This window comes from Lacerta agilis, chromosome 13, assembly GCF_009819535.1.
Source record: "Lacerta agilis isolate rLacAgi1 chromosome 13, rLacAgi1.pri, whole genome shotgun sequence".
Taxonomy (NCBI): Eukaryota; Metazoa; Chordata; class Lepidosauria; order Squamata; family Lacertidae; genus Lacerta; species Lacerta agilis.
Window position 1 is genome coordinate 34,606,588 of NC_046324.1, and position 131,767 is coordinate 34,738,354.

Consider the following 131,767-nt stretch of genomic DNA (forward strand, 5'->3'; position numbering starts at 1 on the left):
CTCTCATATTTGACTGTGGGGGAATAGGTTTCGTTATAATCTTGACCTGGTACTTGGGAAAAACCCCTGGCAACCAACCTGGCTTTATGCCTCACAATCTTTCCATTTTGATCGGTCTTCGCCTTAAAAACCCATTTACTCCCAACCAGTCGCATCCCTGGAACTACTGGAACCAGTTCCCAGGTTTGGTTCCTATCCAATGAGTTAAGCTCATCATCTATGGCCTTAAGCCATGGCTCAGCATTCTCAGGGGAGAGTTCTTTTACCTCCTGAAAACTCGAAGGTTCCCATACCTTCTTTGAGCTACCAACTACAGCAGTAGCTGTGCTGGCAAACTCCTCATCAAACCTTTTTGGCCGTTTGCCCTTCGTGGCTCTTTCTGAACGGCGCATCAGACGCAAGTCTTCAACCTTCACCTTCTCCTTCTCCTTCTTAGGAGAAACACTGCCAATGGTGAACAGTGGTTCTTCCAATTCAGCATCAGACTCATCTGATGGTCTAATTGAGGCTTTGGCACTCTGGTAATCTGCTGAATCGCTGTCGCTATCAGCAGCACCAGCACCTCCCACTGAATCGGAATCTGAAACCTGATCACCATCCTCAGCTTCCTCTGCTTTCTCAGTGTCAGGATGACTCTGAAAAATCCCCACATTGTCCCCCCACTTGGCACAATACTCCACACTCCTGGTGAATCGCACTGTTTTTGTGTCGGGCATGTAAACTCGGTATGCACCTTTCTCATACCCTACAAATATCCCATGTACACCACGCTTTCCGAGCTTGCTGCTCTGTGGAGTATGTACCCACATATCAGAACCAAAGATTCTCATGTGCTTGACAAAAGGCTTCTTGCCAAACATCCTTTCATAAGGGGTACATCCTATGGGTGTAGACAGCCTCCTGTTATAGGAATAAACAAAATGTGCTAGTGACTCTGCCCAATACGCTTCTGAAAGATTTGCATCATGCAATTGAGTCTTCATACCCTGTAGCAACGTCTGGTTTGCTCTTTCGCAAATTCCATTTTCCCATGGGGATCGTGGACAAGCGAGATCATGTTGGATTCCCTTCTCAGTCAGAAAAGCCTCAAACTGCTGAGAAGTAAATTCGCCTCCTCTGTCAGTAAAAAGACATTGTATTTGCTTTCCATGGGCATTTCTCAACCAAGCATAGAATTCCTTGAACTTGGAAAATGCATCTGACTTTTGTTTGAGCAAGTACACATGAATGAATCTAGAGTAAGAATCAATCAAAACCATAAAGTACTTTGCTCCACCAAGAGAGGGCGCTAATGGACCAACTAGGTCTGCATGGACAATCTGGTAGGGTTTTGAAGCCTGCCTGCCAGATACCTTGCCCTTAGGAGCCACCCTCACTTTGTGCTCTGCACACGATTTGCACTTCATATAGAATTTGCAGGGCTTAATGGTTAGACCCTCAACTACTTCTGGCATTTTGGTCAGCGTCTGCCAGGACATGTGACCAAATCTCCTGTGGTGAGTGTGTATACAATCTGCATGGAGAACTTTGTTAGCACTCGCCACACAACAAGAATCATCATTCTGCACATTATCAACATCATAAGCAATTTGAAATAAATTGTTCATATAGTCAGCACGCAAGAGTTCCTCATCGTCCTTGCTGATGACGCAGAGGCCCTTCCTAAAGAGAACGTCGAAATTCTTCTCTGTGAGCTGGGGAACACTCAGTAGGTTCTCCGATGACTCAGGAACATACAGTACATTGGTGATAGTTGACTGCAAACTCCGGAGTTCCACCTGGCCTTCTCCAGCAATCCGGATTGAAGTTCCATCGGCCTGATGTATCTTGCCATCCTGCGGCTTGCAGGAAACAAACAGTTGCCGATCTTTGCAGATGTGGCGTGTTGCTGCTGAATCCACAACAAATCTGCCTTCAGTCTTTGCAGTATCTGTTCGTGCAACAAAAACCTTGTTTTGCACATTCTTTGACCTTCGGGTCCCCGTCTTCTTGCCATCTGCAGACTTTTGCTTTTGCTTGCCTTTAGCCTTGGGACAAACTCGTTGGATGTGGCCTTGAACTCCACAGTTCCAGCATCTCACAGCTGATAAGGCCTTAGCACCCCCTGGTGGCTGCAACACTGTACCAGACGACGTGGCTGCTTGCTCCCCCTCAAGTGGGCAATCAGGAGCTGCTGCGTTGCGTCGATCATATTCATTCTGCAAAACTGCAGTTACTTTGGCTGCAGTTAGCTCTTGTGCAGGAAGGGTTGCCAGCTGGCTGGCTATCGCACTGTAGCTTTGATCCAAAGAGTCCAAAATCAATACAGAAAATAAATCTTCAGGCACATTGAACCCTCTGTGCACCAATTCCTGTCTCAGTCTTAATAACTCCAAGATATGGGCTCTCACATCACCCCCTGGCTCAAGCTTTTTAGTGTGCAGCTTTCTGAAGTAGAGAAGCACAGACCCCGCCTCCTTTCTCATATGGGTGGTCCTTAAGGATTCCCACATCTCTCGAGCAGAGACTTTGCCATTTATCGTTATTAGCTCCTCCGGAGATAGTGATAAGACAATCAACCCCATTGCCTTCGAGTCAGCCGATGACCATGCAGCAGTTACAGGAGTAGGGGCTGCGTCTTTCACAGTGTGCCATACTGCATGCCGTCTTAATTGAGCTTCACAATAGACTGCCCAAGTCTGATAATTCTGTCCGTTTAATTGTGGACAGTGGTTTTCCCCCATCGCTCTATCAGAAAGATCCATTTCTGCTTTCACTGCACACTTCAGCCAGCTAGAGGCTATTTTACAGCTTCACTATCTCAGCAGATTTACGACCTGCTTTCCTCCGGCCTTAATTACGCTTGGCACAGACATCAAAGTCTTCTAGCCGCCGACCGGGATTCATGCTTGTTTCGCTCCTCCACATACCTCTGTTTCAGTGCTGTTAATCTGGGCCCATAACCCAGTTGTTGTAATTTGTCCAGGGAAACGGGAACAACGGGCATGTTCCCTGCTGGCCCAAACACCCCCGGCCGAACTGCCGGTCGAACTTCAAAGCCCTGGAGCAGCAGCAGAAACCAGAGACCTAGCTTCTGAAAGCCAGGCACTCTTTCTGTTCACTTAGCAGCAGAAGATGCACCACAGAGGCTGGCATGAGCGTTATAATTAAGCATTTATTAGGCGAACATGAGGACAAATAAACATACGTGCAGTCTCCTTCATGTTCAGAAAACGAAAGAGAAAGTACAGACTGAGGAACGGAAGTTCCCAGCAGCACACTGGAACACTATACAGACATGTGATAAGCTCCCATCCTCAGTCTGTTGTTAAGGTGGAATGGGAATTACAACATCCACAACCGTCCTCTGAATTCTGCATGTCTCTGAATTTTGCAATGCAGTTCTTCAGTAATGTAACGTGTACAAAAATGCATATACTAGGATAATGTGTGCATAAAGTGCATATATTAAGTGAAAATAACATACAAGAATGCTGATGAATTTTCATGAGGACTAGTTTTTTATTTTTAAAAATTGCACATTGCTATGGAAATATGGAGAACTGAACTTAAGATTGGAAAAGTAAGAAACTGAAATGGACAAATTTTTCCATCCCTCATGGCAACCCGCATTTCAAGATCCTAGCCTGGCAACTTGATTTATTGTTCAGCTCAAAAGTTAGCCAGACAGTTGGGAGACTCAGTTGTTCTTGTTCCTGTGGATAGGCTGACAAGACCATTAAGTGCAGAAAAGTTGACACTGCAATCCATGTAGCCACAGGCACTTCTGAAAGAAAAGTGGGAAAAGCCCAGAAATGTCTGAGAAGCTCAGCAGACAAAGAAGGGGGGAAATTCTATATATTGGGTTCACTTAAGCGCTCCAGCATAATGCAAAGATAATGTGTGTGTGTGTGTGTGTGTGTGTGTGTGTGTGTCAGTACTGAAGCCCTATAAAAGTAGAAACGGCCATTTTGGATGAAAATGCTGCATTAGGAAGTAGGGGCAAAAAAGTGAGATCTGGTCCCGAGTCCCCTCTGTGTATGTATCATTGCACTTGCCATGTCACCTTAATAAGACTGAATAAGGCTAGGAGTCCACAGAGAAGGGAAGATAAATGTAGATTGGCATTTTGAAAAAATGGGAAATAAACTGAGCCGTTTCAGAATTAAGGAATTCATTTGTTAGGGACAACCTGGAAACATGCATTGGGCATAATAAAAACAGTAGCTTGGTTTACCCATGTTGAACCATGGTTCAAACAAACCTTAGTTAAGAAACCTTCTTAAGTAAATTTAGCCCTGAGTGCTCACTGGAAGGACAGATCCTGAAGCTGAGGCTCTAATACTTTGGCCACCTCATGAGAAGAGAAGACTCCCTGGAAAAGACCCTGATGTTGGGAAAGATTGAGGGGACAAGGAAAAGGGGACGACAGAGGACAAGATGGTTGGACAGTGTTCTCGAAACTACCAACATGAGTTTGACCAAACTGCGGGAGGCAGTGAAAGACAGGAGTGCCTGGTGTGCTCTGGTCCATGGGGTCATGAAGAGTCGGACATGACTAAACAACTAAACAACAACAACAACAGTTAAGAAACCACGGTATAGCTTTATGGGGGAACCCAAACTGGCACCTTAACTATGATTTGCTAGTGAAAATCACAGCCATGGCTTATTGTTGGCTTACTGATCTTTAACTAAAATACCCCTTACAACTGAACCCAGACATTTTGGAATCTCGCCTGGTCGGAGTCAGTAATGCTTCTGAACACCAGGTGCTGGAAATTATAGGAGGGTGGACTATGTGGGGGGGGGGAAGAAGTCTCCACTGATTCTAGAATAAAATGTTGTAGGTATGAAGCCTCAGTAACCGAGCTGATGCATCCTATGCTCCTGTAGTTTTCAACTCATGACCAATTTGAGTGAGCATAACAATAGGCTCTTATTCAGCAACCTAAATACAGTACCATAATCTTCAGAATGCAGCTAACACGGGGACGAGTAATTGTATGCGAGCTTCCCTTTATGCAGATAATTCCAAGACCAGATTGTTTGGATTGTAATTTCCCTAAATGAAGACAAAAGGTTAGGGCTTCCATTATATGCAAAGCTCTTCATCAATGTTTCGTGTTCAGTAAGTTATCCTAAGCAGAGGAGGCCCTCATTCAACAAGCTTGCGCTTCACATCCGCAGAAAGAGCTGCCCTTCCTATGCCTCTTTCCCAGCTCAAGTGGCAATTTTCAACTGAGGATAAGCTCTTCAAAAAAGATGACACCGCAGAGATTCGAATGCTCTTGAAAATCTTATTCTATTCTGACACCAAGGAGTCTTAGCAATGAGCTATAGGCTAGGAACACATGGGGGATGTGGAACAAGAAGGTAACTTTTGCTGCTCTTGGGAGTCAGAGCAACATGATAGACTTCCATATTGAACTGAAGTTTCTCCGGCTTCTGAACTCTGAGCAAGGGAGAGGGTAGAGCCCCTCACAACTGGCTTGAACAGGGAAGAACAACACAACTGTTGTTTCCACCATTGCAGGAAAATTAACAAAACAGGGTTCACTGGGGTGAAAATGAATCACAGAGTTGAAAAGTCCTTATAGATATGGACGTAAAAAAACAACCCTCATTTTCCATTCCACCCTGTCACATGCAGCTGTGTTTCGATTCCACTGCAGTTTGTCTTCTGTCAGTGTGGCGTAGTGGTTAGAGTGTCAGACTAGGACCTGAGAGAGACCAGGGTCCAAATCCCTACTTGGCCATGAAGCTCACTAGGTGACCTTGGGCTGGTGGTCACTTACTCTCAGCCTACCTCACAGGGTGGTTGTGTGGGTAAAATGAAGAGAAATACTTATGCCACTGTGAGCTCCACAGAGGAAAAAGGTCGGGTACAAATGCAATGAATAAATGCTGTTTGCTGCAGTGTACTTACGTACCTTACATAATTTATGTAATTAATTACATAACTTACATTACCATTGAAATTCTGCTGCCTTCATTTCACTACAAAGAAAACTGTGCAAATGGAGGTGTTGACTTAAACAGTTATGTATCATTTTTGGACTGAAAGCAACAACAACAGTAAATATGGATTGAATTCTCTGGATTGATTTCCACTCCGGACATAAACACTGGCAATTTCTGCTGCTGTTTCTGTTGGTGGGCTGGATCCTGGGTTCACTTGATCCTGACAGGCCACTTTGACAAGTAGGATAAACACCTCCCCTTCCCCACCGCTGCTTCTCTGCTAAAAAATGCCACCTTCCCGTGTTGATATTATTTGGCAACCACAGGCTTTGGAACTTGTATTTGCTGATGAAATGTGTTTTTCACCCTTGGACCAGTATCCTGTTTCCAATCATGGCTAGCCAGATGCTTCTGGGAAACCTACAAGCCTTCCACTGTTGTCTGCCTAGTATTTGATATTCAGAGATGTGGGCAAGGAGATTCTGTGTTCTTTAGGCTTAGCTGTTTCCACATAAAGCTCTGCAAATTCCTGGCTATTCTATATGCTAATAGCAAACGCGTTCTATGAGCGTGGTACCTTATTTAGCAATGCACGCATGCATAAGAGGGAGATATTAGCAAGGTTGAGAGGAACCACGAGGTTTATAAAGTGCAAAAGATCATTGTTGCGGGTGAATGAAGGGGAGAGGGTACTGTGGAAACACTATGATGAGAATGGAGCATGCTGAATGAAGGTTGGAGGGGGGCAACCAAGGAGGGAGGTAGAATGGAATGGAGTAACCTGGAGGATGTTATGTATTGAAGTTCTCACCCTAGGCCACTAGGGGTGTGTGTATATAGTTCATTCTGCTGCAGTTTTCACTCAGGTCCGCATATGCAAAAGAGGGATTGTAAAGTGACGTTCAGGGATTGGTTAACTACAGAAAGTTGTTACTGTTGCTTTGTAGCTGAGTTCTATATAAGCAGGTTGCTGAGGCCTTCAGCTCACTTCTGTTCCAGCCTGAGAATAAACAAGAGCTGTTTGGAAATCACTGTGTCGTCTGCTGTGTCCACCCACAACTTAACAGAGGAGGTCGTGGCTGGCTGGCTGGCTAGAATCCAAAACAGAAGCACTCCACCCTGCTTGTCTTTCCTCTTGCACAACAAACCCGCTTCCCCAAAATATCTGACCATTTTGTGATAAGGAAAGTGGACAGGGGAAATGCACCAGAAAGTATGACATAGCACTCGCTTTGGTGCCACATCATCTACTCTCCCTGCAAACAAATCAGGATGAATGCTCATTAAGCGGCCAACATCATTTAACATCCCCCGAAATACATCGGGACAGTGGGTCGTCTGGAAGCGCCCTATGGTAGAATTAAACATATAGTAAAAGGGAACACTTGACCTATGCAACACTCAAAATGCTTTTAAAAATTGGGTGTTCAGGGCACATTAATGGACCAGAGCTGCATACAGGCCATACATTTAAAACACATTTAAAGTTTATTCCACCACCACCTTTCAAGAATCCTGGGAACTGCAGTTTGTTAAGGGTGTTGGGAACTGTAGCTCGGAGTTGGGTAAACCACAGTTCCCTGGATTCGGGGAGGATGGGGGGCTTTAAATGTGCACATAGCTCTAGTCCATTGGTCTGCCCGGAACTGGAACATTTATTTCTTAAAAGCACTTTGAGAGGGAACTTCAGCCACAAAAGTCTCCCAGAGAGGCTCACAACAATCAGTAATAAACTCCTTGCCCTCAGGCTTCCAATCTGAAAGGCACAGCACAAAAGCGACTGGGAGGGGGCTGGAGGGAAGAAAAGCAAACTCAAGCACTTGCTCCTGCTATAAAGTTATTGTAATGTTGTTTCATGCAGGGAAAGGGGAAGAAAGATTCCTGCTGCTGCTCCCGTTCTTTGGGCAAGGGCTGTAAGTCAGGGTTAGTCTCCCCACACTCCTTGCCATGATGCTTTCCCTTAGAATCACAGAATTAGTAGAGTTGGAAGGGATCCCAAAGGCCATCCAATCCAACCCCCTGCAATGGAGGAATGATGATTATGATGATGGCCAAATGCAGGAGTGGGAACCATTTGTCAGTCCGAGGGCCGTGCTCCATTTATGGCAGCCTTCTGGGGACCACATGCCAATGGTGGGTGGAGCTAGGGGCAAAAGTGGGTGGAGCAACAGGTGTGTATTTTATATTTGTACAGTAAAGGTAAAAGGGAAAGGACCCCTGGATGGTTAAGTCCAGTCAAAATGGCAACTATGGGGTAGCAGCACTCATCTCGCTTTTCAGGTCGAGGGAGCTGGCCTTTGTCCACAGACAGCTTTTCGGGTCACGTGGCCAGCATGACTAAAACACTTTTGGCGCATGAAGGACCGTGACAGAAGCCAGAGTGTGCGGAAATGCCGTTTACCTTCCTGCCGCAGTGGTACCTATTTATCTACTTGCACTGGTGTGCTTTCAAACTACAGTGGTACCTCGGGTTACATACGCTTCAGGTTACATATTCTGCTAACACAGAAATAACGCTTCAGGTTAAGAACTTTGCTTCAGGATAAGAACAAAAATCGTGCTCTGGCGGCGCAGCGGCAGCGGAAGGTCCCATTAGCTAAAGTGGTGCTTCAGGTTAAGAACAGTTTCAGGTTAAGAACAGACCTCTGGAATGAATTAAGTACGTAACCAGAGGTACCACGGTACTAGGTTGGCAGAAGCTGGGACAGAGCAGCAGGAGCTCACCCCGTCGCATGGATTTGAACCACCAATCTTCCAATCAGCAAGCCCAAGAGGCTCAGTGGTTTAGACCACAGCGCCACCCACATCCCTATTTGTACAGTAGGCTAGCTTACACACACACACACACACACACACACACACACCCCTGTGTTCTCCATTCAGACAAGCAAGAGGCATCACCAGTTTAAAGATACACTCCAGCCTTGCAAAACCCCTCAGTTAGGCTGCAAAGCAGGGTTGGTGAGGGGTGTGGCTTGGGAGGTTGTGTGACCTGGGGAGGGTCCCAAGGGCCAGACAGGGAGCCCTGGAGGGCCACAAGACTACCCATTTGTGGCCAAATATAAAGAAAGGCATGACTCCTGTGTCTCTCTGTTGTGTAGAATTTTAGCTGATTTTCTTCGCACCTTGTATGAAAAGCTGCATCTACTGAAATTCTTTCACCTACATGATTATTAATTTTAAGAGTACACTATTTTTGCATCAAATCACCCCATCTAACAAATCTCTCCTCCAAGCAAAAGAATTCATGGAAAGAGATTCCAAGTAAGGAGATTTATTTGTTGTTTTCCAGTGGCACAAGACCCCATCCAGACAGCTCCTAGAAGTCCTCCCCTCCTCCCTCCAAGGAACCACTCACATAAATTGCCTATGCTGTTTCTCCAGCCTCAGTTCCTTTGGGGTCCAACGGGCAATCTGAATAAGGTTAAGAAATGGCTAAGGGGTGCATATTGCCCCCATTTCCCAGTTGTTCATTTGTGCACTCCAGGCTCTTCATTTTATATAGACAGGACTTGGGACAAATTGGCAGAGAGCCAGGGTTGGGAGAGGGTTCCCCTCTGGACTCTATCCACACCACTGCCCAGAGAGGAGGAGGAGAGACAAGTGAAGGCCGCAAAGCAAGTGGACAGACAGGAGGAACTGTGGGCCAGGTGCCTGATGATGCCAACCTCTGATGACCAAAATGGCCCCTCAGTTTGACTCATAACCGAAAAACGAGCCACTGATTGCCCCTCTAATGCCAAAAAAATTGCAACGCTTCCATGATGCAGTTGCAGACAGGTTTAAGGTTGACAGTAAAAGTGCTGCAGAGGAAGACTTGGCAAATCAGTGCCTTCATTATATCTAGTTAGAGCTACTGCTGACATGAGGAGGGAAATGTTTCATTTATGAGCAGAGGCTGTGGCGACGCCTCACAACAAGCTCTTTTCTCCTTTAGTGTCAAGAAAGATGTAAATGTTGGGCAGGTGTTGATCATTATTTTGGTCCTGGCGGGGTGGGTGCATGGGTTTGAGGCCAGGGTGAAAAGGATCCCTTCACTTCTTTCTTCTGGGAAGAGGGTTTTGGGGGAAACAGAAATTGGACAATTGCATAATGTTGTTGTTGTTTAGTCGTTTATTCGTGTCCGACTCTTCGTGACCCCATGGACCAGAGCACACCAGGCACTCCTGTCTTCCACCGCAGTTTGCTCAAACTCATGTTGGTAGCTTCGAGAACACTGTCCAACCATCTCATCCTCTGTCATCCCCTTCTCCTTGTGCCCCCAATCTTTCCCAACATCAGGGTCTTTTCCAGGGAGTCTTCTCTTCCCATGAGGTGGCCAAAGTTTTGGAGTCTCAGCTTCAGGATCTGTCCTTCCAGTGAGCACTCGGGGCTGATTTCCTTAAGAATGGATAGGTTTGAAATCCATGGGACTCTCAAGAGTCTCCTCCAACACCATAATTCAAAAGCATCAATTCTTCGGCGATCAGCCTTCTTTATGGTCCAGCTCTCACTTCCATACATCACTACTGGGAAAACCATAGCTTTAACTATACGGACCTTTGTCGGCAAGGTGATGTCTCTGCTTTTTAAGATGCTGTCTAGGTTTGTCATTGCTTTTCTCCCAAGAAGCAGGCGTCTTTTAATTTCGTGACTGCATAATGTTAGTATACTGTAATTAAATAAATTACTATAATTATATTAATTATAATAATAGCCCTCCCAGTTTTTCTGAGTGGTGATTTGTCCCCAAAGTGCCACATTTACCCAGGTTTGACTTCCATGGGAAGAATGGTCACCGGAGGTCTATTGGTGTTTTATATAAGATTTGCATTTATTTCCATTCACAGCCCCCTCACATATTATGTCAAACTGTGTCTCCTCACAGGCCAATATTCAATGTTAAGCATCCAAGCTAAGAGGCGGACCTAACAGCAAAAAAAATAAAATAAGATAAATCTGAGGTGTTACGGAAGCTTTTGTACTCATACCTACTGTGATCCCATCCCATAAATATCATCTCATAATTCATGGGGAGGGGGGGTCCCTACAGTATTTTTATTCTGAAATTGTATTTTCTGCATTTGTGAAATTGCTCGCTGGGTGTTTTCTGCTCCTGTTGCTGTTTAGGTAACACAATATATAGCCTTAAGAAAAGTCATACAAAGCTTGCTGGCTTTTTAACATCCCAATTAAGATATCAAGCATTTTATAAATAATTCAGTAAGTAAAAGTTCAGTATGGAAGCACAAGATAATAACTAGTTATGCAACCCTCCTTTAAAATAAGAAGGTAGACTCCCTTGCTGCCGCCAACCCCCACCCCACCCCCACCCCCCGTCTTCCATCCTTTAAAATATCCCAACTGAGCATATGTGGAGGAATTGTGTACATCAGAGCTTTTCCAAACTTTTCATGTTGGTGACACACTTTTTAGACACGTATCATTTCACGACACAGTAATTCAGTTTTACTAGCCAACCAGAGGTTAAGCTAACCCCTTTCCAGCCCCAGGAGGAGTGTGGGGAGCGTTCACACGACACATCTACACACTGCAGCCGACACACTAATGTGTCGTGGCACACAGTTTGGAAAGCTCTGGTGTACATGCTTCATTAGACAGCCAAAGTCCACTGCTCTCACATCAGATCCCTAGGGCAGTGCCAACCCACCCATGAGGCAGACTGAAGTAGCTGCCTTGGGCGGCAGAATCCCAATAGGTGGTTCCATTACAGGCCCCCTGCCTGCTCCTGCTTGCTGAACTGCAGCTTCCATCATCCCTGACCATTGGCCATGCTTGCTGGGGCTCATGGGAGTTGTAGGTCAGCAACATCTGGAAGGCCAAAGGTTCCCCACACCTGAGCTAGAACAAGAAGCATATTTTTCCACAGACCCTCTTTCAGTTCAACAAGTAGACTATGTTACGAAAGTCTAAAGAAAGAAGGTAGAAGATATAGTTAGAGAAACTAGGAAATAAATCATTGAAGAAATAATATTCAGAAAGTATCCTGTCAGATTAGCAGCTTCCCTCCATCACTCCAACAAAAGAATCTCAGAAGAGGTTAGTCAAAGGCATCTGTTATGAAACTATGATGATGTGAACTGTCACTTTCATTAGATGACTGAAGATAAGGAGGAATGGTGTGCAGGGAAGCAGGGGGCTAGGAACATAATTTCTGGTGCTTAAGTACATAAATGCTTCTGATGCTGAAACTATAGGGGGTAAAGGGGACCCCTGACCATTAGTTCCAGTCGCGGACGACTCTGGGGTTGCGGCGCTCATCTCGCTTTATTGGCCGAGGGAGCCGGCGTACAGCTTCCGGGTCATGTGGCCAGCATGACTAAGCTGCTTCTGGCGAACCAGAGCAGCGCACGGAAACACCGTTTACCTTCCCGCCGGAGCGGTACCTATTTATCTACTTGGACTTTGACGTGCTTTCGAACTGCTAGGTTGGCAGGAGCAGGGACCGAGCAATGGACCGAGCAACGGGAGCTCACTTCGTCGCAGGGATTCAAACCGCTGACCTTCTGATCAGCAAGCCCTAGGCTCTGTGGTTTAACCCACAGCGCCACCCGCACCCCTCCTGAATCTATACAGTAGTGCAAACACACACTTGCAAACATTACCATTAAGGCTACTCTGGAACAAAATGAATGTGATTCATTCTATGCTGCTTGTAGGTGTCAATGTATACCTTTATAGTGAATGTGTCAGCAGCTGGGGCTCAGAATAAGGCCCCCATGCATTTAAAGTAGTATCATACTACTTTATAGCTTCATAGCTGCTGTCAAACAATGCTGGGAATTGTAGTTTGTTACGGATCCCCTCACATGGCTACAATTCCCAGAGTTCTCTAGGAAGAGGGATTGACTGGTAAAGTTTTTATATTTTTTTTTGAAAGGCAACCTAGAAATATTGCACATGAAGTAAATATTGCAAATCTGGTAGATAATAAATAAATAAATAAATAAATAAATGCAGATAAAATATAACGTACGCCATGGGCGTAGCCAGGATTTTTGTTAGGGGGGCAGGCCTTTTGTTAGTGAAGGCAGAAGCTCAGTTTGCTATGTATATTTATTGATTTAGGGTTGGGCAGCTTCCCCTCCCTGCCCCCTCCTACACCCATGATGCAAATAAAAAACTCTGTATGGATGTCTCCGACGATTATCTAAGCCACGCCCCTCTCTTGTCACAGGGCCTCAGAAGCAGCTGTGATTCCACGCGTCTGGAATTCTCGCGTCTGAGCCTCGCATTCGATTTATCGCCAGTTTCTTTCAAAGGCGTTTCTTCGTCTTCCTGCGTGGTTTGAGCCCGGCGGCGCGCCGTAGCCTTGTTGTCATAGCGACCAAAGCGCCGCGGCCTGGTCTCGAAAAGCTGCGCGGGGAAGCCTCGGCGAGTGTAGCGTTAGCCGAGTGAGTCAAAACAGCAGAGGATATTTCGCAAAGTTTCCTGGAGCCACCATGTCCTTTCGCGACCTCCGGAGTGAGTTGAGTTGCCTTTATTTCGTTTAGAGTCCCACCCGCCTCCCCGTCCTCTATCTTCCCGATGTGCCTGAAGGAACGGTTGCCCGCTATATAGCTCCACAGAGATGCAGACAGTGTCCAACATCCGATCTGTTCCCTGATCGTGCCACCAATGTGGGGGTTAATTATTAATCACTGTTATGATTCCGCCTTTCCTATGGAGCTCAGGGCAGCGTACATGCCCCCATCCCGCGCTCTCGTTTTGTCATTACAACAACCCTGTGAGGCAGGCTAGTTAGGCTGAGAGACTCTTGACTAGCCAGGGTCACCTAGTGAGCTTCATAGCTAAAGGGGGATTTGAATCTGGGTTTCCTGACCGTAGTCCAGCACGCGCTTGCTCACGTTGGCTCCCAAAGTTGATCAGGCCTCAGGCACCGAACCTGTTGTTGACCATGTCAGTAATCCTCTCAAATCTGCATAATTTTTACACTTGAATCCACCCCACCCCGAATTCAAAGCTTATGTTCGTGTCTAAAGACAGCATGCTAAAAATCACAACTTTGCAGAAATGTGGCTCTTATGGGGTCTTCTTAAGTTCCATGGGATGCTAACAAACCCCAGCTTTTGTTGTAGTTCAAGAGGATCTATATTAAATCCTACTTTTACCAGACCCTTCAAAATTTGCTGTTGCCATGAAGCCTATTGCTTAAACCAGTTTTCAACCAGTGTGCCGTGGCACCCTTGGGTGCCTTGAAGGATTTTCTGAGGTGCCATGGGCAACACTGGTCTCTGTCCCTCTTTCCTCCCCTCCCGTCTCTGATGCCTTCTCACATTTCTGCCTCCCAAGGACTTGCACAGCTGTTTGTTGCAGCAGCCCTGGCTTCAAGTTCTGCAGGTGAATTGTGCCTCTGGGGATGGCCAGGGGGTTGTGGTTGCCAGGAGCTGAGGCGGCCTCAGAGTCAGCAAGCCAGTGGGTTGAGGGAACCCAGCCAGCCAGCCAGTCTGCCAGCCCTTGCTATTGGGAATGGACAGATAAATGGGAGGCCGGGCAGGCACCATGCTGGCTTTTATTGCGCTTTTATTGATCGAGATGTAAGGACAGGAGATCATGGTGCTGTATACATTAAAAAATTGCATATTTGTTTCTCAAGATTTTACTGAGATGATGAGGGCTCTAGGCTATCCCCGGCTGATCTCAATGGAGAACTTTCGCACTCCAAACTTCATGCTGGTTTCAGAGATACTCATTTGGCTGGTGAAAAGGTTGGTACTTTATCCTCACTTGAAAGCAAATGTCAGATAAAATGTGATAATCACCAGAGGAATACTTGGATTTTTGGAAAAGAACAGGCTTACAGATGAACTTTAGGTGCTGTTTTTTTCTAGCCACACAAAAAATAGCATTGGTTCTGCTTTCTAGAACATATTTGAAGCTTTCTTTCATACTGATATTTGAGCAACTAAACCCTTGGCTCTTCCTCAGTTCAAAGTCATACATGTTATTGAGATTAAAATCGCCTCACACTGTTTTCTCAAATCAAACACAATGTATGTTTATTGTTCTAGCCAAAGGCCATGACATACCTGCAGCAACAGTATCAATAAAACAATACAGATCATACATCCACCCTAGTGACACACTATAGGTGAGCTACAGGTATAGGGGTTGTATACAAATTTAATAAATAATAATAATACATCCATAATATGGGCCAAGATCTATGATGTAAGAGAGAGGCTACCAGAGACACTAACAAACACATATCCAGCTTGATTTCAAATTAAACCTCCAAATCACTACAACAATTTATAATGATTTCATCTAAATCCCTTTTCCTGAATTTTCTTTTTGCAGCTTGTACATAGAAGACCACTTCTGTGTTAGAAAACTATTGTTGTCAATCAAAAGAAACATGACCATTTCTGCTAGGGTTTACATGCTTGCTTTTGTGAATGAAGGTTTCAGAATGTCTTCCACCTGAGGTTGACCACAAATACAAAGTCAGTCTTCATGTGGGACCTTATTGTAGTGGTCTACCAAGACTGCAAAAACCTGCCTCTACAGATCCCCTTATGAATTTTGCCCCTTTGCTGCTGGTTTTCTAGGGTCAAGCTAGGACTGTCTTGTTTCAGAGGGCATTTGTTACCACTCGTCCTGGGATCTGTTTATTGCTTCTGGATGTATTGGGGCTCCTACTCTTGCCTTTTGTTGACTGCCTGTGTTTATTGTTATGTATTCAGTATGTGTGTTTTTCTTTTTAAAAGTTCTTTGTCACAAGCACTGGGTTTGAAACATTTTGCTAAAATAATATGTTCTAGCAGCATACCTTTTAAACTGTTAGAGCTGTTTCATTTTGCAGGTATGAGCCTCAGACTGATATTCCTTCAGATGTTGATACGGAGCAGGATCGGGTCTTTTTCATTAAAGCAGTTGCTCAGTTTATGGTGAGTCTATTTATTTTACACTTCACCATGAAGTGAGGGGGAGAGACCAGCAGGTCTCTTCTTGCCTTGCCGAGTCTTGTTAGCATTTTATTGATTGACACATCCTTTCCACTGTGACTTTAATTCCAACTGAAAACAATGTAAAATAAGATTCATATAGGTTTAAAATAACTGCCCAGGAATACACTAAGGAGAATTGGTCTTGTGTTGCAAGTGGAGGCTAAATATAGATCCTGAGACTGAAAATATTAAAGACTTTCTTGACAGTGGATGATTTGGTCTTTATAAATATCCTTCTATTGGTGTAATGTGATGACTCACTCTTAACATAGAACTATGTCTTTGGCTCTGTAATAGATGGGTTTGTGATGGATGTGTTGGCTTGACATACCAGCCAGGTGTGAAGGTTGCAGTCAATGCATGTCTGGTTGATAAGGTTGGACTTGTGGTACACATCAGCACCATTGGCATTGGGGAAATGTAGCTGTGGTCCTGGAAGAAGAAAAAATAAGTTACTAGGTACAATGTTGAAAAGCAGGGCAACTATTTCTTCAGCAGCATCGAAAATGGCTGCCAAAAAATCAGACAGTCACACCATAGTCATGTTTTGGTCCATCATCTTGATTCAGAATGGTGGCCAGTCGCGCATTGTCAACAAAAACTGCTGCCACCCCCTTCTTTCAACACCCCTTCTGTCTCTCTCCCCCCCAACCTTATACTGTATACAATATTAAAGTCTCACATCGACTATAAACGATCTGAAAAAATGACTTTATGATCTGAAAACAGAGACGATATATGTACTTTTGTAACCTAAGAAAATCTTCAATAAATGCACCCCCCCAAATAAAACTACTGCCCCACTACATGAACCCTTGTGCCAAGTTCGAAATCAGCAAAAAACCAGGTGAAGGCACACTAAAGTAACATTTTTGACTGCCATCTTAATTCACAATGGTATTTGGCATCCCAATGTTGACAAAAACTGCCACCTCCACCTTGGGAACCCTCATGCTGAGCTTGGTGATGATATTTCAAGAGATATCCGAATGCACAGAGAACCATATTCTAAAATATATAGTAGATGGTGATGGTGATAACTCAGGTAGACTGTGAAGAGCTCCTAAAGGATTTCTCCAACTGGGTGAATAGGCAGCAAAATGGCAAATGAGATTCAGTATAATTAAGTGTAAAGTTACGCACAAACCACCATAACTTCACATATAGGGTGACATGTTCAGCCATCCTCTGAACTGATGATGACTAACCAGGAAAGAAATCTTGGGGCTCAATAATATTGTCAACTCTGTGAGTATCAACAGTGAAAAAGGCATATTCCATACTGGGGATTATTAGGAAAGGGACAGAAAATTTAAAAATCCCAGTATTGTACTGAATCCAGTTCCAGTCACTTCATTTCAAAAAAAGGAAACTGTAGAGATATAGAGGTACAGAAAAAGGCAGCAAAATGATCAGGTTAATGGAGCATTTTTCCTGCAAGGAAAGGTGTGAGCCATTTGGAGCTCTTTATGTTAGAAAAAGATGACTAAGGGCAACATGATAAAAAGCTGTCAAATTACCGTATCCACTTTCTCCATATCATGCATAGATAGAAATTTCTCTGTCTTTTGTTACACTTGAACTGGGTCATCTAATGAAATTGGTTACCGTAGGGTCACCAAAATCACAAAAAGTACATCCATACATCTAGCATAATTAAATTAATGGAATGATCTGCAGCAAGATGGGGTGATGGCCTCTGGCTGAGGTAACATTAAGAGAAGGATGTGCCTGTCACTGGCCGTTAGCTAAATGAAACATTCCAATTAAGAAGCAGTTGATGGGCAGCAGGACCAGCAGAGCTCTGTTGCCTTAGATGTCCTGTTTGTGCACTTCTTGAACATTTCTCCCGGGCTACTGTGAGAAGCAGGATGCTGGATTTTGTGAGCCTTTGGCTTCTTTCTATAGGGCTCTCATGTTCTTAAGACTATTGGCTTGGGAAGGTAACTTAGACAATGAGAGAGATTGTAAGAGGATTGCACTACAGAGGAAATATGAAAAAATAAAGATTAATTGAATTTAGTGGAGGCTTGTAATGCCAATAGAAATTCAGATTTTCTTTGAAAGAGAGCCAGAAATGATGAATACTCTGGTTTAAAAAACAATAAAACAATACAGTTACATGTTATCCTGTCCTTGGCATTTACCTGGGAAGCGGGTGGGCTTTGCTATCCACCCCTCTCAGCTGCGCTCCAGATTTCAGACTGTATAGTTCATGAAGATTAGTTCCGACAGCAGTGTTTCCATGATCTTTGATAGAAAAGATGAGAAGCACACAATAATATGAAATCTCCTCTGAGCATTGATAGATAACAGTGAAACTTGGTGTAGGCCAGGAACGAGGAATTTGTAACACTCCATATGTTGTTGGACTAGAATTATCATGCCTGACCATAGGCCATGTTGACTAGGGCTGATGAGAGCTGGAGTCCTAGTACTTCTGGAGGACCACAGGTTCTCCATCCCTGATATAGATGCTACTGAGTGATGCTACTGAGGGCACATGCTTTATATGTAGTAGCTTCCTGGTGGGATCCCCAACATCTCCAGGTAGAGCTGGGGGGGGGGGAATTGTGTCTGAATCCCCAGAGAGCTGTTGCCATCAAAGAGTTGACAGCATTGAGCCAAGTGGATTAATGGTCTATTTGATGTAAGACAGCTTTCTATGTGACATTACTTTTCATTTCAAGTTTGAACACCAACTTAAAATCACCTTTGTCTTAAAGTGTATGAGACAAGAAAAGTGACAAATAACTTACAATACAATATCTCAAGGAAGGTCAAGGCACTGATTTACTACTATTGAAAATAAATTTCCTTGGAAGTGAGTCTTACACGCTGCTTCTACTGTCCATATTGGATAGTTTTATTTTCCTGTTGTTCTGTGGAGCACATCCTGTAGAAATTAAAATGAACGAGAGTGGGTACCAGAATAAGAAGAAGGTTGCTTTGAAATGTTGCTGGTGTAGACTTCTGCTTGAGGTGCCACGGATGATGGCTGAAAAATTCCATCAATTTGTTAAAGATTGAGGTGAGCCTTTAATATCTAATATCTCATTATATTGTCCAGCTTAACTTGGCAAACCTCTACTGGAAAGGCTGAAGTTTGATGCAGCCGGTTTGGAAAAGTTATTGAGCAGATGCTTAGTTTGGATTTTATTGGAATTGTATGAAGATGGCGACTGCAAGTTGCAAGGATTTTGGGATTTGACAGAAGCACCAACGTGTGAGGAGGCACTGCAGTTTATGGAAGAGAATCATAGACATTAAATCCACAAAGTAACATATCTTGTGTTTGTTTTATCTCGCTTGTGGGGACAACTCAGAGGCTGTGAAAGAATGAAGGATAATATCAGAAAGAATTAGGGGAATCATCGGAAATGACTATGGAATGCAACATAAATTTGATGTTGATCAGAGCCCCCCAAATTTGAAGCATGGGAAGTACAAAAATTTATAATTTAGCAGAATATTTGGACTATTTGATATGTTTATGTATAATTTGAAATGTTGCTGGTGTAATTGAGTCAGTCATAAAGCGATAGACTAGGTAGAACTGTTGACCTTTTTTATTGCTATTTTGAGAAATACGGAAAGTACATTATTTTTCACATTACTAACTTTGGTCTCTGTTTCCATAACAATCATTGATTTTTCCTCTTCGTTTTTTAAATGGATCTGTAGCACTTCAGTTTTTAACAATACCTTCAGAATGCTTTCCATCAGCCTCCCAGTGAAACCGACATTTTAGGTGCTACTAATATAGAAATTGCCATTTCTTTCAAAACTTTGCACTCAATGCTGTCATGAAGCAACTCTTCACAATCTTCTGGCTGAAAGAAATAGAAGAAAAAACACTTTGCTTGTTGTTGTTTTTAAACAATTGCCGTTATACTTTTTCTCACCAATGCGTGCTGACCACTTGTTCCTTTTCTGGGCTGCTCAAAAATTGCTTAGGTCTTTTCAGTGTCTATAAAGAATTGCCATTTTTGGTCTAGCAATTACATTTTCTCTATTCTTGCTGAGGTTGTTTCATGTAATCCTCACATCAAGCAATCACTTGATCTTTCCTCTTCTTCGGTTTCAGCATTTCTAAGGTAGCCATTCCTTGTTGTACCTCCCTGCTGAAGCTTTTATCAGTGTCTAGGCTAAACTTCACCTGGGCTGTTGAAACCTCCTTCTCGCAGGTCTCCCCTCCTGCTGTGCACTTTCCCTGCTTTTTCTCCCTAGTGGTTTGACCGAAGCAAATTGTGTTGTCTGTAGGCACTGATGTTTGGGGTGTGAAAATATTTCCATCTTGCTTAGCAGGGGAATATGTCACCTTTCTGCCAAGAGCCTCTCAAGGCAAACCTTTCTTCCACTACCCTGGCCCACACCATTCCCATCTATGATTTTAGCTCCTTGAGTATCCACTCATGTCATGGAGTGAACTATGAGTAGCTAAAAGACAAAGTCACAGGAACCCAAGTAACAAAACAGAAGTGATTGTTGAAACATAAACATGTCAGCATATGCAAATATATGTGTACACAATACAAAATGCAAGTTACCCAAGCTGTGACCACTGTATAAACTGCAACAAAGTTGTGGAAATAAAATAGATGAAGATAGACAAGATCTCAGGATTGTATCTCACTTCATACTTGTTCAGAAACAAATTGGAGAATTATCCATGGATGGCAGCCCCAATATCCCTCCCCCATATTTTCTTCCTTTAATTAATATGCTATTCCTGTAAACTGTGATTCTGCTACATGCACCCAGGCATCTTGGTTAGAGGGTTGTTACTCCAAGAAGTGTGATCCAAAATTGAAGAGTTTTCAGTTCTTTGGCAAGGGTTAAATATATTGAAATGCAAACCTGCTACTTTATTATTACATACTTGTTTTTCTATGCCTTCATTCTTTTGTTACTTATATAATTTCAAAATGGTAAATATTTACATGGAGGAACCCCACCCACCCCTCTGGCTTTTTTTCCGTGCTCTGAACTACTACATACAGTTCCCTGCCATCACCTTCCATTCTCCTGCTGGTCCCCACTGTGGAACTCCCTCCTCTCCTCAACACCCTTCCTTTTAGTTTCCAGAAGGTAAATGTTTGTGTGTTCATGGAGATGTGTTGGATCGATTTCATGGCACATATCAGGGAGAGAAAGCAAAACAGAGTAATTTAATAGATAAATGTTGAATTGCCTGTCCACAAGAATCATTGAAAGGGAAGAATTCATTAAGGTAAGTGATCTCATTACAGCAATTCACAGTGGGGTGGGGAAGCCACTGACCTCTGTGTGGAAGGTGGGCACGGGCAGGCAGCACTTAAGTGCCAATTAAGCAAAGATCTGATCAGCTGCAGTTCCACCCCTGGCGAAGTAAATCAATAAAGCCTGCTGTGCTGAGTTTTCTCTTCTGGCTAATTAGGGAACCACTTGATGCCAAGGGTGTTTGCTGTATAAGGGTCATTTTTATCCTGACAGCATCAGGGAACGGCTTGAGCTGTCTTTTTGCAATCTGAATTACTGTGTTACAACTATTGCATGGGCAAAAGCGTCTTTTTAAAAATGGAAACACTCACTAAGATGTATGAGTTGTGTTCTCGGAGAAGGTGTTTGAGATCTGCCTCTTCAGAGTCTGGCGATCCCAGAGCATGGCCTAAATACATGATGAAGCAGCTTTTTGAAAGCCCAAAGCAGATCCAGATCTGGTTAGTGACTGGATGGGAGACTGCTTGGGAACGCTATGTATATTGCCTTGAGTTCAATTATGGAAGAAAGGTGGGATAGAAAATACAGTAAAACAAATCGGCATTTATTTTTGGCTTTCTAATAGGCGACAAAAGCTCACATCAAGCTCAACACCAAGAAGCTCTACCAAGCAGATGGCTATGCAGTGAAGGAGCTCTTAAAGATCACCTCTGTTCTTTACAATGCTATGAAGACCAAAGGAATGGAAGCCACTGCAGTGGGTGAAGAAGACACGAGCAAATTCAAATTTGACCTTGGCTCAAAAGTAAGGAACTTTGTGCTTCTTCCTCTTTCATTTTCTTTTCAATATTTATTACATTTGCACCCTGTTCTTCTTTTCAGGAACTCTAGAGTATTATTTTAGCCTCACAACTTCTCTGTCAACCAGATTAAGTTGAGACAGAGGGCCACCTAGCCAATTCACGCTAGTTGTAGAAGCCCTGTGTTGTTGTGAAGTAATGTATACTGTCTAGAGATGTGTTGAGCTACACATTCAACCCTAGTTGATTAAAACAGTTGGCATGGGGAATTCTGGGGATTGATCCCCGATTTGATGCAAAGTTTGATTTGATCAGCAGTGGTTTGGAGCTAGACCTTATGGAGGTGGTCTGCTTGTCTCTAGCCTGTACCACTGATGGGGGGGTCATATAATGGGATGTTCCTTTGTACAGCATATACTATATTCCTGTATATAATAAACTAGCCTTCTTCCTGACATACTATTTTTCCATATGCAATGATTTATTTATTTTTTAATAATGGTACAGAGGAGCAGCCATTCCTTTGAAGCTCCCCTTACAGTCTGAAGTAGCACAGTCCAGATAAAGCTTTAGGCCTGGGATGTGTTAGTGAAGACAATAGCAATATTTCTCACACTATTCACTAATTTTTTTTAAGTTTCTTCCTATATTTGAGACTGGGAGCCAGTACTCATAGGAGAATCACAGATGAATATCCTTTGAGTGTTGGCTCCAAGACCAACTCAGCAGTGATTCTGGTGTTATGGAACTTTCTCTCCAGTGAGACCCATTTAGGTTTTCAAGTGTATCTCAAACACCTACATTTCACAGTGTGGTTGCAATCTTTTCCCACTAGGTTTTTTTTTGAGGTTACTGTACTATATATATTTATTTATATATTCATTTTTATTAATTTTGTTACTATTGTATGTGTTAACTATGGCTTCTTTCATCACTGCCATTCTCTTCAGAAAAGATTTGGCAAAAATGCAAAGTATACATATAAATAATAAGCTGACTGCTTTGTTCCCTACATTCTTAGCATCTATCATCCATGGGCTTCTCTGGAGGATGTGACCTGAGGGTTATGGCCCAAATTTACTGTGAGATTGCCCCAATTCCCAACCCATTAGTCTTCCATCTCCCAGGTTTTCAGAAAAAGTATCACTATTACCAAGAATATGTTCACATTCTGGCTTCCAGCTGTTTTTGTGCTTTTCTGCCCTCCCATTCCTTAGTGTGTCTGGCCTTTCTTCCTGGCCTGTCAATGAGTCTGCACATTGCATACGAAAAAAAAAGTTTTGTAAGAGTATTAGTAATTATGATTCTGTAAATGGGTCACGCCAACCTTGATGGAGCGGGGAGGTTGCCCACCCCCACTGTCTCTTCTCTTGCTTCGCCTTCTTCCACAGCTGTCGTTTCTCTCAGATGAATAAAAATCCAATGAAGCTGGATGCCAGAAGATTCAAGACAGATAAAAAGAAGTAACTTCTTCACACAGCACATAGTTGAACTATGGAGTTTGTTCCCACAAGTGGTAGTGATAGCCACCAGTTTTTATTGCTTTAAGAGAGGACTAGACAGATTCATGTAGGATAAGGCTGTCAATAGCTACTAGCCTGGATGACTATGTTCTACCTCCACTGAAAGAGGAAGTATGTTTTTGAATACCAGTTGCTGGAAACTGTAGGAGGGGAGGGTGCTGTTGTGCTCAGGGCCTACTTGCATCCTTCCCAGAAGAGGCATCTAGTCGACCACTGTGTGAACAGGATGCTGGACGAGATGGGCCACCATCCTGATGCTTTGGCTGTGCCAGGGACGGGGCGAGGGGGGGCCTAGGGGGCGGTCCACCCCGGGTTCCAGGGGAGGGGGGGTGACACTTGGGCCAGCCCTGCCCTGCCCTGCCGGCGGGCCCCGGACGGGCCATGGGGCGGAGCGGGCTCGCCCCGCAGCCTGCTCACAAACCTGCTTGCCAGCCTGCTTGCAGGCTGTGGAGCGAGGCCGCTCCACCCCATGGCCCGTCCAGTTCCTGCCCGGCGGCGCCGCTATGGTGCGGCATGTGTGCACAGTGCATCGTACACACTTTGCGCATGTGCAGTGTGTACGATGCACTGCGCACGCATACCACGCCATAGCAGCGGTGCCGGGCGAGACCAGACAGGCCACGGGGCAGAGCGGCCTTGCCCCGCAGCCTGTGAGCAGGCTGCCAAGCAGGTTTGCGAGCAGGCTGTGCGGCGAGCCCGCTCCGCCCCGCGGCTTGTTTGGGGCCCGCCCGGTGGCAGCACTATGGCGCGGCACGCATGCACAGGGCACTGCGCACACTGCGTGCATCAGACGCAGCGACGCTGTGCACGCGCTACACCGCTGGGTTCCCAGGTTTGCCGCCCTGGGTGACCAAGTGGCTCACTCCGCCCCTGGGCTGTGCTGATCTTCATCCAAGGTGACAGACACCTGTGTGTTTTCTTCCCCCACAGCGGGAAGGTTAATTTCCTTTGATGTGAAAACCTTGTGGATCTCCACCATCTCACGCTGGCTCTCTTCTCCAATAAAGGCAACAGGAGCCCCAAGGCAACAAAGAGACTAGAGTAGGTTGTGTGTAGACCCCAACATGGCATATCTAGTCCTTGTACGATAATTGGTAGTTGCCATTGGAGACCAGAAGAACTGCAGATTTTAAGGTTGTGCCAGTCCGCTTAACTCATTCTCTCTCATCCTTTCCCAAGATTGGTGTGAAAATATACTAACTATAAGTGTCTTGAGAAAATGACTCTCTTGAATGGAAGCTGCAGCTCATTAATTTAAGATGACCTCCTCCCACTCAGGAAATGTTCTTTTTTTGGCAATGTAAAAAAATCATTTGCGGGTATGATTTCATTTACTTGTTTAAAAGTAACTTTAGGCTGGAATACACATTTCATATTGTTTACACTTATTTAAAAGTGTGCTTAAACTAACTGCTTCTTTTTTAAAGGAAAGGTATCCATGGGAGGTCCTAATCCAAAATATGCTCCCGATGCAGATTTCAGTTCCCTATCATTTTGTAGCTGAACATCACACACACACACACCCGGTTGCTACTTGTTCACAGAGATTTTGTTCACAGCAAACAGCAGAGAGAAAATTGGAGGATTGTTGATGCAGAACAGTCAGATCTCCAATCTGGATTGGGGTCTCACATGGCTGCTCTTTTTTCAGAATAAAAGTAGACAAAATAATTAATAATAATAATAATAATAATAATAATAATAATTGTATACCACCCTATACCCTCAGGTCTACTGTAAATAACATGATATGCAGCTTGTCCCTTTAAAGCAGGATTTGTTTCTACTATAATTGGTGTAGATATGATCTCTTCTTTTTATATGTTTTGAGACATGCCCTTCCAGTTGCAGAACTGACCAGATATGGTGGCTTCACTAGAAATATCCTTATCTCCCCACCCCCACCCCTGGAATTTTCATGAAGGTAAAGCTCTTCTTTTTCTGATGTTTATCTAGATCAGCGATTTGAAGACGGCCAGGCAGCTTGCTTCAGAAATCACTTCCAAAGGAGCATCTCTCTTTGATTTACTGGGCAAAGAAGTAGAGCTGAGGGTGAGTTGTTAAAAAGAACTTTCAGGCTCTGGAAAAAACAATAGAATTCTTCAGCTATCATACTTGAAGTCATCCATCTTTGTGCTGTAACATTTCTAGGAACCTGAAACCCAAAATTGGGTTATTTCAAATCAGCCAGTTGTGAATTTCAGCTCTCCTTTAGTTGTCAGTTCCTGGTCATGATAACAGTTCTCCTCTGGTTGTTTTCTCACTCAGTTTTCTATCCCCTCTCAGATTTCTTCCTATTCTCCTTCCTGCTTTCCACTTCATCTCAGGAATTGCTTCTTCCAGTCCTTTTCATCCTTCGCTCTTTTCCTTTGGCCAGTTGTCTCTTCTTTCCCTAGACCTGTCTGATCCACACATAAAGACAGGTGCCATTGAAGGAGGTGCTCTAAGCTTAAGGTTCTGTGTAATTTCAGTTACAGGTAGGTAGCCGTGTTGGTCTGCCGTAGTCGAAACAAAATAAAAAAATCCTTCCAGTAGCACCTTAGAGACCAACTAAGTTTGTTATTGGTGAAAAAGCGCGCATGCACACGAAAGCTCATACCAATAACAAATTTAGTTGGTCTCTAAGGTGCTACTGGAAGGAATTTTTTTTATTCTGTTAATTTAAGTGGGTCAGCTCTGAGTAAAAGTTAATTTGATGCAACTCTTAGAGATGGAGCAGGCGGAGCAATTTAGTCTTTGGCATCTGGAGACTTGTCTTCCTGGCTAGACCCACTGGAACCTTAGGTCAGCTTAGCCAGCAACTGCACACATAGGGAATACTCTCCTGTTTTTGGTGTCAGGGTGTTCTCTGTGAGTAGCAGTTTCCTCGTTGTGCACACAGAATATTCTTCGACATATGGCAAGGCACAAGGCAGCCCTGGGATGTGCAAGTCTCTATGTGTAGAGCTTTGGGATTGCAGCAATTTAATTATTTTTAACACTTGAGATAGTTTAGAAGGCAATAGGCTGGTGTCTTTGTGACAGGTGCCAGCTATAATAACAATAGTAATAATAATTTATTATTTATACCCCGCCCATCTGGCTGGGTTTCCCCAGCCAGTCTGGGCAGCTCCCAGCAGAATATATAAAAAAGCGACAAAACATCAAACATTAAAAACTTCTCTAGACAGGGCTGCCTTCAGATGTCTTCTAAAAGTCAGATAGTTGTTTATTTCCTTGCCATTTGATGGGAGGACGTTCCACAGGATGGGCGCCACTACCAAGAAGGCCCTCTGCCTGGTTCCCTGTAGCTTCACTTCTCGCAGTGAGGGAACCACTAGAAGGCCCTTGGAGCTGGACCTCAGTGTCCAGGCTGAACGATGGGGGTGGAGATGCTCCTTCAGGTATACTGGGCCGCGGTCATTTAGGGCTTTAAAGGTCAGCACCAACACTTTGAATTGTGCTCGGAAACGTGCTGCTTGTTTCCCTATCCAGCCTTGTAAAGACTTCCATTTTGCAGCATTCTGGTCAAATAATTTTGATCTTTCAGGCAAGAGGGGGGAAGGTTTTCAGCCAAGCAGGGCAGATCATTATCTCCACCCACCTGACAATCAACTGACATTATAATGATGCGCAAGCAGTTCCATCTTGCTTGCTGCGGGTTTCAGGTACACCAGTGAGGTCACTGCTCATACACCCAAACTAAGCAGGATTGAACAGCTGTTGCATGGTTCAATCCTACTTTCCATCCGTGGGATCCAGCTGCGTCTTTACTTGCCCTGCACCTGAAGTCATGTATGAAGTGTGAGGCAGGTGGGCATAGTTTGGTGAAAACATCCTTGTGGGTCACATGGGGAGGCCTGGTGGTCCAAATTTGGCCTACAGGTTGGGGGTTCCCCATCCCTGTTTTTTAGAGATTTAGCAGGCTTGGTCAGTGCTGTATTGAGCAGTCCCTAAAAGGCAGTGCTCAAATGCATATATAATGCAAACATAATGTTAAGCCAAAAATAGTTGTCAGATTGAACTTTCAATATCCTGTCTTGGGAGAAATGACTCTGCTCATTAGAGTCGGCATGACATTGTTAGTATAAGGTACAAAGCCTTTGCAAAAGACCAGTTGTGTGAAAAAACCTTCAAGAAAGTAACAAGTTGCGCTTTCCTGCATTGTTCCTAATGATATGTGTTTGGTTTTTTTGTTCTGAGCAATTAATTAAAACTGCGAAATGCAATTCCACCCCAAGGCTGGATAGTTAAGCTGAACTCTCTCTGCTCTCTCTGGGATCTGGGCCCATGGCATGTTCTGAAATACATTAGCATTAGTCTGTTATTGCAACAGTGTGTTGATATCCATTTTTGCTGCTGGGAAGCTGAACTTTATGGTAATTATACTGGCAAAATTCAAGCCATTAATTATGAGTGAACTTAATATTTACAAATCCTCCCTTAATATAAATATCAAGGGCTTCTGCAGTGCACCCTCCCTCCCCAGAATTTTGTCTTCAATTTATTTTAATCCTGCCCTTCCTCCTCAAGGGAACTCAAGGTGACATGTAGTTTGACCGTGCTTTGTTTATATGCCACTCACACCATAGTGTAAGAAAATGTTGGGGGTCAACTTTTATATGTTTGCTAAATCTTAATAGCTAGGTTTTATGGGCAATAAATTACATTTATATATTTGAAATATTTCATCAAAACAGATTCCAGATCAGTATACAACAATAAAGATTGAGGTGGAGAATTTTGTGTTTTGTCTATGGATGGTTTTGTATATATGTGCTGTTTTTAAAACTGATGACCAGGAAACCCTGTAACCAATAATTAGAAATTGCTGGTAGTAAATACTTTATCCCAGTTGCTTCCTTCCCTTCCTCAAAGGACTGTTTGTGTGGCATTTTCCTATTTTATCAGCATGGTAGCCCAGTGAAGCAGATGAGTGTATGTCAGGCCTGAGGTCACCCAAAAAAATTCATGGTAGAATAGGGATTTGATTCTACCCAGATTTCCCCATTCAGATACAAACCTTTTGCCAACAACAGGGGTCATCAAACTTTTTCAGCAGGGGGCCAGTCTACTGTCCCTCAGACCTTGTGGTGGGCCGGACTATATTTTGGGTGGAAAAATATGAATGAATTCCTATGCCCCACAACCCAGAGATGCATTTTAAATAAAAGCACACATTCTACTCATGTAAAAACACACTGATTCCTGGACTGTCCGCAGGCCGGATTTAGAAGGTGATTGGGCCGGATCCGGCCCCCAGGCCTTAGTTTGTCTACCCATGGCCAGCAACATCACATAGATTACCCTTTTTTGAGCTGTCAAAGTGTGTTTCATATGTTGCCTCAGTAATTCTTAGAACCGACCCTGTAAGGTAGGTCTGTACCATTAACTCCTTATTACTGATAGGAATTTTGGCAGGCAAGGGTGGGGAACATATATTGAAAGTTCTCATATAACATATTTGCATACTTTTGCTAAAGAAAGATAGGCATAAGTATTGCTCTGTCTTAAAAACTCAACCTGGTAGCTCTCTGACCTGACTATAACAAAAGGCGCTTGGGTTTGTCATTATGAGATGCTTCTTTGAATTTGAAATCTGGCTGTCTCTTTTCCTTTATTTTTCTGTTGTACAGTTGAAGGTGTTCTTTTTCTTCTTAAGGATTATAGATTGCATACTTTAGGCTTGCTATATTAGTTGAGAGCTGAAATGAAATTTCTTTTCCCATCATCACAAGGCCCTTTCAGTTAGGAGGCAAAATAGCTGTTATATAGAAAAAACACTTCTTACTGTTTGAAGTGGTGGAAAGAGGCCAATTATAGACCACGGGAAGAGCATCTTATAATACCCAACCTAGCAGGCGGGAGACAAGCTCCAGTGCTTACCTTCATTTGTGGCTGCTGTCAGTGCATTGCAGTTCCTATGGTATGCATTGGATCTGTCAGAGGATGGATCGAGGGAAAGGATCCAGGTCATTTAGAATATGTACATTGCTACATTTCCCCCCATGTTAAAAGTGCTGAGATTTCATTAACACTGTTGATTTGCACAAAATTTAAAAAATCCAGTACTTTCCTAAGAAGAGACTTGCTTGCTCAGGCCAAAGTTCCATCTAGTCCATCATCCTGTTCTTACAATGGCCAACCAAATACCTATGGGAAGCCAGCAGGCATGACCAAAGTGCAACAGTTCTTTTCCCACCTGTGATTCCCAGAAACTGGCATTCAAAGGTATGCTGCCTCCAGCAGAGAACAAAGTACATAGCCATTGGTAGTCATCATTACAGTGGTACCTCGGGTTAAGAACTTAATTCGTTCTGGAGGTCCATTCTTAACCTGAAACTGTTCTTAACCTGAGATACCACTTTAGCTAATGGGGCCTCCCACTGCCGCCATGCCACCGCCACGCAATTTCTGTTCTCATCCTGAAGCAAAGTTCTTAACCCGAGGTACTATTTATAGGTTAGCAGAGTCTGTAACCTAAAGCGTCTGTAACCTGAAGCATCTGTAACCCAAGGTACCACTGTATTTAATCCTTTTTAAAGCCATCCAAGTTGCTAGCTATCTCTAAATTTTGGGGGAGCAAATTCCATAGTTTTAACAGTGCACTTTTGCCTGTCCTGAATTTTCCAACATTCAGCTTCACTGGATGGTTTCCATCTAGTGTTATGAAAGAAGTAGAAAAACTTTCCACCCACTTTTTCTACAGTATGCATAATCTTATACGCCTCTATCATGTCCCTTACTCATCTTTTGTTCTAAACTAAAGAGCTCCAAATGTTGTAACATTTCCTCATAGGGAAGTTGTGCCAACCCCTTGATCATTTTTGTTGCCCTGTTTTGAACTGCTTCCATCTCTGTGATATCCTTTTTCAAGTGAGGTGGTCAGACCTGTACATTTGTAGGATTTGTTCTGAACTAATTGAAGTGTTGAATAAAGACTCGGGTCCTTTGGGGGCCAGTGCCCTATAGCTCCCCCTCCCTACTTTGGAAGTGTGTGTCTAAATGTCTCCAGCTCAGCTGGTTGTCTTCCACAGCTCTTCTTGGCACTCTCCCATCTGTCAAGTAATAGATGGGTAAGGAGGAGCCTGTCAAGAAATGGCCTTGCTTAGACATGGTAAGATCTTACGCTCAGCAGGCATAAAAAGAAAATTCCCAAAACATCTTCTGTAGTGGAATGACCTTTTTAAAAAAACATGAAAAGCATGCTTGACTACATCTTTTTGGAACATCTTAATTAATGAGACTAAAATTTACAATATATCAGAAAATGTATTGGGAAAGCTCCTTTTGTTCCTGAAACAATCTCACAAGCGCACTGACCACTTCACACATTGCATTCATTGGTGTTCTTACAAGATCTTAGGTACATACATGTAAAGTGGGGATGTGGTCCCATCTTGGATGTTGTACAGTGTTAAAGGTAAAGGTACCCCTGACCGTTAGGTCCAGTCGCGGACAGCTCTGGGGTTGCGACACTCATCTCACTCTATAGGCCGAGGGAGCTGGCGTTTGTCCACAGACAGCTTCCGGGTCATGTGGCCAGCATGACTAAGCTGCTTCTGGTGAACCAGAGCAGTGCACGGAAACACCATTTACCTTCCTGCCTATTTATCTACTTGCACTTTGACGTGCTTTCAAACTGCTAGGTGGGCAGGAGCTGGGACCGAGCAACGGGAGCTCACCCCGTCGTGGGGATTCGAACCACCAATGTTTCGATTGGCAAGCCCTAGGCTCTGTGGTTTAGACCACAGCGCCACCCGTACAGTGTTAGGATGGAGCTATAGACAGCTGTCAAGAGGGGAGCCAGGAAGAGTTGCACCAAGATGGCCTGACACCAAGCAAGGAAAATTTGGCCAAAATTTGGTTTATCCCCATGCCTGAGAATACCTCACTTCCATGAAGAGGCTCCAAGTTGCATTTCTGTTATATGGGATAAGCACACACATTTTGGTATGTTATTTTCTCTAACATATGCATTTTATAGCACATACACAGACACACCCAGTATATGCATTTTATTTCGTTGGAAAGCTGCACTGCAATATATAGTTAAGTGCAATTTTTGAAGGAAAACTGTGTTTTGGTTCTCATATTGTTTTGGAAAGTGCAAATTAGATTTTGCCTTTAAATGCAAACTGAAATGAATTTCTTCCTCATCCCCACTCATCACTGAGTGACCATAAAATGGAAGATGACCGCTGTTGAAAGCAAATATATCTGCATCTCTAGCAATTTTATCAAGGAGCAGAGAAACTGGATGTCTTATGCAACATCCCATTGTACTCTCGATTTGAGCTTTCTCCCCACCTTTTTTTGGTTATAGAAAAGAAAAGATGTGAAACAACCCCTGTGCTTCACTTACAAAGGACGTCTGTAGTTATTCATTCTCTTGCTGTATGTCCATTCTTTCTGCAACAGCACAGATGCTCCCAAACTGAGCTGCTCGTTGCTGCTGTTTCTTTATCTTTGTCCAAAACTAAATCTGCAAGAAGCTCTTGGTTCTGTTTTCCAAATCAGAAAAACCCCAAATTAGTTAAGGAGGACAACAATGAACTACTTCGGCGTTATTGCTTTATGCAAGATGTCGCCTTTGCTTTTGCAGTGTGTCGGGGGGTGGAAGGAGTTCATGGCATGTTTCTCTCAGGTCTTTTTTTTTAATCATGATGTTTTTACTTTTGAAAGAGGTGGTTTTCACATTAGTTTTATGGACGGCAAAAATGAAAAGGGGGGGGGGAGAAAAGTTATAGTCCCTCCAAGGAGGGGAAGATGATGGAAAACCCTCTTCCTTTCTGCTTTGAAGACAAGGGTTAGGGGTGTTTTGTTTTTGTTTTTTAGTATGCAGTGGACAAAAAATGTGGAGTGGGAAAACATGGTTTGCAGTTGGAAAGCTAATAACATGCATTCTGAACAGTGGTGTGAAATTAGACATGTTAAGTGTATGTGTTTATTAAGCGCGTAAATGACAGGCAATGTCAGGGATAACATGTACACCAAGGATCGGCAAATTTTTTTAGCAGCGGGCCGGTCCACTGTCCCTCAGACCTTGTGGCGGGCCAGAGAAGCGGCACCAGGTGGGGGGAGCTGGAAGAAGAGGCGAGGGGGGCAAGTAGTCCTCCCCAGCCCTCGGTCCCAGCCGCTGCACTTACCTTCCCAGGGGCTGCCGCAGCAGCAGCACCACTGCTGCTGCTGCTGCTTCTCATGGGTAGGCAGAGCGAGCTTGTCTGCTCCACTCTCTGGCCCACAGGAGCACCAGGGCAGCGACGGCAACAGGAGGAAGAGGCCAAGCGATGACAGCTCTGCCGGCAACAGGAGGAAGAGGCTGAGCAGCAGCAGTTCTGCCAGCGATAGGAGGAAGAGTCCGAGCGGCGATGGGTTGAAGAAGCCGAGTGGCGGTGGCTCTACCAGTCAAACGCCGCACCTGGTTTACCTCAGCGCGGCACGGGGACATCTCTGCCAATCAAACACCGCTGAGGTAAACCAGGTGCGGCGTTTGAGTGGCAGAGCCGCTGGTGATCCGCCTCTTCCGTCACCATCACCAGGAGTCTTGGCTTTGCGGCAGGTTCCAGCTTCGTGGCATGGGCCGGATTTAGGACCCAGTTGCGCCTGATCCGGCCCAGGAGCCATAGTTTGCCGACCCCTGATGTACACAAATTATACAAGGGTAGAATGATTTCAGTTTGCACACTTTAGACAAACTGCCCCAACCATACTAAAACATCATACTCCTTTTAAGACCAGGACCTCATCTTCCTAATCTCTAGGCAGGTAATGCTTCATCACATCCTTGTAAATACAGCAACCCTGCAACTTATGTGCTTTATGTTGCAGGCTTACTATACTCTTAAAAGTGCTCCTTTTTCTTTCTCCTCCTCCTCCTCCTTCCCCCATTCTTCTTCTTCTTCTTCTTCTTCTTCTTCTTCTTCTTCGGTACCTGCTAGTTTCTGAACTGAGAGAATTTCATAAATTAATCATTATTTATATAGTAGATAATAGCTGCTTGCTCCTATGCAGAAACCACCACTGACACAGGGTGAAAAGCAAGGAGAAAGCTTGCTTGAGACTGCCGTTTCTAATCACAGGACCTAAAGCTATGTTCCCTCCACTGTTCTCCTCGGTCAAGATGTAAAAAGAGATAAATTGGCTTAATTTTTGAATCTTTTCCCTTCAACTTTGGGGGGACTTCTTCGCTGTTGTATCCTTCCTTTGCTTGCAGTGTGATTCAATGCTGGCAGTATTAATAACACCTGCTAATAGCATCTCTGTGAGATTGTGTACATGTTAATTGTTTTAAAATGTTTTTCCTCCTTTGCTCATCAACATTAATTTTACACTTTGCTCCCCTGATTTCTAATTAGCAGTTGTTTCACAACACCATGGTCCTAGTAAACAGTAAGCAACAATTTTTGCGAGTGCTTCCTTTCTGTTAATCAATTTAATATTCATAAGATATATCTTTTAATTATAATATTCATAATTGTTCCCATCTCATAGCTGTTCTCCAATTGTCATTCTCCCCTGTGTCTGATGTTGCAAGTCAGGCCATATGTTCTTATACTTCCACACCAACTTTCTTCTTTATGATGTTAAACTACAAAAAGAAAGCTATGGTGTACTGTAAGACAAATCCAATACACATTTTGCAGAGGTAAACTTGCATTCAGCAGAGCTTATTCCCAGGTAGGTTTGTCCATAGGACAATAGCTTTACAGCCCGTTCCTTTGCAGGTTTACTCAAAAGTAAATCCTATCCAGTTCGGTGCCACTTACTTTTAAGTTTGTATATATAGCATTGTAGCCTTAGATTCTGACAGCACAATTTGAAAGATGAATAATAGAATTGTAGAGTTGGAAGGGGTCCCAAGGGCCCTGTAGTCCAACCCCCGAAAGGAAGGAATCTCCACTCAAGCATCCCTGGCAAATGGCCATCCAACTTAGCTTAATTCTCACTTTGTTCATTAGAGTTTACTTCCTAGTAAGTGTGTTTTGAGACTGCAGCTTTAGTATTACATAACCTCAAACTGTTTAGCAGAGAAAACTGAATGTGATTAGTAGCTTTCCTTTAGCCTGGCCTTTTCTCTAGCAGACTGATGTCGCCATGATGTCTTTACTTCAGTTGTTCCTTCCAGTAATTAGTAATGGTACTACTAGTATCCACAACTGCCGCATGAAAGGAGGCTGAGTTTTAAACACATTTTCTTAAATGTTATTCACTTATGTCTTAAACTCATCAAGTTTTGATTTACGATCATATTCTAGGGTAGCTTCATTGTACTGTCGTTTCTGTAATCTCCACAGAGGGTTCCGTCAAGGCTTGATCACTATTATTTCCCCCCTTGATCTGCCTGCCTGTGTGCATTTCATGCTGAGAAAGATGTTCTCCTTGTCCTGTGCTCCCTTGGTAATGCTCAAGGGATATAGAACACTCCATATTTTAAAAGGGCATTCTGTCCACTTGTTGGCTGCTTAGTCCAGTCAAAATGCAGAGACTGTAATCTCAGGCTAGTTATACTGGAATAGCATGTCCTGGCTGTAGCAATGAAGCATTCTATCTCTTGCTAAATGTGTCCATTCACATGCCATTTTATTTTTCTCTGTGAAACTATGAACACTTGCCAAGGGAAAACAGTTTTCTTTACGATGTCACTTTCCAGTCGCCTCCAAGGTGCCTTGCAACTAAGAATGAGGTTAAATTCAATTCAGTTTTCATCTAAAGGTGAACGTATTTAAATGTACACTTCCCAAAACAATACAAGAACCGAAATGTAGTCATTCTTTGCACTTCTCCAAATATTGCAATGCAGTTCTCCAGCCAAGTAATGTATACAAAAACACATATATTCAGAGTAAAGTGTGCATGTGTCTGTGTATATATTTGTGAATATAACATACAAAAGTGCACTATATTAGGGGAAATTGCTTTTGAAAAACATGTATATTAGGGGGAAATAAATTCACACAAAAATTCTGATGAACACAACACATACGCAGGAAGCTGCCTTATCCCAAACCAAATAACTCTTTCACTTTGTGCGGTATTGTCCACATTGACTGGCCGTGGTTCTCCAAGGTTTCAGGCAGGAGTCTTTTCCAGCCTTATGCAGAGGTACCAGATAATGGAACCTGGGACTTTTTGCATGGAAAGCCTGTGTTCTGCCACTGAGCTATGGACATATCCAAAAAAACATTATGGTTCCTTGAGAGTCATTCAAGGAACATAGGAAATTATATTGTCAGACATATTGGCACATCTAGCTCAGTACTACCCAAACAGACTGTCAGTGGGTCTCCAGAGTTTCAGACAGCAGATGGAATAGATCAGTTGGTAGAGCATGAGACTCTTAATCTCAGAGTTGTGGATTCGAACCCCACATTTGGCAAAAGATTCCTGCATTGCAGGAGGTTGGACTAGGTGACCCCTGTGGTCCCTTCCAACTCTACAATTGATTCCTCCCATGCCCTATCTGGAAATGATAAGGATTGAACCTGGGACCTTTTGTATGCAAAGCATGTGATCTTATCCCTGAGCTTAAGCCACCCTACTACAGTGGCTATCTGTTGTTTTGTGCATCTGGAAAAAAGTTTTAAAATCGCACTCCATGTTGTGTATTAAAAGTGCAATATGCATTATTTAATAATAGTTTCTGTGGCTGCTTGAAATGCCAGTTTGTCTGAAACTTGCCACCTCTTCGCAGTGTAATATGAACTGCACTTATAAATACTTTTGTTTGTGTTCAAGGAGTTTTGCAAGACAACCTGGTGTAGGAAAAGTCCTGTTGTTTGTAAATGCAGAGCTGGTATCTGCTTCTTCCTTCTGGCCACAAAATAGATTTCTCTCCCTGCATTCAGCTCATTTCCTTCTTGTGTGCTTGTAGTGCTTTCTAAGAATCCTTGGGTATTTTACGTGAAATGATTGAGTACATTAGAGCAGACTCCGAGCGGCAGGGGTTGGGGGGGAGTCGGGCATTTCCTGTCATTGCAGTCTACATTTCTTCCTTGGCCAAATCACTTGCTGAAATTGAATGAGGCACTGAGGCTTTTGGATGCCATATGTGCAACCAGGTTTGACCGCTTGCGATGAGTAATGGCCTGTGTTCATTGCTTTGACTAATAGCAAAGAAAAGTTGGCTTTGAAGTTTAGACTTGCCGGAGTTGGAGGAGAGCTGCTCCTCAGGACACAAGGTCTAGACTTGGGTATATTCAAGATCTAGCAGCTAGAGGCTGCAACTTTAATAGCTTAAAGATGCGCCTGATTTAACTGGAAGCATTTTTGAATATATATAATTTTTAAAATACAAATACTTATAAAAGCTGCAGAATGCAGTCGTTCCCCTTTCTTATACACAGAAGGGGATGAGAGACTGTGACTGGCCTGAGGTCCCTAGTGAGCTTCATAGTTGGTCTTCTATGTCCTCATCTGACACTCCAACCACTGTATCACCACCGGCTTCTCTTCTAAGATGCTGCTTGCTCAAGCCAATGTGGCATCCTCTGAAAATAAAAAGTACACATTCGGCTTCAGTAGTCTTGCTTTTACACCTATCCAAATTTAGTTGAAGGATTAGTTAGCTAGAATTCATATGATTCATTGATTCAATTATTTAATCAGATTGTAGCCATATTAAAGAATATATAAGGAAAGCCCTGCTGGACCAGAATAAAGGTTCATCTAGTCTAACATCCTCTTTCCACAGTGACTAATTAAAAGCCTCTAGGAACTCTCAAGCAGGGAATGAAGGCAACATTCCTTCCTTGCTGTTGCCTCTTATCTGTTGGTATTCAAGGTGACTTGCGTGGCTATATCCCTCCCTCCAGATGATGAGACACATGAGACATTGTATCTAGCCAAAATAGACCTTCTCTCCTCCATGATTTGTCTAATCACTTTTCCAAGCAAGCTTGTATAAGGCAGCATTCAGATGATGACGCCTCAACACTTGCAGCCCCTTTGCAGTGCACAGGCAATCAATAACAGGAAGTCCTTGTCCTGTTCTGGCCATAAGAAGGAGCCCATGGGACAAGGCAGAAAGGTGGTCACAGCATTGTCCTACTGAGTTGGAGCTGAACTGAGCCCTCGTGCTCCAATTCATGTCTCCTAGACTCCTCCCCCATTTTGGAGAAGTAGGCTCTTAAAGGGCAAACCCTTTAGCCTAAAGCCAGGCGCTTCTCCTGTGTTCTATGGCATTCCATCTGGTGTGCTCCCCATGCTGTTGGGCTGGGTGAGGTGCTGCAGGGAGGCACTCAATCCTTCAGGTGCTGCAGGGAGGTATCTGTGGGAGTCCTGGCTCCAGTTATATATGGATCCTGGAGCTGTGGGGTCTCATTCAGTGGACTTCTACCTGATCGGTAGTCTGATTGCCGACATCAGGCTGAGAGCCTGGAGCTCAGTCTGGCTCCTTTTCAGCTGGGTGTCCAGGTCACTGCTGAACTCCTGAATCATCCTCTGAGGCCTCATTGTGTGCCTCCTCCCACGAGAGAGTGGTGGCAACAGGAGAACGGGCCTTTTCTGCAGTGGCTCCTCGTTGTGGAATGCTGTCCCCAGGGATGTTCAGCTGGCGCCTTCATTATGCACCTTTAGGTGCCAGGTGAAAACATGTGTCTCTAACCGGCCTTGACTGATTGACATTTAATGCCCTTTTAAATGTGTTGTGTAAGGGGGGGGTTATTGAGTTATTTTTGTTTTTATTATGTATTTTGTGTTTTTTATATTGTGATTTTATATTGTGAACTGCCCTGAGATCTACAGGTATAGGGCAGTATAACACATTTAATAATAGTAGTAGTAGTAGTAGGTAGTAGTAGTACAGTAATAGTTTATGGCCGCTAACCCATAGTTTCTTATTTCATCCAAGCTGTGAAATGATTGTCCAGCTGCAGAAACAGGCAGGACCTGAAACCAAACTTCAGACTGTGATTAAGATTGTGGCTTGTTCCAAAGCTGGTAACTATCAGTTTCCCAATTTGGACCTAGCTAAGAATCCTCCATCTCCATCTTTGCCTTGCTTCTTACATTCCTCCACCATTACCCCTTTTGCAGAATTTAGATTGTAGCTTCCCTGAGACAAGATCCATGTTCTTTTATAGAACAGCCATACAAAGTTGATTGTTATATAAGACATTGCTAATGATATTGTTAACTATTAAAAAGGAGCTAATGAGAAGAAGGCCACTGACCTAAGGGCTGCTGTCTGGGGCGGGAAGGGAGCTAAGAGGAGCTCTCAAGCATCCAATCAACATTTGGTCGTAATCCCCTTAATTTTAATGAAAACTGCTGTTTAGCTGGCAGCTTTAATGGCTGCTAAGTCAGAAAAACATTTTAACACTGGACCTTTGTTAACCTTCTTAATGGCTCCCAGTTCTGTGAAGGCCTTTAAGCTGTTGGTGCATAAATATTGAACTACACTCCATTTGTTATGCAAATCACTTTGCCAAAGCAGCTCAGCTTGCCTGCCATTCAATGAATAGTTAATGAGAGGCTCAAACTTGGGACTATTTCTTGTGGTTTTTGTCTTTCAGGAAATAAGAACAGAAGCAATTGCCAGACTCTGGAGATAAATGAGACTGAAAAGGTGATGAGAGTTGCCATCAAAGACATTTTGGTAAGGATGGTGGTCTTTTTTTAAAAAAATGTTTTATTCTGTGGCTTTATTATGAATTGGTTATTTTATTCAGTACTATCTTACTCTGTTTTCAAGTTCTTTTATTATTATTATTCCTGAAACTTCTTTAGATTCTGTGTGCCACAGATCAAACCTATGGCAAATGTGTGGCTTGAGAGTGTTTTGGAGCAGGGAAGGATGCTTCAGCCTTTCCGTACCTGCTTCTTCCAGTTCACCTCCTTCCTGCAGCTTCCCCTTTAAAATGTTTTTAAATCTGCTAGAGTCTGTTACCTGAGTTTGTAGTACGTGTGTTAGACCCCATAATCTTTGCAACATCCCTGGAAATCTATAGGCATAGAATAATACTAGCCTTTTACAGGTATTGACCTTTGGCTAATGACAATAGGTTGCCTAAAGCCACCTAGTGGACTATGCAATGTATAACTAGGAAGAGAGGCCCTATTTCATTACTATAACTTGAAATACATTGTAATTAAAATTTGATATGTACATCAGAAGAGCCCTGCTGGATCAGTCAGACCCACCTAGTCCGCATCCAGTTCTCACGAGGTCCACAGGTGACTGTGGGAAACCTGCAAACTGGCACCTGAGCCGCAAACGCACTGATCTCCCTCTCTCTCTTAGCTCTGTTCTCACCAGCCCCACACACCCCCGCCCCACACCATAAGCACAGTTTCATCAAGAAACCACCTCATGCCCCATTTTTCAGAAACAAGCCCTGGGAAGAGGGATGGCTGGTAAACCACTCTGGGTTATTATAAGCTCTGTGCGGATAATGGGTCTCCAATCAAATCTCAGCACTCTTAACAACTATAGTACCTCAGGATTCTTAGGGAAGCCGTAACTGCTTAAAGGTGATGATACTGCTTCAAATGTGTAATGCACAGGGCCCTGCTTTCATGCTACCTGAACTAGTGAGTCCAATCAATAGTAGCCATACTGCTAGAACAATCCCAATTGGCTTAAATGTCAAAATATCTCCTTCTTTGCCAATTAAATAATTCTGAAAGAGCAAGGTTTTCAAGGTCATCGGTACTTTTGATTCTGTGCAGCACATTTCTGTAAATCCTTTCTCCCCTTCCCTCCCGTTTTCTTGATTTCCTTTCATCCTTTTGATTACATTTGGGTTGTGTGGGAGAAATGGCTATAAGTGAGGCTTTTTTAAAAGCCCAAGCGATCTGCATGTTCTCTTACAAGCAGCATTCTTCTGAAGGATTTTGTCCTAAGCAGCTGTAAACGTTGGCAGAGGCTAAAACCTGCAAGCACATGTTCCTCTGCTTTTGTGTTTGCAACACAGCACTCCCCAGAGCTGATCTATACTATTTTCCTTCTCAGGTATCCACCAGGAGCTCTTGCTTCCTTGTATGTTTGGTAGAAAGCACTTTATTAATCTGATGCAGGGTGCACAAACCCTCACACAAAGAGATCACTTGACAATGATGCCATTTAATGTAAAAGTAATTATAAAATTGCCTTAAGCATTTTGTGATAGTACTGGGGTACAACTATGCAGAGGTGAGATCAGGTTCCCTACAGGTCTAGTTAAACAAAAAATAAAGCTGAATGGTTAGTACTAACTGCTATATTTTAGCTGCTGCATCAGTATAAAGTAGCTAGTGCATTGTTAAAAGGGGAGTTTTTCCCATGTTGGGATCATTTAGGACCCAATACCTTGGATGTGTATCATCAACAATTTGCCATGCTCACTTTAATGAGGGTCTAATTGATCCCAGTGGCCTCCACTTCAGATTAAAAATGCATGCAGAGAATATGGAGTTTGAGACAAAACCGTCAAGCCTGTTTATGGTACATAAGCATGAATTAGTACAGATAACAGAAAGAACTTGGGTCTGGGTATTCTCTTTGATTATAGAAGTCCTGGCTGCACGCAGGTTCTGAATCTTGGTGTTTACTAATTGGCCAGGTTTTAGGGATGGAGCAGGGGTGAGGAACCTCCCAGATGTTGCTGGCCTCCAACTCCCACTAACCCAGCCAGCATAGCAATGTTGCCGAAATGATGGGTTGTCATCCAAAAACATCAGGAGGGCCACAAGTCCCCCATCCATGGTGCAAAGACTCCAAACCAGGTGTCAGCCTGCACGTGGAAACAGACATCAAGAGAGTCGCAAGCAGACAAGGGCCCAGTACGAAACAGGTGCATGGAGGTAGCCAGATGATTCTGGGGAAGCTCACAAGAAGGGATGATGGTTATAGCCCCCCCTATTAATTGCCTCCAGTATACTGCCTCTGAACATATATGAAGGTTTTTTTTTTTTTTTTGCTATCATTGCTAATATGCTTAGAACCAAATAGCTGTGGAATGTTATTTGTGTGCAGTTCAAAGCAAGCAGAAGTGGACTCTGCCTTCCTCCTAAATGGGGCTGGTCCTGCTCTGAAATATTCCACATCCAAGTCTGGCATGGTCCTTTGAATCATCCTGGCTATCACTTCTAGATTCTTAAGGCATTAGTGCACTAGCCTAAACTTTTCTCAAAATTACTCATCCTTACCCTAGTAAGTTCTTGTCCTGTTTTTGGGTTGTAGCTGTCTCTCTCTCTCACTCACTCACACACACACACACACAACATACACAACCCAAAAACCCTCCAGCATTCCTTGGAAAAAGTCAGAAGAGCAGATGCAAACATTTCCAGTAGCTTGGAATAGAGCATCTGCATCCTGCAAAGCTCCCCCTCCTCATGACAAGAAAAATGAGAACAAATGCAGAATAAACTGTGCAAACTGTTCCTGTTCTCATTGTTTATATGCCCTTATATTGGTGCAGAACGTGTGCTGCTTTGGTGTATAATTTTTATTTATAATTGTTTTACATTTTAATCCCACCTATCCTTCAAGCATCTGCTTTGCATGCAGAAGATCCCAAGTAGGACTGGGAATGTCCCCTGCCTGTAAACCCGGAGAGCCACTGCCAATCAGTGTAGACATTATTGGGCCAGAATGACCAATGGTCTGACTCAGTATAAGGTAGCTTCCTAGGTGATATGCATGTTTTTCACCCCCACCCCTACCTCACTGCTGTATTTCATGTTCACAACAATTCTATGAGGTAGGTGAAGAGAAGGAGACTAGCGGTGACTTAACCAGTGAGCTTAGTGGCTGAGTGGAGATTTGAACACGGATCTCCCTGGTCCTAATCCAATGGCTCTTTAGCACACACAGCCATAAATATAACCATCAGAAAATGTGGCCAGAACAGAGCTAGGAACTAAAAATGTCACCTGATGATTCCGCCAGCAACTGTCACTCATCTTTGCAGTATCTCTTTTAGGAGCAGGTCCAGAAAACCAAAGACATGCTGAGCAATGTGGCATCAGATGAAACCAGTTTGGAGGCCAAGATTGAAAAGAGGAAATTGGAGCTGGAAAGAAACCGCAAGCGGCTACAGACTCTTCAGAGCGTTCGGTAACTACTGGCGTACTGTTTGTCCCATGAGAAATGAATATGCAGAGTGCTAATGTGCATGCTTAATGCCTAGTGCAGTGGAGAGTGAAGAGCCTGCAATGAGCCTAAGAAACTCTTGTCCAAGAATGCTAAGTATTGAGGGCCCAAACACACAAGCAGAGGCTCTTACTAGTAAGTAAGAAACAGATATTTATTCAGGCAAACAGTGGAACAGGGTCAGCAGCAGACACAGGGTGCAAGAGTCACGATTCAGGAGCAGGGCGAGAAGTTCAGAAGCGACAAAGGTGTCTGGCAAGTTTCCATGTCCTTCCCCAAGTTTTTAAGACGATGCGTGGTGCACTCACTCTCAAGACTCTCTTGCCTTGTAGGAATGTTGGCATTGCAAATGGGCATTCAAGTGATGGGTTCTGCTCCCATGTGGTTCTAGGTGACAAGACTGCACCCTGCTGTTCAGGCTCTTGTTCAGTCACTGCTGCCTCCTGTTTGCTTCCTTCCCTTTGCTGATCAGAGCTTTTTCCATCTTCCACTGAGGCTCTCTGCTCTAAGGGAAGGTCAGTGGGAAAGCCAGCATCCTGCTCCCACATTCACAGTGGCTTATGTTTGGGCAGAAGGGGGAGATCTACTCCAGCCCAGTTTTCCTCATTCAGTCCTCCCCTCTGTTTCCTCCTGTTGCTCCTGCATTAGAGCCTGCCAATCTAAGGTCATTCCTGACAGCACTCTCGGCAGTAGAATACTTGCCACCTGCTAATGCACACTCTGTAATTGCAATTATGTAATTATCCATTTTTCCAGTCATTTGACTTTTTGAAAATGGCTTAACATTTTCCTACTCTGAGCATTAGTTGATAATTGAGTTTTAAAAAATGATTTGTTTTAAAATGCACAAAAACAAAGTTGTTAAAATGAGATTGAATATGTGACATTTGACTCTTTGTTTTTAAAAGAAATGGGTTCATATTGGAGAGGTCAATCTGTCGTGACCATATAGCCGATTTTAGTTTTTAAAAAATTGTGATCCTGCATGGCATATCCCAGATGCATATATAAGAGTGAAAAAACATTAAGAATGGGGGGGGTGGTGGTGGTGGTTGTTGTTGTTTGCTTGCTGCCTTTTTTCTGGGACTTTGAGTATTTGGGTGTTTTTGTTTTTTTGACTGTGACTTCATCAAATGCAGCTGCAGATACAAGGGCTAGATACTTAAAAAAACAAAATGAAAGGTTTCTAATGTATCATAGTCAAGGATCTGTGGAACTTTATGCAGGCCAATAAGATCTTCCTGTCAGACTTCTTTGAACATGGTTCACTAAAGGACAATTGAGCCAGTTTCTCCTTTAAAAGTTAGAATGTTAGAATGCATGTTAGAATACTGTACCTTGAAGATTGCCTCCTCTCATACCATCCTGCCTATTTCCAAAGAACAGAAGGAGAGAACCTTTCCTTGGCCCACTTAGGATGGAATCACAGTTGGGTGAGACAAGAGAGCAGGCCTATTTAGTGGCTGTACTCAGATTCTCTCACTGTCCCCCTCTCCTGCTTTGACTAGATTTATTAGCTTTACATACATGCCACAACCCAGATGTTAGCTAGCCAAGAATCTACAGAAGGAAGGGTGATACTGTTCCAATTCTGCCAGATTATCATTCTGGCTGCAGTTAACAAATAAGCTATCATTTCTAAATCTTCTTCTGATATGCTGCCCTTTAGATAAGGAAATAATTACCTTTGGATCTCTTGGGACATCATAACCAAGATTTTTTTTATTTCTGCTAATACTAGATTCAAAAATATCTGATTTTTGTATATTACCACATAATGTGGAATATATTTGCCTCAAGCGTTTTACATATCCAACAGTCATCTGTAGTCTGGGTATTTTTGTTCAATCTCACTGGAGTCATATATCAATGAATTTATAATATATTAAAAATTCTTTAAAGTGAAGCAAGAAATCTTTTCCCCCAAATCCATACTCATTTATCTTCTAGAATTATTATTAACATGTTTTGCTGCCAGTTAACTAGATATTTATGTCCAGGTGGTTCAATATCAATTAAGAGTTTTTATATCTTACTTAGGACTCCCTTGACATAGTTTTCAGGTGTAATTCGGACCTCAAATTTTGTTGGCTCTCTTAATGAATCATGAATCCATAATAATGGATTAACTGTATTTCTAACTTGGAAGATATTGGAAAAAGAGTAGTTGAGCATATTCTAGAATTGGTTTAACCTGATAGAATGTTTTAAATTTCCCAGAAAATATTTGGGAGCTGGGTGGGAGGTAAGGTAGTGCTTGAAATCCTCAGTTCATAGACACCAAAAAAACTCACAGATTCCCCATGTTCCTTTTTTTCTTGTATCCCCATCAGCCCAGCTTTTATGGATGAATATGAGAAGATTGAGGAGGAACTGCAGAAACAATATAGCTATTACCTGGAAAAATTCCGTAACCTTACATATCTGGAACAGCAGCTGGATGACCAGCACCGAATGGAGCAGGAGAGATTTGAGGTGAGGGTTCTCAAATATTACATGAACTCGTTTTTTCTTTATTTCTACCACACATGCTTCTGTATGCATTTCTGCTGTTTTGTCTGTATTTATCCTCAAGTGTGCACCAACCCAGGTTCCAATACAGAATTTTTCTAAACTTGGAGCTTGCTTTCTTGTTTTCTGTCACTATCTGGGGGGCTTGACCCATTCGCTTATGGTAGAATACGACTGCTGTTACCCATCTGCCCAGGGCTCTTTTTGAAAGGAGGTATACAAAGACCAGAAAAATAAAACATAATTATAAATAAATAAATTTAAAACTCTGGGTGAAGACGGATGTAATTTTAAAAAGTGACTAGGTTCTTCAGTCATGCGCTGAGCACAGTTTCCTCCAGCCTTTGTAATTTGCATGAAAGGTATACATGGCAGTGCTTTGGATACTAGTTGAGTCATCTTGCTTCCTTGCCTTGAGTCTGCCCAGTATGGTCTGCCACATGTATTTTGATTGACTTGTCTGTCATTTATTTGTTTTATTTTAATAACTTCAAACATTATAATGGGTAAATGACTTTTGTATGCATGAGCCAATAGGCACTGTTCACAGGTAGATCTTCCCCATTCAAGGTCTGCAACATTGAAAACGTGCCCATTGACAGGTGGTGTTGTTTTTAATAAGTGTGTCATAACAGAAGAAGAACTATGGACTTCAAAAATCCTTGCCCTGTCTCACCCTGCTTTCTGAACCACTGCAGATTTATGATTTAGTGCTGTACCCAATGGGAGATCAAGGCACAGTTCTAAAAGGGCTGTTTCTCTCTTCCTTCCTCTTCTTCCTGACTGTCCTTTCATCATGTTTGCCAGCAAACTAAAACTCTGGTTGGTTTACTGCATATACAAAAGGCAATTTGGTGTCAGATTAGCCCTGCCCCTTTGGAATATGTGCCACTTGCTGGGAGTCAAAGAAAAATATGACTTGAAATCATAAATAATTGAATTTCAATCTTTGCAACACCCACTCACCTAAACAATCAGATGTCTCTTTGATTGATTTTGGTATACTGACTTGCCTTTGTTCCAATTAATAAGACTTTTGCAATTATTGTGCAGAGGAAATTGTATGCTTTGTGCCCCCCTTTTCAGAATTTCACTCAACAGCATGCTAAGACAGTGGCAATGGCTGTGTGGTTAGGTTAATCTGCTTCCCTGGGTTCTTTGGGTATTGAGGAATGAGCTGGTGGACAATGAATATTTATCAAGTGAAACTGTGTTCCAGCCTAAAGAGCATCGTTGAGTAATGGGCCTGTAATCTCTGGAACACTTGGCAGATGCAGTGGCATGTGTTCTCTGCTGTTGTTTCACAACTAATGACATCGGATAGGTTGCGTTTCAATTGGAAAAGTGATTTAAAGACTAAAGAAAGGTTTTCACATTTTAATTAATGCAGCAATGTGGATTCCATGCAGCAGTCTCTTAAAACTCACCCCCTCTCCCCCACATCCCCAAAAGATGGAAGGCCTACAAGTCTATGTAATATAGCAGATCTTTTTCCTCAAGACTCCTGCTCTCATACAAGCACTAGCATAGTCCTTGGAGGGAAATATGCATGTCTAACCCAGGGGTCCCCAAACTAAGGCCCAGGGGCCGGATGCAGCCCAATCACCTTCTAAATGTGGCCCAGAGATGGTCCGGGAATCAGCGTGTTTTTACATGAGTAGAATGTGTCCTTTTATTTAAAATTCATCTCTGGCTTATTTGTGGGGCCTGCCTGGTGTTTTTACATGAGTAGAATGTGCTTTTATTTAAAATGCATCTCTGGGTTATTTGTGGGGCATAGGAATTAGTTCATATTTTTTTCAAAATATAGTCCAGCCCACCACAAGGTCTGAGGGACAGTGGACTGGCCCATGGCTGAAAATGTTTTCTGACCCCTGGTCTAACCACATTGTTGTGTTGTTGTTGTTGTTGTTGTTGTTGTTGTTGTTGTAAAGAAAAACAAGAATAAAAACAACCTAAAATACAACAAAGGACGTGGGTGGTGCTGTGGTCTAAACCACTGAGCCTCTTGGGTTTGACAGTCAGAAGGTTGGCGGTTCGAATCCCCGCAACGGGGTGAGCTCCCATTGCTCAGTCCCAGATCCTGCCCACCTAGCAGTTCGAAAACATGCCAAAAAGTGCAAGTAGATAAATAGGTACCGCTCTGGCGGGAAGGTAAACAGTGTTTCCATGCGCTGCACTGGTTTCAGTGTTCTGTTGCGCCAGAAGCGGCTTAGTCATGCTGGCCACGTGACCCGGAAAACTGTCTGTGGACAAACGCCTGCTCCCTCAGCCTATAAAGCGAGATGAGCGCCGCAACCCCAGAGTCGTCTGCAACTCGACTTAACTATCAGAGGTCCTTTACCTTTTTACCTCAATATGCATAAAAGTGCAAATCCAACTCGGTGCCACTCCACTAAAAATATGCAGAGAATTAAACTCCAAAGGCCTGGCTGAATAAAAGCAGATAGTGAAGGAGCCTGGCGTGCCTCCCTGGGGAGAGCATTTCACAACTGGGGAGCTCACTATTCTGACGTCCCATTCTCTTTTTGCTATCCTCCTCACCTCTCTTGGAGAGGACAAACAGAGAAGGGCATCAGCTGAAGAACACAGGGTAGTGCTGTGCTACCGCATCCCTTGAGAGGAAGTGGCAACCTAGCTTGCCCAGTAGTGGTAAGCCTCTCTCTAATAGCTAACTTGGGCCATGAAGCCAAAATGGAGGCAATGAAAACTGTTGAATGTTACAGTTTAAGGTTCATTACTGTTCCACAGAAATATCTCTTTAAAAGAAAGAAGGAAATAAACTGACCTAGTTTTGCAGCTGGGGGCAGTACAGCAGGTGATGTTAAGTTTGTATTGATTTAAGGCGTATCAGCAATCAGAGATACAGTGGTACCCCGCAAGACGAATGCCTCGCTAGACGAAAAACTCGCAAAACGAAAGGGTTTTGCGAGTTTTTAGTTGACTCGCAAGACGAATTCGTCTATGCCTGTTTTTCGCAAGACGAATTCGTCTGGCGAGGTACCACTGTAAGCTGGCTTACCTTTTCGCTCTGGTCGGAGGGGTGATGTCCGCGTCCGCCATTTGGATCGACTGTGCATGCGCAGTCGATCCAAAATGGCAGAGGCGGACAACATCCCTCCCGACCGCAGCGAAAAGGTAAGCTCCGCTGCCGGTCGGGAGGGGGCCGTGGCATCATGCCCGATGTCGGGCATCATCCCACGGCCCTCTCCCTCCTTCCCGGAGCCGCGGAGCTGCGTTTTAAGACTGCAGCGATCGCTGCAGTCTTAAAACACAGCACCGCGGAGCTCCGGTGCCGGTCGGGAGGGGGCCGTGGCATCATGCCCGATGTCGGGCATCATCCCACGGCCCTCTCCCTCCTTCCCGGAGCCCCGCCGCTGCGTTTTAAGACTGCAACGATCGCTGCAGTCTTAAAACACAGCACCGCGGAGCTCGGTGCCGGTCGGAGGGGGCCGTGGCATCATGCCCGATGTCGGGCATCATCCCACGGCCCTCTCCTCCTTCCCGGAGCCCCGCCGCTGCGTTTTAAGACTGCAACGATCGCTGCAGTCTTAAAACACAGCACCGCGGAGCTCCGGTGCCGGTCGGGAGGGGGCCGTGGGATCGTGCCCAATGTCGGGCATCATCCCACGGCCCTCTCCCTCCTTCCCGGAGCCCCGCCGCTGCGTTTTAAGACTGCAACGATCGTTGCAGTCTTAAAACTCGGCGGCGCGGAGCTCCGGTGCCGGTCGGGAGGGGGCCGTGGGATCGTGCCCAATGTCGGGCATCATCCCACGGCCCACTCCCTCCTTCCCGGAGGCGGAGCTGCGTTTTAAGACTGCAGCGATCGCTGCAGTCTTAAAACACAGCCGCGGAGCTCCGGTGCCGGTCGGGAGGGGGCCGTGGGATCGTGCCCAATGTCGGGCATCATCCCACGGCCCTCTCCCTCCTTCCCGGAGCCCCGCAGCTGCGTTTTAAGACTGCAACGATCGTTGCAGTCTTAAAACTCGCGGCGCGGAGCTCCGGTGCCGGTCGGGAGGGGGCCGTGGCATCATGCCCGATGTCGGGCATGATGCCACGGCCCCCTCCCTCCCTCCCGGAGCCGCGGAGCTGCGTTTTAAGACTGCAGCGATCGCTGCAGTCTTAAAAACAGCACCGCGGAGCTCCGGTGCCGGTGGGGAGGGGGCCGTGGCATCATGCCCGATGTCGGGCATCATCCCACGGCCCTCTCCTCCTTCCCGGAGCCCCGCCGCTGCGTTTTAAGACTGCAACGATCGCTGCAGTCTTAAAACACAGCACCGCGGAGCTCCGGTGCCGGTCGGGAGGGGGCCGTGGCATCATGCCCGATGTCGGGCATCATCCCACGGCCCTCTCCCTCCTTCCCGGAGCCCCGCGCTGTGTTTTAAGACTGCAACGATCGCTGCAGTCTTAAAACACAGCACCGCGGAGCTCCGGTGCCGGTCGGGAGGGGGCCGTGGCATCATGCCCGATGTCGGGCATCATCCCACGGCCCTCCCTCCTTCCCGGAGCCCCGCCGCTGCGTTTTAAGACTGCAACGATCGCTGCAGTCTTAAAACACAGCACCGCGGAGCTCCGGTGCCGGTCGGGAGGGGGCCGTGGCATCATGCCCGATGTCGGGCATCATCCCACGGCCCTCTCCCTCCTTCCCGGAGCCCGCCGCTGCGTTTTAAGACTGCAACGATCGCTGCAGTCTTAAAACACAGCACCGCGGAGCTCCGGTGCCGGTCGGGAGGGGCCGTGGGATCGTGCCCAATGTCGGGCATCATCCCACGGCCCTCTCCTCCTTCCCGGAGCCGCGGAGCTGCGTTTTAAGACTGCAGCGATCGCTGCAGTCTTAAAACTGGCGGCGCGGAGCTCCGGTGCCGGTGGGGAGGGGGCCGTGGCATCATGCCCGATGTCGGGCATGATGCCACGGCCCCCTCCCTCCCTCCCGGAGCCGCGGAGCTGCGTTTTAAGACTGCAGCGATCGCTGCAGTCTTAAAACACAGCACCGCGGAGCTCCGGTGCCGGTGGGGAGGGGGCCGTGGCATCATGCCCGATGTCGGGCATCATCCCACGGCCCTCTCCCTCCCTCCCGGAGCCGCGGAGCTGCGTTTTAAGACTGCAGCGATCGCTGCAGTCTTAAAACACAGCACCGCGGAGCTCCGGTGCCGGTGGGGAGGGGGCCGTGGCATCGTGCCCGATGTCGGGCATCATCCCACGGCCCTCTCCCTCCTTCCCGGAGCCCCGCCGCTGCGTTTTAAGACTGCAACGATCGCTGCAGTCTTAAAACACAGCACCGCGGAGCTCCGGTGCCGGTCGGGAGGGGGCCGTGGCATCATGCCCGATGTCGGGCATCATCCCACGGCCCTCTCCCTCCTTCCCGGAGCCCCGCCGCTGTGTTTTAAGACTGCAACGATCGCTGCAGTCTTAAAACACAGCACCGCGGAGCTCCGGTGCCGGTCGGGAGGGGGCCGTGGCATCATGCCCGATGTCGGGCATCATCCCACGGCCCTCTCCCTCCTTCCCGGAGCCCCGCCGCTGCGTTTTAAGACTGCAACGATCGCTGCAGTCTTAAAACACAGCACCGCGGAGCTCCGGTGCCGGTCGGGAGGGGGCCGTGGCATCATGCCCGATGTCGGGCATCATCCCACGGCCCTCTCCCTCCTTCCCGGAGCCCCGCCGCTGTGTTTTAAGACTGCAACGATCGCTGCAGTCTTAAAACACAGCACCGCGGAGCTCCGGTGCCGGTCGGGAGGGGGCCGTGGCATCATGCCCGATGTCGGGCATCATCCCACGGCCCTCTCCCTCCTTCCCGGAGCCCCGCCGCTGTGTTTTAAGACTGCAACGATCGCTGCAGTCTTAAAACACAGCACCGCGGAGCTCCGGTGCCGGTTGGGAGGGGGCCGTGGGATCGTGCCCAATGTCGGGCATCATCCCACGGCCCTCTCCCTCCTTCCCGGAGCCGCGGAGCTGCGTTTTAAGACTGCAGCGATCGCTGCAGTCTTAAAACTCGGCGGCGCGGAGCTCCGGTGCCGGTGGGGAGGGGGCCGTGGCATCATGCCCGATGTCGGGCATGATGCCACGGCCCCCTCCCTCCCTCCCGGAACCGCGGAGCTGCGTTTTAAGACTGCAGCGATCGCTGCAGTCTTAAAACACAGCACCGCGGAGCTCCGGTGCCGGTGGGGAGGGGGCCGTGGCATCATGCCCAATGTCGGGCATGATGCCACGCCCCCTCCCTCCCTCCCGGAGCCGCGGAGCTGCGTTTTAAGACTGCAGCGATCGCTGCAGTCTTAAAACACAGCACCGCGGAGCTCCGGTGCCGGTGGGGGGGGCCGTGGCATCATGCCCGATGTCGGGCATCATCCCACGGCCCTCTCCCTCCTTCCCGGAGCCCCGCCGCTGCGTTTTAAGACTGCAACGATCGCTGCAGTCTTAAAACACAGCACCGCGGAGCTCCGGTGCCGGTCGGGAGGGGGCCGTGGCATCATGCCCGATGTCGGGCATCATCCCACGGCCCTCTCCCTCCTTCCCGGAGCCCCGCCGCTGTGTTTTAAGACTGCAACGATCGCTGCAGTCTTAAAACACAGCACCGCGGAGCTCCGGTGCCGGTCGGGAGGGGGCCGTGGCATCATGCCCGATGTCGGGCATGATGCCACGGCCCCCTCCCTCCCTCCCGGAGCCGCGGAGCTGCGTTTTAAGACTGAAGCGAGCGAACAGCAGCGCTGCTGTTCGCTCACTGCAGTCTTAAAACGCGGCTTGGCTTGGCTCCGGTGCCGGTCGGGAGGGGCCCCCGGACTTTTTTCCCATAGGAACGCATTAATTAAATTTTAATGCGTTCCTATGGGAAAAGGTGCCTCGCAAGACGAAATTTCCGCAAGACGAAGAGTCTTGCGGAACGAATTAATTTCGTCTTGCGAGGCACCACTGTAGTATATAAGGAGGTCTGTGAACCTCTCTCAGCACCCTGGGTGGTGGGTCACTGGATGGGTCATGTCTCTGTAATGTTCTTATAGCTAATGTAATTTCTGTTATTTTTCCTTTTATTAAATCCACTCCTAGTTATGCTTTACAGTCTCCTCAACCTTTTCTTGCGCAGTTGCTCAGCTTAAATATGCCAACAAGAGGGTAGTATCTGCATGCTTGGGTGAAGCAAGAAGTAGGTAGAAGTACAAAAAGAAAATACCTCATGAAACCTCAAAAAAGCAGTCAAAGGGAGACTGCGGATGCCCAGTAGCTTCAGGGTGTTGAACATCAACTGTAAAAGAAAATCGGAATAATAAGGAATGCCCTGCTTTGGAGGGAGTAAGTGGCTGCAAACCTGATTAGGAGCACTCCCGCTAGGAGGGGGAATACACCGACATTCCCCAGATCCCACTTGGTTCTCTAAATCTCCATTTCTGGTCGTGAGGTGGGGGCAGGACACAGGATTTGCAAGGGGGAGGCTCTTGTGCCTTTCTGTGGGTTTCCCATAAGCATCTGGCTGACCACTTTTGGAAAAAGGCTGCTGAGCCAGAAGACCTTGTGCTCTGGTCCAGCAGGACTCTTCTTATGCTCCTGGGGACAACAGAGGCCCAGAAATGCCAATCATCTCCCGCATTTCCCTGAAGGCCCCTGACCATCTGCGATGCACGCCGAGCGCTGCCATCCTTCTTCAAGGAGGCAGCAGGAGCTGTAATTTAAATTTCCATGTCGTGCAATCAATCCTGAAATGATTAACTCTCCTTTGTGACGCTTCTATTGAGAAGAATTCATTACAATTAAATTCTTGTGTACAAACTGTTCCTGCAGAAGCTTGGCTTGGGAAACAGCTTGCGTGTGCTGCCTATTGGTATCTGAGTTACCATTCATTATGCAATCGTGACATATCTTAACTGCTGAGAAGAGTTTAAATCCCAGCTCGTCATTATAGTCTGCTAGTGAAGCATTCTGATATCAAAGCACCAGCTGGCCTACGGTCAAGTTAGCCAAGACAGAGGAGGGGAAACAAAAACTTGTTAAGCCATGCTACGCTCGCAATTATTTTTTTATTGTGTTTGATTTTTGAGTGCTTTTATAAAGGTGGCCTCTTTCAGTCCTTTGTAAGGCTAACTGATGCTGTAGATGTGAGCAGCCACCAGCGCTGTCCCCTTAACACCATGTGAAGAGCTTCATTTACTACGAACCATGAAATTTGGGGTCCCCTCCAAAGCCCTGCTTTCAGTATAAACTACAGACGTACACCGGAAGTCAACCAGAATCCGTTCGACTTCCGAAAAGTTCGGAAACCAAGGCACAGCTTCCGATTGCGCGGGTGCGCCTTAAACAATAGTGGAATATGCAAGAGTAAAATATGGTAAAATGTTTATTTATAAGGCTCTGAGAGGCCCCAGCTGCTCTAGTAATTTCTTCCTCTGACATAATTTGATAAACTATGTACACTGATCATGGCATTTACACCACGGACTCATCCACATATTTACATAAAGACCATGCATGGAAACCAACACACCAAAAAAATACAATAGAACTGTAATACGCCAGGAGAGTAGCAAATGAGCTTTTATTGAATCATTACAATTTGTACTTTCCCTCAGTCCAGAGAGAGAAGTAAGCAAATAAATATGAGAGCAGTTGAGGCAATTTCTATTACAATAAAGGCACGGTTGACTTAATTGGAGATGTCCCAGATTGGTGGTTTTTCTTTTTGGCCATTGAAAAGGGGGTACTCACTGTTTGAAGAGTACGCTGTCAATACACCATGGTCTCTTGACAGGCCTTTCTTTTCTTTTGCTCAATGTTGTCACTTTGTTTCTTCCTTCCTTAATCTCCTTCCCAGCCATAATTTTGAATTTCAGTCTCTTTGCTATTGAATGTGCATTGTACTCAAGTGTGAAGATTTTGAGCTCCTGTCAGTAGGAAATTGGCATTTTCCCCTGGACATTGTGCTTATCTGGAAGCTGTTAGGACAAGATACCAGGCAGGATTAATGTCTCCTGCTCCGGAACTGCTGACATAGAGAAGAGACTGTTGAAACTTGAAGTTCCTTTTGATAGCATGCAACACGGTCAAGGACTCTTCTTGCGCCATTGTGCCCAGGACCTTAGGGAATGAAAGGCTGCAAGGAACACATAGGTTTAGAGCTGAGATGGGAACCTGTGGTCTTCCAGAAGTTGCTGTAATAAAACTCCCAGCATTCCTGCTGGGATAACATGCTGGCTGGGGTTGGCAGGCGTTGGAGTCCAACAGTACTTGGAGGGTCACAGAGCTTCTGGCTCACCTTTATTTCTGAATATAGCCTTGTGAAGATACCAAAGGCATACATCTTTGTTGCTGGGATTCAAGAAGCCTATGCCCATCCCTTCTTTCCGGTTACTGTGCTCTGCCTAGCTCAGGATCTCAGCATTGATTACAGTTTTCATCACAATATTTTAAGCAGTGTGTGTACCCCCTCCTTAGAATGGGCAGACATTGTGGCTTACGTAACATGAAAGGGTGGGGGATCCAGTATACAGCATTGACAAAGATTATTAAGAATGAGGAATATAGATGCAGGTTAGACGAAAAAGTAATGCTTTATTTAAGAGCATAAGAAAAACCCCTGCTGGATCAGACCAAAAAGACCACCTAGGTCAGCATCCTGTTCTCAAAGTGGCCAGCCAGATGCCTATGGGAAGCTTGAAAACAGGGCAATTGGTATCAGATGCTCACTGGGTCAGCATTTTCATAATGAAACTGAAAATTCAGTTCAAAGCTGGAGAAGTGGGATTTTCTGCCCATCTTTCCCTCTTATCTACCACCGCCTCGCAGAAACTACCATGAGAGATACGGTGAGATTTGTCGTCATTGGGGTGGCAATGTTCTGGGACTGAAGTCAGTGGCTCACGTTACTAAACTTGAAAAAGCAAATGCTAAGGAACTGGCCACTAAACTTGGACAGATGTATCAGATTTGATTCAAGTTCTTCTCTGCTTAAAAATAAAGTACTGGAGGGTGGGGGTGGAGAAACGCTTTTAAAATGTCGCTGTCAGGTTCAGAACCAATTCTTAAGGTAACAGTCTTCATATTTATTTAAAACATTTTTATTTTGCTCCTCAGCTGAGAAAGGCTCCCAGAGAACTAACTGAGTCCTTCAGGCATACAATCTAAGAAAAATGTGATACAATAGGAGGAGACATTAGGGAGGGAAAAGGAGAAAAAGAAACAGACACAAACTCTTAATCTTGTAATGATCACTGAAATGAAAAGATTGCAAGGAGATGAGGAGGCAAATGTTGCTGGCCTTTCAGCAGAGGGCAAGAAAATGCCCTGCAATCCCATCTCTCTCCCTCTGCTATAGCCTGATGGGATGGCCCTCTGGCTGTAATGACATATTGCAATAACCAACAGCAATATTACGAATAATTGTGGCAAGATTTTTCTCTCTGGTGGATATGGCCTGATGCCTGAGGCAGATTATGCAAATAGGTCCCAAACGTTGGAAAATATAAGAATTAAATGAGAATTTGCTGGGGTTTTTTAATGTGCTCTCAAATCTGCTGCCTGAGGTGGACTGCATTTCCTTAGCTAATGGGGAAGAGAGCTTGAAAATGGTTGCGCACATGTGTTGGGAATTTCTCCAATATGTGACAGAAGTTTCATTTTTTCCAGCTGCTTGTCAAAATGCATTTAGTTATATATTTTAAAAAGATGACAGGGTTGTTGACTACCAGATGAAGCAATCAGTCACGAAGCTCATTAATTCCTCCAAGAACACGGGGGGAAAGAGAAGGTTCAACTACAGGCTTGGAAATATCATTTTAAAATTAAAGACTGATTTGTAATGATTTTTTTATTGCGTGATCAGTCAGAGGACATGATGCTGTGCAAGTGTTGAGCCAGTTGTCTTTCTAAGAGCCCCTTTGCTGGGCGGGGATTGTAGTTTGGTGAGGAACAACTGCTTTGCACAGAGGAGGAGGACCCAGGGTCAGTTTCTGGCTTCTCCAGCTAAAACAACGTTGCCCAACCTAGTGCCCTCCTGATATTTTGGACTGCAACTCCCCACCAGTCATACATTTCCCTGTACTGTATCGGGAAAATTTTAATATCTTAACGTTTTGCTATTTTTATGTGCTGTAAGTCGCCCAGAGTAGCTGGGGAAACCCAGTCAGATGGGTTGTTGTTGTTCAGTCGTTCAGTCGTGTCCGACTCTTCGTGACCCCATGGACCAGAGCACGCCAGGCACGCCTATCCTTCATTGCCTCTCGCATTTTGGCCAAACTCATGTTAGTAGCTTCGAGAACACTGTCCAACCATCTCATCCTCTGTCGTCCCCTTCTCCTTGTGCCCTCCATCTTTCCCAACACCAGGGTCTTTTCTTAGGGAGTCTTCTCTTCTCATGAGGTGGCCAAAGTACTGGAGCCTCAACTTCAGGATCTGTCCTTCTAGTGAGCACTCAGGGCTGATTTCTTTGATAATGGATAGGTTTGATCTTTTTGCAGTCCATGGGACTCTCAAGAGTCTCCTCCAGCACCATAATTCAGATGGGTAGGGTATAAATAATAAAATTATTATTATTATTTATTTATAGCCAGCAAAAAAGGTCCAGGGAAGTTTTCTTGGCAACTTAAAAGTCATGTGCCATGTATGATTTGAGAAAACCCAGCTCCTCAGAAGCTACCTTTTACTAAGCCAAACTGTTGGTACATATAGCCAGGTGGTTTTTTTTGGGGGGGGGCTCACATAGCTTCTCTGATGCCTTCTGAAAGGGTAGCTTTCTCTGGAATCTTTGAATAAAGGACAGTATACAAATGTATTAAATAAATAATAATACTTCAAACTCAATATTCACAAGTCAGAGTGGTTCACAACAGAAAAATACAAAATAAAGCATACCAAATGCATAGTAAAACAAAACAAAAAACCCATAAAACCCTTCCACAAACACAAGCCTGGATGCAGGCTAGGAAAGGATGTGTAGAAAATAGCCTACTGAGAAAAGATAAGATTTACATTTCTTGCTCCAAGAATTTTACATTTCTTTTTTACTGCAGATTTTAAAGAAAGCAAAAGCGCAATTGTCATCTCACATTCACAATAAAATAAACATCAATACTGTACATCCATCTTAAGATACACATACAGATTCATAAATGCCCCCCAAATGTCCAAACAGATATCCAAAGGAAGTTGGTGTTTCAAGAAAGTGCATTCAACTGTAGCAAGGGCATTAAGGACTTCAAACCGTTGCATAATAGATGGTGAATATTTATCCTTCCACGCTCAAGGTATATGTCTCTTAGCAACTGCAAGGGCTCATAAATTTTTTGTTGTCCAGTTGTTAGTCCTTACTTTGCAGGAATATAACTTAAAGTACACAAATATCTGCAGATATTTTGCCGGTACAGAATTTATACAGACAGCAACTTCAGACCAAAAAGGGCATTTCATGGGGAAGCCACATCATATGCCTCAATGAGACAGTTCTAGCATTATATCTCCAAAATGCATCTGACTTAGACAACCCCTTCATATAGAGCTGCTGTAGAGTACAGTATACCCAAAATAGGTGTTGTGTGTGTGTGTGGTGTGTGTGTGGTGTTGTGTTTTTGCTGAATCAGTCAAAAGAAACATGCCATATAGATTCTACAGCAGTTTTTATATCCAAGGATAGAGAAGACACAGGGAAGGGTAGAAAAGTGGCATCGAAAGTCCTGCCGACAAGATAGGATTTGGAATAAAGGCAGTAAATGGTTTACATTTTAATTGTATTTTCATTCTGCCTATAGAAGTCAGATTGCGTTGTGGTAAGCAGAATGTTTTCAATGTGGACCTGAGCAGGTTGTGGATTTCCAAGGCTGTAGAGGCTTCACTGGAAATATCATTGGTTAAACTGCTGTGTCTTTCAGAGCTTGTTTAACAATAGATCATCAGCCTCCTGCTAACTGATGGCATTTTTTCACAGTAGCCTTCCATAGCAGCTGCTATTAGACTTTTTGGAAATAGCACAGTTCCGTTCTGCTTCTAAGATCAATACTCCCTTTATAGCTTTTTCAAAATGATTGATTGCCTCTGGGTCCTGTACTCTCCCCACCCTGCCCCCAGGGCTGACATTTGGAAAACTATTAATTAGTATCTGTGACAATGGGAAATAAATGGATGCCTTTACGATTGTGGTAGTCAGGGCTCCCAAACGCTATGTCTAACACTTTTCGCTGAAGATCTCAGTGTCATGATATTGGGCAATCTGTTGTACCTGTTGGAGCAGGAGTGAGATACAAGGAAAGCATTTTAAGATTTGCAGTCAGTTCAATTCGGTATGGGGAGCCCCCCTTTTTTTTCCTTGGCATGGGAGAGCAACTGTACCTAGTGGGCTAGTGTGGCAGGGTTCAGCCATTGGTCCAAGTGGAGATGAGCCAAGGGATGTTGAGAAATGTCCCAAAGCCAGGAAGATCGTGTGGCTCAGGCAAGGTCCTGGCCCCAAAGGGTACCTTTTGAAAGCCCTTTCTGTCCAAGCTGGCCCAGTGGACAGGAAGGGTGGGCATAAGAAGAGGCCTGCAGGATCAGGACAAAGACCCATTTGGTATATAGCATTCTGTTCCCACAGTGGCCAACTAGATGCCCATAGGAAGCCTTTGTGTCCTCCTTTCCTTTGTTTTATTTTTCATTTGTTGCTTTAATTGTATTGTGCAATTCTAAAAGGAAACTTCTTTCTAAAAAAAACTATTTATGAAAACAAACACAATTATGAAATCCATCCAATCTGTTTTGATGAGTGGTGGTTTAAGGTCTGTAAATCAACTAACAAGTAAATTGAGCCCTGGTGGGATCCTACACAAGCTGGCAGGAGAAGGTCTCGTCCTGTTGGGTCTCAGCCTCCGTCCTGTTTGTCACCCAGTGAGAGAGAAGAGGTGGCGGGCACAGAGGAAGCAGGAGGGTGGCAGATCTTGCATTCCTGTTCTCATCCTTTAATTGCATGTCCCCCACCACCACACTCCCTCTGTATGCCGATGAACTACACTAAAGTCCTGAACAGTGTTTGTGGGTTAGAGTTCACATAAGTTTGTTTCTCTCGACCATAGTTGGAATCAAGGAGTAAGCAATGTAAGAAATGTGTTATGGTAAGAAACATGAGCCTATGTGCATCACTCTGGAGCATGTATTCTACCTTAGGCAGAGAAAGCAGGAAAGTTCAGAGTTCAGAGAGCAGGAAAGTTCATAGAACTGGCTTCTTTGCCATATTGTTGTCAGTGTAATAGTGATGAAATGCTTTAAGTTGTTTTTTAAAATTTTGCTTTATTTAGAATTTATTAATAACAATAACATCAAGATTTAGCTGGTTGTGTGTGCGCACGCCAGCACTTTCTCTTCTCCTCCCTGCAAGTGGGAGAGCTGTGTGGGTGGGGGCTGCGGCTGGTCTAGCACAGTGGGCTTTCTTAGAGGGGGGAATGGATAACATCAATAACAAATTAAACTGTTAGTGCTCGTTACACATACAAAATATATGGAAAACAAAAAGAAAGAAAATATCTATAGTTGACTCACTTTAACAGTACTTGATACTTAATCGCTTATACAATTGTACATTACCACTTATTCATATCAGAATTTATCATAGTTTCTTCTCCTCAGTTCCTTCTTAACTGATTATGTATAAAATGCAAAGGGAAAAATCACAAAAAAGAAAAAAAGAAGAAGAAAAAGAGAAATGGGGAAAAATGAAAGGGGGGAAGATACAAAATGAAAGGGGGAAAATGAAAGGGGGGAAGATACAAAATACAAAATAAAAAAAATAGAAAAATAGAAATAATGGAGGTGGAATTGCTTTAAGTTTTGGACCTTTGAAGGATCTTTCCCTTCCTAGATTAATTGCATAAACCCATTTGCAGGTGCTTTGAGTGTACAAGTAGTCACAGAAGCGCTTGGAATACATTTTCCATGGCTTTAGGGGCTATAGCTCTTGGTTTGTTCTGCCGCGGCAACTGCACAAAGAAGCATCAAACCAACACAACGGCAGTGCATATCTGAATTTTTACTTGCTGGCTTAAAAAAGCACACTAGTAAAAAGAAATGGGGCTAGAAGCACTTTCTCCTCTGCCTTGTCATGCTGCTCTTCTCCCCCACTCCCTTTTGTGGGTGACAGCACTAAAAGGGGGTCCTTACCCTTCCTTTAACATTTACTGTTATACTTTGCTGCGCCACAAGGCAGCACCTCTGAGCTGGCTCCATCTGCAAATGAAGTTGGCAGATGACTGGAACAAGCTCGGGAGGTGCTTCTTCTAAGCAGGCTAGGGATAAGGACCAAAGTGCTCTGATTCAGCCCAGTTAGCTTTCATACTGGTTGCGGAGAAAGTGGCTTTACTTCCCGCATGGCTAGCACACAAAAATTGTATGGATTCTCATAGACAGTGATTAACATTTGTAGATGTTCTTTTATTGAACCAACAAGTTACATAAAAAGCGTTTTAGTCTTCTGAACCTCATGGAATAGTCTGGCACAAATCAAAACGGGGTGTGCCCAGATTCAAAGGGTTGCAGCACTTTTGAACAGCTAGAGTTGATCTAATTCAGAGAGAAACTTATATTCACTTTTTTTTTTAGTCCTGTTCTATGGAACTAAGCTGGCTGCAAAGCCTTGATATTAACCTTAGCAGCAGCTTATGTCTTGTTTCCCTCCTGAGCAGAAGCATGGTGCAGCTGCCTTTCTGATTTTGATGTTTTCCCTTCCCTGCAGGAAGCAGAGAACACTTTGCGTTTGATGCAGAACAAGCTGAAGGAGGAAGAGAAGCGCTTGCTGAAGAGTGGAAGTGAGCTCTGCTTGTTAACTTTTTTGGGTGTCTGCAGACCCAGGGTTCCATGCAGTTTGACCCTTTCCGTTTGCATGTTACCATGGTCATTTGAGGTAGAAACTAAACACCACACAGGCGAGAAGCATATGGGGCTACAGCAGTTTTCTCTTTCTGCTTGATTGTCCTGCCACCAATTTACTATTTTCAAGGCAGAATGAGAAGTCAAGGCTTATGTTGTCTGCTGCCCCCCCCCCACCCCAGTTCAATGATGGAAGCATTGGTAGGTCATGGCTGCTTACTGTCTAAATATCTATCACTGAGCCCCAAATCAGCTGCATTATGGGTAGCATGGTGGGTAAGCCTATTATTGTTAGGAATAGAGGTGAGTCACTTTCACTTTAACAATGTAGTATCAAACCCATTAGCTGGGGGGGTTGGACTAGAGGACCCTCACAGTCCCTTCCAACTCTACAACTCTTATGAAGCAGTTTTGCCTTGCTGTGTGCTAATAAGGGGGATTTGTTGTATTATTTATTGACCGCATTTATATGCCACTTCCCCCCCCCGCCCATTTGCTCAAGACACTTTACTGTGTAAAATAATGGCCACCAATCCCTTGGCTGCAAAAAGGAAAGGGTGATAATAGAAGGGGGTATAGAGTAAATTCAGATACCAGTTCATCTTAATAAGGTTGCATAATGATTTGGGTGGAATGCGCGTAGCACACATCATCTTGGAGGAACCAAACAGTAGTTGGTCTCATAGAAGGGGCCTTACACTCTCACATTCTTTTCTCTGATGTGGCCAGTGCATTGTTGTTAGTGGAGTGGAAGACGGAAGAGCCAAATGGTAATGGTCTGATGGAAGGGGCCTCACCGCCTCACCTCTCCAGCTCATGCAACTATGGGGAATGAATAGACACCAATGGGGTGAAAGAAATTGATGGATGGCCTATCCAACAAAAAACAGGTTTTTTTTCCTTATTATCCACCTGACTATTAATTCAAATCTGTAAATTACAACTCACCTGGGCACTTGTGCTGGCTGAGAAAACCTACAACCAGGCAAGGATATTCCTCCTTTAGGGTATAAATGGCTAATATAAGTCACAGGCATGCAAGAGGCAAGCAGAAAACTTTCCATGAGCTAGTAACTTTTGCAGATGAATATGCAAAACTGGATTAATTCACTGATTTGCAGATTACATTGAACTAAACCGGGTGTTACAGTTTTGGGTCCTGTTTAAGCCATATGAAAATAAGTAACTCTATTTAATTAGCCAAAGATGCTGCTCTTCACCTGTAAGCAATTCCAGTCCTCTCTTTTTGCTGGGAGGGAGTATTTAGGCCTGCTTTTAATACCAAGGGAACTATACCGGTAATTAGTAAGGTTGCCCACATGCTAACTTTTGACAGAAAAATTGGATCAGTGACAGATTGGAAGGAGCAATTTTATCCTGATACTGTTATTTCAGTTTTGGCTTATTCTTAACTAAGACGTCAGCAGAGACCCTTAGGGAATCATCCCAGTGATTTTAATATTGCTTTGTATGCCTTGAACATTTATTGGGAAGCAGGGGGCATGTGAGGGAGAAACCAGAAGGTTTTCTCTTGTGGATCAGTTAAGGGGATTTTTGCTTTCGGCTGAGACTGGCTGAGGCTTTGCAAGTCGTATTTGATAGTTCCAGCTTGTGACTAGTTTTATCTCAACCTTCCTTTATCCTTTCTTTGTGGCAGCAGGCTTTAAGTAGCAGAGCACTGTTGGTTCTGCTGAGGACTAGTGTCTAAGGCCATCTCAGTGAGTGTATAGGTAAGAGATTTGAACCAGGATCCTCATCCCAGAGTCTTGTCTGCTGAAGTACACAGGACTGGACTTTCAATGACAGAGCTTTCCTCTGGAGCATAATCCCTTCTCAATCATAAAACTGCCTCTGTTTTACAAACTCAGTGTTTGTTGTGTTATCGGCAAAATTCTGTTTGGGGAAGCAGTGGGTGAGCTCCTGGGGCTCAGCCACTCAAATGGAGTATATCACATATTTGCTTTTGTTTACAAAGATTGAAGCAACTTGGGCAAACAAGAGCAGCTTTGATCTGTGGGGAAATCTGAGTTCCCAAAGTGAACATGAAGCACATATTGTTCTTGGCTTGACAAAGCTTTATTGAGAAAGTGACACATCTATTGGTGGTTCTGCCTGCAGCCAAGGTGGAACAAAGTATGATCAGTGAGAGATTTATTAAACACATTTGGTGTTTGGGGCCTTTCTTTCCTTCTTCAATTTTGATTTTCATCTGAAATTAGTGGCATACAAAGACACACTTTTGTACTACCTTCTCATCTGATTCCATCTGCATGTTAGGATATTTTAGGGAAGTCATTTATATTTTTAGTTAATAGCTGCTTTGTGGAACCACAGCATGGGTCCCTTTAAAGTGGGGGAGAGGCAATTTCAAGTGGTACTTTGCTTCTTTTTAAAGTGGATGGGTGGCAGCAGTGGCGTAAGGGAGTCCTCCATCTCCCAGCCGCCATCCCTGCCCCCTTATAGGAGAAGGCAGCTGGTGAGTTGAGATTAAATCCTGCTGCCTAGGCTGCATGATCCTGTTCCCTGCTGGGAATGGGGGTGCAGCCATCATGGGCGTAGCCAGGATTTGGGGGGACAGAACCTCAGTTAGCTATGTATTTTTATGTATTTTTGTTGATTTTGAGGGGCAGCTGCCCCTTCCTGCCCCCCCCTCCATTGGCTACGCCCATGCAGGACTAAGCTCTACCCTCCCAGCCATCAGCTGACATCACCTGTGACCTCAGCTGATGAGAGGGTGGGTGTGGTTTTGGGGGAAAATGGCCCAGTGGCCAATTGGATCCCCTGGTGGGCCAGGATTGGCCTGTGGGTTGGACGTCCCCCACTCCCTGCCTGAAGGAAAGAAGGTGGGGCGGCAGCAGTATATCAGGCAGGCAACCATCACTCCAGTGCCTCTGAGAGGAAGCCTTCACCCTTAGAACTGCATCCTTTCTACCCACTTTGCATTATTGTAGCAAGGACAGATGAGATGCCGCAGCTGATGGTGTGCAGCACAATTTCCTCCACCCCATTAATGTTCAGTTCTAAACTGATGAAATAGTCTGTCCTCTCTGCAGGGGACTTGGGTGAGGGTGCTGAGAATCTTCTGTTAGAAGTTCCTGAACTACAATCCCCAAAATTCTCTGGGGGAAGCCATAACCATTGAACCAGGACCCAAAACTAATAGAAGTTTGGAATGTAGAGAAGAACATTTTGTAATTAATCCGCAGCCCATTTTGTCCCCGTTGTTGTTGTTGTGTTGTTGTGTTGTTGTTGTTGTTGTTGTTGTTGTTGTTATAATAATTATTACTACATCAGTTTGTTAATTTCACTTGGGTGAGAGATCCTTAATTTTCTACAAATCTTCTTGAATTGAGAACATACTGTATTGATCTTTCGTTCCCCTAAGTGAGGCACCTCCCTGCTCCCTGGTGGTTTTGGATGACGCTCATTCTCTTTAGAAAAGATCACAGTAAAAAGAAAAGAGAGAGAAACTTCCAAAACCTTGTTTGTGATGAATGTGTAGGCAGTATCTGCTACAATCAAATTTCATAGTGTCCTCCACTCCTACATTTGTAACTTCTGAAACACTCTGATTAGCCACTATCTTCCCCATGCAATCCTATGGGTATTTGTGTCTGTGTGTGTTCTGATAGGCGTTTGATTTCTCTGGATCCTTTAACTGTGTTTGAGAAGGGCATGGAAATCAATTGCGTCATTTACCTGCGGGAGATGAGATGGAAGACAGCTTGGGGAGCTGTTTCTGGCATATTTCAAAGTCCAGCTAGCTCCATTGAACTGAGTTGCAGGTTCCTGTGTTATGAACAGGGGTAAATAGTTATCTGTGAGCGGGCTCACACAGCTTGACAGCAAATGCACCCTGTATTTATCACCACTCATCTTGTGTTCTGTTGGGAATAACTGGCCAGCATGATAAGAAGGAATGAGCAGTGTTATCAAATTTCCAAGCTGATTCTCTTAAGTGTGATCATTGCAGACCACATGAAAAATCTAATGGCTGTGACCACGTAGCTACTTCTGACCTTCACACGCTGTAGAATTAGATCTCTGAGAATAAAAGATCTGAAATCAATAAAGGGAGGATCTGCTTTAGTGAACAGTCTTCTTCTTCTGTTCCATTCATATCATACGTGACTTTTCTGAACAATTTGAATTGTGTCATGGAGCCTGCTGTCTTCTTGCACTGCAATCCTGCACATAGTTCAGACTGCTTAAATGGCAGTAGGATTTAAACACCTACAGAGATGGCAACCAAGAGCCTATCCCCCCTATCCCCTCCACTCCCATCAAACAATGCTAATAGTAGTCCCAGAAGGGAATTGCGTGTCGAGACCCCAAAGCCGCCCTCCCGGGAATGAAATAAAAACACCAGGACACAGAATATAAGGTTAATGTGATTGGGTAAAAATTTGGCCACAACTTTATTGGTTACAGCATGTGAGCGGTATTGGCTTAGGCATTGAGTGGACCTGACTATATCTGACTCCTGCCCGCAGAGCAGGAAGTCCAGTAAGGGTAAACCACTGATAAGGGGAGCCCCGTCGATTCAGACCAACTCGAGTTCCCCTTGGGTTCCAATGGGGTCGTGGCATGGCCCTAGCCCCGCCCCGGGCTTCGGACAAGATCCCACACCCCCGGATTCCTTTAACGGACTACCCTTAAGCTTGGAGGGGCAGGCGATGGCCCAGCCTCCCCTCCCCCAACATTAGGTCACTCAATGCCTAACCGCCACCTTACAAAGTTGTGACGATTGCTAAGTGGTAGGCGAAAACCAAATGGCCCAGCCAATATGCCAAGTGGAAAAATTCCTACCAGGCCCCCGACAAGGGCAGGCGACCAACCGAAGTCCAAAGCAAGGCCATAGGGTGAAACCTGCCTACAGGGAAGGGAGGGAGGGTGGGAGATCCGAGGAAGCGAGCCGAAAGGAGGTCTCTCGGCTCGCGCCTCTCCTTTTGAAAGGGAGCCCCCGGCCACGCCCCCAGCCGGCTGATTGGCCGGTTGCCTGCTGACGCGGCCGGGGACTCCTCCGAGCAGCGAGGGACAAAGTCCCCCGCCCACAGGAAGTGTGGAGAGCGGCTCTGCGGTCCACCGCAACTCCTCCCCACAAGGAGGTGGAGCGGATTAATTTTGACAGAAGAAGCAGCACTGAGGGGAAGCATGAAGCACTGCTTCTCTGCCATCTCAATTAAAAGGTCATTCCTCCCCTCGACTGTTTTTTTAATTGTTATTATTATTTAAAGTTGTGTACGCTTGACTGTGGATTCCCCTGTGCCGTGCCTGAAGCAAAGTTCTTTCCCGAGACTTTTACCCAAGGCCCTTTTAACCGGAGATCTCTTTTGGACACAGAGCAATTACTCTGTTGCTGAGCTGTGGTCTGCTTGTCAGCCCACAATCATTCCTTCAAGCTGAAGCAAAGAACAGAAAGAGATGGAGCTGATGTCCTAATAACCGTCATTGGTGGGCATTCTTGTTTTTATTTAGACAATGACGACTCAGACATAGAGATCCATGAGGATGAGGGATCTGACAGTGACATGGAAGACAGGCAGCTAATGAAGCAGCATACGGCCATGGAGATGCTGATGCAAGGTATCTGTACCTATACACCTGGTGGACGCTCCACTGCAGGTGAAAGGGACCCAAGGGGCTGAATGATTTGTCCTGCAGGGCGGCGGGAAACAGCAAGTGGCTAGAAACTCGATGGTACCGCCTAATATTGAAATACTTGCTCAGCTCTGGGAAGGGCTTGCCAACAAAATGAGGTTGGGAGTCTAAAATATATTCTTTCTCAAGCCGCTTTCTGGAGTTGCATTTCAGGCCAAGCTGCACATTTATAGGAACAATTATGTGTTTATTCAATATGATACTGCCTCAGGCATTTAGAAGTTAGGAGCTATGAGGTGATTTTTTTTTATGGCCAGCAGGTGAGCTGCATACTTATTATCTTGCAGTTCCTCTCCTGAAGAACTTCTCTCCATATCGGTTCACTTTCAGAATTGGAAAAGCACCTCCCCATTGAAGGGAGGTAAGCTGTGGGTGGGCAGGAGAGATCCATGCATCCTGTTTGTTTTCGAATCAAATCCTCCTCCCCCTGCCACCTTTTCTACATAATTGGGGACTTTTTATGTTTAAATACACAGAATTGTCCTGTCACTTCTAGCATGGCCCTTACAGTAAGTGGAGCTCTGGACTCATTTAAAAAATGGTTTTGCTCACAGGTGGGGAACATTTGTCCCTTCTGAACTGCTGAACTACATAGCTGAACTGCTGCTGAACTACAACTCCCATCAGTTCCAGCAAGCATGGCCAATAGCCATAGATGATTCAGGAATGCCTGGAGGGCCAAGGATTCCCCACCTCTGCTATAACTGAACCCTGTGCATGTGGGACTACACAGCTCCATCCCCAGAACGGCTCCTCTAGTTCAACCAAGAGCAAAAGATGCAGTTGCTCTCCCACTCCTTCCCCAGCTTCTCATATTATAATACCACAAGGATGGCAGCGCTTTGTGGAGCTTCTCTGGAGCCTCACCAACAATGTTAAGCTGGAAGCGTTAATGCACAAAATGACTTCGGGAGCTCCTTGCATCTGTCTCCGAATGTCAGCTGTCTTCTGCTTTGGTCAAACGCTCTTGGCTCCTCCTTGCAAAAGAACTGTGACCTTTACTGGAACACAGAAAGCAGTCATTAGAGCAAAATTGACATATTAGCTTAAGCTAATGTGCTTTGATTTAAGTTTGTGTCATCCAATCAAAGGCAGGGGTAAGTGAAATGGTGCTCCCCTTACATGGCATGTGGATTGTCCTACAGCTTTTGGAATGACAGGAACTCCATCAAGAAGGGGCCCATTCTGACAGGCAGCAAACGTTTGCCTCTCTTGGCCTCTCAGGCAGAAAACAGATCACATATTTAGGACTCTCTAGTACAGTGTTTTTCAACCACTGTTCCGCAGCACACTACTGTGCCGTGAGATGTTGCCTGGTGTGCCGTGGGAAAAATTGAAAAATTACTTTATATATAGTCAATATAGGCACAGAGTTAAATTTTTTAACATTTTCTAATGGTGGTGTGCCTCGTGATTTTTTTCATGAAACAAGTGTGCCTTTGCCCAAAAAAGGTTGAAAAACACTGCTCTAGTACTTCATTTGATTTATTATTATTTATTATTTCTCTAAATCCAACATTGTCTTTCAAAGCATTTTCCAACACAATCGGAAAGGTGTGGCCTGAGGCATTGTTGCTTGCTGGGTCCGTGTTCACTTTCTCTTCTCCCTCTCATCATTTCTGGACAAAGAAGCTACAACAAACTAACAAACTAACCCCACAACCAACCACCACAAATCTGAGAACAGGGATACTGGCAGGATGAGTCTGAGCGTCAAGAGCCTCTTATACCACCTTTGGCTCCCTAGAAAGAAAGCTACCCAGCATTGTTGTGTGTTCAGCCACATTCTCATTGATTCTGTCTCCTTCTCTGCTCCAGGGAGACCAAACAAGCGGATTGTAGGAACGATGCAAGGTGGAGACACAGAGACGATGTAAGTAGTCGCTAAAGATGCTAATGGCAAAAGGTGGTTTTTCCACAGCATACCTTTTCATTCCGCAACAGGTAGCCTGTCTCTTCAGTTTTCCCTGCCTTATTTCACTTTCTGTTTCCATCTCCCCCACTTTCCTCAAAAGCTCCTGCATCTCCCCTCTTCTCTTCACTGTAGGTCTCTTCTCTCATTCCCATGCAGCCACTTCTTTGCCTTTTCCTGCTGCTCTTGCGATTAAGTTAGGAAAGCAGAGCAGCAGACTGGCAAGCGATGCTTCTCAGAGGTCTGGCTGGCCTGTTCCCCCTCCTTCCCTCCCTCCCCCTCCCCTCTCTCTGGGGACAGACTCCTTTTGTGATCATGTCATCGCTGTCATTTCTTTTGCCTTCAAAATTTATCATACGGCGCCTGGTAATTTTTCTGTTATGAAAAAGTATTAAGCACTTTACAATAGTTAAAGACAGATCTCGATTGATGGGGATGCTAATTGGTCTTTGCGGAAACTGTGCTGCTACTACCCCAGTGGGACAGATAAGTGACGAGGAGCCGGCAGCTATGTTTTTCTGTCTGTCCTCCCAGTAACATTTTGCTAAAGAAAATGCGTCCAAGAAAAGACATGACCGCACCATGCTCAATGCTTTTCTGCTTCCCCCACCCTCACATGCCATGTCAACTTGCAGAGGACAAGGAAGGCTAGCTGTCTTGCTGATAGGTCCATGTCATTCATACCTAGGCATTATTGTGGTGATATCAGGGCCCACCATTAAGCCCCATCAGGATGGCAGGCACAAGAAACAGGGCCTTTTCAGTGGAGGCCCTATCCCTGCTGAATTGCTCACCTCTTTGTACAGGATCTCCCTCTAGTTATTTTCAAATGTGCTTTAAAATGCTTTTAAAATAATTTGGTTGTTTGTCTATATCGTGTAAACTGCTGCTCCTTTTATAACTTAAAAGTAATGTTTTGGGCTAGAAAATTGTTTTTATTTTAGTTATGAACTGCCTTATTAGAGTCTTTGGCCTGGGGTGGGGGCTAAAAATTAAATAATTTGTAGCTTAGGCCTCAGTCCCATTGAAATAAATATCTAACTGCAATTTAACTCTCTTTTATGTCCCACTGCTTTCAGTGGGATTTGGCCACCCTAAGCTCTGCAAAATTTCACTCTGTGTATTTAAGATCAGGGTGTTTCTTCCCAGCAGAATGTTTTTAAGTACTTTCTTCTTTTGTCTCTAAAGCAATTTGCCACTGAAGCTGGGCTTCCTTAATCTGTCATTTTTCTTCATGTAGGAGCCAAGCTCCTGGGCTCTTCCCCTTGGGACAGACTACCTCCCTGGCTGGAAACTGCTGCTTGCGTTTTAAATATGCATTGTTCATGTTAGCCTGAAGTCATTGCAGGATGCAGGAAATACTAAAGCATTTGCATTTCCTGTGTGAAAACCTGGTTTACTGAATTGGAGCTGCCACACGAAGGCCTCCTTTGAATGGCTCAGGGTGGCGGCTACTCACTTGCAAGTAGACAAAGAGGCTGTATTTGTTTGGATAGCTGTTTTAAATGTGGTGTTAGGTTAGTGTTGTTGCAACTTGGTTTGTTCTTTTGTTGGTTTTTTTTTTAATTATGACTGCATCACGGTGGCAGAGAAGACAGATATGAAATTGGTCTTGCATGCCAAGGCCAGCAGTGGACAGTGGCATACCCCACATAGGGGAGTGATTTTTCTCAGAACTCCAGCAGTTCTCTCGTGGCACACTAATGCACCCCCAACCCTGTTTGAACATTTCTGCCCTAGCCTCAGAATAAGCAGCTGCCCTTAAACAGTTTATGGCAGGATAACAGCCACACAGAGCTTGGGCTATAATTTGGAGCAGATTCCCTCAAAAAGTGGTGAACTCTCCTTCCTTGGAGATTTTTAAGCAGAGATTGGATGGTCATTGCCAGAGATTTTTTAGCTGTGATTCCTGCATTGCTGGGGGCTCGACTAGATGACCCTTGGGGTCCCTTCCAATCCTACAATGATTCTAAACAAGCTATCAGCCACTTCTCCCAGCCTCTATTGTGGTCAAGCAAATTCCTGGCACCTCTAAGGAAACTTGGGTCACATCCACACCACACATTTAAAGCACTCTCATACCACTTAAACAAACACTATTTTCTCCCAAAAAAATATTTGGAACTGTGAAGGTTTTCCTAATGTGATGGACTGGCTGGATGAAGAGGAGTGGTGGGAGGCACCCCAGCTGGTACCCCAGGGAGAACGCTCAGGCCAGGGGAGTGTTGGTGGGGTGTCAGAGGGAGAAGAGGGAGCAGACTGGGAAGAGGAGGTGTCAGAAACTAGAGGCAACAGGGTATAGTGAGCAGGAAGAAGCTGGGGCAGAAGCAGTCCAGAATCAGAGGCAGAAGCGGAAGCGGAGGGGGGGGGGGGTCAAGAGGCAGAGTGGAGGCCTGGTTTCCCACAACACAAAGATGAATGAAAAGGGCGGAGCAAGGAGAGATGGAGCCTAGTGGCTGGGGAAGGAGCAGGGAGGAGACTTAGAGAGTGGGGGGACCTTCAGTCCTCGCAACTGCCTCATTGGGGCAAGCCTACTGGAAAGAGATGCTGTGATCACTAACCTGAGCTGTTTGGGTTTCTTTGAATAAAGAATTAACTTCACTGACACTGGGTGTTTTATTGCTGACCTACTTCTGACACCTAACTACTCTCAGCACAGACCACCGTTCCCGGGATTCTTTGAGAAAGCCATGGCTGTCGAAGTGGAATAAGTCTTTAATGTATGGTGTGGGTGTGGTCTCTTTGGTGCCACTGAGAGGGGGCTGTATCCTGTCAACCTGCCCTGCTTGAATTCTCCGCAGGCAGGCAGCTGCCCCACCCCATCCAGTTGTGCCGCTCACCTGTCTCTCCTCCTCCTTCCTTTGGAGACTCTGCCCCCTCTCCACAGTGCCTCTTTCACTCCCATTCATTTTTGCAGTATTCGCTGGTTTCATTTCTCTCTCTCTCCTAATTTTCCCCCTTTCTGCTTCCATCTCACGTTGCCTCTGCGCACTGCTGCTCCCTCTTCCAAGGTCGGGGCAGCCCAAGCCCGAGCCAGTAAGCGCAAAGTCTCCAGAGCCAAGGCTAAGGTGGGTGTGACTCCCGTCTGCAATGCTTTCCCCTCCACATGCCAGGGCCCATACACACACAGCTCTGGTGGTGCACAGCCCTCCTTCCCTGAAGCTTCTTTAGCAAATTTCAGCCATCAGTAGCACTCAGTGAAAAGAGTGAATAATGGTGAGATGCATAGTGGCATATGTAGTTTAAACAAACAGTCAGGAGCAGCCTCAAAAATGTTTTGGCCTGTGTTCTCAGATTGTTATCAAGGGAGAGGCAAGGGCAGTATTTGAAAAGACAGGTCTTGGTTGGAAGCCATGCCGGAATTAAGCAGAGCTTTTAAGTGTTTCGGGGAAAGCAAAACACTCTGCGCGTGCTCAGATATATACTTTATTGCACAATATTCCTACCTGTTACTTTAAAGGAGGGGCATGGTCAAAATGGAAAGGCAATTCATGCAAGCTAAACCACGTGGTTTTATCCAAACCCCTTTTCCCACCACAGCTCCCCCCCATGGAACATGGAAGAGGCATAAGAATAAGATTTAAGATTTAAGATATGTTGATTATAATTGTAAGATTAAGATTAGATGTAAGAAAGGAGATTTTACAATGTTACAAAGTTACTAAAGAAGATTAGAAATGAATGCAAAAGAGAGGATGTGAGGAAGTCCCAAGTTTAGGATTATAAAGAGGATAAGGATGAGTAAATAAGTGTTTTGTTTGTGTGTATTTTGTGTAGTTTTTGTAGTGTATGTATTTGTATTTTGTGTATGTTTATTATCAAAATCCATAAATTCTTATTTAAAAAAAAGGAACATGGAAGAGGCTTGTGCAGTGGAACACAATAATTGATTAGGCCTTCCTCACACAGCACCTCATGGCATTTGCTCCAATGAGATGTTGTGAAGGCCATCCTTGGCTATTAGCCCTGGTAGCTGGATGTTCCACCTGCCATGCTGGAGGCAGCATGTCTCTGAATACTGGTTGCTGTTGTCCCCAGTTCCTGCTTGAGGACTTCCCACTGAGGCATCTGATTGGCTACTGCGAGAGCAGGAGGGCGGACTAGATGGGCCTTTGGCCTGACCCAGCAGGGCTCTTCTTGTGATCTTAACCATATCAATTTTAGCTGATTAATTAACAAATATTTTAAATTGAGTAACAGCCTTGTTATTAATAATGATAAGCTCTTTTAGTGATTTGAGTCTAATAGTTTCTTACATTGAGCCTTCAAGACAGGGCAGATGTTGTTGTTGTTTTTTAAACCCAAATAATAAATAAACTATTTTTACAGGACGATACTGAAGATAGTGAAATTGATCTGGATGACGATGATGACGATGACGACGACCTGGAAGACGACAGCATGGATCTCTCTCCCAACAAGGCGAGTCGGAGGGTGAGGAAGCCCGAGCCCCTGGAGGAGAGTGATAATGACTTTTGAGCAGCCAGGTCATCTCCAGAGACAAACCTTGAGGAGCACAGAGAAGCTAAAATGTTGACCCACATGACTCTGACAGGATGTAGAGTAAGGCAACCTTGATACCAGTGAAAAGAGTACCAAAGTAGTAATATATCTTGGAACTCAAAGTAGCTTAGCTCTTTTGCTGTTGTCAGTTCATGAGCAAGGAAAGAACACTTACATTCGGAGAGCTGTCATGTCACGCTCCATGGTGCCTAAGTTTTAGGAGACCCAGCCACACACACACACCAAAATCCAGCAACACAAAGCAGTTTATAGACTCCTACAAGATTCCTGGTATCTTTTTGATACAAACATGAATCTGGAATTGTTTCAAAGGACAATTCAGGATAAATTAACAGCTGGGCTTCAGATTGAATTCTGAACTATCATCCCAAGTGCCTCACTACCCTTGGCAGAAGAAAATTAATTCTGTCTTTTGCCAAGAACATTGGAGCCCCAGCAATGTTTCCATCACTTTTACCAAAACTGACAAGGCAGGAAAGGAGCCCACAATTAGTCTGGGGCTCTGCTTCATCTCTAATTTGCCCCTTTGCTATATGAGCACATATAAAGAAGCACTGTCATATTGGGATAAAAGAAGCTCTAGGAATGATAATATCTCCAACCATTATTTAATAGCAAGTCCTTTCCACACATGTCCATGCTAATGTAAAACCAGGTATCAGTTTGGTTTTCCTAAGCAACTTTTCATTTTATTTTATTTTTAAAAAACCTCTTTTAGTAGAATACATAAGTTTCATTTTGTTTTTCTCCCCTTATTCTGGGCCACTAAGTTCTAGGCACTGAACAGGCTTGACTGAATACTTTCCTCTTGTCACAAGCCACACAGTGCTACCAGTCTCTGAATGCCTCTGTGTATAATTTTATTTTCAGAGGATAAATGAAAAATATTTTATAGATTCAATCCCCCAGCAGTGGCAGGTATCACCTGTTGAGCTAGTTCTGTGTTGAGGATTCCTCAGTTCCTTATGCCTTGCAAATTGTATGTATTTTCCAGACTCACTCTGAACCTCTTTGACTTTTACATTCATTCCCTTGTTTCACAAAATAAACGACTTTACAATCTTGTTTCTTTTTGTGGTGTCAACTGCTTTCAGTTTATCAGTAAGGCACAAACCACTGCTGCAGACCCCCCACAAAATGTCTGAAGCATCGAACCACCTTCACCGGCAGGTACAAATGTCCAGAATAAAAATGACAAGGTTTGTCGTCCTCTTCCACAACTGCCTTCAGCTCAGGCCACGTCCCCACTTAGTACCATCCATTGCAGCATCCTGTCGCCCCCTGGTGGTCTGCCTTTGCACCACATCCTTGTCAGTGAGCCATTTGTGAGGAAGGGGCATGTCTCCAGGGCGCAGGATGTCTGGAATCCCAGAGCACCTCCTCCAGAGAAGTTTCTCTTTCACATTTCCACAACGCAGCTGGGGGCATTTGTACGGATGGCATCAGCTATCACCTTGGCTCCCGATTCACCTATTTTGTTTCCCTGTAAGCTGTGGAGGGAAGACAAAGGGTTGACTCTTAATGCAGCATCACTGTCTGGGCACTGCTCACAGTCTGACTGGTAATTGCAATTTTCTCCCATGTCAGAATCACACACAAAAAAGCTCGGGGCAGAGAGAGCAGGGGGGGGGGGGTTGAATGGTTTCCCTGTTGCACATGACTTTGTTAGGTTCCTGAACCAGTTGGAGCTTTTGCTCAATGGGCAACTTAATCAAGTGGTGATTGTTGTGCTTGTGTCCTAAAGGTCTGGACAGTGGAAGCTGCGAGGGTGAGCACTCCTGATTTGTGACAGATTTGGACGGAGTGCTTTCCAACCAATTAATATCTAAAAGCTGGATACAGGGAAGCAGTGGGGCTAGGGAAGACAGCTACTGCATTTTGGTTGCCAAGCCATGGTCAATATTTAGCCAGCCTCAACCCACAGGAAAAGTTTTCAGGTTGGGATTGTCCTCCAGGCCCACGAAACAGCAGCTAGCAATTAACTCCTTTGCTGAATATTCAGGAGCTAATAACTATTACAGCAAAGAAGTAAAATTAACTGCTTGGGTCCATCATACAGCTGTCGGCCTAGGATGCCTGTCCCTCCTTCTAGAATCTGCCCTGGCTCCAACATCCAGCTTTATAAGTCCTTTGGGTTTTTCTTTCAGTAGGAAAAGAGGGCAGGGGCAGGTTGGCTCCTGCGGGAGAAGGGCCAAGGAGTGGTAGCTATAAAAGAAAAGGAACTAGGGCAGGGCACCCTCTCCTCACTCTGCTTCCTGCACATCTCCACCCCGGCTTCTGAAATTAAACCAGACACTGATCCATATGTTTTCAAGCTTCTCTGCCATAATCAAATGGGCTGGAAACTTCTTTTCAAAAAAGTTTAGGATCTGAGGAAGAAGAGTTCTGCTTCCATGGTACATCCATTAATGTATGGAATGCAATGTTCGTGATTAAGTAGCAAGTTCTGCTCCACCCCGGCCACCCATCCCTACCAAATCCTGTGGGGTCTGGATATGAAATGGCTTGGGGACACACTTTCTAGACCAAGAGCATTGAAAAGTAAGTTACTTGATGTAGGTGAGGCTGTGGCTTCCAGTCAGAGCTGTGGCAATGCAGATCGCTCCATCCATGCCCAGGGAGTTCTCTTGGAGGCTGTGGGCAAGAGAACATGGGCATATGGAATCCATACACAGTGTCTGCTCCAGCTTTGCTTCACTTCCCCCAGAAAAGTGTAAAGTAACATTGCCTGGCCATTGAGTATCTACAATAGGTAGGTAAGTTCCAGCCCACAGTCCAGATGAAGCCCACAAAGCCATTTCCTCTGCATCCCCCCCCTCCTCCCAGCATGCAGCCTTTAGGCTTGATTTTTTATTTTTTTAGACAATAACTTCCATTGGTGCAAATTAATTTTTTAAAAAATAAAACACTAATTGATTGTCACGTGGTATTTTGGTGGGGTTTATGGCTGGGTCAAACCTCCCCGTGAGCTCTGATTCCCCCTGTCAAAATGTAGCAGTCAGCCTTGGAAAAATATCTCCTATTGGCTTCAAAGGGAGACCTTTTCTAGCCTAATCGGTTGGGCTATTCATGGAGATCGCGGCTGCCAATGGAAGGGTTCGCCTCCCCTGCCTGTGCGCTGCGACACCTCCACCAACACATTCCTCAGCCCTCACAATTAAACTTGACAAAAGTGCCACTCCTGCCCCAGCCAAGCCTAACTGCTTCTGTGTGGGAAAGAATGAATGAATGTGTTAAGTGCATGAATGCATATGGGTAGATTGGGGGGGGGTCGTGCCCACCCACTTTTGCACTGACCCCCAGAAGGTCAGCCACAAGAGATTGTGGCCCTCAAGCCGAAAAAGGTTCCCCACTCAAAAGCAGTGCTGAAAAGACTAGTTGTCCCCCAAAATACTGTTTTGTATTGCTAGCTTCCCCAAGCATTAGAAAGGTTCAGGAGAGCTTTTCACAGGGTCAGCTGTCTTATGGGGAGAAATGCCTGGAGATCTGTGATGGTTTCACAATGCTGTATCTATTTATAAATGTACTACACGGGCAGCCTGGCACCTACTCAGGTGGTTCTAGCCTTGCATCAGTCACTCCAATAGCAACAACAGACCTTTGCAGCTTTTCAAGGTGATTTTTGCCATCTGGGTGCAAAACCCAGGCTTTGGGGGAGGGGGGTGATTTGCTCTGCCTGGAATTCCACTGCAAAACTCTTATCTTTTAGCCCTAACCCAACAGGATACATGTGGCACACATTTTACTGGTTCAGAATTAGCCACCAACCACACAAGGGCATTAAACAAGCACTTTCAGCCATTATGCGAACCCAAAGGCCATCTCTTGACACTCTTCAATGACAGAATGACCCCATCTGTATCCTGTCCATCGTTTTACTTACTTCAGCCTGCGGAGGGCACCGTTAACTTTCAAGGCATTGGCCATTGCCTTGGCCCTGCCAAACCAATGGCGTTTCCTCTCAAGCTGTCAAAGAAACAAGGAAGATGAATTAAGGCCAGGTATTCAGTTTGATAGGGACGCTGGTGGCGCTGTGGGTTAAACCACTGAGCCTAGGGCTTGCTGATCAGAAGGTCGGCGGTTCGAATCCCTGCGATGGGGTGAGCTCCCGTTGCTCATTCCCAGCTCCTGCCCACCTAGCAGTTCGAAAGCATGTCAAAAGTGCAAGTAGATAAATAGGTACCGCTCCAGTGGGAAGGTAAACAGTGTTTCCATGCGCTGCTCTGGTTCGCCAGAAGCGGCTTAGTCATGCTGGACACATGACCCAGAAGCTGTACCGGCTCCCTCGGCCAGTAATGCGAGATGAGCGCCGCAACCCCAGAGTTGGACACGACTGGAACTAATGGTCAGGGGTCCCTTTACCTTTATTCAGTTTGATGCTGAAATGAAGCCACAATTCCACAAAGCCAAAAGAGTCTTGCTGAATCCAGGTGGGCCATTGGCTGCACCAACTGGCCTAGTTCTGTGATGGCACCATTAATCTTATAATTCCCCCACCCCCTTTGGATGAACATAGGGATTGAGGAGTACTTACTCTAGTGTCGTGAGGCTCTTGTTAAGAACCAGGGCGTCTCCTAGAGCTTTGGCCCCACTCTCGCCTATCAGTGCCACCTGGAGGCTGCAACAAAACAGCACATTTAGAACAAACTCAAGGTGCACCACCAAGTTGTGCCAAGGACACTCAAGCAGTGCTGGAAGGGTCAGCCCTATCATTAGGCAAATGAGGCGACCACTTCAGGCAGCTGATTTCAGCTGTTCTGAAAGGGCAGCAAATAGTTATTCAATTTATTATTGTTGCATTTTTGCAGCCAGGAAAGGGGGCAGGTGCCAATGGGATTGTTTGCCTTAGATGTCAAAGTAACTCTGACCGGCTGGGGTGTTGTGTGCTTCAGGGGCATAGCCAGTGTCATGTCCTCCAGATGTTGTTGGCTCCCATCAGTCTCAGCCAGCAATGACTGGAGTTGTAATCCAACAATAACTGGATGACATCATGTTGGCTCTCCCTGGTGTACCTTGACCAAGTGCTGCTGTCGTTGCTGCTTTTTGCTTCTCTGCCTCAGGCAGCAAAATAGCTTGGGCCAGCCTAATGTGCCGAAAGGCCTCCCCCCCCCACCTTGCCTTGTGTTCCTTTCGCCTGAGATGGCTGGTATAAGTAAATGCTTCTGAGAGTCAGGGAAATAAAGGTGGGCTTCGCTTGGCTTTTAATTTTAGGAAGTTCTGGTGAGGAACAGGCCTTGGATTCATCAGGAGAGCCTTCTGGATCAGGCCAATGGCCCATTTAGTCCAGCATCCTGTTCTCACAGTGGCCAACTAGATGCCTATGGGAAGTCTAAAAGCAGGAACTGAGCACAAGAGGACTTCCTCCCCTGTAACTTGTATATTCACATTTTTGAAGGTGTCCTGCACCGTTCAGCCACCTAAGCAAAAGGCAAGCAGGAAGGCAGGGCTGAGACCCTCAGGATGTTGCTGAATTCCAGCTCCCATCAGCCCCAGCAAGCATGGCCAATGGTCACAAATTATGAAAGTTGTAGTCCAACAATATACAGAGGGCTACAGCTTCCCCATCTCTTACATTCACAGTTTACTTTCTGGATTTTTTAACCAATAACTTGGTTATTGAGCCTTTCCCACATCATTCCTTCCTCTCTGCATGGTCATTCTGGATTCCATGGTGACATCAGCCACTGAATGTGCTGTTCAGGAAGTCCCTTGTGCCCTTGCAGCCCTCCTAGTCAATCCCAACATTCACTAAGGGCATGTGGCCCAAGCAGTCATGCACACAACACTGGGCCAGATATAGCTTAAGAGGCCAGCAGTTGCTGACCCCCTCCACAAGTCTTGCATCTTGATAAATCCCCTAACAGGTATTCCATCCTTGTGTGTAACAGGGAAACTTACTAGAGAGCAGTGAGTGTTGAGTTCACCCTCAGAGCAGAAGCCAGGGCGGCTGTTCCTTCGTCCCCAATTGCATTTTCCTGTAAACTGAAACACAGCAGAGGCAAGGCTTTTGGTTTTTTTAAAAATACTATCCCACATTTTTAACACTAAAAAACCTCCCCTACACTTTGAGCTGAAGCAAGAGTTTAGCAAGAGCTCCATGTTGGGAGTTTTTGATTATTTGCTCAGGGGTGTGTAGGCAGGAGATTAAAAAATATGACAAACTCACCCTACCTGCATTCTGAAGTGGAGTAGTCCTCATTCCATATAAGGTGCAGAAAGCTAAATTTTTGTGGACACCCCCCAGAAAATGCTTACAGAGCTCTACTCCAACGAACCCTTTCTATAATTTCCCCCCGAATCTTGGTTCGTTATGACAGGAACTGACTAATTTATAGTAAATTCCCGAACTGTTTCACAGATCTGTAATTCCCAGAGATCAAGGTTAAAAGCAATAGCAGCTAAACAAGTTTGAAACGAGTTTAGATTTGAAGAATGAATGTAACAAATGTGACACTTCTTAGAAGAATTGATTGTAGAACATTGTATTACCCCTAACAATGTTACTCTGTTCAGTAGTTTTGTCTCCAGTACCGGTAGCTTGAAATGAACACTTATTTATTTCTTTTTACAAGCCGGAGGAATGTTACGTTTATGTGCAAAAAGTTGCGCGTGCACAAACACACACACACACACACACACTCAGAAGCAAGCAGGAGCCTCCCTTTTCCATCGCATGATAAAATTACCTGTGATCCTCGGACTAAATAAAATAAATATTTATATGGGTGAACTGCAATTCTGGTCACCCTACATGGTCTAAAGCGGTACTGGACTGTCCCACCACCTCCAGATTCTCATCCTGCTGCTTAAATAAGCCAAGATGATTTCCAAAAGTGATTTGTTTTCCTTTAACGCAAAAACTGCTCACACTATTGAGGCTGAGCGGGAGGCAAAGTCAGGGACTTACTCCAAGAGAGAGAGACTCTCATTGACCGCAGGGCTGGGCCAGGGCCTTGCTGCTTAGACTGGATGAAATTCCACTGCAGCTAGAAGGAGAGAGGAGAAATGATTAGGACCCAACCACACATTCCTGCATGGTACAGCCCTTCCTAGACTGTACCACTTTCAGCATATATCAGGTAAGCAGGGAGGGGCCAACTTAGAAAACCAGTTTACCTACAAGATCACCTTGCCTAATATACACCCATCTGACCGATTTGATTGTGGACTGGTGCTGTTACAGGTGCCAGCCACATAACACCCATTCTGAAAAATAATGCCAACATCTAGCACCAGTCTCAGATTATAGCAGCCAGTTTCCAAATCTTTGAGACACACTTTGCAAAAGCCTGAACAATCGTGTTTCAACTCTTTGGATACATTTATGGCTCGAGCGATGCAGACTAATCCGCTGGAACTCACTGCAGGGAAGGGAGCGCTTGGTTCTCCTTCAGTGCCAACGCAATGGCCTGGACGCCTTCGTCATGCAGCAGGTTGGCAGCCAAGCTAGGAACAAAAAGACCAGGGAAAATGAGAGTTGAAGCAATGCAGCATTCAGTGCAAGAGCTGGTTGGTTGGTTCCAATTATACATGGAATATCAGGCCTTGCCGCTTTTGGCCTCGACCCCATCAGCCCCCCAAGGCCTTCTGCCTGACCACAACATATACCCAGTCTTGCTTCTAGGGCATGGGGTAGAGAACCTCAGCTTTGAGGTGGCCCCCAGACCTCTCTATCTGGCCCTTGGGACTCTGACCAGGCCACGCCCACAACTGGTCCTACCATGCACCCTCCTTCGGTGTTTTTGCCAGGATGGAATGGTTCCTTGAACTCTCAACCGTGTTTCTAGTTGGATGAAGGTTGGAGAGATATCGGGGGGGAGGGGGGGAGTGATGGGACAAGCTAGCTTACAGTACAAAAAGTCACATTTACTGATTAATATTCTACAGCTTTTTTAATGTGTTTTGTGGGAGGAGGGGTTATTGTTTGTTGTTTGTGTTTTAACTCTTTATTTGTGCTTTCATCTCACGTTTTTAGGGTGTGCAAAATATTTCTCAGAACCCCTGTTTTCCAAAGCCAAATGACTCACTCCAAATTCCTCAGGTTCCTGTTAGCGTCGAAGGGCACTGGCAATCTCTTGAGCTCCGTCTTTGCTTTGGAGTTCTCCCGCAGGGCTACAGGCATATGGGAGAAAAGTCATTATTGCATTTTTCTCAATGCCTTCATTGTTTTTCACACAGGGCTCTTCCCCAAGTAGTAGGAAAATAGGGGGTGGGGGTGGGGACAGACTTTCGTAGGTCTGTTTCCTTGCCAGAGGACTGTATCCTAATCGCATATATGAAAGAGGGAAATATCAGCAGGCACCCAAAACAGCAAAACCTGTTTTGATGAAAACCCAGAGTCTCGGCAACCTTGTGTCAAGCGAGTGTTAGCCCACACAAACTAGTGCACCTGCCTCACCGGCAAAAATAAATCAACCAGATCTTCTGGGGAAGTTTCACAAGAGCTCCGAATCAGGTTTAATTGCACAGGCTGAATTGCTGGCACTGGCAGAGGAAGGGGGGTGCGGTGGGTGCAGTCCACCCTGGGTGTCATTCCTGGGGGGGGGGGTTGACACCAGTGCCCTGCCCCCCTGGGACGCTCACCCCACCCCCGCAGGCAACTCGCCCTGCCCCCGGTGCACAGCATGTGTGCTGCTCCGGGTGCTTGAGCAGCTAGCTCTGCCTCTGTTTGCTGGTATGTGATTCAATCAATCCCACCCCAAAATATTCAGTCTAGGAGTTCTTCTTGTGCTCTTATAGCAGTGCAGCCACCATGATCTCTTTCCCTGACTCTACTCAAAGAACTGTGGCAGGTGATGGGATTTGGAGGCGGCAAAGCATAGGCTAGGACTTACTTGAGGCTGGTGAGGCCTTGGTTAGAGCAGAGGGCTCGAGTGAGCGCAGTCACCCCTGTTCGCTGATTGAATTGCTCTGGAGACTGAAGAGGCAAACACAGAAAAGTGGAAATGGGTGAGGGAGGGATGCACGCTGGATTTCTTCTAATTCTCCTCTTACACGCATCTGGGCCTGGCTTTCAGTTAACCCAAACAAACACCCTCAGATATCTTCCCCTTAGAGGAGGGGATGCCAGAGAACTCCAAATAAAACTTACGTGGGAACAGAATTTGCTGACATTCATTGATTTGTTCCATTGTCTGGAACAAAAGTTCAATCTTGTGAATATGATTGGTATTGGTATTGCTGTTGTGTTCAACAAACAACACGTGACTTACACATTTGCATTGTCTTTCCTTCCTTCCTTCCTTCCTTCCTTCCTTCCTTCCTTCCTTCCTTCCTATTTTTATTTTATTTTACTTAGGCGTTTTAAATACCTTAGTACATCAGTTACAGAATTTCATCATTTATCTTACAGACTTTGACTGTCTTCATTTGTATTGAAAGGAATGGAGCAGCATAAAGCCAACAACGAAGTATCTTGTTGTAATTTATGTATTTTTCTCCCAGCAGCAGTGAAAACAAATGATTGAGAAGTTTGGGCAGAAGATGAACCGCAGCAGCACAGAAACAGCACCGCATGCAGCAAATCAGGGCAGGATGGACAACGGTGCCTTCTTACATCCCTACCTTGTGTTGAGGGAGACGAAAACCTAAAAGTGTGTGGGCTGTACCTGTTGAAAGAAAGGATGCTGGCACAGCCCTCCAAGCACAGTCTTGGAAACAAGCTTCAGGGGCTCATAAAAAAGGCCAATCTCAAAGGAGAGGTTCATAAGCCCCAGGAGGACAAAGGCTGTGGTACATGGGGAAGTTGCAGTTCCCTCGAGGGCTGCAGCATCCTCCCAGGGTCCCTCAGATTTTGTGCACCAGCACAGGCTATCAGGGCAACAGAGACTGAGGAAGGAAAGGGGGGGGAACTCTGCTCTCCAGAAATCACTTTGCTTTAGAGAACCCTCTAGTCATTTTCAAGGAAAAGGGAGAGCAGCAAAATAAACACATGTGGGCAATGGAGGGCAGAAGTCACTTACTCCAGGGTTAAAAGGGTGTGGTTCACCTTCAGTCCTTCTGCCAGGGCTGCAGCACCAGTGTCTCCAGCACAGTTACTGGACAATCTAGGATAGGAACAAGGGAAATGTAATGCATACCACCAGCGTAATTGCCCATTACTTTAACAGCAGGATTAGCAACCATGCCCCAGGACTTTAAAAACTTTAAATACTAGGTGTTAGTGGCGTGTTGGCTAATAGTCACTTTTCACCAAGCAATTTCCCCCAATAGAATGCATTTTTTCCGTGTGGCTTTAAGGCATGCATATTCATTTTGGTAGACGTGTGAATTTTGATGGAAACTCTGTTCCTGTACTGTGCCAGAAAGTGTGGAATTAGGTAGGTTCGCCCTTTAAAATGCAAACTGAATCTGAAGTCTCCCCCACTTCCTACTGCAGAGGCAGGATTGGGGAGTCAACCTCTGCTTTACCATGGGCAGACATCTGATGAGCAGCCTTTGCCTCCCTGTTAACTGGGCACCTCTCTAAAGAGGTGCAGACCCCACTGTGAGGACAATGCCACTGCCCCATGATTCCATGTAAATCTGTGAGTCAATTCTCTCGACTCTTACATCAGCTCCTTGAGGCCCCAGTTAGTCTTCAGTGCTTCTGCTATTTTCTTTGAACCTTGGGGTCCAACCGAGTTCTTCTGGAGGCTGCAAAGGAAATGACATCCTTAATGAGCAGTGAGCAGAGGGAGGTCAGCCCCCAGACCTTTGATGAGCAGCGGCAGCGCTGCCACTTTAAGCGAACAAATATAATCCCTTATTGTCATCGCAAATATCCCTGTGGAACCTGGAGGTGTGGAATCGATAACTCATGTTCTTATGAACTGCTACTTTTGTCATTATAGATGTAGGATTTTAATTGACTGCTTTCATGGAGATTCCCAGGAAAAAGCTGCATTTTTTTTATTATTATTCCTTTCAGACCCGAATGGACCTATGTCTTCCAAGGAGGAGGAGGAAGAAAAGCTTCTGCATGTAAAACTTGCCAAGGACTAATTTTAGCAAAATTATAATTTTGTTCTCTATGCTGGTTCTGTATGATACACTTACTATTACATTTATTGTTATGGCTCTCTTTGTTTTGTTTTGTTTTGTTTGGTATTATTTTACATATTTGTACAAAGCTCTTCCTTTGAATACTGGTCTTTGATTATTATATCCCAGCTCGATCACTGATATCATATTCAGGAACACTGTTAAGCATCACCAGAGTTGGCAAAGCTCATCTGACAGCAACAAGAAACCAAGTCGTTTAGTGTCATCAGCCCAGTCCTATGGAATGCTCTGCAAACAGAGATTAAGGAGGTGCCTTCTGTTTTAACCTTTGAATGCCTGCTGAAAACATTTCTATCCACCAGGTTTGTGCATGCAATAAAGAAGATATTTCTATCTGTTAGTTGATCTCTGGTTCTAACTTTGCATGACTTTATTGCCTATATTATGTTTGTTCTAAACTTCTTTGAGATATAAATATAGGGTGGCACTGTGGGTTAAACCACAGAGCCTAGGGCTTGCCGATCAGAAGGTCAGCGGTTCGAATCCCCATGACGGGGTGAGCTCCCGATGCTTGGTCCCTGCTCCTGCCAACCTAACAGTTCAACGGCAAGTCAAAGTGCAAGTAGATAAATAGGTACCGGTACCACTCTGGCACTGCTCTGGTTCACCAGAAGCGGCTTAGTCATGCTGGCCACTTGACCTGGAAGCTGTATGCCAGCTCCCTTGGCCAATAAAGTGAGATGAGCACCGCAACCCCAGAGTCATCCACGACTGGACCTAATGGTCAGGGGTCCCTTTACCTTTACCTTTATACTGTAGATATAGATATCTATTTAAATAGCAATATATAAATACTTTTATAAATAACTAAATAAGCCAATCACACCATTGCTAATTGCACATTTGGTGTCATACCTGTTCTTCCCAGAAACACACTCAAACAGGCTTTAGAAGGCAGTATGTACATCAGAGAAAAATCAAATGGCATAGTTTTTCTTTGATTGTACTGCAGGTCTGATGGGTTGAATGTTAGGGGAGGAAAAACCTCTACAGACAGAAACCTAGCACATCAGAGAGAAGGCTTTTAACCAAGCCATGTCACTGACACTCCCCTTTTCTACATGCAGGGTTTGTTGCTTCCCAACAGCAGGGAAGCCTTCAACCATGCCAAACTACCCACCCCAATAACCTTCAGCCTGCAGTGTAACAACCCGAGAAAAGTTTTTCTTGCTTGATTAACTGCTAATTGCATAACACAGGTCCTTATCTAGCTCTAGTTGAGATGTCAACCCAAACACAGTATTAGCAGCCAACTGCACAGACTGGAAGAACAGGCACCCAGGAAGGAACAGGTGTGTAAACCATGATGCTGCTTAGCAAAGACCAGAGAGACGCACTGCAGAGTCCTCAGGCTGTGGTTGCTGGTGAGAGCCTCGGCCAGGCATTTGGCACCTTCTTCCTTGATGGCGTTGTTCTGGAGGCTGAAAGAGGAAAATAAACTCCATTGCTTTTCCAGGCGGTGGTTGAGGGACAGGAAGCGACAGATGTTCTGACCTTGCCACTGACAAGGGCTTTGGTAAATTTACGCCATTCTGCAATTCTCACGTCTCTCGCCAACAGTTCACAATGGCCTGGCTTGAGCATTTTGCTATACAGTGGTACCTCAGGTTAAGAACTTAATTCGTTCTGGAGGTCCGTTCTTAACCTGAAACTGTTCTTAACCTGAGGTACCACTTAAGCTAATGGGGCCTCCCACTGCTGCCACGCGATTTCTGTTCTCATCCTGAAGCAAAGTTCTTAACCCAAGGTGCTATTTCTGGGTTAGCAGAGTCTGTAACCTGAAGCGCCTATAACCTGAAGCATCTGTAACCCAAGGTACCACTGTAGTTTAGTGTGGCTCTCCAGATGCTGCAGGACTAAAACTCTCATCCTCCCTCCTCCTCCTCCTCCTCCTCCTCCTCCTCCTCCTCCTCCTCCTCCTCTCTGTTCATTGGCCATGCTGATGGGGGCTGATGGGTCTCGAAAACATCTGGAGGGTGCCAGGCTTAGTCTGCATGAGCTAAACATAATCTTAGTAAGGAGTCTGAAAGCTTTCACTTCTGCTTTGAGTTGGCAGTGCGCCATGTTGTCGAGTGCTGAAAATCTCGGGGTTTCCCTAATCATTCAGAGACCTTTCTTTCTGTGCGTGTGGATGAGGCCCATCTGGCATGCTTCATGATTGGCACAGCCCACTCAAGTTCGGTATTAGAGGGAGCCTTTGTACAGGCTAAGAAGCAGCAAACTACCAGACAGTGGCATCGTGCTATATTTATTGCCATGCACGTTTGCCTTCCCCTATCGGTTAGAGACCGAGAAAAGCAAGCACTTACTTGAGAGAAAGCAAGTATTGGTTGATTTTCAGCGAGTCGGCAAGGGCCTTCGCTCCTTTGGGTCCTATGGAATTACTCCGAAGACTGGATCCGAAAAAAAAGTAAAGAAAGGAGGGAAGACCAGGGTTACTTAGTGATGGAGGAAGGGGGTGCGGGGAGTGTGACCCGCCCCGGGTGTCATCACTGGGGAGGGGGTGACAAAATGGTTTTAAATAATAATAATAATTGGGCTCACAAAACTTTTGAGGAGTGACATGGTGGTTTAGGAACCTGCAGGTTCTACCTGAAACGGCAGTGTGGGACTTGCGTCTGCCTACTGCCTCTCACTCAGCTGCCCTATAGCTGAGGGGGAGGCGGCAGAGAGGCTCCAAGCACCAGAGAGACTCACCCCGCCCCATAGGTGTGGCTCTCCCTGCCCCCGGCTGCAGGACACGCCCCCGCACCAGGCACCCGAGCGGCTAGCTACGCTGCTGGGGTTACCTATAGATTGTTCACCAAGACCTCCTTTATACAGTGTCCCTTTCATCACGTTATTCACGATGACAGTATCAGGGCAGTCATACATGATTCCCCCTTGGGCACAGGCAACAGGTCTCTCTGTGCACATCTCTTGTCCCTGGGCTGTCATCTGCTGTGCGTGGGGTAAGAACATGAAAAGCCTTGCGAGATCAGGCCAATGGCCCACCTAGTCCAGCATCCTGTTCTCACAGTGGCTGCCTGCATCTGTGGGAAGCCTACAAACAGGACCCAAGCACAAGAGCCCTCTCCCCTTCTGTGGCTTCCAGCCACTGGTATTCAGAAGCTTTGCTGCCTCTGACTGTGGAAACAGAGCATAGCCACTGTGGCTAGTAGCTGTTGAGAGTCTTCCCCTCCATGAATTTGTCTAATCCCCCTTTCAAGCCATTCAAGTTGGTGGCCACCAGCCTTTCCAGTGGCAGTGAGTTCCACAGTTCCATCAGGGGCAGGTTCATCCCACTGGCTGCTGGCTGCTGATCCCTATCGCAGTGCATGGCAAACGCCTAGCCCTTTAAAGCAGAACTTCTGAAATACTTACTCCAGCGCCATCAGGCTCCTGTTGACCATCAAGGACCGGGCAAGAGCTTTAGCACCTTTGTCACCAATCTTGTTTTCCACCAAGCTGTCCAGGGATGTAAAAAATAATAATAAATGGTTAAATGCATTTTCTAAGTAATATAACCCACTCCTTACTTACTGGACCTGTAACTCTTTTGGAAGTTGCATTAGCAGTAATTTAATAGTGCTCTCCTCTACATCTGGTGTGGCCTGATAGTTATTGCAAAACCATATAGACTCTGAAGAAGAAAAGGTTAAAGAATGCATGATCAAATGGGCAAAAGTTTTTTTGTTATAATGCACCTGAGACCCTCTGCATGCAAAGCAAATATTCTGCCACTGATCTATGGCCTTCCTCACTTTCGAGGGCACCTATACATCTCTCTGGGGATCTGATGAGAGCAGCAGGTTTGCTCCTTGTAGAAGTGCTTAAGCAGCTTTCCTCCACTGTGCTCTACTTTTATATTTGCAATTAATTCGAATGCAGCAAGATGCCACAAGATTCTGGTGATCTCTCCTACCACAGGAAGCAAAACCCTTGCAAGCACTACCCTTGGGGACCTCTCACTGCCTTGCAATGGGGAGTGTGCACAGCATTTCCTTTGCAACTGCAGCTCCTTTTATTCCTAATCAGACTGCGAACTCCTCCAGATGAGCTGTTTATTTATCCTGATTTGCTAGCACAAAGCTCACACAGAGGTCAGACTTTGTCAAGTCTTTACTGAGTATTCATCCTGATTTGTTTGCAGGTGTTTTCACACCTGCCCATTGATCATTCATCCATCGCACACTTTTCATCGCACACTAATCTTTCTCAAGCACAAAAAGTCAGTTTTGTTTTGTTTGTGTGTTTTTTAGTGGATTTGTGGGGGCAGAGTGATTTAATACACTTTACTTTTGCAAACCTCAATTTCCCAGTAAGCACTTGGATCCCCCCCGCCCAACAAGAAACTGACGGCTTGGAGGTACCCTGCTAGATCTGGTTCCCAAGCAAGTGAAAATCACACACAAGGACACAATACTAGTATATAGCAACCACAACAGTGCAGAAGGGCACATGATTGTAAAGACCATATACCCTCTGCAATGCAGGAATCACAACAACAACAAAATCAATGACAGATAACCATTCAACTTCTGTTTAAGAACCTTCCATGAAGGATAGTCCACCACCATGTATTTTGAGGTGATGAGTGTCTTGTTCACATGTGGATTGGTAATTATAATGGTAGCTTATGAATGTTTGGTAAACCCTTACGGGGAATAATTTTATTTATTTATTTATTTATTTGCAATTATCAACTGAGGAAGATTTTCTGAAGCAGGGCTTTATCCAAAAGCCTGCTGTCAGCTCCTTAGAGCTTTCTCCCATACAATAAAAATATCTTTTGCTACTATTTTTGAAAGCTTTGCTGAAATGCATACTTTGCAAATGTAATAATATTTTGTCTTTCTGTTGTAACTGCTTATCAATATATGCTTGCTCATGGGCGTAGCCAGGATTTTTGTTGGAGGGGGCAGAACCTCAGATTCGTATTGATTTTTATTGATTATGGGGGGGGCAGCTCTCCCCCCCACACCCCTTGGCTATGCCCATATGCTTGCTACAGTCGTGTGCCCTTCAGCCTTTTTTGTGGTTGTTCCCAAGCAAATCAAGCATGAATGTAATGGCCAACCTAGGCAGAGGCAACCACAGTTGTCCCACAACAAGCCATAAGTCTGTACACATTGTGCAGAAAATAAGTACTGCACACTTAGCTATTCTGCATCACCTGATTTTCTGAATCTGGCAGTCCTTTCCACTCAGCACGCTGCCCAGCAGGTCCATAGCACTGTCTTTAAACTGGTTGTAGTCTAGCCTGGGCCAAATTATGGCCGGGGGTGGTGGTGGAGAGGGGCAGGAGGAGAGAGAACAAAGCATATTCTTAGTACATACAACCAGAGGAGAGAGAAAAGGTGGATGAGTCATGTGAGTGTGGCTGAGAAACAGGCCATTTCTAGGGATGTAAGGGGGAATAGTTTTCCATTCTGCCCTGTATTCCTCACCAGCAGCACTGTTTCCGTTCCACTGCAATTTGTGTTCCTCCCAAAGCCAATGTTATTTGTTGCACTGTCTGCTATGGCTAATTTATGCAAATAGCTACCGGTAATTAATTAACTGTGTAAATTACATTGTCATTACACTATTCCACCCAGTTCATTTCATCGCGAAGAAAACACAATGGGAATGGGAAAGGGAGGAAGCCCGTAATCCATCAAGTAATCTTTGCATCCTGAAAGCAGCAACAACTGTGAATACCAATCACATTCTCTGGATCCACTTCCCATTCTGGACAAATAAGCAAACATCTGCAACTTCCACTCCTGTTTCCATGTCCTCCTCTCCCCTTTTAAATTCATTCTTTTATTTATATCTTATACATTTATTTACATTTTGTACATTTTTTGACAAAGTAATAATCATAAATAAATAAGAATAAAAATGCGCACCCCACCACCGAAACCATTCCTTTGTAACTATCCAACCTCCCAAAATTTCAACACCTCTTGCAATGGTTTGACCCCTTTCCATTTTAATAGTACAAATTCTACCAACACCCTCCACATCTCCTCAGAATCATTTCTCTTGCATATTCCCCGTCTTACCTTAATGGCACATGTTAATTTATCATTAATAGCAATATCCCACACTTCTTTATACCATTCTTCCATTTTATATTCTACTTGCCCCTTCCACTTCCTAGCTATAATACTTCGTGCAGCTGTCAATAAATTTGTGAGCAAGTCCTTCATAGCCAATTAACCTTCCACCTCATCATAAATTGATAATAGCGCTACCTCTGGACTTTTGGTCGGCTTTAACCCAGTGATTTCTGTTATCTTTCCATTTCCATCTGAATTCTCTCACATTCCTAGTCAACCTGTTTTTTTGAGCTGCTATCCTGATTTGTTTGCTATGGCCCTTCCCCTCCATAACCGTTATTCAGAGAAGCGTACTGCCACTGAACTTCATCCTTCGACCAGCATGGCTATCAGCTGCAGTCCAGCAACATCTACGTAGATGACCTCAGGTTCTCCCCACCTCCACCCTCTCCTCCCTGTCCTGGTGAGTCCTGGCTCCCATCAAGCACCAAATATGACTTACCTGAGATTACTGCAGTAGAGGAGCTGAGAGAGAAGGCTCTGGAAAGCATGGTAGGTGAGGCAGTTGGAGAGGTTTGCCTCTTCCACACAAACCTCCGAGGTCTGCAGGAGATAAGCCAAGGCAGAGCAGTTGACCGGCGTCAACATCCCAGCTAGGGCCTCGCTCTTCATTGCCTCCTCAAGGCTCGCGACAACTTCCATGTGCTGAATCTCATGTAAACACCGCATGAGGTTGACGGACCCACAGGAGATGGCTTGGTCTGCTCCCAGGAGGTTCTGCAGGAGGCCAACCACGTGACTCCGGTAACCATGGTGCTCGTCCCTCGACAAGAACCAATCGGACAGTACTTTGTTCACCTGTGGGGCAAGGAGGCCTGAGAGGAAGCGCACAAAGACGTCCAGGTGCCCGTCCTCAGACTGCAGAGATCTTTGGAGGGCATTTTTAAAGTGGTTGAGGAAGCCAAACTTTGGCCAGGACATGCCACTCTCCACAAAGAGGTCAAAAAGAGCCCGCTTTGCGGCAGTGTAATAATAGGTGGCTGCCAGGAATTCTTGAAACGTTAAGTGGGGGAAGTAGTAAATGGTAGAAAATGGAGTCTCTTCCTTAAGCAAGAGCCTATTGCACAAGCTAACTTGGAGAGAAGAGAGGTCTACACCATAGGCTTTCATGTCCTGCTCATGGAACATGTATTTCCTCTTGATTAGGCTGTAAAAAGCCAAGCGGCCTAGGCAGTTCATCATTTTCTTGCCATTGTTCAGCAGCTGGTCTATTTTGAGGGCCTCCTTCTGTTTACCTGGCCAGTCGCTACACAGCACCATTTTAAAGTAACAGGAATAGATTTCCGACAAAGTTTTAGGAGCAGTCAATGCTTCTGGAGATTGATCAGCGCTCCTTAGAAAGTAACCCATGGAGGACCCGCAGATCTGGCAGAAAGCTGGCACTGTGCACAGTATGTACAAGGACCTGCTGGCCTTGAGATGCCGCAACACGCCATTGGATAAGCCCTGGTTCCCAGGAAACATGTGATCTAAGTGGTCTTTGATCTCTGCATCTCCAAAACCCTGCACTTCAGTCATCCGGTCCACTAGACCGCCCGGGATCTGCGTGGTTGCCGTCGGCCGCGAAGTGATCCAGACAGAAACCTCTTGCAACAGATTGCCTCGGATGATGTTGGTGATCAAGTTATCCACCTGGACCTCCTTTCGGAGGTCTGTGCAAACGACGGCATTGGAGAAATCCAGCAGAGTTTTAAACTCATCCAGACCATCCAGGATGAGGAGAGTCTTGGCCGTGTCGACGGAGAGAAAGCTCGGCTCAGCTAACTGGGGGGTTGCCAGCCGGATCAGCTTCTCTGCAGAGAGTTTGTCGTAAGCATTCAGTTCCCGGAAGGTGAGAGGCAAGACAAACGTAAAATCCTTGCCAATCTCTCCTTTTGCCCAGGTGTGGACAAACAGCTTGACCAAAGTGCTCTTGCCAATGCCGGCAACTCCAATGGTCACCGAAATTCGCGGGGGGATGGTGAATTTGGACAAAGGCAGGAAGAGTTTCTCCAAGGGGATCTTCTTAGAGACGTTCCTCGCTCCTTTGATCGTTTCAATCTGTACAAAATCATGTTGCTTCTGCTGGAGATCGGTCAGCCCTTCCACCAGGAGGAGATCAGTCAGTCTCTCCAAGGAGGCCCCTCCTGTGCTTGTGCCGCACCAGCTCTGCAGAGTCTCCATATGTTTTTGCACCATCAGCTCTGCGGAGGAAGAAGTCGGAAGAGGAATTAGAACGGGTAGCAAACACCTTAAATCATTTATATATTTAATGTGTTCACATCCTACCTTTCCCCCACCCCACCCAAGGAGCCCAAGGTTCCCCTCCTCATTTAATCTCCACAACAACCCTGTGAGGTAGGTTAGGCTGAGTGGGGATCTGAGCAGCTCGCTAACCACTATACCACAATGGGCAGGCTACACCACTAGCACCACAACTGTGCAGAAACTCATCAGAATCCCCAAAGGACAAATCAGTGGTTTCAGCACAGGCTTGGGGGGGCGGGAATGCAGATTTTTGTTACAGATTTGTTGACATAATTAGGGGGACCAAATTTCAAAGGAGGAACCTGAATCCATGTCATTGTTCACACAGGCATGGATCCCCGGGATGTTGGAGGTAGAAAAATCAAGTCTTTCTCTATCATTGAGTTGGTGAGCGAAACCCTCCTCAAAAATAATGAGCAGGAGGAGGGGAAATAAATTCCCCCAAATTTGGGGGAAAGAGGTTTCTGCCTACCTTACTACCGACTGCCCACTTACCATCCATCGGGGGTTTGCTCTGACCATCACCTGGAGCACCTGAACGAGCACCTGCACATGGGGGATGCAGGTCAGAGATTCCACTTCACCCTGCTCTGTCCATGCTGCATGGGGAGATTCCCTGGGCTAGCCTTTCTCCATGGTTCTGATGGAGAAGAAAGGGAGGCCATAGTTTGCAAGTGATGGATAGAGAGAAAGAAAGCAGAAGTGGACTGGGTAACTTCAGACAATGGTTTGATATTGCAATTGGATCACGGAAGTATCACAAGTGGATCGTTGCAACTGGGTTTTCCCCACTTATCAGATTTCCCTCAGAAAGGCTAAATCTGTATTAAGTGGGGGGATTTGGCAATAGTAGTTAGGTGGATGGAGTCTGCTCTGAGTAGCATTAGCATTGGGTACAACCCAAAGACTTGTCAAGGAACAGGGAAGATGCAATGATAACTGCTGTTGGTTTTTGTTTGCTTAGTGTTCCCAGTTTGTTTGTTTTTAATTTTATTTTTTTTAAAAAATCTGATATTATCTCCTCCCCCCCTTTTTTTAACTGTCTTAAATTTCAGATGGAGGGAAAGGCAGGGTTAAAAAGAAAATCATTTTAAATAAATACAGCATAATAATACAGCTTCAGCTCATAATGGCATTTTACAAGTTGCATAGCTGAGTCATTCAGATGCACATAGCTTAAATAATATATATGCTTTCCTAACCTGCAGGGAGTCTGCTATGGATGCACAGGGCTGGCATCCCTCCCAGCTTATGACTCAGGAACTTATCACACTTGACTCGGCTGAATTATCTGCTACGGACGCTGCCCCACTGCTTACAAATAATTCCTTCAAGTGTTCGTGTGATTGGCCTGTGAAATGAGAATAGATTATGCAGTTCAAGGCATCACCTAACTAAATAATCAGACACCCTTAACACTTTCTTATAAATACCACTGGCTTGGAAACGCAACTGAACTTTCCTGCAAAGTAGTTTGAAGTTGCGGGTTTTGCTGGCATGTGATTAACTTGCCTTGTTACACCCCCTGCGCCCTATTTGCATTAAGGCTGCCCCCTTTGGAGAAGGTCCCATCTAAGTCCAGCAGTTCACATTATCAGCCCCACCCTGCATCCATTATTCACCCCCTGCACAGATCCATCAACCCAGGGGCAGGCTTTGGTAATCTTTCGTAATATGGCGCCCTGTGCAAGGCCAAAATTTGGTGACCCCAAACGGATCTTCTTAATTATGGATCTCCTCGATTTTGCGCCCCCTCAGCTCACCGCTCTGTGCGAGGGCAGCACCAGCACTGCCCTAAATTTGGCGCTGCATCAACCACTTTGGGAAAACCCGGGTACAGTATAAATAGACAGCTATGGGGAAAGAGGTGCAGGAGGAGGGATGGAAGAAAAGGTCAGTGTAAAAAACAAAACAAAAAACAAAGCAAGAAACATGTAAATGAAAAAATGCAACAATACATAAGTGCATTCTTAGGTCTGCTGTTTATAGAACAAGTTTCAACATTTATAACCCCTGCATGAGAAGCTGGAGGCTGCATCTCTTAAGTGCAACTTTCAGGGAAATGTAAGAATGAACCCCAACCAAGTACCTGAGAAGGATTTTTCTTTCTTTTCCCCTTAATAAATTGGCAAGAACCCACCCCAACGCTATGAAAATTAATCACACCATTCCCCCCCCCCTTACCTTCTCCACAAATGCAGCAGGAATGGGAAACATTAGGGAGCCATGGAAGGGTGGAAGGGACGTCGGTGGAATAGAATTATGGAATGGTGTGATGTTTTCCTTTCCCCCACTTCCTTTTCTTTCAATTTCTTCCTTTTTATTCTTCAGTTCTGTATTTTGTACTCTTATAAATTCATAAATATATATTTTTAATGCCTCCGTTTCTTGCAGACTCCCTGGGGTTTTCTGTTAAGACAGATGTCACATTTTGAGCCTGCCGGCAAAGGCCGCTCCAACCTGTTTCAAAGTTACCTTGTCAGAACCAGGATACTTCCTGGGTAACTTGGATGCACTTGTCTGGATGGCCTGAATCGAAAGAGAACGTGTTGTTTCCAGTAAGACCTTCTATCTATTAGGATTCCTTCCAAACATCTTGCAGTTTGCATAAGACAAAAGATGAATTTTAGCCTCTTTTGAACGCCCTTGGTTCAAGGAAAGTAGAATTAAAAAGAAGACTGAGCCACACAGATAACTACGGATTTCCTTGTCTCTGTATTGCTGTTGCTGCTGCCGTTTCAGTTGAGTTGCTTTCTTTCCGTCTCATTCTTTTTTAAATAAATTTTAAAAAATGCTACTCACCTCTTCCTGTGCTGTGGGTCTCATTTGATCTTCCTTCCTGTTCATTTCAAAAGCTGCAAGACAACCCAGTGCAGAAGGGTGACCACTACAGGGAAAAAAAACGTAGCCCACACTTGCCAGGAACTAGCAAAGTTATGAGTGTCTGGCGTTGTGTTACCAGGCACAGAGAAAACAATCTCCCATGCTTGCTCAACGGGGCATTTTGGTACCTAAAGGGGGAAATCCAGACCGCCCCCACCTTATGATTAATTCACATGGCGCATGGCTGGCCCAAGACATTTTGCTGCCTGAGGTCCTCCCTATCCCCAAAGATGCAATATATCAATAGCAGACCAAAATAAATACATAAATATCACAAACAACTCTCTCTGTACCTGGTACAGAAATACAGGGATGTAGTATTATCTGCATCAGGGGTAGAAAAAAGGTGCCCTCTCTTTTTGGGGGGGAAGTATTTTTATTAAAGATTTCTTGATTTACAAAAGTATGTGCAATGTCTCTCTCTCGTATTTTTTACATGTATCATTTTTACAAATCAGTTTCATTTATTGAGACATTGGGAAGAAAAGGGGGAAAGAGGTGGACGGGGGAAAAGATGGGTGGGGGTGGGGTCGGGTGACAGTGTTCCTATTTTTCTTAATACAGTATATGTAGGGTTTGATGTCAGCATTGCTTATGCAGGTTCTCTGCTGTTCACTTGTGCTCCTTTGGTGATGAGAGAGGCTGGGGTTGGCCTAGGGTGTGGTTGTTCATTTGTGGTTGGCTGTGGTGGTCTTTGTTTTCATGTGTGAGTGGGGTGGGTCGGTGTTTTGGATCAGGTTAGCCATATTGATTTGTATGCTGTTGGTGGATTTTTGTCATTGTCTTGTTGGGCTGTGTGTGTGATAAAGGAGAGCCATACCGAGGTGAAGGCGTCTTCTTCTATTTGTCCCCGTGTCATTTTCAGCTTATTGGTTAATTTTTCTAGTAAGGCTGTTTCCCATACTATTTTGTACCATTGGTCCATGCTTACTCCTGACAGGTCTCTCCAGTGTCTGGTTATGACGTTTCTGGTTGCTGAAAAGGTGCCCTCTTGATGTTGTTTGGACTACAACTTCCGTCATCTTCAACCAGAGGCCTGGCAGACAGAGGCTGATGGGACTTATTGTCCAACATCATTTGAAGGGCATCATGTTGGCTACCACCCCAGGTCTGCATTGACTAGCAGCAGCTCTGCAGGTTTCAGACAGTGAGTCTTACCTGGGGATTCTGGGGGTGGAACCTGGGATCTCAGACATGCAAAGCAGATGCTACATAACTAACAATTTGCTGTCTTTTCCTGGCACCTAAGATCTGCTGCCCCACTCTGCCTAATAGTAGGGACTTGAGACACAGTACATTAGGGAGATCTCCTGCACAATCCCCATCCACGTCTTTAATGGGAAATAATGGGAGAGGAGGAGGAGGAAGAAGAAGAAGCACCAGAGGGGGGGGACACCTGATGGACACAGTGTCTTTAGAATGCATTCCAGACCCCTCCCTCATTGAAAGTAGGAGAGCAAAGAGCTCAGAGGCAGAAGGCACATCTCACGAACCATAGTGATGACACGTAATGGGAGAGAGGGAGGGGGTGGAGACTCACCCGGAGCAATGCCATTACTCCAAGAGGCTGCATTTCTAAGCCTCTGTCTGTGAATTATTGAATAAAAAGCATTGGTAAGAACTTTTCCTGTCTTATCCATTCCTCGCAACCTACCATGGTAGGTTGGATCCTCTGACACCTGACAGTATATTAGGCAAAACAAAAACGTGTGTAATAGGATAAATGCACACAAAAATGTAGGTGAAGTTGCATAAGGACTTAAAACAAAATATACTATCACAAACAGATTTTGAGATGTAGACTACTAAACATAAAACTGGAAAAAAATGAGGCATGACAGACTTGCCCAGTCCTAGTAATCACTGAACTTTAAAAACAACTTACAGTTTTAAGTTGAGTGGAATTGAATTTTGCAAACAATGCCGGATTTTGCATTTGCAAAATTCATACAAACATAAAATTGTGGAGCACACACAGCCTGGCCTCTCCATCACATTGTCTGGACCAAGAATTCTAGGTCATCGTTTTTTCTCTAAGGCATTGTCGCACTGCACAGGCTATGGCATGACAGAATGTTACACCAAACCAACCTCCAGGCAGGATGTCAAGAACCACATATTTGCCGGGAGGTTGGGTGGGAGGACTCTCTGCTTACCACTTGCTATAAAAGGATAAATTGACAGAAAACAGATGAACATGTGTTTTTTGTGAGACCCTCCAGAAGCAGCTGTTTCCTCCTCTGAAGGTGAATGGGTTATAGATCGAACATCAATCAATATGAAGTACCGGGAAGGGGAGCCCCAACTGACCCCAATAGAGCTGAAACTTTTGCAAATATTTCAAAACCTGGCAGCATTCCAAACTTGTACCTGCAAATTTTGAATGCTAAATTTAAAAGCTGACTTCGCACTTTGAATGTGAAATAATTTGCCTTAATGTTTGAAATGAAAGCAGTGTTGCCATTTCTTGACTGTTTCCAATCTAACATGTATCAGAAATTAAATTACGTTAAAACAGAATATGCCTGTTTAAGACTGTAGTCTAAATTATAAATAACTGGGAAAGCAATGTAATCTATTTATCTATTTATTGACACCCCACCTTCTTCTCAAAGGAGCTCAAGGGTGGAGTACATGGTCTGCCCCCCTGCCCCCGGCCCGTCTTCATTTAACCCCAACAGCAGCCCTGTAAGGTAGGCTAGGTGGAGAGGCAGTGACTTGCCCAAGGCCATCCAATGAGCATCATGGCTGAGTAAAGATTTGAGAAAACAATAATCTGTCATTCTTGATCCGCAAATTGCCGAGTCAGTAACTCCTTTAAATTAAGAAGATTCTGCACTTTTTAATGGAACAAAATCAGCTTACATAAATGCAGCTATTTTTGCTTCTCTGGTTTATAGACCTTGACACACATATAAGCTCATTGTTGCAGACCATAATTAAAAGGGAAGGGGATTCATTATTTCCTATATGAATGTACTGCTTAAGAGCCTCTTACCTGAATAGGTTTTGTACCTAACTTGAATGTCTTTTACTCAAGTGAAATAATTGGGAACCATTTTCAGCCATAATAAAGGCACAGGTAGAATTGAGGACTGATCAAAATATCAAGTACCACTTGGAAATTACTTAATGGGCAAAAATTGAGGCTTATGTAGCAGCTTGGAGAAGTCTAATTTTAATACATTTTGAGACTAGGTGATTACAGACAGATTACTTTCATTCTTGTTGTCCTCATCCTCTTTTCTCCAATCCACTGTCAACATTTAGGTTTTAAATTCATTGGGCAGTGGTCTTTCTGCGTGCGTCACTGTGTTTTCACATCTGTATGCTTATGTTACTCTCTACTTTATAAAATTACACCTATAAGCATCAAAACTCTTTCTACACTGTCAAGGTGGTGTTTTTCCTCTTGTATTTGTTCCTCACAATTACCAAATGTTGCCTACCACCGTTGCATTTTTGTTGAGTCACACAGACCCCATCTTCATTCTGCATTTACAGCAGTATGATACCACTTTAAACAGTGATGCCTTTCACAGAACAAAACCTCTAATTTCTCAGGCTGTGTACGCAGAATATATCTAAAGGTCACCCTACAAAGAATCCTAGGAACTCTAGTTTACCCCTCACAAAGCTACAATTCCCAGCACCTTTAACAAACTACAGTTCACATGATTCTTTAAATGCACTGTGTGTTTGCAGCCTTATTTACAGCCAACCTACTCTGTATGTGAGAGTGCCTCCTCACACATGCTTTTAAAAAGGTAATGAAAATGAAGGCAGACTCTTCATTTTCATTACCTTTTTAAAAGCATGTATGAGGGAGGCACTCTTCACATACTCATAGGCATTCTGGTCTAGAATTCATAGAATCGTAGGATTGTAGAGTGCGAAGGAATCCCAAGAGTCATCTCGTCCAACCCCTTGCAATGCAGGAATCTCAACTCAAACATCCATGACAGATGGTCATACAACATCTGCTTAAGAACCTCCAAGGAAAGAGAGTCCACAACCTCCTGAGTCCCGAGGGAGTCCATTCCACTGTCCAACAGCTCTTACTGTCAGATGTTAAGTCAGAATCTCCTTTCTTGTTACTTGAAGGCATTGGTTTTGGTCCTACCTTCCGGAGCAGGAGAAAACAAGCATGCTCCCTCCCTCCCTCCCTTCAGATATTGGAAGATGGTTATCTCTCTCCAAGAGAGACAAGAAAAGGCTCCAACGAGCTGTAAGAATTGCAGAAAGGGTAATTGGTGTTAGCTTGCCTTCAATAGAGACAATTTATGCTACCCGAGTTAGGAAGAGAGCAGAGAGAATTGTAGCAGATCCTTTACATCCCGGTCATCATCTGCTTGGTTTACTTCCATCTGGACGTCGCTACAGGACTTCATATACAAAATCGGCCAGTCACAAGAATAGTTTTTTCCCTTGTGCCATTAAATTGTTAGGCTTCCGGCGGCGACGCCATCGCCGGGTGGTCGAAGGCTGCTTCGGGTCTGAAGCGCCTTGTCCATCCCGGGGGTTAGGAGCCGCGCTACCGCAGCGCGCGGCTCCGGTTGGGGTGCGGGAAGAGCGTCCCGCACCCTGGGCTCCCCGGCTGCGCCCGCGGAGGCTCCGAACCCTTCCCCTGCCCCCCTGTAAAGGGGGAGTGGGGGTGAAGGGACAACGGAGCCGGGCTTACGGGGATATGCCCCAACCGGGATGCAAATGCGGCGGCAAAGCCCGCGGTGAGCGTCTAAGTTCTACCTGTGAAGAATGGAGCTAAAGGAACCCGGTGGTCGTGAGTAAATAATCTTGGCAGAAATCGTGTTTTTGGAACGATCCGGGGGGAAGGAGAAAGGCAGCCTGCCTCCCTCCCTTCGAGCCTAAGAAATTAACCAATTTGAGGGATTGCTGCCACAGAACTGGTTATAAAGTATCTAAAATCGATACATGAGACTGGCAAACTTTTTTCTTGGGAAGCTAACTAGCGGAAAATATCTCTATTTAAAGTTGCGGTGTTTGCGCTCCAGCTTAGGAAAATGGCGACGAACAAAGAGACAGGAGAAGAAATATGATACCCACTTCCTCCTCCTCTGCCAGTATGCTGGGTTTCGTCCTTGAACTGGTATTGAACTCTGGACTAACAGATGAACAAAGGCTCACTGCCTTGAAGGTGGAACTAATTTACAGAAAAGTTAAAGTCTTGTGTGGGGGTCTGAAATGGAACCAACTGCCCACAGAGGAGGCTAACAAAACTTTTGACACTTTGGAAGAAAATCTTGTCAAAGAGCTGAGAGGATGGATGGAAAGATGGGAAGAAATGAATGAGCTACTTCGGAGAAGAAATTCGCTTGTTGGGGGTGGCAGTCCCAAGGCGATGTTAAGATTTGCTATATCCAGTCCCCGAGGTGTGAGCTCGGGGGCCAGGGACAGAGAATTAAGGTATTTACAAGAAGAAAAGGAATGCTACAAAGAACCGGAGAAGCTGAGAGAGGGAGAGTTGGATACCTCGGAGCTCGTGGCAAGGAGAGCTTTGGACTGTGCCTGGATCTGTGGACGTTGGGAGAGGGAAGTTGCATGGAAGTTCAGTGCTGATGCCACCAGGAGAAGAAGAATGGACAGAGGGGGTGTGGGGTGAAGTATTAAGTAAAATCTAAAGCAATCTGTTATGGTATTTTGAAATTGGAGGGTGAACACTGTCAACAATAGTTTGTTTTATTATTTGTTTGAACATGAAAAGAGATATTTCAAGTTTTTATGTTATTAGCAGCAGTTCAAAGGATAGAAGAGATAGATTTGATGAGGACGATTTGTGAGGATTGATGAGGATGTAGTATAAATAAAGTCAATTTAAGTGGTTTAAGTTTATAGATTAAGACGATTAAGATTAAGATGAAGATTAAGATGAATGTTTTACTTTATATATATAATTAAGTTTAATTTTTTAAATGAAGAGGTTAAAAAGTAGATTATGGATATAAACTCGAAGGTGAAAAGGCAGGGGAAGTCAACTGTCAAGATTGGAAAAAGAAATTTTTTTTTGAGATGTCTAATTAAGAAGAAAAATCATGGCAATTTTTGTAATAGATGTGTAATTGTATTTGTTTTGTATGTGTATAAATGTAGGTGTGGTTAAGGTTGTATGTTGTTATAAGTAAAAATGTCAATAAATTCTTATAAAAAAAAATAAATTGTTAAATTCATAGTTGTATAGCTTAAGGGGAGGTAAAATATGGGTGGGGTTTCTTTGCTTCTTTGTATTGTGAGAGGAACAGTGTCTGTATGTTTACATTGCAATGTAGCCGAAACAAATTCCAATTATGTTGGAAAATGTACTTGGCCAATAATAAATTATTCCTATTCCTATTCCTATATCTCCTCTCCATCTCCTCTTATCCTGGCTAAACATACTCAGCTCCCTCAACCATTCCTCATAAGGAATTCCTTTATTATCTTGGTTGCCCTCCTCTGCACACGTTCCAGTTTGTCAACATCCTGCTTAAATTGTAGTGCCCGGAATTGGATGCAGGACTCCAGTCAGGGTCTCTGACCAAGTAAGGAAGCATACTTCTAGAATTGCTAGAATTGATCAAAGTAAAGGGGCTACCCTCTATCAGCCTCAAGCACCGCACTGTTTCCTTCTAAAAGGATTCCTTAATTCCTGAGCACCCAATACATTTATTCACATGGCTGAGCCGTTGCCAAATGTAGACAACATTAAACTAGTTGGGCCAATGGTTCACACTATACCTTTAAAGCACCCTTTGCCCCCTCAAAGAATTCTGGGCACTGCAGTTTCTTAAGAGTTGCTCAGAATTGTACCTCTGAAAAGGATAAACTACATTGCCCGGAATTCTTTGAGGGGGCGGCGGGAAATGTGCTTCTTCATTTGCAGCGGGCTTTATGCAGGGTTGGGGATTTTTTAAACAAAGGGGGGAAACGCCCAAGGCCTAGAAGTCCTGCCACAGCTGTGTGGAAGGAACACGCCAAGGCAGGAAAGTTTTACCAGGATGGGGACGACGAGCGGCTTCGCTGCCGCTGGGTAAGGGAACTACGCATCCCACAATGCCCCTGGGTGACCGAGCGCCTCCTGGCCGGGAACTACAATTCCCAGCATGCTTTGCGGGTGAGCCGTGCGCGCAGGTATACGGTTGTTCGTACGAAGTCCGCGGCTGGACAGGTAAGTGAGAGCCAAGCCGCCTGAGGGGGATTCGGCAGCGGCGGCGTTAGGAAAGCCCTGAGCCCCCAAAATACAGAGAGAAAGAGGAAGATAAGTAAAGGAGGGCGAAGAGGCCGCCCCTGCAGCGGGGGGGGGGGGGCGGATTCCCAAATTTGAGAAAGCCCTTCAACTCCCCCACCCCCCAACAGCATGTAGGGCTCCAGCTTCGATGCTCTGTAATCCAGGAGCATTAATCCTAAAGCAGTAACACTTAAAGGCATTGTCACTGTTTGTTTTATAGACTTTCCCAACACACACACCCTTAGAAAGGCTTCCGAGAATTTGCATTGTTTAATATGTACAGAAAAACAGCAGTACTAAAAGCAACACAGTAAAAAAGGGGGGGGGGAATTATTATAAAAGCCAAACTATTAATATTTTTATTTCATGGACCTAGATACCCCAGCCTTTTAGAAAGCCTTCTCAGAAAGTGATTCACAAATTATTTACCCAGGGATCTAGATAAAACAACAATAAAATGTGCACGGTAGTAAAGGGTTTATTATAGAAGCCAGCAAGCGTGCATATTATTTAAAAATTGAAAATTGAAGTAATCATAAATAGCCTTACTGAAATAAATGTTTTTTAAAGCACTCTTAAAGGAAGGAAGGGTATGATGTGTTTGCGTAGGCAGCGTTGCTGCACATGGGTGCCTTACAAAGTTTATAAAGCAGGCAGAATACCGGTACTTAGAGACCTGTCCTCAAAGAGCTTATAGACTGACATTGAAGGGGAAAGACTAATGGAGTTACCCATTCTTAAAACCTGGTTATATCTGCTGGAGTAGCATAGAAGCTGAGAGACTGAGCAATGAATCTATGAGTTTGAATTTCTTCTGTGCTATGAACTGGCTACTAGGCAGCCCATTTGCAGTACGTGGGGGAAGAATACTGACTTGCCCTTATTGGATTGTTGTGTAAGGATTGCACAACTAGATGAAGCCTGTGAAGTGCTTCAAATGTGATACTGTATAAAGGTTAAGCAAGATAAGTCATTAACTAAACTATCTACTATTAGTTAAGCAACACCATCCTTAAGGGGAGGACCCATGAGGATTGCCTGAGTCCTTCTAACCCAGCTGGATTGCTTAGATCAGTAGTCTTCAACCTTTTCAGACCCAAGATCCAGTTTTAATCCAAACATGCATTTGGGAACTCCTTTCTTAATATCTTACCATATATTTGCATGGTGGTAGTACTCCTACTGTAACCCACCTTGGATCAGGCCGTGACCCAGTAGAAGACCAGTGGCTTGGATTACCTGGAGGAAAACTATGGGTTGACCCTTGTGTGACAGAGGCCTAACTGGCCTCTGCCAGAAGTTGGGCTGTTTCCTTCTGGTTATAGCATTTTCCTTTCTGATGTTTGGCTAGTAGTACAGGGTTGAGGCTCACATGCTCAGATAACAATTAGGATAAATGAGTGTCAATGCTCTGCTTTAGTCCCAGATTAAAAATCGCTATACAGTATTGGAGAAGTTTCCACCTCCATTGTGCCTTCAACTTCTAGTTCTGATTATTGTTTGGTGGAGAGTTCCAGAAATGCACTGGAAGTTAGTCTTGGAAGTTAATTTGTAGAGCAGGATTTTCTCATGGGCTGGTAGGTATAGTTTTGACTTCCAAAAATCTTGGAATAATTTTTTTTACACCAAGGGGCCTATGCAATTGTTTATTATTTTTCTTGAGTAGCCAGTAATATTACAGATTGTTTTGGGTGTTTCTTATATTTCTATATTGCTGCACACCACCCTGAATTTCATGAGAGGGTGGTATATAAATTAAATAACTTGGTGGTGGAGGAAGACAAATAAACCAAAAAGGATGCCAAAGATATATCTGCCACTGCTTTCTGGAATGCATTATTTGCTAATATTCAGCCATTTTCTGATAAGTTTGGCAGGGAAAGCTTGTTAGAGCTGAGGGAGCTGAATATGTATAGCCAGGGGAAGAGATAATTAAGAGTTGATACATTAGCTGCCTTCAAATATTTGAATGGCTGTCACATATCTGATGAAGCAAATTCGTCCCCTGTTTATTAATTTAAAGCATTTCTACCCAACTCTTCAGCCTAAAAGTTCCCAGAGCAGCTTTTACTTCAGTGAAGGAAACCAAGATAGTCAGTCCCTTTCAGACCTGCAGTTTAGAAGGCATGACACAAAAAGCACTCCTAAATTTTAAAAATGTATGTGTGGGATTGGTGCAGGAGTCAATGGGGGGGGGGGGAGAATGTGTATAGCAGCAGGGGCCACAGGTGAAAATTGTGTAAAGGAGGGGCCACAGCACGAGACTAGGGGGCCACAGAGGGAAATGAGAAGTGAAGAGAACAGAGAAGTGACCAAGAAAAGAAAGCAGAAAAGAAGAAAGACGTTGATGTTTCTTTGCAAGAAGTGCTCACAGAGCGACATAGCAGCCAAGTCAACTTTCAGTCAAGAAAAACACAATTTTTGAATAAAGAGTACGATATCTAAAAAGTTTCCACAACTTTGGGATAAAGCAAAATTGATTTTCATGGCATTTCCTACTTTGTATTTGGTAGAATAAGGGTTCAGTCGTGTGAATTGTTTATTCAGCCTAACGCAGAATTGCCTTAACATAATGGACAGAGGTGATCTTTGGTTATCTCTCACAGCAATAGAACTGGATATAAAAAAGCTTTTTTTGTCATCAAGCACAAGGGTCACATTGATCTAGAAATACTTAAAGTATAAATTTTTATGTAATTGTATTTGTATAAATTATAAAAAATATAAATAAAACATGCTCTATTTACGAACAAAACATTTAGATAGCTACCTTTCTACCGGTAGGATGGTGGAGGGGCACAGGAAGGAAACAAGGTCAGAAGGGGGGGCACAGTTGGGAAAAGATTGAGAAACACTGGTATATAGTATTGAGTGTTTTATCCATGCACATGGTTTTTATTACAGTTTATTAACGGCATTTTTCTATAAGAAACTAAGTGCATAACATTAAGTTCCAATCTTTTTATTAACGAACTCACATTTCCCCCTAATTATTTGGAGGGTATGTGTGCGTGTTAGACTAGAAATGATAATTTGAAGTTGCCTTCATTTCTATCAGTCAAGAATGAAGCTGCCTGGCCATGGGTAATATTGGATATGAAGTAAGCCTCTTTGCCTCCCAGCTGTTTCTTCGTGGATCAGATCAGCTGGCAGCATGTGCTGGGCATAGTGATCATTACGTAAATTGGGGCTGTATGGAAATATTGCTGGTTCTTTCTCCCTCTCAGGACTTGCAATGGCTGTGTCTTGTTTTCTGCAGAACTGTCTTGGAAGTCATGTCCCAGCTAGGCTTTGCTTGCCAGCCTCCTCCTGATGTTGACACTGATGACTGTCTTCAGGAATACTCCTACCTCTTCAGTCCAGACATTCTCAAGTGAGTACTACCAAGTACTCAAACACTGCTTTGAAATTTGATTAATTTACCCTGTGTGGTTTTCATTCCTCACCTCTGCTATGTCTACCTCCTCATCTGCGCCTCTTGATCTTTGGTCAAAACAAAATCGAAAATTCTTTCTAGTAGCACCTTAGAGACCAACTGAGTTTGTTCCTGGTATGAGCTTTCGTGTGCATGCACACTTCTTCAGATACACTGAAACAGAAGTCACCAGATCCTTAAATATAGTGAGGGAGTGGGGAGGGGTATTGCTCAGAAGGGTGGTGGGAATGGGTGATCAGCTGATAGGTGTGGAAAACCTGTTGACGACTCTTAACGGCTGTAATTAGTCTTGCAGGGAAAGGCAAGTGGTGAGATGGCTAAAGATAGCTTTGTCATGTATAATGAGATAAGAATCCAATGTCTTTGTTCAGACCAGGTTTCAAGTTTGGTGATTAGTTGTAATTCAGCCACTTCTCTTTCCAGTCTATTTCTGAAATTTCTTTTTATTAAGACAGCTACTTTGAGATCTTTTATAGAATGTCCTGGGAGATTGAAGTGTTCTCCTACTGGTTTCTCTGTCTTGTGATTCCTGATATCAGATTTATGTCCATTTATCCTTTGGCGTAGGGTTTGGCCTGTTTGTCCAATATAGAGAGCTGAAGGGCACTGTTGGCATTTGATTGCATACACAATGTTGGAAGATGAGCAATTAAATAGTCCTGAGATAGTATGTTTGATGTTGTTGGGACCAGTAATGGTGTTGTCCGGGTTTATGTGGCAGCAAAGTTGGCATCTGGGTTTATTGCAGGCTCTGGTACCAGTGTCCATGTTGAGTCCTGTTGTAGTATTATTGTGGGTGAGGAGCTGTTTGAGATTGGGTGGCTGTCTGTAGGCAATGTAGGGTCTCAAACAATCTCAAACAGCTCCTCACCCACAATAATACTACAACAGGACTCAACATGGACACTGGTACCAGAGCCTGCAATAAACTCAGATGCCAACTTTGCTGCCACATAAACCCGGACAACACCATTACTGGTCCCAACAACATCAAACATACCATCTCAGGACTATTTAATTGCTCATCTTCCAACATTGTGTATGCAATCAAATGCCAACAGTGCCCTTCAGCTCTCTATATTGGACAAACAGGCCAAACCCTACGCCAAAGGATAAATGGACATAAATCTGATATCAGGAATCACAAGACAGAGAAACCAGTAGGAGAACACTTCAATCTCCCAGGACATTCTATAAAAGATCTCAAAGTAGCTGTCTTAATACAAAGAAATTTCAGAAATAGACTGGAAAGAGAAGTGGCTGAATTACAACTAATCACCAAACTTAAAACCACGGAGAAACCTGGTCTGAACAAAGACATTGGATTCTTATCTCATTATACATAACAAAGCTATCTTTAGCAATCTCACCACTTGCCTTTCCCTGCAAGACTAATTACAGCCGTTAAGAGTCGTCAACAGGTTTTCCACACCTATCAGCTGATCACCCATTCCCACCACCCTTCTGAGCAATACCCCTCCCCACTCCCTCACTATATTTAAGGATCTGGTGACTTCTGTTTCAGTGTATCTGAAGAAGTGTACATGCACACGAAAGCTCATACCAGGAACAAACTCAGTTGGTCTCTAAGGTGCTACTAGAAAGAATTTTCGATTTTGTTTTGACTATGGCAGACCAACACGGCTACCCACCTGTAACTTGATCTTTGGTGTTAGTCAATTTATACTGGGTGTTGGTATATTAATAGTGATGTGTTGCTTATTTTAACTTGTGTTCTTTAAAAAAAAAAGTGTGTTGGGAGTAGCCACCAAACATTGTTTTTTGTAAAAAAATAAAATAAAATAAAATATTAGAATAAAGGAATTAGGAAGATGTGAGATTGCATCTTCAGAGCTCAGGGCTCATAGCCCTCCCTTCAGATTTTTTACCGACAGTTTACATGTTGTCAAAGATAGGGGAATGTAACATTTTAAAAATACTGTGAGAGACACATTTAAACTAGAATTAGGTACATGTGGCATAAGAGATGAAGGGCTCAATTATCTCTCCCAGAGGCAAAACTGATGCATCATAAGATGGATTTCATGCAGTTTCAATTTTCCTTTTTATACTACCCTCTTCATTCCCTGCTAGTACAAGCCTCCTTCAAGCTTGGAATGACTGTTTGCTTTGTAGAAATATGTCCATGTCTTAGGCCTGCTTGGAAGCACATTGCTCTCATCTCTAAAGATTTCTAAAGTTGCAATTTCTAGTCACAGCCTCTTTACCAGCAGCAGATCCAGTGTGCTTTTTATTTACTTCTAAGAGTTCATATTTTTCAAACAGAATTCCTTATTAGGTATGTGTTTATGCCACTACTTTCAGCAAAACAGTCATTCTGTAGCAGCTGAAAATGTTGGATGGTTTTGCCTTTTGAGGGCTCATGTAGTTGAATTGGGCAATTAGTTATCTTTTTGCCTAATCTACTTCACAAGACTCCTGTGAGGCCTCAATTACTTTCAGCACAAGCGTGACAAATAAAGATGGACTTTTAGCATATTAGTAAACTGTCTTCCTATTTCAGACATGCATTTCATAGTACAAGTGGCATCTGCTAAGTGGAGGATGCAGGAAACCTCTGGTCTGCCTGGGATTGATGTGATCTGACATGACTGAATTTCCCTCATCCCTCCTTTTTGTGTGTGTCACGATCTTCACTGATGCTGCTCTTTCTGAACATACATGATGAAAAGTCTATATGGGTCCCACTTGCTGTGGTTTCAGGTGTCCCCTTTCTTGCTTTCTAGGGGCAAAGTTGCATTCATCACTGGCGGCGGCTCCGGCATTGGATTCCGCACAGCTGAGATTCTGATGAGGTATGGACACTCTGGTGCGGGAGCAGCTTGGCTTTACTTAGCTTGCGATGCTTTTGGTCTCTGCTGTATTCTCCTGCAGTAGCCGCCAACCTGTTCCTAGGAAGCAAGTCCTTCCTTCCCTTTGCAGCTGCATCGTGCTTCATGCCATTTGTTTTTTCTGCAGCTTTTCTGCAGATGTGTGTCCGTGGTGAGATGTGCCATGGAACTGCTGCTGTTTGGGGTTCTCCACTGCATATATCAGGACATATCTCTGCACTTTACATGATCACTGCAGGAATGCCCAGATGCCATGTAGCAGCCTGGTTGGAAGGAAAGGTGGCAGGATGTTATCAAGGAGACTTACCCCCCCAAAACACACACACACACACTTGTGAAAAATCTGAATGCACAGCTCCACATCCTGGGAGAAGAACACAAGCCCCACTAAGCATAACCAAATTAAATATACAAATGACTATATCTAAAACCTATCCAAACTGCACAGTATTGGCCAGCGTTAGTTCCTGAGCTTTATAGTTTCTGGGTTATCCAGTCTGATGGCAGATTGCAGACATACATGGAGACTACTTGATTAGCTTAGTCAGCACACAAGCATCCTGAATCCCCACGGCTGGTAGCAGAGGTGTGTCTGAGTAGACAAGCGAGTGATGAGCACAAGATGTTCTGTGTCACCCTCACTATCTAAGGTTTTGCTTGCAGGCATGGCTGTCATACTATCATTGCCAGCAGGAACCTTCAGAGGCTGACAGAGGTGAGTGGACAGGAGATTGTCATCCCTTTCAGATGCAAAGCAAGGCCTTGGCAGAGGCAGTTCTGCTGGAGTCACCTGTCTCAAACAACAGATTGGGGAGGTGTTGAGGATGGTATAGACCGGTGGTTCTCAAACTTTTTTCTCTGGGCCACACTTTCAGAATAAAAATTTGCTCGCTCCACGCCAAATTTCTTATTGATGAGAAATACATTGGAAAACAAATCTGGCAAGTTTAAACACACCTCACGGAAATGTTTAAATGTTTCTTTGATTGTCCTTGAATCTTCCTGCCATACTTGCCACCCTTTCTTGACACTCCAGGGTGGCCTCACCCTTGACAACCAGTGGCATACACAGAAGACAGATGGATCTGATCTGTGGGCACACTTGTGCAATATCTGTTCAAAGGAATACAAGTTTCACAAGACAACGGCTTCCTTCTTCTTTAAGTTAAGAAAAAGGTGGTAGATAGGAGAACTCATGAGTGAGGCCTGAAGAAAACTTGGAAGCTGAGGATGGAGGGAAGAGCATCCTAAACTGTGTTTCTCTCCTAGGACAAACTGCCCCACTAACCTCAGTCTGCCCCTACTTACCTGCCTTCTTACATTCAGTCTAGGGATGGAACAGGCAATCAGCTTCCTTCTCCTTAGTCTCAGGGTTGGCCTGGTAGAACTGAGCAGTGGGGAGAAGGACAAAACTAAAACTAGTTGGCTCTGTCACTGACTATGACTCCACCTACTATTGGTCTCCCCATCTTCCACCCAAATCGTTGCAGAAATGCGGAGAACTGAGATTGGGGGAAATGAGAAATGTAGGGAACCAAAAACTGAAAGATACCTTTTTGTCTACCTACAACTGAGATGTGGTCCCTCCCATGAATATTTGTTGTCATCTTAAATGCTCCTGAGTGCACAGCCCTTAACATGCCGCATCATAGATTCTCAGAGGTAAGCCTCTGTTTCCAAGTAAGAGGTATCTGAAACGTTTCACAGAAGCCTTTTGAGAACCTTCCTAAACAATGCAATATGTTGCTGAAACCAGGAAGGGTTTCCCCATCCAACAGCACAGCAGATGCTTAACATGGAAATGTTGCCCTAATTCTTGACACAAATCCCTTTTCCGAGTCTGTTATGCATCCAGCTCCCCATGCTGCAGCAGGAAGACAGAAGAAGGTGGTCATTTATTACTGAATATTCTTTTCCTTTTTTTATAGGCTGCCAAGAAACTATCAGTGGCCACTGGCCAGCGCTGCCTGCCCCTCGCGCTGGATGTCAGGCAGCCACAGATGATCATGGCAGCCGTGGATGAGGCCCTCAAGGAATTTGAGAGGATTGATATCCTTGTCAACAGTATGTTATTTGCGTCAGCATTCATGGGGCATACTGCTGGCCACCTGTCTGCAAGCTGGGGGGAAAATGTTCACTGTTGCATGTTCTGGAAGGGTGATCTTTGAGGGTGCTGGCAGGGCTGTTTTAGTAGTAGGCCAGGGATAGGAAACATTTTTCAGCTCTAGGGCCACATATCCTTCTGAGAAACCTTCTGAGGGCCATATTCCAGGGGTGTTTGGCGGGGGGGGCAGGGACAAAAGTGGGCAGAGCAATGAAACGTAAACTAGTTGCTCTGCAAACGTACACTCTCCCCAGCTGCCCCCCAATCAAGTAAGTAAATAAAAAATACTTAACTAAAAACAGAAAAAACCGGAACATTTGAAATTGAAAGGCTCGCTGAAGTCACTTGAATGATGTTGTGGCGCATTCTAGCAATGCAACTGGAAACCTGACTGAGCAATAGGCATGGCTTCCGCAAACTGGCCAGTTGTGTCGCAGATAGCTCAGTTCTGGAACAGGACAGGTCGTTGTCCTTCCCCTTCACCCCCCCCCCCAATCCTGGCTACACCAATGCACATATCCCTCTCTTGCTTGTCCAGGCAAGCAAAAGGCATCCTCAAAGTTTAAGGAAACATCCCAGCCAGGCAAAAGCAGGGCCATTGAGGGGTGTGGCTTGGGACCAGATAAAGGGTCCTAGAGGGTTGCATCAGGAGCCTGGGCTGGATGTTCTCCACCCCTGTAGTAAGCAGTGAAATGGAGTGGTCATGCTGATTCAGTCTCCAACTTCTCTCTCTCTCTCTCTCTCTCTCTCTCTCTCTATCTATCTATCTCTCTCTATCTCCCTTGTCCCCAGATGCTGCTGGAAACTTCCTGTGCCCAGCCAGTGCTCTGTCCTTCAATGCCTACAAAACCGTGATTGAGATTGACACCTTGGGAACATTCAACGTCTCCAAAGTGCTGTATGAGAAGTGTCTCCGTGTAAGTTTCTCTCCTCCATAAGAGGCTTCTCTCCCTGCAGACAGAGACGTTCCTCAGCTCCTGCACTCTAGGGTCAGTTGCCCTGGGCAGGGGTAGGGGAGCTTTTTTTTAACACCCGAGGGACATGTTCCCTTCAAGAAAAGGAGGCGGGGAAAGGTTTATATGTAGGCCAGCAATGTTCATTTTGGGTTGTGTCTCCTGCACTTGCTGTTAATCCTTTCTGTCATTGTTCCCAGAGCTGACCTTTTTTTATTGATCTAGGACCATGGCGGAGTCATTGTCAATATTTCGGCAACCCTAAGCTACAAAGGTCAGGCTCTCCAGATGCATGCAGGGACAGCTAAGGCAGCCATAGGTACCGTAAGCAATTTTGGCTCCCCTTCTCATCTACACCCTTAATCAAGTTTTATTCCTCTCCCTGTCCCTCAGACCCAAGTGCAAGTTATGGTGTTGTGGCACCACCTACAGCCTGGAAGAGATGTTGCAGCTTCCAAATTGAGCAATAGAGAAGCCTTCTGGCCCACAGTGATAATTTGTCCAGGGAAGACCACCACTTCTAGGACATGGGTGCCCTCCCTGTATGAATTTTTAAAAGAAGAGTTGCCATCTGGAAATACATATAGTATTATCGTATTGACTGTGTCTAGATGTAATACTAAGCCATGGTTTGCTGTGTTTTTATTATGTGTGTTGGAGTGGCTGGGGCAACCCAGTTAGATGGGCAGGGTAAAAGTAATGAAAGTATTATTATTATTATTATTATTATTATTATTATTATTATTATTATTATTATTATTAATTACTACGGTGAGCCTACAGCAGTGATTCCCCTCCCTGGCATGGCAACAATGAAGTTAAGGGAAGCTTCTGCTCCAGATTAATTGCTGTTCAGCATGTTGCCTGAACTCCAAACAGTGGTTCACCTTAACATCAGTTAGTGAAAACAAGCCAGCTTCATCAATTATGGCTTGACATTAGCTCATTTCAACAGTTTGTCCAGGTTCAAGCAAAATGGTTAATCAAAAACATAAGCAAATGCTTCCAGAGTAAAACTTGTAGCTGTGCTGGAGGAGGAAGGGGAAGTGTATGAGTGCTTGGCTCATTCTCCTAGCACAGGCATATCCAGCTCCCAAGAGACTGCGATCAACTGCCACTATAAAAAACTGGCAGTGATCTAAACTTGTTGAGCTTTTTGGGGGGAGGAAGACTGGTTGGACATGCCTGTCCTAGCACTAAACCATTAACATCTGAATCAGCCCAATGTGTTGTCAAGGGTTTGGCAAATTCAGCTGGCTTTCATTCATCCTATTCCTTTCTGTGTGGTAGGTCTCACTATTTCTTTTCTTTTTGTAAAGTGCTGAATGGCTTGAGAAATTCTGTTTGTTTCGCTTCTGTTTATTGTCCTAATAATATATATATTTTTAACACACATACATGCAATGTAATTCTTCCCTGTGCAGAAGGAGAATTCCATTCCAGCTTGGTGTGGATAGGGCCTCTTTCAATCACCAAGAGACAGTGCTTTTGCAGGGGCAGAGTTGATGCGGGGAGGATCGTGCCTTGTGAATGGGCAAGAACCAGATTTAGATTTGATGACTTTCCAGTCCCTTCTGTCACTGTAATTCTTTGCTTTTCAGGATTTGTTCTTGAACCTCTCTGTCTGTCTTCTCCCTTACAGATTCAATGACGAAACATCTGGCTGTGGAATGGGGTCCTAATGGAATCAGAGTGAATAGCCTGGCGCCAGGTCCTATTTCGGGTACAGAGGGTCACCGCCGCTTAGGTAAAGCATTAAATATTATTTGCAGTGCTGTCTGTGTCTGTGTGATTTACCTGGAAAAGAAACAACTGGGGAGACCACTCAGCCATGAAGGTCACTGGGCAACCTTGGACCAGTCACCTCTCTCACAAGGTTGTTGTAGGAGTAAACGGGGGGAGAATGCATGCCATCTCTACCTCTTTGGGGGAAGAGCACAGCGTAAATAAATTAAAGTAAATAGGCATGCCTATACTGATCCATTAGACTTTCCAGGGTGGATGGTTCATAAGAATTAATAAAATTCAGTAGATGACTTGAATCAAGACTTGTTAGATTGAGACTCAATGAACTTGCAGTGAAACACTGCCAACAATCTTCTGTGCCAAGCAGGGAATCGGACAATGTGTTATTTATACTCAAACATCGCGGAGCATTCGAAGTTGCTTTTACAACAGGGGCGGCTAACGGGTGCAGACCACATGCATACATTCAGACTGCCTCCTCTCTGCTTGTAAGACAATCAGCTGAGGAGAAAGGGGGTTCTCCCCCTTTGCAGCTAAGCAATGGGGTACAAAAGGGAGGGAGAAAAAAGAAAGGCCATTTTTTTAAAGGGGGGGGCTCTCCTCCCTCTGAGGCACCACCATTGGAATAAGGTATTGGTGCTTAGGAAATGTGAAGGAGTTCTTCAGGAGATGTTGGGCTTTGTTCTTTTTTGTGGGCTTCCCAGAGTAATCTGGTTTGCCACTGTGAAAACAGAATCCTGGTTTAGATGGCACATCTGTGCCGAGGGACCTGCAACAACAAGGCCTTGTTGTTAACGTTTAAAGCTCCGAACAACGTGGGACCAGGTTTCAATTTGTATTCTTCTCTGCTGGTTTTCTTGTTGCATTTTTTTGTTTTAACGATACTGTTTATGATGTACACCACTTAGAGCCAGTGTGGCGCAGTGGTTGGAGTGTTGGACTAGGACCTGGCAGTGCAGGGTTCAAATCCCCACTCGGCCTTGAAGCTCCCTGGGTGATCTTGGGCCATTCGCTCACTCTCAGCCTAACCTGCCTCACAGGGCTGTTGTGAGGATAAAATGGGGAGGAGGAGGAGAACTACATAGACCACTTTGAGCTCTTTGGAGGAGAGGTGCACTACAAATGCAATAAATAAAAATAATCAATAATAGATATATATATAGATATATATTTAAGCTTGTGATCACACTGAAGCAAAGACACTGCTTTCCTTGTTCTTGTTTTTAGTTCAGCCTCACCCAGAAGCACAAAACCTCTTTCGGAATATCCCCCTCCAGCGGATGGGGAACAAGACGGAGATTGCCCACAGCGTCCTGTACCTGGCCAGCCCCCTCGCCTCGTATGTGAGCGGCACAACCCTGGTGGTGGACGGCGGGGCCTGGATGACCTCCGAGAACAACTTCCCCTCACTGTTGGGTATTGCCTCACACTCTGCTAAGCTCTAGGTGACGTTTCTTTCCCCCTCTGCGGGACTGGAAGCAGGGGCGTTGCTAGGCACTCAATAAAATAAAACAAAAAATAATAAAAAGGCTGCAGGGCCATGGCGGGGCGGGGGTGTGCATGTGCTGCGGTGCACACATTTGCACTGAATTAGTATATGCTCATGTGTATGTACGGAGGCAAACACACTTTGCAGCATGCTCAACAGCCCATTAAGAATTGGAGAGAAAAGAAAAGAAATAGTCCTTTAATAAAAGGGGAGGGAGGAGCAGGGTTATCCAGAGAGCCCAGCACAGAAGACCTGGGGCCTGGCTACCCCCTAGCAACGTCCCTGATTAGATAGTTATAAAGCAGGTTTGGGGAACCTTTGGCCCTCAAGATGTTGTCAGACCTACTACTCCCATCAGCCTCAGCAAGCATGGCCAATGGCCAGGGATGATGGGAGTTGTAGTGCAGCAACATCTGGAGAGTCAGAGGTTCCCCACACCTGCTGTAAAGGTCCTTGTGTCAAGAAAGCCACAGTCTTCAGGTGAGAATTTTTGTCATGTGCCCCTCCAGTGCAGAGGGAAGCAGAAGATAAATTGGAGGCATGACAGTAGATCCGCAAGGTATTCTGATTCTCACATTATTTAACATTTGCAACAAATTCAGCTGCTTGCTTTGGATTCCTTCTCAGTTTTTCCCCAACCTCCTCTCTCTCTTACAGGCGTCTGGGCTACAGAATTAAAGAAAGAGAAATGAAACATGACCCTGGGAACCTGACGGATGGGACGCTGCAACTTCAACGCTACTCTCCACGGAGCCAAAGGAGTCTGCCGCTCACCTCCTCTAGCAGCAAGATAACTTTTAGACAACAGTGGCAATGGTGCTGTTTGAGATTGATGCTGGGTCCAGAGGCTAGGAGGTTGCAGCCTATTAATTGTCACCTAAAAGCTTTCTCTTGAATGCCCATAAATGCCTTGTGTGGCACAAAAACGTTGTCTGGAGTGGCAGCCTGGAAGAACAGAGATTTGGCTTGATTTACATTTAAATCTTGACGTCCTTTGCTTTGTCTGTGCTGTTTGCCATCTGAGCCTTTCTGTCAAGGAAAGGGGTGAGTGTGTCCATCTGTCTGTGTTGTGTATCTGCCCCTCCAGCCTGAATCCTCTCCACCTCTAATCTTCATGATTCTGGACCAAACAGGGTGATTCTGCACTTTTTTTTGCCAATGCTCTTTATTTTTCTGTTAGGGTAAATACCTCTCTCCCCGCCAGCACTCTTCTTTTTTATCTAATAAATTCCATATGGAATCTTTGCTTCTTGCCAAGCTTGTAGTTTCAGTATTGGTCCGGTTCCTAAAGCAGCATGCATTTCCTATGAGAGTCTCTGCTCCTTGAAGGAAGAATTCATTATTCCCCTCGACGATACTGTACTGCATTATGCTGCTCTCCCTAAAATGGCACCCTATGAGTTGCAGTCAGCATTCAAACATGAGCTGCATCTTGGCTCAATAAGCTGAGACATGCACAAGCTTCATGAACCCACATGCAAACCCTTTGCTCCTGCTGCACTGTGCCCAGTGTGCCCTACACATGAGAGGGGAGAAGGCTTCAGCTAACCATGGTTTCCTGTTACATCCGAACCAGGTTAGTGACTCTCAGACAAGCTGGAATACAAAACCATGGTATAAGGTTGCCTTCTAGATCCTGGCTTTTTTGGAAGCCATCAACCACAGTCTCCTTGTTTGGGCGTAACAGGAAGCCGTGGTTACCTTCAGCTTCCTGTCTTGTTCACTCATAAAAAGGGGGAGTAAAATGGGATCAAAGGGGCTGTATATGGGTGCATGAAGTTCATTTGTGTATCATCGTATCAACCTGAGATTTGATCATTGGAATATGGCCTGTGTTGGATAAATGTGCTACAGGAACTTATTAGCATTTATTAATCACCTTTCGCACATGTCTCAAGTCATATGAACAGCGAATTAAGTCCATTTTACATACTTAGAAAGTAATACTACAGTTATTTGTGTTTTAAACTTAGTACATTTCTTATAAACACAAACCATACACACACACACAGAGATCATAAAAAATAAGCGGAGCAGGCTCTGTTCCTGGTATAGCGCATATATTGCGTCCAAAAATTCCATGAAGGCAGCTTTGCTTCCTTTGGAGTCAGCTGTAAATCCCCCATCCCTGGAGTAAAAGCTCTCTGAGCTCAGGGGCCACATTATCTCTTGCACAGCCTTCCAAGGAGCTGTCACACATGAATGGTGGGTGGGAGCAGAAAGTTGCTAATCACAAGGGGGTCTCCCTTGCTTGCCACTGAATGAACTCAAAAAACCCTGGTCGTACAAGAAAGAAGATTCCACCTAAACATTAGGAAGAACTTCCTGACAGTGAGAGCTGTTCGGCAGTGGAATTTGCTGCCAAGGAGTGTGGTGGAGTCTCCTTCTTTGGAGGTCTTTATGCAGAGGCTTGACAGCCATCTGTCAGGAATGCTTTGATGGTGTTTCCTGCTTGGCAGGGGGTTGGACTGGATGGCCCTTGTGGTCTCTTCCAACTCTATGATTCTATTCTATGATTCTCCTGCATCCCCTCCTACAATGGAGAGGGACAGGATGCTTGCACTGTTTGTTTCTTCACTGTGATGCTGATTCTCACCAGCATTTCTGCTCCTGCCCACGACCCGCAGGCAAGTGAGGAAATTATGCAATTGCTATTGATTTCGGAGATTACTGAGCAAAGTGGTAGAGAGAGGGAAGTGCACACGGATCTTAAGCTCCCTTAAGTGTCCTCTAACGGCAGTTTCCTCAATGAGCCGGGGGGGGGGGGGAACCTGCTGTTTAAAAACTGATTCCTACTAACGTTACACCACACACACCAAGAAAGCACTACTTAATAACTTAAAAGGCCTCCCAGCTACCTTGTCAGGCAGTCATATTTTTATTGCTTGTAGCCAATAGTCATTACGATATGGAAGATGGGGCAAGCACATAGTTGAACTATGGAAAACACAGGAAGCAGCAACGGCCACCGACTTGGATGGCTTCCAAAGAGGATTGGGCAAATCCATGGAGAGGGCAATTGATGGCTACTAACCATGATGGCTGTTCTCTGCCTCCACGGAGGCAGCAGTGCTTCTGAATGCCAGGTGCTAGAAACCACAGGAAGGGGGAAGGCTCTGGCTTGCCGGTTTGAGAACAGGATGCTGGACTAGATGAGCCATTGGCCTGATCCAGCAGGCTCTTCCTTTGTTCTTAAGCTGGTTTTCTGCTGCTCCAGAAGGTAGAACCCAAAGCAATGGATTCAGATTACAAGAAAGATGCCAACTAGACATTTGAAAGAACTTTCTGATGGTAAGAGCTGTTTTGACAGTGGAGTGGACTACGTGGGGAGGTAGTGAATTCTCCTTTGCTGGAGGTTTTTATGCAGAGGTTGGATGGCCATCTGTCGGGGGTTCTTCAGCTGTGACTCCTGCATTGCTGGAGGTGGACTGCATGACCCTTGGGTGTACCTTTCAACTCTACAGTTCTAGGATTCTGTGAATATTGATAACAAAAAAAACCCAATCCAAAAGTAAGTTAAAACATACCAATTTTTGGAACTGTAAAATATCGTAACTTAATTATAGTCATGGGGCAATGGAACTGCAATGGCTCAGCTGGTAGACCATTAATTTCAGGGTCATGGGTTCAAGCCCCATGTTGGGCAAAGCGTTCCCGCTCTACAATGCTGTGATTCACAAACACACCATGAAAATAGTTTTAAAAACAGTACCAAAAGAGCAACTAATAAAAGGATTACAATACAATACAAAATGAACCCGAATCCTTTGGATTAAAAAGAGATTTCCTTGATGCTTGACTTGATTTGAATCAAAACAGCAGCAATAGTTTTTGTCACTGCTACTGTGTTCAAACCTATTGTATAGGTCAGAGGTTTTCAACCTTCTTGAGCCCACGACTCCCTTGACCAACTACCCTCTTTCTATGGCACCCCTGTAGGGCTCAGGAGCCCAGTTATGTCACCTCTTGCCGGCAGACTCAACCTTTTTTGAACACCCTCCCTTGTGGAGTGTTCCCTCAGCCTCCTTTCCCTTCTCCTTGGAGTCCTCTGGGCAGCCACTGCTGCTGCCTGTGGTCTGGTCTCTGAGCTGCCTCCCCCCACCCCAAAAAGAGGGGCCTGTAGCCAGGGCTGCTGCAACAAACAGCCGTGCAAGCCATTGGGAGGCAGAGACACAAGAGGGCATCAGAGGAGTGAGGGAAGGAAAGAAGGACAGAGGCCAGCGTCGCCCGCGTCGCCCCTGACCATCATTCAAGGCACCCCAGGGTGCCACGGCACTCCGGTTGAAAACCACTGGTCATAAACTTGTCTATGATTCTTCAGCAACCATCTAATTTTGAAATCATCAGATTGACCTGGAAAATTATGAAATGAGTTAAGAAATTCTATCCCTGTGTGAGTTGTGTAAAAGGCCAAACAAGATATAGTGCACAATGTATTTGATCTGGCCTGATCTGTGTACACAAAGGCCTATTAAATAATTTACTCCTCAGGTATTGTATGGACATAGTTTGGAATCTAAGCAAAGTAAATGCACAGGGGGAAAACAAGTTAATCCCCACAGATAAGCAGCCCTTTTATAGCTTTGTTAATGCACCTGTTTACTAGGCACTCGCTTCATTTCCAGGGCTGGGTTTTTAATCTCTGTTCACATTACATTTATCCCAAATGCACACTTATCCTCTACTTCATTTTAAAAATACTGGTGTTCGCTGTATTGTTTCTCACACCTGGATAGCTCAGTCAGTAGAGCATGAGACTCTTAATCTCAGGGTCATGGGTTCGAACCCCACATTGGGCAAAAGATTCCCACATTGCTGGGGGTTGGACTAGATGACCCTCGTGGTCCCTTCCAACCATACAATTCTCTGATTCTATTATTCTAAATCTGTTTCACAACAACTGGAGTCCTTAAGCCATCCCTAATCCATATCTAGCCAAGGTACGTAGGGTAAAGACACCCCCATCCCCTCTGGTATGTACACATACAGAAACAAATTTGACACTAATGAATGTTTTGCTAGTTGGCACAATGACCAGAAGCTATGTGTGGCACTGTGGTCCTGCCCACAACCAGTGGGAATGTTGGTTAACCTTCAGCAGTTGTTGCCCACACCCTTTCACACATACCTTTACCTCCACGAGGGCCAGGAACTTAATGTGTTCTTCTTAAATTATAGTTGAGCTTTTTTTTTCTTGCTTTAAAAAAATTTTTTTTTTTGAATTCTCTCTCCAGCACTGCTCCTGAAGAATTAGGGCATGCAGATAGTCGTATTAATGAGGCAAGAGCTCATTTACATGAAGAGCCATACTTGAGCCTGCCCCCCCCCCCCGCTCTCTTCGTCATCCTCATGTAACTCCCGAGGGAAGGAGAATGAGGCTTAAAAATAGGTTTTGTCCTGTAACCTCCTGTATATTATATCTTTGTTGAATTCCTGCCTCCTCTTTTCTTGCGGCTTTCACACATCCATCAGTGAATATTTAATCATCTTGCCCTCAGTAAAGAGACCTGCTTTCTTCCTTGTTCTCTTTGTTGCCTTCTATTTACTTTTAGTTTTTAATATTACATTTATTATTAGGACTAAATGATGTCAACAAACAGGACTTGCCTGGCGCCAATGTCATTGGCTTTTAGTCATTCCTGTTCATCCAGGCATTTGGTTCTTCATTTAACCATAATGCAGAATGATTCTGGCCTGACTTGGGGCTCACCTTTTTAGGAAATTTTCCTTTTTATTCTTGCTGATGGATGGAAACTTGATGACGATGGAGGCGTTTTATTTTGTGTTGTGGATTTTAAATGGTAAACTCTTGTCTTCTAATATTTTGTTCATCACCTTGAGACATTTTGTAGAAAGCGATGAAGAAATGATAGCACTCTGGTGCAAGAGAGCTGCTCTTACCTGTCTCATGAGAGGGCAGAGGCTGCTGTTGGCATGGCTTTGTGGGTTTTGCCCAGGGTGCTTTCTTCTCCCCTGACACTGTTGGAAGGATGGGGAGATATGAGTCCATCAGTTATGCCAGATGTGTCCCTCCAGGTCTCTCTCTTTGGTGTCATGGACTGGCTGGAAGCAGAGGAATGGTGGGAGGAAGCATCTGGGGAACATCCAAGGGAAGAAGGCTCAGAGCCAGGAGACTGGTGGTGGGATGACGAGTGGCAAGAGGGAGACGAGGGGCAGAACTGGGAGCAGGAGGTGTCAGAAGCTGAAGAAGGGTTTAGTGAGCAGGAAGAGGCTGGGGCAGAGGACAGTCCAGACTCAGAGGCAGGAGAGGAGTGGGGCCAGAAGACAGAGATAAGCTAAGCTGCTGAAGAACCCAGGGAGTCTCCCCCTCCTGCTTCAACCAGCTCCTGTCCCCCTGGTCTCCCAGAATATGCAAAGAAATGAAGAGGGCGGAGCAACGAAAGACAAGGTGACATAGCTTAGAGACTATTGGGGAAGGAACATGGGGTAGGGCCTTAGGGAGCAGTGGGAAAGTGGAGACCTCAGTCCTCACAACTGCCTCATTAGGGCAAGACATGCTGGAAAGGGTTGCTGGGATCACGAGGCCTGAGCTGTTTTGTTTTCTTTGAATAAAGAGTTAAATTCACTGACGCCGGGTGCTTTTTTTTGCTGACCTATGCCTGACTCCAGCTCCTGACAGCTGGACCTTGGAACATCCCTTCTGCAGCCCCCCCCATCCCTCACCTGCTCTGCTTTGCACCCTCTTTGAGTGTTTTTACCTGGCCAGAAAGTACCCTTGAACTGAGATAATCCCTCTCACTTGCCCCGATGGACGAGTGGGCAAGTGGGTGCAGAAAACGGCCTACTGTACAAAGGTAAAATCCGCATTTGTTGCTCCGTCCATTTTTGCCTCTAGGCCCGCCCACCACTGGCCTGCGGCCCCCAGCAGGGGATGTGGCCCTCAGACTGAAAAATGCTTCCTCCCTCCCCACCCCCCACCCCCCGACTTAAACCATGCTGGTTGTAGGCAAGCAATGCAGTTGCTGCTTAGGACTGCGTAGTGAGTGGGCAGGTTTCTGCCTGTCATCCTTCCTTCCTTCGCATGGAAGGTTGTCAAGTGAACCGTTGCTAGGCAATTAATCCATCCTCCCCTCTGTGGCCAATGGGATTTCTCAAGCTGGCACCCTGCAGCACTTCCTACTACTGTATAGAGGCCCTTGTAGCTATAGCAACCAGCAGGTGATATGATAGCATCATCCCCATCAGTGCTTTCAGACTGACTAGGCTTGGGTGGCAGATTTTCAAAGCGTGCTTTTGGGTGGCACCTAAAGTCTCTGGCAATGCAGGTACAGGAGCCTGCTCGGCCACAATCAATCCTCAGAACATGCAATATGAGTTCAGGTGGTTTCTGCACGATCCCGGAAACCTTTGCTTGTCGATGGTTTTCATTAAAAGTATTAATTTAAACAGCCAAGGCACATGTAGTAGGGCAAATGTTTTGCACACAGATTTGGACTTCAGCATCTCCAATGAGAAAGATCAGGTAGCAGGGCAAGAAAGCTCTGCTGGAAAGATGCTCCCAGGAGAGAGTATTTAAAAACAACCTAATGAGGACTTAGCATGACAGATAGATCTATCAATTTTGATTCTCTCATTTTATCATTTTTCCAGTCACAAATTCAGTTCTGCAGCAATTTGCAATCCTCATGGAGATTCACCAGCATTTTAGTGTGACTTTCTCCTAATAAACACATTGTCATGTGCAATTTTCCCTAATAAACACATTTTGGCCAGACAATTTCCTCTACTATAGCATATTTTATGTCATTTTCACTAATATGTGCATTTTTATATAGTGAAAATGCATTTTTTTTAGCATTTTACCATATGCATTATTATTATTTTGCATACTTGGAGAACTGCATCACAAAATCCAAAGATGTGTGAACTTTGAAGGTGGGGGGGGGCTTCTGTTTGCATATTGTTTCAGCCAGCAGGTTCTCCTTTAAATGCAAACTGAACCAAATTTGTCCTTCATCCCTAGTCACAGAATACGAGTGTATGTTGGAGGAGTGGGGATGGAATGGAGAGTCCAGGAAAAGGGCATGGCTGGCTGGCTGGCAGACTGGCAGACTGCCTGGGACCTTAAAGAGGCACATTCCATGTGAACTGCCCTGAGACCTCTGGGTATAGAGTGGTATATACAGGTGAAACTCGAAAAATTAGAATAACGTGGAGAGGTTCATTTCTTTCAGTAATTCAACTTAAAAGGTGAAACTAATATATGAGATAGACTCATTACATGCAAAGCGAGATACGTCAAGCCTTTATTTGTTATAATTGTGATGATTATGGCGTACAGCTGATGAGAACCCCAAATTAACAATTTAAACTTTGGGGTTTTCATCAGCTGTACACCATAATCATCACAATTATAACTAATAAAGGCTTGACGTATCTCGCTTTGCATGTCATGAGTCGATCTCATATATTAAACTCCAGTAGCTAATTAAAACAATTGCTTACATTAATGGACTTTTCCACGATATTCTAATTTTTCGAGTTTCGTCTGTAAATTCAAATAATAATAATAATAATACTGCAACAACTTGCTACAGGTCCCACTTGTGCAAATTGAAGGTGAGCTTTGCCTGGAGTACTCTCTGGAGGTTCCATCTGCTGGAGCTGACTCACTGCAGCTGCTCAACAGAACAACTCATCCGCTCTCCTCCCCCCCCTTAACCCACCCCCATGGGGAAGGTGGGCTTTCAAGGCAATGTCAAGTCTGCTTCCATGCCTCTGCAGTTTGAGTGCTTCTTCAGGGAAGGAAAGAGGAATGGCCCACGCATTTTGCTTAGAAGGACTTCTTATAAATGACCATGATTTTGTTCATCGCTGTTTGCTGTGCAAATACAGTACCACTTTACTGGTTAAAGAGGGACCCTAGTTGAACTTTAAGCAGGATGAATTCCTGAAGAACAGCTATATTGCTATGCTCATCCCATTTCTCTGTTCAGTGAGGAGCTCAAGAGGCAAGAAGCCTACTTGGGTTTCACTTCCCTTGGAAGGGGGGTGGTGTCACTGGGAGTTTGTATTGTTTTTCAATGTTTTAGTTTATTTTCAGGTGTGCTGGTTAAATGCAGGTGGGAGCACAGCTAAAACCCAACGACAGATAGCCAAATCCACTTCTGTACATCGGATTTTCAGAAAGGGCACCCCTGCATTTCCAGTGCCGTTAGCTTCCCAAAACTGAGCTTGCTGTGTAGTCTATGGTTCTTTGCAATCTCAGATACCTAGGTTATAACATCCCCAGTCATGGGAGTGGCAAGAGAGAGGGGAGCACACCCTCTTTCAGGTACTCCCTAGCTATGCAGATACTCCAGAAACATGTTTCAGCAACCAAATTTATTTACTAACCAACTTGATAAACTGTCCGTTGCATTAGTAATCACAGGGTGGCTTCTAATTAATGCAGAAAACATAGCATAAAAGATGGTTGTAACAATTAGTGTCCATAGAAACACAATGTCTATAGTTTCCCTAACAAAATAGGCACTTGGTCATTTTGCTTGGGTCATTGAGGAAGTCTCCAGAAATAATATTGGGTCCATGAACTCCCTCCTGTCACAAACTCCCAGTCCTTAAAAATGGGAGGGGAGGGGAGACGGGAACGGAACTGCATATTCTGAAACAGGGTGTGTCTGACCAGTTGCAACCCTGAACCAGAATGCTCCACGATGCAACGTTTTGTTCCCAGGTCTGTTGGCAGGCAGGAAGACAGGATATAGATCAGAGATGGGGAACTGGATCTGGCCCACACTTCACGGGTCACTTTTGACAGGTTGACAGGACTGTCCACCTGTCCCTCACCAGACATCATACTAGGTCCAGTGTCAAACTTCAAGGGAAGAATCAGCAGCATTTGCTAGGCAAAAACACGGGGGGGGGGGGGGAATTGGAGCTCATAAGGGGTGCAGCCCAGGAGGGTGAGCAGAGCCTGGGAAGAACTCCAACCACCAGCCAGTGAACTCTGGAGGCCCGTGTTTGGCTCCCAGACCTGAGGCTCGCCTGCCCTATGTTGGGCACTCAAGGGAGATTTGAAACAGTGCATTGTGCTCTACTGGAGAGCTGACACCAGGCCTGCTCTGAGATGGCAAATTTCAGAAACAGCAGCAGCAGCAGCAGCAGCAGCTGGGGAGAGGTGTCTCAACCCTTTCTCTTCCAGCTCTGTTTCCATTCAAAACAACCCACCAAGCTGCTTTTTGCCTCATGGGGGCAAATCCAGGGACCTAGATCATTTCCTCTCCATGGGTTGCAAAGCGTCTGGGGATTATTTTAAAGGGAATATGGTAACAAAAGTGTAGAGGGGCCCTTTCCACCAGCATTCCTCCACCCAAAATCAGATCAAAGCATCAGAAACTGCTGGGTTGGTTGTTTTTTGTTTGTTTGTTTTTGTTTTAAAGAACCTTTGGAGAAAACCATGCCTGCCCAGGCATAATGCATAGTTTGACCCTCTTCTCGCTGGCTGTAAAATCTCATCAGCAACTGACACAAGCTTGCATATGCTCTCCTCCCGATCCTCGGTGTTATGTAATTAAATTCATCCCTTTCTATTTACTTCAAGTGACAGATTTCGCTTCCCATATTTGGACCTGAGTGAGTTTCTGCTGCAGGCTAAATAAAGGCATGATAAATAGCCCCAGTGTGCAATAATGACACCTTCTGTGGTGGTGTATTACAGCCCAGAAATGCTGTGTGATTCAGCGATAGGAACAGCTTTCTTCATTTCGTCTTAATTTGGCATGGCAAGCTTATTTTAACAATGCTGAATTTCTGAAATGGGGGGGGGGGATAGCAGCCTTCTCAGGAGAAAACAGTAGTATGCCCTCAGCAATTGGGAAGCCTGTCTTCTGTTGGAAAACACAGAAGCATTTTTCTCTGAAATAGTGGTGCAGATAGGTAATTTAAGAGCCCAGGGTTTTATTAATGCACATTTTCCAGCAGTACAAACTATCTGTCAGATATACCCCACATTAAAAAAGAAAAAAAGTTGAATACATGCCAAGTGTCCTCTGCTGCTTGCAAACACCCAGTATCAGTCGTGGTTTCTGCATAGGAGCCAGCCGTTCTCATCCATGATACAGTGGATTTATTTAAAGGAATCTGCCTCAGTTCAGTAACAAACAGTTGCAAAAACAGGAGTACTTGAAGAGTATTTACAAGGCTGCCTGAACACGAAGAAGAGATGGTTCCAGCCAAGGTATTTAATGACTCAGCTCAGTTGGTTAGAGCATGGTGCTGACAACACCAGGGTTGCGGGTTTGAACCCATATGGGCATATTCCTGGGTTGCAGGGGGTTGGACTAGATGATCCTTGCGGTCCTTTCCAACTTTACAATTCTATGGTACTATGATTCTAGTTCAGTATGGCCTAAACTGATGGGCAGTGACTCTTCATGCGTCTAGACGGGGTCTTCCCTCAGCCCTACCTAGAAATGCCAGGGATTGAACCTGGAACCTGCATGCCAGTCAGGTCAGCCACTGAGCTCTGGTTGTTCTGAAGTTTTGGTCCGAGCCCACAGGACTCTTAGGCTGTTCCGAACAAGAGTGAGATCCTGCACTCAACATTAAGGACTAGGGAGCTGGCAGGGCTGCACAAAATGGAGGAAGGCGGTGCAGGCTGAAAAGAGATGGGGCAAAGTGATAAGATTCTTGCTTTCTTTGCTGTTTGTTCTTTGATTACTTTCCTTTGAAGCTGGTGAAGTGTGGGGGGGGGGACGTGTTGAGCTGTGCAATGAATAGTTGTGGCGGTGGGAAAATAAACAAAGCAGTGACATTTACAGACTGCGGAGCAGAACTGCCAATGGAGCGCAGCCTCCGCTATTAATGCACGAGGCAGCACAGTTCACTGGGCAGATCTCCCATGCAGAAGCCTTTGCTCCAAGGCCTGAGGTTCTCCACGCCTGCCATAAAGCATCTGAACTTGAATCTTAGGGTGATGATGCGGATTCACCTTGCAGCCAGTTCATCACCTGCAATTTCCACAGAAAAAAGGTCACCCTTCGCATCGTCTTCAAACTCGGGTCGAAAAGGCTGAGCACAGGCGGTCTAGGATTGCAGGAGTTAACTTTTACCCTGAGCTGCGTGCAAAACCAGTTTTCCACGATGGTGACACCGGGATGCAAACTTCATGGGTTTAAAAGGAGCTGCTGGCCCTTTAAAGCAACCTTCTCCGTGCGCACGCGCGACAAGCGGCATTGGCGGAGGTTGGGAAAGTGACTTAAGCCGCCTCCCCGCTTGCGGGTGTGACATCATCGCCGAAAGTGCTGCAGCAGCGGCGGCCGGAGCCAGAAAGGCAATAAATATTGTGGTTCATAGATAGCATTTCCAGACAAAAAGCGGCGCGGGCACTTGTTTTAGGCAACCCACCTCGCTTTAGGAGTTTTTCATTTATGCCTGCCTGCCGAATGAATGGAATGACATGTGAATATAGCGAAACCAGGTGCCTAATCTGATCTTGCCGTTGACAGCAGAGGTCAGACAACATCTACAATTTAAAATCTTAGCTTAAGCAAATGGTACAAAATATTCTCAGGTCTACTTCAGGACCTGATGGAACCAGTTTCCCCAGGTTGTGAAATAAAGACAGAAGAGCATATCTAAGCATGTACAGAGTGCAGCCCCTCAACACTGGCTAACCACAAAGAGTTACCTAGGTGGTAGTGGCAGTTGGGGCTTAATATTGCAAATGGGCTATTGGCAACAAGAGGAGTTGTTTTTAAACCAGATTTTCCTGAAAAATGGGGCAGAAATAGGGGCTGGTATTGATGCTGATGTTTTGTGGACTCTGCAAAAAAAGCCTGCATGGGTATGAACAGGCACCATTCGATGATAAACACCTGTCTGGAAGCAGCCTTAGCTACGCTAACCATCTGATATATTTCAGGAAAAGGCTGCTATTTTTGTAAAGCAAAGTGGGCCAGCCACCACCCTCAGTCTAATGCATTGGTAACCCTCAATGGTACTTCTTGCACTACAATTCCCATCAGTCCAAGCTAGCATAACCAATGGTCAGGAATAACAGGAGTTGGAGCTCAATACATCTCAAGGGCACCAAATTGGCCATGCCTGATCTAACCTACCTCCCAGGGCTGTTATGAAGATAAAATGGGAACATTTCCCATATAAGTCGTTCTGAGCTCTTTGGAGAAATGGGAAGGACTCTCATTTAAGGATCACTTGAGGAGTGTGCTTCAGACTGTGGTGCAGTTAAGAGTCATTTTAGACTCTACATTAGCGGTAGGGAACCCAATGGGCCATGTCTTTAAATCACCCTACCCTGTCGGCCAACTTTGACAATAATTGCACCAGGTGATTGACAAGTGCCCGCTGTCAAAAGTTGGCCTGTGGGGGTGGAGAGAGTGATCAAGGAAGTAGTTCAAGCCTGCTTTCTGTAGGAATCAGCTGCACAATTTTACCTGCCCAATGCCTGACGACACTTATGACATCAGATGTGGGGCAAGTGGGTGTTTTGTTTTGTTTTGTAAAAAGGCTTTGCAGGCCCAATGGGGAGGACTCCTGGGCCAAATATGGCCTGTGAGCCGAAGGTTCCCTGTTATGTATTGAAGTTCTCACCCTAGGCCACTAGGGGTGTGTGTGTGTATATAGTTCATTCTGCTGCAGTTTTCACTCAGGTCCGCATATGCAAATGAAGGATTGTAAACTGTCGTTCAGGGATTGGGTAACTGCAGAAAGTTGTTACTGTTGCTTTGTAGCTGAGTTCTATATAAGCAGGTTGCTGAGCCCTTCAGCTCAGTCCTGTTCCAGCCTGAGAATAAACAAGAGCTGTTTGGAAATCACCGTGTCGTCTGCTGTGTCCACCCACGACTTAACATTCCCTATCCCAGCTCTGGACAGGGGAAGAGCAATGTGTATTGACACCACTTCCTTCAACATGTGTTAAGCCAGCCTGGCTGCTGCCTTAAGAGTCACCTCCTGAATAGTGTTGCATATTAAAGAGTGGCAATGCAGAGAAGACTAGAGAAGCATCAGTGCCTGGCATCCTTGGGCAATCGCCGGATATCCAGCTGGCTGCTGAAGCCCATTGCTGACACCTGCCTTTGAACCACCCTTTAAAAAAATTCTGGCCCGGTGCTCCAAAGAGACACTATTTTTGAGTGGGATTCAATCACGTGCCAGCAAATTCAGGTTGCACATTTAGTTGATTGAGAGGTTTTCTGCAACAAAGGTTTCGCAAAGGTTGGACTTCTTGTGATAAAGTTAAGCGGTGAGGAGAGGCAATGGAAAATGTGGGATAAACACTTGCTTGAAGCAATGTCATCTAACTTCCCCACAAACAAGTCCAAACGAACAGGTTGTCTGAAAGCTCCCTAAGTTAAATTTCCCATAATGCCCTAGAGCAACACTATGTCACAGGCATTGTGGGAAATTAAAAGGATGGCTAGAGTCAGCTGTCTGCTGCTGCCTTGAGTGCTGTTGCTTCCACCAGTAGGTAAACCCACCAGGACCTACCACCAATGGACATGGGGGGAAGGCTCACGACACGATGCTTTGCGCAGAGACTCCTCAAACCAGGAGGAGACCCCACACATGGGCCATTTGGGGCATACTTTGTGCAATAACAGATAACTACATTAAATAATATTGCATAATCAAAGCAAATAAAAGACAGGTTGCAGATAATGAGAAACACAAAGCATTTATTCTGAGTAACAAAACACACTAATTAAAACTGGCAGATACAACAAAACAGATTCAAACAACCATCTATTAAGTAAAAACAACAACTGCAGATTCACATACACAGATTCAGATCTAAAATGCTTATCTTCCCCCAAGGCTGAATGTATGAATGAAAATAAAATTGTATACTAAAACAATTAAAAATAAGTACAGAAGGTGCAGGTCACAAATAAAATATCTTGCAGGGGGGGTTGGGTTTTCATTTGGGGTTTCTTGGGGGCTATTCAACTTTGTATAACTATCCGGCTATGATACATCAGAGAAAAGTGATTAGAGCCAGTGTGGCTTAGGGGTTAGTGTTGGACTAGGACATGGGTAGGCAAATGAAGGCCCGGGGGCTGGATCCAGCCCAATCGCCTTCTAAATCCGGCCCGCGGATGGTCCGGGAATCAGTGTGTTTTTACATGAGTAGAATGTGTGCTTTTATTTAAAATGCATCTCTGGGTTATTTGTGGGGCATAGGAATTCGTTCATTTTTTTCTTCAAAATATAGTCCGCCCCCCCACAAGGTCTGAGGGACAGTGGACTGGCCCCCTGCTGAAAAAGTTTGCTGACCCCTGGACTAGGATGTGGGAGAACAGGGTTCAAGTGCTCACTCAGCTAGGAAGCTTAGGGTTGTTATGAGGATAAAATGGGGGGGGGGGAAACCATGTACACCACCTAGAGCTATTTGGATAAAAGGGTGGGATACAAGTGCAATAACTATAATAATAATTGGGGCTCCACAAAAATATTTTCTGGTCCGTATGTGTTGAATTCAGCTTCCACCTGATATGGTATCTGTGGTGTGTCTGAAGAACAGCAGGAGCAGTGGTTGTCAATGGCAGGCACAGCACAACAAATATATTTGTAACTGGATTTTATTACTACTTTTTATTTCTTGTAATTTATTTTCTATTGTGTTTTCTATTGTGTTTTATGGAACTCAATACAATAAAATGCAACCTTACAATGAAAAACCATACAGCATCTGACACAGTGCACTACAATGGCTACAACAGGTAGAAAAATCTTTAAGTCATCTGCCAAGACCCTCAGCCATTTCCCCCAGTGGTGGGGAAGAAGAGTTTGGAAACCAGTGCCCCAAACATTCTGGTTATGCTATTTCTGTAATCCATGTATGCTGGCTGTTTGGCCATACTAAACATTCATTCATTCATTTCTGTAGTCCATATTGGTGTCACCTCTGACCTCTGCAGCTGGCCAAGGTGACAGGTGTCAGTCTGAATCAGGCAACACTTGGATGGTGAAGACAAAGGACTCATCTGGGTATGAAGTTTTTTGGGGGCGGTCCCTGGGAAAGAACTTGTCTAGTGTGCCCCCCCCCCCTTTTGGACTTCTGCCATGAGCTAACCTAACTGCAACGGTGGGAGTAGCAGTCAGCATGTGTGCTTCAAGCAAGGCTTGTTGCCACCATCTGAAATTTCCTACAGTGCCCTGGAACACCTTTACAGTGAGAGCAGTGTGGGAAATTAAAATGGCAGCTAGATCAACTAGCAGGAGTCGATTTTTTTGGGGGGGGGTGTTGTTTGTTTTTAGAAATGAAGTGGGTTAGCTCTCCAACCCCCCACAGCTGGAGGGCAGTGCTGTCCACACACTTGAGTAACCCCCAGATGGAGCCATTTTAGATAGATTGATAGAAAGGGCACTGGAGCCATGGGCACAGCGAGGATTTTTGTTGGGGGGGGGGCAGAACTTCAGTTTGCTATGAATTTATATTGATGGGGGGGGCAGCTGCTCCTCCCCAACCCCCCTTGGCTATGCCCATGACTGGGGCCAATGCAGTTGCCCCAGAATGCCAAGTGCTGGTGCCAACTTTGGGCCCCCCCCCCCCGTAATCACATGCCAACACTTTCTGGCCCACATGTTGGTAGTGAGGTGCACCATCCCCTGGGGCTAGCAGAGCCGCCCTCCTTTTTACACTTACCTGCTGGGAGTAAACCTAACTGACTTCAATGAGGCTTACTTATGAGCAGAGGTGGCTAAGATTCCCCTAGGAGTCCTGACAACCACCTGCCTGGGGAAAAAAGGGGAGTCTTAAGCAGTTGGCAGAAAAAACAAAATCAAAAATTCTTTCCAGTAGCACCTTAGAGACCAACTGAGTTTGTTCTTGGTA

At 44.9% G+C, this 131,767-nt stretch overlaps 3 protein-coding genes across 7 annotated transcripts; 2 read left to right on the plus strand and 1 right to left on the minus strand.

Moving 5' to 3' along the window:
* The first annotated feature begins 13,217 nt into the window (after window positions 1-13,217).
* On the plus strand, window positions 13,218-72,918 carry CLUAP1 (clusterin associated protein 1). Its single transcript, XM_033167029.1, is given in 14 exon segments — window positions 13,218-13,407; window positions 14,540-14,651; window positions 15,749-15,833; window positions 21,721-21,900; window positions 25,375-25,470; window positions 38,913-38,937; window positions 38,940-38,995; window positions 42,306-42,439; window positions 44,809-44,950; window positions 60,657-60,729; window positions 66,269-66,376; window positions 68,270-68,328; window positions 71,375-71,431; window positions 72,693-72,918. Coding segments are annotated over 14 exon segments (1,299 nt in total). The 5' UTR covers window positions 13,218-13,385; the 3' UTR covers window positions 72,843-72,918.
* Window positions 72,919-73,695: 777 nt separating this feature from the next.
* NLRC3 (NLR family CARD domain containing 3) lies at window positions 73,696-93,541 on the minus strand. The gene is given in 21 exon segments (XM_033167028.1): window positions 73,696-74,377; window positions 75,438-75,521; window positions 76,771-76,822; window positions 76,825-76,853; window positions 77,422-77,505; window positions 78,786-78,891; window positions 79,795-79,873; window position 80,164; window positions 80,250-80,333; window positions 80,915-80,998; window positions 81,722-81,779; window positions 81,782-81,804; window positions 82,850-82,933; window positions 83,439-83,522; window positions 85,268-85,351; window positions 86,240-86,323; window positions 87,294-87,377; window positions 89,086-89,172; window positions 90,459-92,199; window positions 92,759-92,903; window positions 93,466-93,541. Coding segments are annotated over 20 exon segments (3,030 nt in total). The 5' UTR covers window positions 92,766-92,903; window positions 93,466-93,541; the 3' UTR covers window positions 73,696-74,286.
* An 8,642-nt stretch (window positions 93,542-102,183) lies between these two features.
* DECR2 (2,4-dienoyl-CoA reductase 2) lies at window positions 102,184-116,151 on the plus strand. Of its 5 annotated transcripts, none has more exons than XM_033167140.1 (10): window positions 102,184-102,254; window positions 105,628-105,741; window positions 108,552-108,620; window positions 109,320-109,371; window positions 110,585-110,720; window positions 111,553-111,677; window positions 111,939-112,032; window positions 113,356-113,460; window positions 114,687-114,875; window positions 115,606-115,640. In XM_033167140.1, the coding sequence occupies exons 1-10, from the start codon at window positions 102,244-102,246 to the stop codon at window positions 115,638-115,640; spliced, it is 930 nt and encodes a 309-aa protein (XP_033023031.1). In that variant the 5' UTR covers window positions 102,184-102,243. The 5 variants fall into 5 exon arrangements, with proteins under 5 accessions (XP_033023031.1, XP_033023032.1, XP_033023033.1 ...); XM_033167141.1 differs by having other exon boundaries at window positions 102,247-102,308; XM_033167142.1 differs by lacking the exon at window positions 102,184-102,254 and adding an exon at window positions 105,261-105,509.
* Window positions 116,152-131,767: the final 15,616 nt, after the last annotated feature.

Bases quoted from the DNA above. Each gene is read 5' to 3' on its own strand.
- DECR2 (XM_033167137.1), top strand. From the start codon at position 105,563: ATGGAAATATTGCTGGTTCTTTCTCCCTCTCAGGACTTGCAATGGCTG. The intron at 109,372-110,584 runs GTGAGTGGACAG...CTTTTTTTATAG, and splicing joins ACCTTCAGAGGCTGACAGAG to GCTGCCAAGAAACTATCAGT. The intron at 113,461-114,686 runs GTAAAGCATTAA...TCTTGTTTTTAG, and splicing joins AGAGGGTCACCGCCGCTTAG to TTCAGCCTCACCCAGAAGCA.